Raw genomic sequence first — 141668 nt, 5'->3', positions numbered from 1 at the left:
ATGCTCTTAACGACAGTTACTTAATCTATTTCACATTTGTCAACTTGACTAAATGGCCCCTATAGATATACTGAACTCTTGTTATAAATGAGATGTAACATGTAGCAACAGAAACACGTGCATGCGTAAATTGGAATGATCGTCATTTATAATTCTTGTGATTCTTATGTAAAATCATCTATTGAAACGAATAACTGTAATAAAATACATGTTGTAATCATGTAAAAAGTTTATTGACAATACAGACATATGAAACGGTATCAGCCCTGTACATTACAATGACATTTAAACTTAAATCCGGTTGTTAAATAGATCGAAAATTATAGTGGGCGTCTATTCCGTTTAAGATTGGTATAGATCATTTTCGGAAAACATAGTAAAGCGTTCTGTTAAGGCCACGCAAAGTGACTGAAATTATTATTATTTTATTATTATACCAGATTTATATAGCGCCCTTTTCATGATAAACACGTTCAAAGGCGCTTTACATATAGCAAACGCAGTCACACAGGGCGCGAAATTCATCCTCTACTAGTACAGACACAGAGCGATTTGACCAGATGGACAGAGTGAGATAAAGCGCCCCCCCCCCCCCACCCCCTCTCCCACCCCAAACAGACAGAGAGAACTTTTTTTAGATACAGACGTGTCCGGCTAACTTAGCCTAGCTCTTTGCGAATAGACAGTCTGGTTCTTTAATGTGCCCGGTGTATAGCACCAATACACGCGAGGTCGTCTTTCCTGGGAAGAACCAGTACAGGCCTCTAGTTAGGTGGGAGACACTCAAGAGAATCTCAGAAATTTCCAGTGCCTTGACCGGGATTCGAATCCCGGACCTCTGGATTGACAGTCAAGCGTGTTACCACTTGACCACCGGCCCACTTTAAAATACAATTAAAGAGGCACATCTTAAGATTTTTTTTTTCCATATTTTTGAAATTTAGAGGGTCCCTTCATTTGTTAGTAATTGTATACAAAAATAGGATTTTTGTTTGTTACAAGAGCTGTTCGTAAATTGCGAATATTCCCCCAAGATGACCTATACCAGTTACAGTCACGAGATCAGTATAATCTATCCCCTTTGACCTACCGATCCCAAACGCAATAGGAATCGTCTACTGACCACAGGCACTCGTCCTGTCATGTCTGTGGAATGTAGACCAAAGCGTAGCATAAAGATGAAATAAAACTACCTTTGATGAAGTAAAACTAATCTTAAAAATACTCGAATAATAGATATCTATACCTTACAGTATTTTAGATATCAACAAATGATTGACATAATTTCCTATTTGATGATATCCTTAATTCATTTTATTAAACGCAAAATTATTTTAAAGTATCACAAAATACATTTAAAGATACATTGAATTAAAATTGGGAAGGTGTCTACTATTCCTAGAAAATGATCTTTATTACATGTAGATTCCGAAAATTCAGTAACATTCGTTTTTTTCTTCTGACAACACGTACCAAGAAACCGAATTCAAGAGATGAATAAACAGATAAGGGCTAGCTTTCAGGATAATATATCACTTCTTAAACCTTTACTCGTAACAACTGCTCGTGGCTTATCGACATCGGCTGATCCTATACCATCTGTCAACTTTCAGATTGAAGTCAAGACAAACACAGTTACTTTTTCAGTTCATATCTGTTTCCATTTTTAGATACTGACATAAACACGGATGGACTAACTTAAACTTAAAATACTACTTAAGTAAGTAGGCTACCTTGTTACCAGGGTAAATTCAAATTAATTTAACCGTAGCAATTTTTTTTGTATTTCATGTAATTTAATGTTTTAACTGCTACAATCTCAGTTCTGTTTATCTCTGTCCCTCCAAATACAATTTTTATCCAGGTTTGAAGTACATGACCCTCCAAACGTATTTTATATTAAAAGAAGAAGGAAAATATGGATATTTGACACTTTTCAGTGTATTTTGGTTTCATTGTTATCCGTACAAGTCTGCATAATTGATATTTTTACTACTCTGCGCGGTAGCTTTCTAATATAAGCCTAAAATGTATATGTCGCGGGGCTCATGTTTCCATGGTAACGCATTTTTTCTCATTTTTTAAAAAGCTATGTATGAAAACGGGTTTTTCGACGGCTTCTATGCTATTCTGGTAAAGAATAACATTGAATGTTTGGGTAATATAATTAGCAAAATACCAAGCACTTTACATGGAATACTATTTTTCGTAAAGTTGAAAGTAACCATGGTAACAGAGATGTTTAAAATAGCTTATATCTTGCTTTTTATCGTATTTTCTTATAAAAATATTAAATAAAATTATCTTTCTTGTTAATGGATGCTTTAAAACATCTTGTTTCTAACGTAAGTAATATTTCTGTGTTATTTGCATTAATTTTCAGAAGAATGGATATACAAACACATTTAGTTACTTACTCGTATTTATTATCTACACCGTGTAACATATATTGGGTGCCAGTTAAAAATAAACAAACGTTAAAATATACATGAATGCAAAGCAGTGTTATCAATCTGCAACTGTAATAATAATGATCATAACTTATATATTATATATTATTTTAGTATGAAAAATCCATGTACATTTCCGTAAAACACGGGTTGACATCACTATGCAGGCCCCGAAAAAGAGTGCTACTACATGTTTTTGTATATTTGATTAAGAAATAATATATCACATCGGTGATTTGCCGCTGAATAAATCATTGTTTGTCGTTCAGATGCGAAGGAATTATATCACGAGGGCGCAGCCCGAGTGATATAATAATACGCATCTGAACGACAAACAATGATTTATTCAAGAGCAAATCACTAAATGAGATATACATGTATTATTTCGATTCTAACACGTTACCAAGGACTTTAAAGTACATCCATGTCGGCATTTATTAAATATTTGCCAGTTTTCAATCGGTTTCTTTTCAGTGCATGTTGGTTCTACATTGTGCCTTTTCCAAGACAGATTTTCAAACCGGATCTGCTTTTATTTTGATTGGTTGCAGATATAAACTGCACCATGAAAAAGCCAAAATAGTGCATTTGTGACCAGCATGGATCCAGACCATGCGCAGGCTGGTCTGGCAGGTTTTCTCATGGTGCCGCTCATATATGCTTTCAAAGAATATTCTTATGAATTGGTATATATCTGGCATTCTAAAATGAACTCGTGTCAACTCATACATTTGAGTTACCAGCAGTATAACGTTATCGGCACTGCTATTTTACGAACTAGAAAAAAAAGTTTAAATGACAACTTGTACATAATCCCTTTTCTGCAAAATTACAGCAACAATTCTGTAGATCGTCGTCATCAATATCTCGATAAAACTGTTTAAAATTTTCAAATTGACCTAAAAACTCTGTAGTTTGCTAATTTGTTGGTGTTTAAAGGGACTGGTGTTGTTTTTAAAATGTTAATTTTTCTTTTTCTTCGACTTTTCAAATCTGCCCGTAGCTAGACTCAGTTCTTTGTTCTTTGGGATCATGGTGCTAGGTTGTGAGTGGAGGCGAGGATGGGGCTTGAACATTTCATTGTATCTCAGTTACAGACCAAATAAAGTCTGCTTGGTTACGATCTATGCTTCCATTTAGTATTTCATTTAAAATAAATCAAAGTACTGAAATGTAATGACATTTTGTCAAACATTATGGTTCCGATTGCAAAGTGGCATTGAAACTTGTGGAAGCGATTCCTAAAATCCATTATTTATGTGCAGCGCCTTTCCATACCTGAATTAATGTGCACATGCAGTCTTCCTCCACTATCAAAGGCTTGAAAACAATCTTCAAAAAGTCTGCTTTAGATACACTATAATATCATCACTGTATAAAATTCAGAAACATGTTCTCAGTATTATAATATTTCAAGGTTAAAAAGTCATGCGCTAGTCATTCAAGGTGCCGAATAATAAATAAATGCTTCATTACGACGGACTGACTGAATGTTCATTGTCGGCGAATTCCAATCGAAACAATGCCCCCATACACCAAATTACCCCAAAAGCAATATTGTTTATCTTGCGAATTAAAGCGTTTCAATGTTTAATATCGACGAAAATGCAGCAGTCGTTTCATTTTAGCTGACTTATGTGACGATGTGGACCATATTGAAAATTGGTTAAACACCAAATATGTTATCCACGTAAAATAAAGTCGTTATTATTATTACTTACTTACATACTTATTTACTTACTTACAAATAAATTCTACATAAGGTTTAAACCATACCTGGCTGACTGTACTTAAAGCGGGTATAAGAAGTATAAAAAGGTTATAAATTATTTATTTTCATGTTAGTGAGTTTACCTAGTGAAATAGTTCATGAACGACAGTTAATAGATGTCGTGTCCGACATCGTAGTGAGACAAATGGCAAGTGAATAGGTTCCAGCTGTTTTGCGGAGAGTAAGTCTCATCAATATAGCACGCTTTAAAAACATGATAATCACGAAGGTTTATTAATAAACTATTTTATAAAGATTTACAAGTAGAGATTATACAAAATGTAATATTAAACAATGTAAAACAATGAAAACTTAATTCAGAACAGAAAGGAAAAATTAAAGTATAAATAATTCGTTTATTATGTTTTTCGTGGTTTATCGAAACGGGTAATTATATGCTGATAAACTCATGGCACCAGTGAATTATCAAATCTGATACCGGATTAACGTCAAAAAGTTTACCGAGCGTACTGAAACCGAAAATATGACAAGAACGTAAATGACGTCATCTTGCGTGTTCTATAAATTCCGCAAATTTCGCATTTTATGAAAAAAACACAACAAAGTGAGTTTAGCATAAAATAACAAAATTGTTGGTATCGATGGATTCACGTAAATTTTATCGTGAACACCAAGTGTTATTTTCACTCGGCATACGCATTCGTGAAATATCCTTTGGTGCCAACGTGAACTTAAACTATATTAAAACCGAAACCAACAAATCTTGTATTCAGTTCCCAGATTGATCTCAAAACGAGTAACTAATCATTTCTTCCTCTTTACCAAGCAAGATGAATGACAGATTACGATATACATGCATTAGAACTACCAGGTGTTTGTTCAACGTTGACCAAACCAACGCAAAAAAAAAATATATGCACTGGTGACTTCAAAACTATCTTTTTTCAAAATCCATGAAATGTTTAGTCACTTGCATTTGTTTCTACATACTATATTTGTAAATCTAAATACTTTAAACTGTCAGCTAAGAAAGATATACATGAAAAAATGCCGCCTGTCATTTGTTTAGCGTATTGCATCTGTTGTTTCAAGTACTCAGAGGCCGACCCATTTGCTTACTTCTCTGTGTTTATATAATTGCTATTTATTCTTGTAAATGGTGTATGAGCAATAAAATATGTTTAAACTTATCAAACTAGCGCATTGCATGTAGTTTTATATATTTTGAACAGGTTAGTTAAAAACACAGAGACTAAATGCATGTAGACCAGAAAAAGAAAAGATATAGCACCTGCATGAAAAACATTTCACTATTTGTTTACAATACTCAGGCATGCAAATTAATAACAGTCGAATCGGCATTTTAAACAAAATCAAAAACTACCAACACGTAAACATAGACAATGACGATTTCAGAACTAAAGTACAATAAAACATTCTTTGTACAATGATTTACGTTCCATGGCAACAACGCATACATACATCAGGAGTATGTAGTTTTAGTGTATGGGTTTGATCATTCTAGCGAGCCTAGTGCCTTGTCAGTTTAGAATAAAAATATACGTTGGCACTAAGGACTGAGATAAATGGTATCACAGTCTGCAAACTAGGCAAAATATTCATAAAAACATGCCGCTGGTTATATGTACTGAGGTCAAATGCATGTATATAGAACTAAACGTTACATTTAAGTCTACTCCCTTGTAAATGTGTGATGTTTTATGATCCGGGTGAAAACTCTGCTTCATCTTACTGCAGCCAATAGTGACCTATTGAATTAGTTGACGCAGTGGTCGAGAGGGCCCAGACGCTTCTCTACGGAGATGAAAGCCCCTGATTCGAATCCTGGCTACTCCCATTGCGATGTGTCCTTGGGCAAGGCACTTTATCATGATTGCCTCAGTCGACCCAGCTGTAAATGGGCACCAGCAAATTGCTGGGGGTAAGGTATAACTGGTTTTTAACTGTTCTTAAAATAGGGTCGCTCAAAAGCTCTACAGAGCTTATGTTAATTGTTTCACAAAGCGACGGTAAATAAAATTTACCTTTAACTTTACCTATATCTAATACATAACATCAATTGTTATATAGTATAGATATAGCTTTCACCCCTAATGTCCCTCTGGTGCAGCATTATGTCACAGATACTATGAGGTTATTTAACAGTGTTTAGTAAAATAGGACTCGCAAACAGCAGTAAATATCCATATTTGGACGAAAGGCGAATGCAAAGTCCAAATATTGATTAATACTGTTGAATGAGAGTCCAAATGAATGCAGTATTGTTAAATTACCCCTTATGTCGTACCATAGTTAAAACGAAGTGACGGAAAAAATATTCACAGTTTTGATTGACAGATAAAAAACATTTCAAAATACCTTACAACAAATATAAATTATAATGATATCTCATAAATACGTATGTTAACATGCGTTATCTTGCATGATTTTTTACTTGCATGAACACCTAAACATTGTATCGTCACGTGACAGAAAGAAAAAGCTAAAATGTGTTTAAATTTTTATAGCCGTGAAATAGATGTATGTATCATAACATGCATGTAAAGGAATATCTAAGACTATACAATATGAACAATCTAAAGGTGCACTCAAAGGAACACAAAAGGCTATAATATATGAACAATCTATTCAATCAAACTAAGAAAATATAAAATGAAATTTAATATCATTAATTTTCTTCGACGCGATGAACACATCTAATACACAGATCTAAATATGCGTAAAATACATCACAACCTATTGTATACTATAAAGCAATGTAAAAAATATACACAATGAGAATTGAATGAGATTCTCTTTGTGATGAATGTAATAGTAACACATTTGTCTGCTTAACAAACACGGTCTCGCATTAAATATTAGGATGAGAAACCGTGAATCAATAGATGCCCCGAATTCTGAGACTAGTTAAGACTTTTTTATCCTCCATAACATGAACAGATGAACAAGACACAAAGTATGTATATACAAATTACAGACAATATACAATGATCCATGATAATATACATAAGTAACGTACAACCAATATTCACAATAAATATATATACTGAAGTGTTAGGAGCTTTAGTTTTTTATCGCGGCCGATGAGGCCGCAATCATATTGAATAGGACAAGCAGTTGCACGATGGGGAAAATATTTCATGATGGACCTGTCAATTCTTTACTTATGGGTGAAACAGGTCTCATAAGCGTAAATACGACTAGCTTCTACTGATTATAAAACATACCGTACGATTTGTTGTGAATCAACTGTTGTTGTACTTTTAGTAGTTCAACCACCACCCATGTTTAAGAGCAACATTTAAAAAACACGTTTTTTTTTCATCCTCAAGTAATAAGTAAGTAGACTCGCCCAGTTTAATCAATCTAGACGCATAATCTACATAGAGCGCTTACTTCACCCGATTTACATTCGGAACATTTTCACGCGTTTCGGGCTTTATCGTATGTTTAACATGGGATTTTTGAACCGTCCAAAGATGTTGGAAATGTTTGTCTCATTGTTTATTTTTTTTTAATAAAAATGTTACTGCTTTCATTGTCTACCACTTTTTTTCCACCCTTGCCTGAAAAAACAGTAATGAGTTTGTACACTGTTCAGACAATTGTGCTCTGTTGAAATTTAACCAAACACAAGTTTACCTGCATAAACAGAAAGCATGATATGTCACCATGCGCGGATCCAGATGGGGGGTGGGGACCGGGGGTCCGGACCCCCTCTGTAATATCTTTAAAAAATGAAAGAAGACAAGAAGGAAAGAAAATGTTTTTCGAAAAAGGCAACATTAGGACTGCATGTAAAGTATATGCGGTTGCTGCTACATACGACCCCGACATAATTCATATTATTTATCTAAAAGAAACTAAGAATTTTACCTTCAAGAAAGCTTGATTTTATCATTTTCGCAAATTTAACAGGTTAGTCCATAAAACTGTCCCAGAATGCAAAAAATGAAGTGCCAAATTGCAAAATTTCCAGGGCGGGTGGGGGGTGGGGGCAGGGGATCGGACCCCCTCTGAGAAAATTGGCTGTGTCCGTGCATGGTCACTCAATCTGACTAAAGTACTTGATCTTCTAAACGAAGATCTGAGAACGACCCATTCACATTCGTCTTCTGTATATTTTGGATTTCCAGTATTGCTATTTTTATTTTATCCAATCAGACGACATGTTCGAATGTCAAAGAGTAAGAAAAATTTGCAGTTATTCCAGGGCTCGAACCCAGGACCCCTCGCTTACAAAGCAAGTGGCCTACCGACTGAGCTAACCGGCTATCTGAATAATTATGACATAAAAATTGTAAATATCAAAAGTCAAGGCTACAGGTAGATTTGCAAGATGTTGTAAGTTAGGCTCTGTATGGCTAGCGAAAGGGTCGTCAGAACGAGGCAATGAATAGGTCGTTCTCAGATCCTATGCGTAGCGTAATAGGATATGTACTTTAGTCAGATTGCATGGTCACTATACCTGTCCAGTACTGGACATTATGGTAAACGCTTCATTCCTGCACAAATGACAATTTCGCAACTTCTGTCCGGTTTGTACAAATTTCTGGCCGCGATAAACCATTTGACTTGTATCACAATTGATAAGCTTTTAACTAACATGACTGAAGAAAGAAGTATTACGAAAATGAACACCTTATCAAGATTTCATTTGAATTAAGAAATTCCTTACCTGAGTAACTGATTATGCAAGACTGTATCAGACAGTCCACGGGCCAATCTAAAATGCGTTTGACTTCTTGTTTCTGGAGTCATTCGTAAAATTGACAGATAGTTTATACCCTTAATTAAACCTAGATATATATCAGCGTGTTGCTAAAACAATCACTTTTCATTTGCTTAAGGGGCTGTTTGAATAAAATTAGACTTCCGAATGATATAATAAAAACAAAATTTTGAATGTGGCTTGTTAACTTTGACATTGTACCTTATTAAAAGCCTATGATCATTTCAATACGGCCAACATTACAAAAACGTATGGAGCTTGGGTATACCAAGTTGCTATTTAAAACTTTTCACCGCAAATAATCATGTACTATAAAATAAATTGTATACCATACCCTAACGAAAAAAAGACATTCTCGTACAAAAGAACTTGCCAAAAAATCCTTAGAATAATCAAGCTAGTGTCCCTTTTACATCATCGTTAATATTTCCCTTTATAGGATACCTCCTGTGTCGTCTGATCACAATGAAAAGTTTTGTAATCAACAGCAGACCACTCACTCCCAGCAAGACAGCAGTGAAAATGGAGTTCCGGTTATTGGTGTCAAGGTCGAAATTCTTCGCAACGCTTCCGGTAAGGGCGACCACTAAAACAATGTACGGCGTAATAGTATAACGTACATACTTGTCAATGAAACATGTTTCAAGTGTGAACCAGACAAGTATTTCCAAAGACAAAATTCCTAAGACGATTGTCGAAGACAGCTGTACATCAACTGACCATATGTAGGTTAAAACAACTCCAAAATTCAGCAGTGTTGCTATGGAAACCCACGTTGCGAAGAATGACATACCATTGTGCACCAAAGCCCGTATGAGCCATACTTCCTTTCCGACCCCACGACTTCTTAGAGTGGCAATGTTGTCATACAAGTACTTGTAAGAGATAAACAAGCAGACGTACAGAGTGAATGGCGCGAAGACGATGTCAATTAATGCCCACTGTACCCATTCTCTGTCCCACAAAACCAACCACACAACCAAAACAACATTGTTCGCCATGAATACGACATAGAAAGCTCGCGGCAGGAAAGATAGTGTGTATAGATAGTTCCCTTCATTGTCTCGTCTGCAAATGGTGGTCAGGGCATACACATACCACACCAGCTGATATATGTAGATAACAGCCCAGATCAGTCCGAACGTCCATCCGGCCGGCGTGATAGTTAGGTAAAACTTATCCGAAATATCGCCTGTGCTGTTTTTGAAAATACCTGCAACATAAAATTAAACTATCATTACACTGCTTTACTAAGATTTCAGACAGATCTGACGGGTAAGTATTTTACGAGACTTTGTAAACGATAACGACACATTTTAAGTTTCATATGTGTCGTGAGAGAAAAACGGAAATTTGCTCGACAAAAATTAAAACACTTAAAACAGAAAATCTATTTTTGTAAAGAACCATTTCAACGATTGAACAGGTCACATAGCAGGATTTCTATCTACATGTACAAAAATGTAAATGTAGCTGCATGAATACACGCAACTGAAAATGCAAATCCCGAGGAAGGAAATCATTACATCGTTATATAATCGCTGCAGACAGAATATCTTTCCACAAAGACAATTATTTTTTCTTCTGTTGGACTAGCATCTTAATCAATTAACTAGTCATACAAATTTAGAACGAAATATGTTCTCAAAACAAAATGACGTGAATGAAAAACCTACCAATATCAATTGCGTTGTTCGACGACATGTAGGAAATTGCCAAAGTCACTGCGTACACTACAAAACCCACCAATATCACCGTCATCCTTCCTGCACTGTGAGACGACATTTTTTGAAGCCTTACTCTGGAAAGGAAATACGTGCGTGACGTTTGATAGCACCGAATTATAAAACAGCAAGTTTTCCGTCACCTCAAGCACAGGTAAAAATCAGGCTGAGTGCTGAACAAAGTTTTCTACTTTATTCGTCTCAAAATTGGTCAGCAGTGTTTATTGAGAGTGCATTTATATTACTATTACTAACGTTACTTCCTACAATGACTTTTTAAAACAAACGAAGTGTAAAATACCAGTCAGTCAAATTAAACAGGTAGAGCAGCACTAGGTGGTTCCAGGCGTGCCTTACCGCCATAATTGGAGTGGCACTGTATTGTTGTTAAAACATGCTGGCATTGTAGGAATGAAATCAACACATTATGTAAACAGTGGATATTACATGAATGTCTTTTTCAAATTGAATTTATCAAATGAGTGGAATAAAGTAATAAAATGTCAGGTTTTACCGGTTCATTCAACGTGTTAATAAAATCAACACAGAAAGACACAAGTGTAATATTCTTCTTTATCAAATGTACGCCTTTTCTGCCGAAACATCAGAATTTCTTCTACGCTATTCTTTCTTTGCCTAAATTCTACAAATTATGCATTGCAATGACCTTATTTCAACATGTGATCGATTTTGGTATATCATTTCGATGGTCGGATTGACTTTGTTTATAACAGATAAAGAAAGAAGAAATTTGATGTTTCAGCAGGAAAAGTTAACATGAGATACAACGATTATTATATGTCTTCCAAACTGACCTTATTAAACTCGTTCAGTAATAGGCCTATTCATAACATGTTCGGCAGAGCCTCGCAATTTATTACTAAATAAGTTTAATGTAATATTCTGTATTCGTTTGGTTTATGTAACAAGCATTTCGTAATAATGTAACAGTCGAAAATCAAACGCTAAAATAGATCTAGTTGAATCTACACTTTTAAAATCCTTTCTTTAAATTTGGAATGGAATTCAATTTATGCAAATCATCGGACATCGTATTTAATTAAATACATCGCTGACAAAATATTTATTTTAGGGAAACATGTCCATGATCTGAACTTTTAAACACATACTAGCATTTAGGAGTGACCTGTCGCTTTTATTAATAGATTTGAAAGGTTACTGGAATAAACCACTTCAGTAAAGGGGTACCCTACCTTTTTATAACTTATTTTTATAATAAATATTTAAATGACTGCCTTCTTCGACAATTAGACGCAGTGGTGCAGTGGTAAGCGTGACGGCTGTAGAACCTAACTTTTGTGAGTTCGAATTCCAACGGAGATCAATATATTCTTTTCATTTTTTTTTTCAAGTAATATTTTGCTAACATACACTTTAAAATGATGATAATGTTAAACATGTTTTTGAGTCGCATTACTTGTATTCTTTGCTATTTTCACATATAACATAGATTTTCAAATATCTTCTTGATTGTGAATTATTAAACATGGTTGATACAGCACTTGAAAATTTGGTCATTTCAATTAGCTGATGACACTGATTCGGAAGAAACTAACACCGCCAGCGAGTGTGAAGATGCTTCATTGGACGCGTGTGTTTGAAATGTATTGAATTTATTGAAATCGTACGAATGAAATTAAAAATGAAATGATGAAATAAAATGAAATAAAAAAAAAAACATTAAAAAAATGTAAATAAAACAAATCCAATCATAAAACAAATCGCCCTGTGTGGGATTCGAACTCACAGCCTCCTAATCGCAAAAGTTAAATCACTAACAAGATTCCTCAATTGTACCAACTGAGCTAGCGATGCAATTTTAATCTGTACATAATTTAAAATATATTTATAGTTTTTAAAACGTCAAATATCTTTCAAACCCTTATTTAATAAATGGAAAAATCTGGAAAATCCAAATCTAGAAATAAAAGCGACAGGTCACTCCTAATTGCTAATACATGTACTGCTACAACACTGTGTACTTGGGAGATAATAATGATACCATACATGTCGTTTGACCAACTAAGTCGGACAAAATCCATACAAGAATTTAACGGGCTAGCGCGGATTTTGTCTGTATTTGAAATATATCATATTCAAAGTTTACATCTTGCCCGAAAGCCGTACACAACCACTGACTCAACTGATTTACTGACAGTTTTAAACTTTAAATCTGTCACGTTTAATGACAGTTGAGTTTGCGCCTACTATATATTTCTCGCGCATTACATAACTGTGCATAATTTACCGTAACGTCTAACAAGACAGAAATTAAACAAAGAAACTTCTAAATAGATTGAATTAAGAAAATTGTCAACATCTCAAAATATCTATAAATTGCTATAAAACTAACCTGGAAAAAGATAATCAAACCAAAGTCATGTAAACAAACTCGCACTGTACTGTAAACAAATTCGCACAAGAGAAATAACGTGACGAGCAACGTGACCTAGTATCGATTAATAAACCTGTCAGGCGCCGTACTATATCCGTAAAACAAGATTTAGCTTACCAAAAGGTTCCTTCTAGCGAACATTAAATATTCTTTTTAAGGGATCTTTAATAAAATAATTATGAACTATGTTTTTTACTAGTTTACGTGCATTCTTATCTATTTATTTTAAGAATACTTAAAGTTATTTCACACAAATATTTATTTAACTTAAAATAATAAACAAACACCTTTAGATGAGCGATCCTACCTAAATATTATTAGCGGACAATAAATACCATGACTGTCAAAATTTAGGGAACCAATATCGACACCTGTCCTAGTGGCACAGATCAGAATTTGGTCGTATGTTTGCCTAATTTTAATTAACAATACCACACCCTATAAACGACTGTATTGCCCCGCTTCCTCTTGCGAGTGATGAAAACAATAAACAGACACGCGGCAGGTAAGAAATCGTGTTGAAATCAATATTTTTTTGCCTTACATTGTATGTATATTTAAGTTTAATGATAATTCTAACATAAACATTTGTATATGGTGATATAATAGATGAACATGACAGGTAATGTTTACTAAATGCTGACAGATCACACTAATTGCATGAAAATTCACTCGACCAAGTCACGAAACTGATGAATAACACGTCAAATTGATTTGTAATAAAATAATCCATGATAGCTTCTGAAATAAGTATGCATACTCCATAAATGTATGTAAATAAGATGTGTCATATCTGTTGCGTTTTTGAATAAAAATAATTTTTTATCTAGTCTGTGAAGAAAACATTCCCTGTATTCGGACTTGCCACTTTTGATATTTGATCTGAACACGTACTTGTGAGTGACTCTGTATTCAACTTTGCGAGGACAGCAGACGATTTATGTCCTTTTAAAGCGTAAATGAAATACAAATCCAGACAAAATTGTCTCTATTGATCAGAAGCCATGTATATAATGTCATTTAATATCGAATCCCTCGTGCTATGCTTGTACTAATCCATTGGGGGTGAGGGGTGGAGGGTCTTTGACTTCTAACATTTTGAGGGCATATTAGAGGGTAATTTTAACTGATACATTTGCAAATGACAGTGTGAGGTAGATTGCTGTATCATCTACACAGAAGTGGACATTGGAGTTGACATTTTGTGGGAGGTAATTTATAGAGGCTAAAAAGAGCAGGGACCCAAGGACGGACCCCTGTGGAACACAAGATGGGACTGGAATGGTATCTGAACTAGTGCTTATCAGGACAACATTTACTGATTGGATTCTGTTAACAAGAAAACTTTCAATTCACTTTAGAGTATGATCGTTGACTGCACAATTGTGCATTTTCAATAGGACTTTCTTGTGGCAGACCTTACGGAAAGCCTTACTGAAACCTAGTTATATGAGATCAACTTGTTTGTTATCATAGACTGGGGTAATCGAGTGATTTACTAACATTACTAGTTGAGTAACAAATGACCTTTTTCCCAAAAACCCATGCTGAAGGTGATAGAGGACACTGTGGCTGGGAAAATGTTTTAATATTGAAGAAGAAACTATGTGTTCTAGTACTTTGCACAGAACACATGTTAGAGAAATAGGCATATAGTTGGCGGGGTTTGACTTTTCACCTTTGTTATAAACAGGGGCAACCTTTGTTGACTTCCGCATGGGATTTCTGGAATAAGATCATAAGAATTGGGACAAGGTCTTTCGATAATGATTTATGAATGATAGGGTTTAATTGATCTGGGCCAAAAGCCTTAAGGGGGTTTAGATTATTGAGAAGTTTCTATATTCCATTTAATCTAACATTAAAATCTGGCATGTTATGGATGAAATGACCATTTTGATTAACTGACATATCTTGAAGTTTCATTTCACAAGTGAAGCAAGTTGCAGTGGAGTTTTGGGACTGAAGACCGACCTCTACTGCTTGTTCAGTACTGTGGCCTTAGCGTTTTCCTGGTGATGGAGCTTTTTGCAAGGGGTGGTATGGAAGAAGAGTTTTGTTTAGAAAGTTTAATTAATAAGTATGTCGAATATATAAGTTTCCTTGAATTTGGTCTACTTGGGTGGTTGTCATCATTAGTAAGTAGATTTAGGATGTCTTCAAGATATTGACAATAAGCCTCTTTGACCTTAAAATTACGGTACCAAGTGCTTTAGGTCTAGGGACTTCTTAGGATCAGAAAACTTTGACTTCCTGGCTTTTTGAAAGAACCTGTTACGTCTTCAGATCATTCTCTTAACACTCTGATTGACCCAGGGAAGATTATTCCTTACAGATGACTGACTGGATGGAATCCATTTTTCTGTTAGGCCATTCAGAGTTTGCGAAAAACTTTCTCATAACTATCCGGTGTTTTGTGCTGAATATTTTCATTTTGAGATCATAACCTGGTGATAGTCATTTAGTGATTTTTTTATTGCATGCCAGTTAGCTTTCTTGTACAAAAGAATCTTACTCGGCTTCTGAAAACAGATCCATGCAGATGTATGGACTTTAATTTCAACTACGTTATGATCACTGATACCCGGTAGGATATTGATCTGATTTACAAAAGAAAGATTAATGGTGAGGAATAGGTCTAAGATATTGCTTGCAAGGGTTTCTATAGAGATACCACTCAGCCAGACCAGAGTTAAGGCCATTGACGTAATCAAAATATGCATATAAAGGCATAAAAGTGTGTCATACGTATCTCAAAAAGTATTTGACCTAGGATCATGAAACCATGAAACATTCTAGGAATATTACTCAACATTTGAAATTTCTGTCAGTCAGACCAGAGATATGGCCCTTGATTGACAAAATATGCATAAATGCGATACTAGATAATATTTGACTTATAAAACATTTGGGGATTTCTATATAACATGTGAAGTTGTGCACCTTGTGTTCTGTTTTGGCTTTCACTTAACCATACTGGAGTTATGATTCTTTTCTTAGTGAAAAATACTCACAGAGTGATAGTCTGTTACACTGATCTGTCTAGCAATACAGTATGTAGTATAAACGCGTGGAAGAGTCTAACAGGGTGCTTAAAAGTTTGTGTTGACTTAGTCAAACAATAAATGTTTGTGCCCTATGTATCTCAAAATATACTTGATATAGAGTCATAAAACATAAGTGGAATGTTTTATAGCATGTAAAGTTGTGCACGTGATGTTCTCTTTGGGATTTCAGTCAGCGTTAGAAGCCAGAATCATGGTCCTTAACTTTGTGAAAAATACAAATGAAATTCTTTAAAGTTTGTGTTTTGCAAACATCTTAAAAATATTTCGAGTCATGAAACTATGTGCAATGAAAGGCGTGGGGGCACCTGCATTTGTCATATGGACACGCATCTAGTTGATTGTTAATTTTAGTATCTTATCTTCAATTACCATGTTTTGAGTATTTTCATTTTTATCGTACCTCAAACAACAAATCGGCAACCGGACCTCTACACTTCGGATCTAAAAGTTACTACACTCTGCTAGCCACTGTACAACAACAAAATATGTTGAAAGCGATAAAGTAACAGACAACACCGGACTATTTACACCGGATAGGAAGTGACTACTTAGTGTTTCGTTCTTGATGATATGTGAATTTCCAGGTTTAAGTTTTATTCATGGAGATAGTGTCTGTATACGCGTAACTGCTCAACAGCGATTTCCATGGGAACATTTTCAGAGGGTGTCGATATCAAAACAGGTGTAACATAACATCTCAATATCTTTTATCATTGGTAAGGAGACATGTTATACTAAGTTGCTATACCATTGAAATGCTCTCTTGAAGTACTGAAGAAGAAGGACAAAAGTCCAACAAAAAGGTGTCATTCATAGAACGCAGCCGCCCATACAGCACTACATATGAATATATAGGTATGTGCAACCGTATACACGCACACAGCGACCACATGTATACAGCAGGTCTGCATTAATTCTCCTGTACTGAGTGTACGCATGCATTAAATGCTCACTATTAAACATATGTTAACATTAGCCCTAACCTTTAGTCAGTATATTGTTCACTCAATATGTGCGTATATCAAATAGGGGCGATTTAATGTTGGCGGTATACAGTAACACAAACGAACGCAGTAACAACAAAGAAGTAACAAATTAAACTGACACAAATCATACATACAGAAGGAGCACTAGGGTACCGACTTCGAACGGTTATTGGCATAAATACCACTCGAGAGTTTACACTTTTAACTGGCGCCAAACCTCACTCTGTAAGCCCAGCGTACATGTGCCATATTCCTATATATATGACAAGACGGCGTAAAACAAATTAGTCCCCGTCAGGTGAATTCATAACACATGAAACAGTAACCAGAGGAACACATTGTAAAACACAAAATATTGCTCATGTAAAGATATATTAATCAGAACCCATAAAACCGTAAACCTATGTAGTCGTGGACTTTGCAGAAGCAACTAACACCAAGGGAAACGCCATTAAGGACTGAACACTAAACATGCAGCGTGTCTATGAACAATAAGAACATAGCTTTTTGCATTAAAACGCTTTGTTATTTAAAAAAAAAGCAATGGACGGATACGGTTATGCCCGAGAATTTAGCTAAGTTTGTAAATAATAGTTCCATCAAAATCAAGTTGCGAAGAGTCTTTAGATTTCTTTTGAATTTAATCACAAATTCCGAATTACAGTGATTTAGCAAACGATCTGCGAAAGTTGTGATAACGGTAGCCCTGCTGAAGAAGATTTCAGGTAATATTGCGTAGACATGACTACAGGCTCTGACTAATCTTATAAGCTGTGAAATATAGACATCATAAGATGTGACACGGGTGTATCTCCATCAAACTGAGGGAAATTAACGATACCAAATTTCTTATCATATATTTTGTACGTATAATATCTTTATGAATGGAGAGATGTAAATCTAAAAACGGAGCAGTGGTATCATTATTGTTAGCCTTATTTAACTGAAGCTCACTAGGAAACACATTAGCAACCATAGGAGCAATATATTGATTATCCATGCTTAATGTTTATATATCGTCCAGATAAGGTAAAGTATTATTAAAGGCATTCACGGCATCAACCTGCATATATGGTGATAAACTTTAAATGAAATATCATAGCAATATAAAACAAGCCTGTGACAAGTAGCGCACAATTAGTTCCCAAGAGAATACTAATAGCCTGTCGGAAAACAGTATTCCCAAACCTAACAAATATTTTGCCAATTAAAAAGGAAATGGTCTTACAAACAACGTCACAAGTCCTCGTTTCTTAACGGTTAACAATGCTTCTAGTAAATATGCTCTGTCATAATGAAAAGCCAAATAAATATGCGCTGTCACAATAAAAAGCCAAAAATAAGCATTTCTCTCGAGCAAATGTTTTTCGATAAGAGTAATCAGTCTGTATTTAATAAGATTGTGTGGTAGAGTAGTGTATAAAGTCGAGACTGAATCATATGTATTTATAGTTCTTGATATGAATTTTGTCAAGTCCGCTATTCTTAACTGACAAGAACAGGTTTATCCCAGAATTCTCATACACCTAATCACAGTACTTTCTCACAATGGTCTTTGACAGCATTGAGACACGATGTTAGTGTCTCAAGATTTATATGAAATACAGAAGGAACTGAATAAGTGTAATGTATATAATGCGGGGTTGGATCGACTACTGAGCAACCGGTACTTACTCGTGTGAGTACTGAGTACTGTTTTTGCCAAAATACTTGAGTATTACTTGAAAATAACTCCCAGTACTCATGGGTAATTTATGAGTATCGCAGTATAGATTCAAATTTACTAGTGATTTTAATACCAAACAAAAATGGTCACAAGCATATACTGTGGGCGGCGGTTACCGCCAAAATTAGTAAATATACAATCCATTTATAAACAAGTCAGTCAGTGCAGTGCATTTCAACGCCGTCTAGTCTAAAACTCCATCTCGTCCAATAAATTTGCATTCAACGCATTGTATTTTGAAACCATTTAACACAAAACTTCATTCCATCCATCTAAACATGGAAAGATGCATTGAAAAACTTGTTGCGATGCACCGTACTATGAAATCATCCAACAAAACATGATACCATCCAGCTCAATGTGAAGCCGTTTAACACAACAAGTGTATGTGCAGTGCAAAATGAAATGATTTATTACAACTTGACGCCGTCTAATGCATATTGAAACCGCTTTGTGTAATTAAGAGCGGTGTATAAGAACTTGATGCCATGCAATCCAATGTGAAGACGTTTAACGCAACATGAGTTCATGCAGTGTAAAATGAAACGATCCATTAAAGCTTGGCGCCGTCTAATGCATACTGAAACCGTGTTGTGTGATTTGGAGTGGCGTATCAAAATTTGATGCCATGCAACCAAGTATGAAGCCGTTTAACGAAACACGAGTAAGTGCATTGTAAAAGGTTAATAAGACTATCAGTTCATAAGTTTGCCCTGTTATAAATATAGATTCTGGATCAATTTTACATAAGAATATCTTAAAATTTGTCCTAAAACCGACCTTGTGGTAAAATTCTAACATTTAATTTGACACTGTTCCTGCGATTTATCTGACTTATTTTCATGAAACATCTTTCTTCTTAGTTTAAGCTTTGTCAGAAGTATGCTTCGTGAAACAGACTCAGTAATAGAAATAATAATGACAAAATTAACAAACACTAGAAATTATGCGTACGTACGCTTTGAACAATAGGTTGTTGATAGTGTATTACAATTTCAACAAAATCAAACTTTGACATCATATATATATATATATCTGGGAAACAGATAAACCCGTACCAGTATAAGGGAGACCATTCGCATAATTCGCATAAATGGTATATGTACTCGTTTTCTCAAAACACAACATTTTTATATATTTTTTGCTATTATTAAAGTTCTGTTGTTTGTTTTTATATTTCTAATTTATGTATCTATTATCCTTAATGTTTGTAAATAATTAATCAATTATCTAATTGATTAATCAATTAATTAATTAATTAATATGAAATTGTAAAATTAAAAAGGATAAAAATCTCCTTCATCCTACGTGTAAGAAAACATAACTCTTGTGCACCACGTCCATTTTGCCTAAAAACTTTCAAACTTCTGAATTCCGGAAACTTCCAAAAACCGAACTTTTAAGCTGAACCGGAGGTCGTTCGGTTTTCGGAAGTTACACTGTATTAGACTTAGTCTAGGAATACCAAAATGTGGACAGCAATTAAAATTTGATATTACAAAATATTAAAAATAATCAGTCGAAAAATTCTTACTAACATTCGGTTTAAAAGTTTTTATTTATTTCGCAGATTTTTTTATGAATTTGTAAATTAAATTGATAATTTTGGTTGACAGCCAGTATTTCTACATTAAGTTTTGAAATTTGATATGATTTCATTATTTCCTACAGGAAACGACCTCTTGCTTTGATTCCTACAGGCAGATCGACTTCGGCTTTTAAGCGTTAGCATGCATTTTGGTTTATATACGGAACCGGTTTGTAAAGGATTCACTTTCGGATTCAATAATTACTTTGAATGTGTTGAGATTTCCGTGATTATAAGAGTATCTGCATAGTTATACAGCATTGATTTGTTAATGTAATAAAGGGTGTCATTTATAAAGATACTAAAATTTTATGGCCCAAAAAGATTGAGCCTTTCGGCATTCCTTTAATAATTTGAAGTCGGTCATTTGTAAAGTTATCTATTTCAGTCCTTTTCAAGAGACCAGTTGAAAGATTAGCATGCACTTTCTATTAACCCATAAGCTCAAATCAACAATATCTGTAAGGTAAACAATCAAAGCCCTTTGACTGGCCCGTTGGTACAGTTCTAATATATTTTTTTTTCATCAAAGGCATTTTCCAGTCTTCTACTTATACACGGCGTAAGTAAGATAAGATAAGATATAAGATAAGATAGCATTGAAACTGTCAGGTGTTTGGGAGAAGCTTCCGGTGCTAGACAGAAAATTTTGTACTACAAACTGTGTAGAAGATCAGATGTACTAGATTTCTTTTAAAATATGGGGATGTTTTAGGTTCGCATATAATTATATCCGTATTTTAATATCTGTTGATATTCTGAACGATGCTAATGTTTCAATTCCGAATGAAGAGAACGAAATGAAACTTTCGTTAGATAATCATGCACCACAGGTTCCAAAAAAAAATTATGTTGGGCAGCCTGAAACGTCGTACCTCTTTGTACAGTTTAAACTTTAGGCGATTATTGTATGCGATATGAAAATTTTTTTTTTTGGATTTAACATCGCACCGACACGTGATAGGTCATATTGCAACTTTCCAGCTTTAATGGTGGAGGAAGACCCCAGGTGCCCCTCCGTGCATTATTTCATCACGAGCGGGCACCTAGGTAGAACCACCGACCTTCCGTAAGCCAGCTGGATGGCTTCCTCACATGAAGAATTCAACGCTCCGAGTGAGGCTCGAACCCACATCGATGAGGGGCAAGTGATCTCAAGTCAGCGACCGTAACCACTTGGCCACGGAGGCCCCCGAATAATTTTAAAGCTAAAATGCTTTAATTATTGTAATGTGAAATAATAAACAAGAAAGATACTGATGTGAGCTGTTTAAGTTTTATCTCAGAACTGCCTTTATGGCAGGAATCATTATTGATTGCAGTATATATTGCAGATCTGGTCAGTGATGCATTCGTATCAGCCTGTAACATCAAAGTACATATATAACTACCATAATCATATTGTATTTTATTCCAATTCGGTCTGTACTTTTGACATTTTCTGTTGCGAAGCTAATTATTCGTCAATTTATACAATTCAAAATAGTACAGGAAACTTACTGGGAATGAGGTAAGTGTATACCTGGGAATAAAGTAACGCCTGTACGTTCTGATTGGTCTGTCAGTAAACAAACCCAGGAAGTGATTATTTTTTCAAAATTGATATTTTTTTTCACTGCATTTACAGTATTTTATTATACATTTTGACAAAATTTGCTACATTTTATGTGTATTTAAAAAAAAGTTTTATGAAACGAATTTCTCCCGCCACGTCAATGATGTAAACAGGGGGTCATCTCATTCACACGAAAATTACTTAAATAAAGTATCACTATTCATATGTTTTTCGTGCGATATTTTGGTAGAACTAAGATAGTTCTTGAAAAACTTGTATAAATTAGATATACATGTTTCGCATTACCGTGTTACTGTCACTGACAACATGGAAGTTTCAAAAACATACCCATGTTTACGTCTTTGGATGTGTTGTACGCTGAACATCATATAAAGATATCACGTGCATAACAGTTCAAATGACATAATCATGTTTACATCTCAGTCTTACCCATGTCTTTGTCATTGACAACATGGAAGTTTCAAAAACATACCCATGTTTACATCTTTGAATCTGTCACGTGAAGATTTCACATGTACACCACTTCAAATGACATAACCATGTTTACATCTTAGTCTTACCCATGCTACTATCATAATTTCAAAGACTGGCTTGAATGATGTCAAACAAACACACATACAAACATGTTTTTGGAAAATGTCATTACTGAAACTTTATTCGCCTTCTTATTGTCTTTTTAGTTTAAACTGCTGGCATTACTTTTAAGTTTAGGTTTAAATCTTACAAATTAGTAAGGTGCATTTTTATGTTTTAATGTTTTTAAAACCTCTGGAATCCTCGGCTTTTTAATATTGATTTATAATTCTTGTCTAGATTTTTGTTGCTTTGAGTTGATGGCTCTTGCTTTATGTTACTATCTGTGAAATGGATGTATGCCCCAGCTAAAAGAGAGCTAAGGATGTCTGTAAGTTATTATAGGAAATTCCCTTTATGTTTCAGATTTAATGGCAGTGTGTAATGTTTTTTTTTGTCTCAACTCACATTTCTAAATGCATGCAAAAATTATGTGCATTTGTGTCTGAAGATTTTATTGAATAGTTATAAGAGATATAAAAATAGTCTTTTTAAAATATTTTTAAATGTCTCCCATTTTAGTTTGGAATGCCGTACATGCCATAATGTTACAATGTAGGAATAAGGTCAGTAATTCGGTCGAAAATGTGCTTCCTGGTGTAGTCGAAAGAAGTCCATAATAATATGAATCTAATTTTCACTTTTTGCGCAATTGTGTATTGAGGCTTTAAATCAAACCGTTCTCAGTACTAAACAATTCTGCTGAAGAAGTTTTCATGTTCATACACCACATGCAAGTTTTGCCAGATTCGAAACCGAAGTAGGGGTTTTGTTGCGCGGCGGAGTAATATCGCCACTTTAGGTAGCAGACCACAATGACGGCATTTCACTAGGAATACATACCCTATTTCTTTTCATTTTTCGTTAATTTGTGATGACTTTCATAAATGGTGTAGAAAAAGTGATTTCCTAAAGATAAGTAAAGACGATTGAAGTTGCGTTTTTTATGAACAAAAAGGATTTGATATGACTTTAACAATATTGTATCTATGGAAACAATTGGTGTCTTACCTTAGGTCAAGGTCTAAACTTGAGTGAAATTCACGTTTACGGTAATGTTTGTATTTTATTCGCAATCAATAGATGTTGAGATAACAACCATCATATACAATTTAAATTTTATGATCACAAAACACTCGATTTCCATTTAAAAATGTTTGTGTTATAACTTTCGATGCGCCTTAGGGTATTGCGCTGTTGCGTAAGCGCTGTCATTCGGATTGCAACAAGGGCATACAGATACATCATAATTAGTAAGGTAATTTTTACACCATATTTTAACAGTTAAATCCGTGTTGTCTTTCATGTTGTAAAAATATGTCTTCTCGGCTATTGAAGTCAAATTCACAGATCAAATGTTTGAAAACTGCATGCTAAAATCATATTTGCAGCTTGAACCAGGTCTAGGAAAGTGGAATTTACTGGTACTGATGATAAATCCGGACAGATGATAAAGTCAAACACCTTGGAAATATTTGATTGCAATCGGTTATTTATAAAATTGAACACACCATCTAATAGTTTCCACTTACAACACCAACTGGTGTAAACAAAAACAAAATTGGTAAATATTCTGTATAAATAAATGACATATAAATTTGTATAAAAAAAAAAAAATTATCCAAAATTACTGGGGAAGAGGGTGTTTTTTGCGCATGCTCACTGTCGAAACATGAAGGCCTGACATTTGTTAACTTTTCATTACTTGATCAGGAATGACTGTTGCAGCTTTTTGGGGAAAGTTTCAATATAATAATACCAAGAAAATTTTGTAAATGAGAAAGGGTTCAAATTTATCATCAGTCAACGTTCATAAAGTCCCCTTTTTACATACCCCTTTCAGGCCCTCACTAAGTGTAGTTTGCTTACTAAATATAAATTTGAATTATGTAAAGTTTTCAGCAAAGGTTAAGCTTTATTTTGATACTGACCATTGATTTCAATTTTCAGAAATAAAAAAGTGACAGGTAAAAAACCTCATTTTCAGTTCGGGTTAATCATCAGTACCAGTACAGATTATAAATCTAATTTACAGATAATCTATAAAATTACAGATTTTTCAATCTGTAAATTTACAGATTGTTTGTATGAAAACTGATGAAATTACATCTATCCTCAAAGACGCAGCTTGGAATTAATTGGTTTATTTACAGCATGCATAAATTAAGGTCATTTGTGGGTTTCAGCAATTTTTGTTGACTGTTTTTGGCATTTTAAGAAAAATCAGAGTCAACAGAAATGACTGAAAGTTACAATTGACCTTTATTTATACATACCATAAGTAAATCAATTAATTTCAAGCTGCGATTTTGTGTCTAAATATAATTTTAGCAGTTCTCAAACACTTGATCTGTAAATTTACTCTTGATCAGATAATTAATATTCGGTGACATGCAAATATATGTAAAAACTGAAATGTTTGTGTAAAAGTATATTGTATTATTTTCTAATGTGTTAACTTATTTGTTTTAACAGATAAATATATGAGAAAGGTATAAATTAAGGTGTTTGCCAATTGGCTTCATTTGGGTACTGGTTGGGAACCAGTTTCTGGACAGGACTGGTTTCCGGACACATGTTATATCCGCTTTATTTCGTTGTTATTCATGTAATTGTTTCATGTAGATCATTTAGATGTTTGTTCTTCATGTCCACAACAAACAATTATGTTACAAGGCTGTATAGTGTTAGGTTTTATGATGATAACTCACCTGTGTTTACAAAACAACTTTCTGTCTTAACGGGGCATGAATATAGCATTGCGCATACGCAGTAGTTCACACTTGCCGAGGTATCAAGTGGGGAAAAAATAATTAAACTACTTAACGATTGTCTGCTGATAACATATGCTACTTTTAATTTCTTTTAATTTCTTGGTAACAGTTACATAAAATGCAGGGTTGTCGAATTTTGCACTAATTTTATTCTATATCTATTGGAATTATCAAGAATTCGTGTTAGACGAAATTCGAGTTTTTTATAGTCAGCCTAGTTTTCCTTTAGTAGCTGCTACTGAACGTCTGGTTATGTTTCATGTGCATTTTTGAAGAGATGAATGATAATGAAATGTGTAAGAAATAGTTTAATTACTTATTTCAATATTAAATTAACAGCAAAAAACCATCAAAATATTTGTCCGGGCACTGGTTAACCTCATGGGGAAAAAAGCTTCTTTTAGTGACCTCATTTGAGGCCCCATGGAATCCATATTTTATGTCACAAGGCGATGCTGATTACAAGATCGGTTGCGAAAGGAGCTGAAGTTCGTGTTGTATGGGCTTCATTTATGTCAAATATTTTTTTAGGGAATAATGGAGCCGAAATATGAAAATGTGTCCGGAAAATGGTTCCGAACCAGTACTTTTAAAAACATGCTCAAACAATTTTTGGAAACTAAATCTGAATATTTCAGTAGTTTACATTTATAGGTTTATGGTCAACATACTGTATAAACATGGTAAATGTGTAAAACAGTTGATACAGAATACTTTTTAAATGAAATATTAAAACCAAAAAAAATTATGTCCATCCGAGTGTATAGTGTTAAAACAATGTTCTGCTATAAGTTATTTAGATTCTAAGTTTATGCACTTATAAATTGTTTAAAACATCTTTTAACCGTAAATATTATATGGATAAAATACCACTTAAGCTACTAATACCATAAATTTACAAAGTTAAGACTACCATCGCACCAACTACGTATTGAAACTGGTCGTTATGGTAATGATAGAATTGAACATAATCAACGATATTGTATGATATGCAACTCTGGTGATCTTGAAGACGAGTATCATTTTATTTGTATATGTTTGAATCCATTGAATCTTGTATCTAATATGAATTTTATTGTAAAATTAAGATCAAATATGACAGAACTATTTCTTCGCGCATGCATGGCGCCAATTGTTAGGTTGTCACTCTCCTTTGTTTATGGTAATATAACTTGTGGAAGAGTTCAGTTTGGGCACAAAAGATGGCGAATTATTCTGCTAAGTGAATTACCAACTTAATATATCCATGATACCTACAGGTAAATTAATCAAGACAGTTGATCAATGTGACATTTCATTTTAAACATGCTATTAAGTAAAACATCTGATCAAATTTGAAGGCGCTATTTCTAGATGTATACATGGCACTAAATATCACGTTGACGTGACGTCAACATTATATCGTTGTGATAATTAAAACATTCTTAGTCATATTGGAATATAAATTGATTAAACCTTTTATGAGTCTTAATCATGACATGAACTTGCACTCCTCCTATTTTTCGTCTGGCTCGACCCCCTATTTTCAGAGTTATGACCCCTGAAATAGTCAAAAATGCTCATTTTCACCTTGTGACGCGCCTAACTAAAAAAGTATTTCATATAAATTGATCAAACCCTGCAGGAGTCTTTAGCATGATATGAACTTGTGCACCTCCTATTTTTTTACTGCCTCCGCCCCCTATTTCCAGAGTTATTGCCCCTGAATAGTCCAAAATGCACATTTTCAATTTGTGACACACCTAGCTCAAAAAGTATATGATATAAATGGATGAAAACTTGCATGAGTCTTTATCATGATATAAACTTGTGCACATCTTTTTGGCTGGCTCCACCCCCTATTTTTAAAGTTACGGCCCCTGAAATAGTCAAAAGTGCACATTTTCAGCTAGTAATGTGTCTAGCTCAAGAAGTATTTAATGTAAATTCATGAAACTTTCCTTGAGTCTTTATCATGATTTGGCCTTATACACTTGGCATTCTCCTTGGAAATCTTAGTGCTTATTACAGAGTTATGGCCCATGAAATAGCCAAAATAGTGGATATTTTGATTTTGATGCTCATCTCTCAAAAAGTATATGGCCTAGAATAATTAATCCTTCTTATAAAATGTTTGTTGAGGCTATTCTTCCTTAAGCAGAGCTGCTTAAGACTGCAAACATTTGAATTATTGCCCCTTATTTGTGACAAATCTACCAGTGGGCGCACAGTCCTGTGTCCTAAAGACACATTCTAGTTTTGCCAGATAACTAGAGAATGCTTTTGTCTAAGATCACATTTGATACAGGGTTTACTTGATTGGTCAGTGACCCATAATTATTGATTTTAGGTCAGTACGTCAAACATCCAGTTCAAAGCGATCAAATAATTTCTGTTCCTTGTGCAGTAATAAATGCATCAAGGGGGGCATTTCGTATTCGACAAGCTCTTGTTTTGAGCTGATTTTATGTTAGTTGTGCCTCTAAATGTGTTTAATGAAGAAGATAATATATTGTGTCAGTTGCACTTTCATTAACGTTTGATCAGTGATAATCCAGATTTACATCATGCAAAATACTAACAATCATAGTTTTGATTTGAAATACATCAGTTAGTGTAATATATTTACTGGATCTCTTTTAGATGTCGAGACCAGACATAGGGGAGTACCGTCCACACCAGTATGAGACAGCAGGAGAAAGAAGTGCCAGACTTGCGAAAGAAAACCCAATGATGACAATAGGTAAATAAGAAAATCAACATTTTTTAAAAGTCATTATCTGGCTTCAAATTCGCTACGCTGAACATTTTAGTCATGATGTAGAAGCCTGATATATTTGAATGGGGAGAAGATATATGTACATGTATGTAGTGTGATGCTTTACTCTTGATAAATTGTAAGTGTTTGATATTAACAATTTTGGAAGAACAACTTTTCACTGATGAAATGATACTGGAATGTCAGTATTATGGAGTGTACCACCATATTATGCTTTGTGGGTCTTGCATTTAAGTTCAGTTTGGAGTTACAGACCATTCATATTTAACCTTTAGCCTGCTGCCGGCAAAGGATTCTGCCATTTGTGCAGTCTGATCATGATCTGCACTATTTGCTATTCAATCAGTAAATTTTCAGTGAACACCCCTTTAAGTAGTAAGTTGTACTGCCCAACTTGAATGATAGACTTGTCCATTTTAGAAATTTAGCAGGGTAAAGTTTAATGAAGTGAATCTTGTCTCGACTTTTTATCTGAACTGTCTGAACTATTAATATTTAAAAGTCCTCATATACTACTCGTCGGAGTTAAACTAAACTTAGTAGGTGAAGTAGTTGACCTGTTATCCATTTTGGCCATTAAAGGGTCGCTTTTACATAAGGTTGGTAGGGACTACTATAAAAGTGATTGGGCTTGAATTAAATAGACCTCAGATTTCAACAATAGTGTACATTTCATTGCCTCTCATGAACTGACTCATTCAGGCCAAGTTTGCTATTGTTTCTAAGCCCCTGGTGCAGAAGACTTAGAACGCTTCCTTGTGGACTCAGCTCTTCTGGTTTGCATCCGATTCAAATGAAACTGCGTCATCAACATCATGTGATTGTCATATATTTTTGGGACTTAATTCCCCGTCTACTGTCTGAATATGTTTTTAGCTCACCTGTCACATAGTGACATGGTGAGCTTTTGTGATCACCCTTGTGGGTCGTCCGTCCGTCAACAATTTCGTGTCTGCACGATAGTGGTTTCGTTTATGATTTTATTTTAACCAAACTTGCACACAACTTGTATCACCATAAGATCTCGGTTCCTTTCTTGAACTGGCCAGATCCCATTATGGGTTCCAGAGTTATGGCCCCTGAAAGGGCCAAAATTAGCTATTTTGACCTTGTCTGCACAATAGCAGCTTTATTTATGATTTGATTTTTAGCTCACCTGTCACAAAGTGACAAGGTGAGCTTTTGTGATCGCGTGGCGTCCGTCGTCCGTCGTCCGTCCGTCAGTCCGTAAACTTTTGCTTGTGACCACTCTAGAGGTCACATTTTTCATGGGATCTTTATGAAAGTTGGTCAGAATGTTCATCTTGATGATATCTAGGTCAAGTTCGAAACTGGGTCACGTGCGGTCAAAAACTAGGTCAGTAGATCTAAAAATAGAAAAACCTTGTGACCTCTCTAGAGGCCATATTTTTCATGAGATCTTCATGAAAATTGGTCAGAATGTTCACCTTGATGATATCTAGGTCAAGTTCGAAACTGGGTCACGTGGGGTCAAAAACTAGGTCAGTAGGTCTAAAAATAGAAAAACCTTGTGACCTCTCTAGAGGCCATATTTCTCAATGGATCTTCATGAAAATTGGTCAGAATGTTCATCTTGATGATATCTAGGTCAAGTTCGAAACTGGGTCACGTGGGGTCAAAAACTAGGTCAGTAGATCTAAAAATAGAAAAACCTTGTGACCTCTCTAGAGGCTATTTTTTTCAAGAGAACTTCATGAATATTGGTCAGAATGTTCACCTTGATGATATCTAGGTCAAGTTCGAAACTGGGTCACGTGGGGTCAAAAACTAGGTCAGTAGGTCTAAAAATAGAAAAACCTTGTGACCTCTCTAGAGGCCATATTTCTCAATGGATCTTCATGAAAATTAGTCAGATTGTTCATCTTGATGATATCTAGATCAAGTTCGAAACTGGGTCACGTGGGGTCAAAAACTAGGTCAGTAGATCTAAAAATAGAAAAACATTGTGACCTCTCTAGAGGCCATATTTTTCAAGAGATCTTCATGAATATTGGTCAGAATGTTAACCTAGATGATATCTAGGTCAAGTTCGAAACTGGGTCACGTGGGGTCAAAAACTAGGTCAGTAGGTCTAAAAATAGAAAAACCTTGTGACCTCTCTAGAGGCCATATTTCTCAATGGATCTTCATAGAAATTGGTCAGAATGTTCACCTTGATGATCTCTAGCTCAAGTTTGAAACTGGGTCAGGTGCCTTAAAAAACTAGGTCAGTAGGTCTGAAAATAGAAAAAAATTTGTGACCTCTCTAGAGGCCATATTTTTCGCGGGATCTTTATGAAAATTGGTCAGAATGTTCACCTTGATGATATCTAGGTCAGGTTCGAAACTGGGTCATGTGCGGTCAATAACTAGGTCAGTAGATCTAAAAATAGAAAAACCTTGTGACCTCTTTAGAGGCCATATTTTTCAAGAGATCTTCATGGAAATAGGTCAGAATGTTCACCTTGATGATATCTAGATCAAATTCGAAACTGGGTCACGTGCGGTCAAAAACTAGGTCAGTAGGTCTAAAAATAGAAAAACCTTGTGACCTTTCTAGAGGCCATATTTCTCAATGGATCTTCATGAAAATTAATGAGAATGTTCAGCTTGATGATATCTAGGTCAAGTTCGTAACTGGGTCATGTGCGGTCAAAAACTAGGTCAGTAGGTTGAAAAATAGAAAAACCTTGTGACCTCTCTAGAGGCCATATTTTTCACGAGATCTTCATGAAAATCGGTGAGATTGTTCACCTTGATGATATCTAGGTCAGGTTTAAAAGTGGGTCACGTACCTTCAAAAACTAGGTCATTAGGTCAAATAATAGAAAAACCTTGTGACCTCTCTAGAGGTCATATTTTTCAATGGAGTTCATGAAAATTGGTCAGAATTTTTTATCTTGATGATATCTAGGTCACATATGCTCAAAACCTAGGTCACTATGACAAATAATAGAAATAACGACTTCATACTCAGTTCAACACTGGGTCATGTGGGGATAGGTGAGCGATTCAGGACCATCATGGTCCTCTTGTTACCAAACTGGCACACAACTTGTATCACCATAAGATCTTGCTTCCTTTCTTGAACTGGCCAGATTCCATTATGGGTTCCAGAGTTATGGCCCCTGAAAGGGCCATAATTGGTTATTTTGACCGTGTCTGCACATTAGCAGCTTTATGATTTGATTTTTACCAAACTGGCACACAACTTGTATCACCATAAGATCTCGATTCCTTTCTTGAACTGGCCAGATTCCATTATGGGTTCCAGAGTTATGGCCCCTGAAAGGGCCAAAATTAGCTATTTTGACCTTGTCTGCACAATAGCAGCTTCATTTATGATTCGATTTTAACCAAACTTGCACACAACTTGTATCACCACAAGATCTTGGTTCCTTTCTTGAACTGGCCAGATTTCTTCATGGGTTCCAGAGTTATGGCCCCTTAAAGGTCCAAAATTGGCTATTTTGGCTTTTGCAGGGTTTCCTCTGGGTCAATTTCACTTTGCGCCAACAAATTCGCCAATCAGGAAAAGTTTGCGCCAGTGGCTCTCAAGTTGGAGCCAATAGTCTGTCATGGGCGACATACCATTTTCTTTTTCAATCTCTTTTTCATTTGATTCTTTACAGTAACCATGCAATTTGCTCTTGACCCAGTCTATCTTAATATCACATTGAATCAAAAATAGTTTTTAATCTTCTCAACCATTTTCAAGAACATTTTCTAAACAAAAGTAATTGCTCAATCTATAAAATTATCCCTTTATATAGTTTGCAATTTTAATTATCTCCCTTTAAGGGATATTTTCACTAAATAGATGTTTTCAAAACATGAATATTTATCCTAATATCACATTGAATAAAAAATAGTTTTTTTTAATCTTCTCAACCATTTTCAAGAACATTTTCTAAACAAAAGTAATTGCTCAATCTATAAAATTATCTCTTTATATAGTTTGCTATTTTCAATTATCTCCCTTTAATGGTCATTTTCACTAAATAGATGTTTTTAAAACATGAATATTTATATCTTTATTCTTTTAACTTTTTATTTCAAAATTTATTTAGGTCTTTTATCAAAAACAGTGTTGTTAGCTCATCTGATTTTTTGAAAAAAAATGATGAGTTATTGTCATCACTTGAGCGGTTGTCGGCGTCGGCGTCGGCGTCTGCGTCGGCGTTGCCTGGTTAAGTTTTATGTTTAGGTCAGCTTTTCTCCTAAACTATCAAAGCTATTGCTTTGAAACTTGGAATACTTGTTCACCATCATAAGCTGACCCTGTATAGCAAGAAACATAACTCCATCTTGCTTTTTGCAAGATTTATGGCCCCTTTTGTACTTAGAAAATATCAGATTTCTTGGTTAAGTTTTATGTTTAGGTCAACTTTTCTCCTAAACTATCAAAGCTATTGCTTTGAAACTTGGAATACTTGTTCACCATCATAAGCAGACCCTGTACATCAAGAAACATAACTCCATCTTGCTTTTTGCAAGATTTATTGCCCCTTTTGGACTTAGAAAATCAGTTTTCTTGGTTAAGTTTTTATGTTTAGGTCAGCTTTTCTCCTAAACTATCAAAGCTATTGCTTTAAAACTTGCAACACTTGTTCACCATCATAAGTTGACCCTGTTTAGCAAGAAACATAACTCCGTCCTGCTTTTTGCAAGATTTATGGCCCCTTTTGGACTTAGAAAATATCAGATTTCTTGGTTAAGTTTTATGTTTAGGTCAACTTTTCTCTTAAACTATCAAAGCTATTGCTTTGAAACTTGCAACACTTGTTCACCATCATAAGCTGACCCTGTACAGCAAGCAACATAACTCCATCCTGCTTTTTGCAATAATTATTGCCCCTTTTGGACTTAGAAAATCATTTTCTTGGTTGAGTATTATGTTTAAGTCAACTTTTCTCATAAACTATCAAAGCTATTGCTTTAAAACTTGCAACAGTTTTTCACCATCATAAGTGGACACTGTACATCAAGAAACATAACTCTATCCTGCTTTTTGCAAGAATGATGGCCCTTTTTAGACTTAGAAAATGATGGGTAGGACAATATTTCTATTACACAAAAAAAATCAGATGAGCGTCAGCACCCGCAAGGCGGTGCTCTTGTTTTATATTATTTTATAACTTTTGAAAAGCTTTTTAAAATGCTTAAGTTTCATTATATATATAACTAAATTTCTATTTCCTTTCATACATACTATTGTATAGCGAAAATACCACCTACAGGTATTATTAGCACTTTGTTTCGAAGCTTGGGGTCGAGCTTTTTAAAATGATCCCCGTGTACCAATGCTTTACGTTGGGCACGTAAAAGAACCAAAAGAACTGCTTTAGTTCATTTGTATCTCAAAAATTCTTCGATTGAAATTATACGACCGCGACTGAAATTTACGAACGCGTAGATTTATTTAACAACGCTTGTGCAAAATTTATCTATTAACGATCGGAGAATATGTGTATCTTTTCATCGCGCTTTGACGTGTCATTATTTCCGGCATTTTCTCGGCCTCAGTTTCTTCGGCGAATCGGATTGTCATTAAAATAACCTGTAAATTCATCTCGCGTTTTTTGCATCATAAAAAAGGTGGTGCATTAGACGAAGCACGCAGCTAATATTTCGTTTCATTTGCTTTCGTGTAAGTAGGCGGGGCTAAATTTGGCGAATCAGATTGACTGATAATCGTTCTTGCGTGGAGGAATGCTCTAGTGACTCTGCGAAGTTTTAAATTATGCCCCGAGGTGTAAATCGATATTGACACGTTGTGTATTGTCTTCGAGTAGTGTTAAATATCGGATAATCCGTTATTGCGTCATTGAGAAAGATCAGATCGACGATTATCTTGTAGGCGCCAATGAAATTCGCCAACTGAAGATTTTTAGCGCCAGAATTTACATTTTGTCGCATTTGGCGCCATTGGCGACCGACAGCGGGAACCCTGCTTTTGCAGCCATATAGATACTTCATTTATGGTTTTATTTGATACAAACTTCCAAAATAACTTCAACAACAATAATTCTTTGATTCCATGACAAATCAGATCCAAGTGTAGGTTCCAGAGTTATTTTATATCTGATTACCTCCCCTGATTGTAATCAAAATGGATTTATATCAGTAAGTTCTTATAAGACTTATTTGAAATTTCATTATTGTCATTAGTTGGACTGAGCCAATCAGGGTAGATAACTATGGACTGATTTTATGTCAAATTACCTCCCTTTATTTCAAATTAAAATGGGTATATCTCCGTAACTACTGAAGATACTGATCTGAAATTTCATTTATGTCAACAGATTTATTTGGCAGATCCTTCTTTTCTTCACTTACAATAATTTTTTTTTAATTACTTCCCTTTTACGTTACTATGAATAGCTTATTTTTTAGTAGCTTTTTTATTATTGGCCATAGGGAAAAACCGAGACCACTTTTCTGTGGTACTACATGGATGGTACCTCCAATTTGTAGGTGTATTTTGACATATCTGTACCTTGTAAGAATTTTTTTTTCTTTTTGGTTAAATTTCTTTCCTTTGTTGTTACTGTCCTTTGGACTTAGATATTTTTTCTGAGGACCTTCTTGTCCTCAAGTGCAATGATAACAGGTGAGCGATATAGGGCCATCATGGCCCTCTTGTTTTAGTTATGCCCCACTTTTAGCTCACCTGTCACATAGTGACAAGGTGAGCTTTTGTGATCACCCTTCGTCCGTCGTCAGTCCGTCCGTGCGTGCGTCAACAATTTCTTGTCTGCACGATAGTGGTTTCATTTATGATTTTATTTTAACCAAACTTGCACACAACTTGTATTACCATAAGATCTCGGTTCCTTTCTTGAACTGGCCAGATCCCATTATGGGTTCCAGAGTTATGGCCCCTGAAAGGGCCAAAAGTAGCTATTTTGACCTTGTCTGCACAATAGCAGCTTTATTTGTAACTTGATTTTTACCAAACTGGCACACAACTTGTATCACCATAAGATCTTGGCTCCTTTCTTGAACTGGCCAGATTCCACAGGGCACTAGACAACTTTTGAGGACAGGTACCCATACCCCCAGGAAGGGGAATTTTTCATCGTTTTAAGACAAAAAGGTGAATTTTTAGCCATGTGTATGTTGTGACTTTCACACTTATTAATACTACTCTTTTCTATCATTTAGCTATATTTTCTGACAAATACCAATAAATAATTATGCAAATTGTTCTTCTATATTTATTTCTTCTTAAACTTCCATTTATCAAAACTGTTGACATGATGTTTAACTCCTGGTGACTGTTACATCCAACCTTATAAGTCAATTTTTCTACTCTTTGAAGTAAAATGGCCAATGGGGTAAATGCTTCTAGACTTTTCTGTTTAAACAAAATGTCGATATTCTTACAACTTTCTGAGGTTTTTGGTGTGATTTTTCTTCAGTGGTGTTTTTGATTATGCAACATTCTTATTTGGCAAAGGTGATATCCAAAAATTCCGAATGTATCCATACCCGATTTGTTATGAGAGAATTCAATGGGCAGTCTATTAAGGGGAGAAGACTTGTGAATGTTTATATTGGTTTCATACTCAAAAAGGTTCGCCAACGAGTAAATATGTACATTTCTGGGAGTTTCCTTTCAATTTTTTGGGGTGTTTTCGAGGGGAATTTTTTTCTGAGAAAGGGGAAAAAAACATATTATTTTGAGAGGGGAATGGGGCCGATATTCGGCCCCAAAAATGGCCAAACGAGTGCCCTGTTCCAATATGGGTTCCAGAGTTATGGCCCCTGAAAGGGCCAGAATTAGTTATTTTAACCTTGTCTGACAATAGCAGCTTCATTTATGATTTGATTTTAACCAAACTTGCACACAACTTGTATCACTATAAGATCTTGGTTCCTTTCTTGAACTGGCGAAATTCCGTTATGGGTTCCAGAGTTATGGCCCCTGAAAGGGCCAGAATTAGCTATTTTGACCTTGTCTGCACAATAGCAGCTTCATTTATGATTTGAATTTAATCAGACTTGCACAAAACTTGTGTCACCATAAGATCTCGGTTCCTTTTTTAAACCGGCCAGATCCCTTAATGGGTTCCAAAGTTATGGCCCCTGAAAGGGCCAAAATTAGCTATTTTGACCTTGTCTGCACAATAGCAGCTTCATTTATGATTTGAATTTAATCAGACTTGCACAAAACTTGTGTCACCATAAGATCTCGGTTCCTATTTTAAACCGGCCAGATCCCTTAATGGGTTCCAGAGTTATGGCCCCTGAAAGGGCCAAAATTAGCTATTTTGACCTTGTCTGCACAATAGCAGCTTCATTTATGATTTGATTTTAACCAAACTTGCACACAACTTGTATTACCACAAGATCTTGGTTCCTTTCTTGAACTGGCCAGATTCCATCATGGGTTCCAGAGTTATGGCCCCTTAAAGGTCCAAAATTGGCTATTTTGGCTTTTGCAGCCATATAGATACATCATTTATGGTTTTATTTGATACAAACTTCCAAAATATCTTCAACAACAATAAATCTTGGATTCCATGACAAATCAGATCCAATCGTAGGTTCCAGAGTTATTTTATATCTGATTACCTCCCCTGATTGTTACCAAAATGGATTTATATCAGTAAGTTCTTATAAGACTTATTTGAAATTTCATTATTGTCATTAGTTGGACTGAGCCAATCAGGGTAGATAACTATGGACTGATTTATGTCAAATTACCTCCCTTTATTTCAAATTAAAATGGGTATATCTCCGTAACTAATGAAGATACTGATCTGAAATTTCATTTATGTCAACAGATTTATTTGGCAGATCCTTCTTTTGTTCACTTACAATAGTTGTTTTTTTTAATTACTTCCCTTTTAAGTTACTATAAATAGCTTATTTTTAGTAACTTTTTTATTATTGGCCGTAGGGAAAAACCGAGACTACTTTTCAGTGGTACAACATGGATGGTACCTCCAATTTTTAGGTGTATTTTGACATATCTGTACCTTGTAAGATTTTTTTTTCTTTTTGGTTAAATTTCTTCTCTTTGTTGTTCCTGTCCTTTGTGGACTTAGATATTTTTTCTGAGGACCTTCTTGTCCTCAAGTGCAGTGATAACAGGTGAGCGAAATAGGGCCATCATGGCCCTCTTGTTTATTTAACCATGATACGTAAAGCTGACATGCGCATATTATTTATATATATTTATTTGCACTTCCCAGTTTGATTATTTTACATATTTACCTTGTGTACTAAAGTCTGACAGTTCCCATCCACTTCGAATTTATTTTATTCTGTCAAGTACGTTGTTCTTGGTGTGTAGATGTTATTAATATAATAGTTTGCTGGGTTCATAGTCAAAATCAGTAAATTAATTGCAAAACGTTTAAAGCAATTTGTAATACAGATCTATATCTTTCTGATTTTCAGGTGTGGCTGGGGCGTTAGGAATTGTGTTATACAGAATTTTCAATATAAAAAACAGAAACAAAACCCAAAGATTTGCAAACTATGTAGTATATACAAGAATGTACGCACAAGGTTTGCTTGTGGCATGTTTCGGATATGGCATAGTGGTGAATGTTTTCAGTCACTATCGTAAAAAATGGTTTGGTTCACGGGAGGGAACAGCAACAGCAGAAGCAAAGAGCATAGAAGAAAAATGATGCGTGTTTTAAAATTGTTTTATTTTAGTGGTACAGTAACTCTAGATTTCAAGTAAGATGTTGATTATAGTAGTGCAGTAAGGATCTTAAAAGATCTGATAATGTATGTACACAGTCTTGCCAGAAATTGTTTCCTCTGGCCATCAGAACTTTATATTTGGCTATCAAAACTTCCATTTGGCCATCAAAACTTTCATTTGGCTATCAAAAGACGGCATGTTTTATTGAATAATCTAAAGACTTTTCAGATATTAAAATATTGTAGTGATGCACTTGGAAAAAAGGTGGACACTTTTTTTTAACATCCAATAATCAGGTCATATTTTCAATACTCAGTAAGAATGTTCATCATTCAGATATTTGTCAATGAAATGAATGAATACAATACAACATTTAATTTCATAGTTTTTGTCAAAATGGCTATTTCTTGGTGATGTACACAAAATAAATGAAAATTTTACTTGTTTGTTGGAACTTATTTACTGGTAAGTGGGTTGGCTCAGCCAAGAAATAAGAAAAATTAGTCCCCCTTTTAGTGTAAAATTATTTCATAGTATGTAATGCATACATGTGCAAATTTTTGAATCCAGAGTTTATTGAAGAACTGAGAATACACACTACTCTGAAGTCTGAACAGATTTTAAGTTCTATTTTAGTGTTTAATGCACAAATTAAGCACACAATGTCATGAATATGTAGAGTGTAGGTTCCCTTTCATATGATATGAGATCGTTTATTTTTGTAGGGGACTAATTTTGTATCAGTCCACTTCAAATTAAATCCTGACAAATAATGTGATACTTATTTTTTATCTTTTTATTTTATCTTTGAATTTTGAAACCCATCAGTTATTGTCCCTACAAATTAAAATTGTTGTATTTGTAAAAAATGTATACCCACAGAATTCATTGTAATGAAATGATCAATTAATATATGGAATAAATCTTTTGTTGACTCAGCATTCTTGTTTAGGTGCCTGGATAGGAACTTAAGTTTTACATAAAGTGGTGAAATAATATTTGGGACAAAGTTAAGTGAGAGAGATCAAAAATGGAAGCTGAGAGAGTGAGATATTCATTAATTTAGATATGTACAGTACCTGTTTTCTTTGTATCTTATAATAAGTTGTATTATGCTAAATTACATTAAACTGATTACTTTGTGTATAAATTTTTAACTTAACAAGGTCATCAGATACACAGCTGGACCTGTGTTTGGGAAAAGACAAAGAAATGGAAATATTTAATATATGTTTTCTGCTATATACCTGTTGTTTTCCTTCTTTATACAAACAATGTATATGCTGGTATCATGCCTATCAAATGGCTTCCAGTACAACGTATCAGAAAAGTAATGAGAGAATTGCTGCATGACAGTTTTCTTTAAAGCTTTGCCCACTAGCCAGTGTTAGCACACATATAAGGAAACAAGATATTATAATAAAGATCCTCATTTAGTAATTTGCTTCAACTTTTAAATAGGTATTCCTCATCATCACCCAGATCATATCTCACAAGAGCCATGACTGTTGTTACGCTGATATTTTATGAATTATCCCCTACTTTTATGTAGAATTTCAGGTTAAAACTTTTATGAACTTCCACTCAGTCTTGGTTTTAACTAAATCGATTTTTGTCACACACATCATGTGAGACAAGGTCCAGAACTCTTGCTGCTCTATTTCATGAATTGCCCACTTGTTGCTTAGAATTTTAGGTTAATTTTGATGCATTTTCACTATATGTTATATGATTTAATTCAAAGGTTAATTAGTTGTTCCAAATCATCAGCATCATTTGACGCAAGGGCCATAATTCTGGAACCAATATTTTATTAATTATCCCCCTTTTTACTAAAATTTCAGGTTAAAAATTTGATGCACTTTTGCTATATCTCTGTTATTACCAAACAGATTTTTAGCCCACCATCCAGATGGTGGGCTATTCAAATCACTCTGCGTCCGTGGTCCGTCATCCGTCCGTATGTTAACAATTTCTCGTTATCGGATCTCCTCAGAAACTACGGGAGGGATTTTGATCAAACTTTGTCAGAATGGTGTATTGGTACCCTAGTTGTGTCCCTCTGAAAATCAGACTGGTTCAACAATTTTTGAGTGTGTTATGGCCTTTTGTTAGCTCAGCTGTCACAAAGTGACAAGCTGAGCTTTTGTGATCGCATGGCGTCCGTCGTGCGTGCGTGCGTAAACTTTTGCTTGTGACCACTCTAGAGGTCACATTTTTCATGGGATTTTTATGAAAGTTGGTCAGAATGTTCATCTTGATGATATCTAGGTCAAGTTCGAAACTGGGTCACGTGCGGTCAAAAACTAGGTCAGTAGGTATTAAAATAGAAAAACCTTGTGACCTCTCTAGAGGCCATATTTCTCAATGGATCTTCATGAAAATTGGTCAGAATGTTCAACTTGATGATATCTAGGTCAAGTTCGAAATTTGGTCACGTGCAGTTAAAAAGTAGGTCAGTGGGTTTAAAAATAGAAAAACTTTGTGACCTCTCTAGAGGTCATATTTTTCATGGGATCTTTATGAAAATTAGTCAGAATGTTCACCTTGATGATATCTAGGTCAAGTTCGAAACTGGGTCACGTGCGGTCAATAACTAGGTCAGTAGGTCGAAAAATAGAAAAAACCTTGTGACCTGTTTAGAGACCATATTCTTCATGAGATCTTCATGAAAATTGATGAGAATGTTCACCTTGATGATATCTAGGTCAAGTTCAAAAGTGGGTCACGTGCCTTAAAAAACTAGGTCATTAGGTCAAATAATAGAAAAATCTTGTGACCTCTCTAGAGGTCATATTTTACAATGGATCTTCATGAAAATTGGTCAGAATTTTTTATCTTGATGATATCTAGGTCACATATGCTCAAAAACTAGGTCACTATGTCAATAATAGAAATAACGACATCATACTCAGTTCAACACTGGGTCATGTGGGGATAGGTGAGCGTTCAGGATCATCATGGTCCTCTTGTTTATTTTAATTTCTGATATAATTTTATACAGTGGCCCTCCAAGTAGTTAATTAGCTTTTTATGGCCTTGCCTGTAGAAGGGTCATAAAGTCTGCAGACACTAATGAGATAATGATTCAAGTTGTTCATTATTTTCCTATTACACCTCAGCAGTGAATGGACTACCCTAACAGATTGATGATTAATTTTAGTACTCAAATTTTTGGTTTAATTATTAGTTACAATATAAGTAATTATATGTGCATTCTTTCCTGTTTGGCACCATATAACCTAAACTGTGTTGGTGCGCCGTAAAACCCAAATAAAATAAATAAATAAATAAATTCTTTGTATCATAATAAGAAAAAAATAATAATTGCATATAACTCATTAATGGTGTCATCTCTCTTGTTTAGGGTATGGTTTTAATTATTAGTTATAATTATTAGTTACCGGTACCTACTTTAAGGATTTTGAACTAGTCTTGAAATTTGGAACATTCAAAAATGACTCAGTGATGGGTGCCAAGATCACTCTGATCTCTTGTATTCAGATGTAAAAGAGTTGTTTCACATTACCCACATCATTTGACACTAGTGTCATAACTCTGGCACCAATATTTCATGAATTATGCTCTATTCTTGTACAAAATTCGAGGGATATATACATTGTAGAAGTCCTATTATGGTTGTTCTGTTGGGTAGTTGTTTGTCCATTGAAAAAACATTAACTATTTCAAAAATTTAAGAGGGCTTATGAATTAAACCAATTAAATGACATACATATATTTCAAAATCATCTTGTTGTTTTCAAAACCACCATGATCATTAAAGTTTGTGTACAACTTTAAGAAGGATTCCGATAAAATTCCCTGCCCTTTCTTTTCTTCTCTTACTTGAATTCATCTTGTGATTGTAGAAACTTGACACATGAAATGTTTTGTGCCCTGTGACAAAGCGGATTTGCTGGACTGTAATCCAACAGAATAAATTTTTTATTTTAAAACCATGCATGCAGTTATTTTTAACATTAAATAACTAGATCTAACTAAAACATTGATGTACAAATCATCCCTAGAAAATTTAAGCTTAGGCCTCACCAAATTAGAAAGTTGTTCATCGGATTTGCCGCTCATATATTTTCAGAAACACAAAAAAAATATTTTTTTTTTTTTGGCTTGCGCTCGCCCCATTGAAAAAAATCAATCCAAACTTTTTTGCTGCGCTACTTTTTACGGACGTAAAAGTGTATAAATGCTTATACTTCCAGTCCCAGATTGTTCTCAAATGAATTTTAATCAAAATAAATACATACTACGCACACATCGTCTATAATAAATCATAATACTTATATCTAGTTACATTAAAGTTATTTCCCCTTTACTGTATGCAGTTACGCCATTTTCTTCAAATGTTTACCAAATTACATACTACAAAAAATCGATTTATTTCATTGAAACTGGACGAAGAAAAACATACTAATTTGTTTGATAACATCAATCTACATTATTTTGGTAAGGGTAAATACTTATTGATGCATGTCACTTATCTGTTTTCTGTTTTTTTCCTGTCCAAATGATCAGCATTTGCATACGAAAGTTGGTGGGGTAAGGAATTTACATTACGAGTTGTTTTCAGGACAGTTTTGATTTTCAAATTTTCCAATCATTTAGTAGACTAACGTTAATGCACGTTAATCTCCATTTCAGACTTTAATTGAGACTTTGTTTCAACAAATTTAATATGTTATGAAAGTTTAAAGTTAGAAAAAAGAGCTGTACATAAGACATCTTGCTCGACTTTTCTAAATCAGAGCTTTGCCAGTAAAAGGGACATAATAGTCAGAAGCTATTAAAGTACAGAGCTATTGGTCATTATATAAAACTTAATTAAAAATATTCTATGTTAAAAAGGGGCGTAACTCTGTCTAGATTCAGACTTAAGAGTATTGTTGCTCCTGGTGTAGACTTTGACAGTAAATAACTGTTCTAAGTTTAAAATCAGAAGCTTTAATAGATCTAGCAACACTCACATAGATATTTGATGTATCAAAAACTTTGTAAAGTCAGCTAAGAATGCTACATTTTCATAGCAGTAAATATTCGATTCGATATTTGATTACAGTGTACTGTATGACAATGTTATTACCTTTTTTCACGAGTTCGCGTTGTTGTGCGTCTGCGGGTTAGATTTTCTCAATCCCTGGGGACTTACTTTTTAATTTAAAAGGGCTATACATTCTATTTTAAGGTTTTTATTAGTCAGTCGAGAGCCAAATGAAGACAAATATATTTCTTCGCTCTTCGCTCGCTCCTGATTTTCTCAAAAACCAAAAAAAATATTTAAATTATTTTTTCGCTCGCTGCCTCAAATTTTTTAGAAAAAAATCCGATGAACAACTTATCAATTTGGTGTGGCCTTACTGCCCAAAGAATGGATTGATTTGACACTAGATACTGCAATACAGGTATGAGCTAATTATTTACTAAACTTTGTGTTGGCGTTACAAAAATTGCATGTGATATTTATATTTTGGTAGCTTGCATATCAAAAACCTGCTTACCAGTACTCTAGTTTGCACAAAATTTATGAGACGTGTTGTAAACTTCAGCTAAGCCTCAGCATTGTGGTATACATTGTAACTGTGAAGTAGCTAGCAAATATGTTTATCTGTATTCATATTTTTGTTCAAAACCTAATTTCACTTTGTCATTGTGTTGCTTGTTTTGACTCTCTTCCTTAATATATTAATTTTGTTTAGTATCTGTGATATTGTAATGATAATTTGATTTTAAGGAATAAAGTTTTCTGTTGTACGGTCATCACAGATTGTTATTAGTTTTCATGCCGTGGTCATATAAAACTAAGTCTCTAGAAGACCAGTGTGTCCTGACTGATCATATACATTTTGTAAGACCTAGAACTAGTTCAAGCTTGATTGTAAGGTAAATGTAGTCACTGCTGTTTGGAAATCTGGTACTTGGTCCTTTAGGAGACTCCGAGCCAATATCAGATTCTTCTCTGTGTAGCATATTGGATACATTCAGTCAGTATTTCCAGAATCCACTTTCTCTGGTATTACAATCAATATTTCCATAACTTAATTCCTCAGATATGACTGAATTTGAATTATGTATTTCACAAAACAAGGATGCAACTTAAGGTGTTGAAAGTTCTAGAAGCAGTAGAAGTTAATTACATGAATTATTGTGACAAACAGTTCAAACACTATGGTTCTTCAAAAATAGGTGGAAAAACACAGACGAAAAGTAGGCCAAGGGTATTTTGGAAGGTCTCTTTAAAACAGTTCCATTTTTACCTCTATCTGCCCCTGAAAGCAGTCAAGTGCATCCATTTGCATAAAAGTTGAAGAGGACCTTGTAATAATGCTACAGACCAAGTTTGATGAAGATGCATCCAGCGGTCCATGAGATGTTGTTTGAAGGTATTTTTAGCTCACAGGTGAGTTACTGTGATTGCTCGATGTCAGGCGTCCGTGGTCTGTCTCTGTCTGTCTGTCATCTGTCAACGTCATGCGATAGACACTGTATTTTTATGCCCCCCTTCGAAGAAGGAGGGGTATATTGTTTTGCAGATGTCGGTCGGTAGGTCGGTCGGTCGGAATGTAGACCAATCCGTTTCTGGATGATAACTCAAGAACGCTTGGGCCTAGGATCATGAAAGTTGATAGGGAGGTTGGTCATCACCAGCAGATGACCCCTATTGATTTTGAGGTCTGTATGTCAAAGGTCAAGGTCACAGTGACCCTGAATAGTAAAACGGTTTCCGGATGATAACTCAAGAACGCTTGGGCCTAGGATCATGAAAGTTGATAGGGAGGTTGGTCATCACCAGCAGATGACCCCTATTGATTTTGAGGTCTGTATGTTAAAGGTCAAGGTCACAGTGACCCTGAACAATTAAACGGTTTCCGGATGATAACTCAAGAACGCTTCAGCCTAGGGTCACGAAAGTTGATAGGCAGGTTGGTCATGACCAGCAGATGACCCCTATTGATTTTGAGGTCAGTATGTCAAAGGTCAAGGTCACAATGAACAGGAACAGTTAAATGTTTTCCGAGCAATAACTCTAGAACGCTTGGGCCTAGTTTCAGGAAAATTGATAGTTAGGTTGGCCATGACCAGCAGATGACCCCTATTGATTTTGAGGTCATTAGGTCAAAGGTCAAGGTCGCATTGGCCAGGAACAGTTAAACAGTTTCTGATCTTCTTGTCCAAAACCATAGGGCCTAGGGCTTTGATATTGGGTATGTAGCAAAATCTAGTGGTCCTCTACCAAGATTGTTCAGATTATTTCCCTGGGGTCAAATATGGCCCCGCCCTGGGGGTCACATGGTTTACATAGACTTATATAGGGAAAAACTTTGAAAATCTTCTTGGCCAAACCACAAAGACTATGGCTTTGATATTTTGTAATGTAGCATCATCTAGTGGTTCTCTACCAAGGTTGTTCAAATTATCCCTCTAGGGTCAAATAGGCCCCGCCTCAGGGGTCACATGGTTCATATAGACTTATTTAGGGAAAAACTTAGAATATTCATGTCCATAACTTACATCATTCAAATTTGGACCACATGTATAGTTTTGAGTGGCAAGATGAACCTTGACATGAGTTGACCTTGATCTTGACCTAGTGACCTACTTTCACATTTCTTTAGCTACAGCCTTCAAATTTGGACCACATGCATAGGTTTGTGTACTGAAACAAACTTTGATCTTGTTATTGACCTAGTGACCTACTTTCACATTTTTGAAGGTACAGACTTCAAATTTGGACCACATGCATAGTTTTTTGTTCCAAAATAAAATTTGACCTTGATTTTGACCTAGTGACCTACTTTCACATTTCTCAAGCTACAGCCTTCAAATTTGAACCACAAGCATAGTTTTGTGTAGTGAAATTAACTTTGATCTTGAGATTGACCTAGTGACCTACTTTCACATTTCTGAAGGTACAGGCTTCAAATTTGGATCACTTGCATAGTTTTGTGTTCCGAAATAAAATTTGACCTTGATTTTGACCAAGTGAACTACTTTCACATTTTTCAAGCTGCAGCCTTCAGATTTGAACCACATGCATAAGTGAGCATATAATTTGTTCCTTGTGCAATTACTAAATGCATCAAGGGGGGCATTTCGTGTTCGACGAGCTCTTGTTCAATTGATCTTCATGAAATTTGGTCCGAATGATTGCCTTGATGAATTCTAGGTTGAGTTCGAATATGGGTCATCTTTGGTCAAAAACTAGGTCACTAGGTCAAATCAAAAAAACATCATGTATATGCGATAGAGGCTGTATTTTTCAATTGATCTTCATGAAATTTGGTCAGAATAATTGCCTTGATAAAATCTAGGTAGAGTTTGAATATGGGTCATCTGGGTCAAATCAAAGAAAAACCTTGTATATGCGATAGAGACTGTATTTTTCAATTGATCTTCATAAAATTTGGTCAGAATGATTGCCTTGATGAAATCTAGGTCGAGTTCGAATATGGATCATCTGGGGTCAAAAAGTAGGTCACTATGTCAAATCAAAGAAAAACCTTGTGTATGCAATAGAGGCTGTATTTTTCAAGTGATCTTCATGAAATTTGGTCAGAATGATTGCCTTGATGAAATCTAGGTAGAGATTGAATATCTGGGATCAAAAACTAGGTCACTAGGTCGATTCAAAGAAAAACCTTGTGTATGTGATAGAGGATGTATTTTTCAATTGATCTTCATGAATTTTGGTCAGAATGATTGCCTTGATGAATTCTAGGTTGAGCTCGAATATGGGTTCTGGGGTCAAAAACTAGGTCATTAGGTCAAATCAAACAAAAACATTGTGTATGTGATAGAAGCTGAATTTTTAAAATTGATTTTCATAAAATTTGGTCAGAATGATTGCCTTGATGAAATTTAGGTCTAGTTCAAATATGGGACGTCTGGGGTTAAAAAGCAGGTCACTAGGTCAAATCAAAGAAAAACCTCGTGTATTCGATAGAGGCTGTATTTTTCAATTGATCTTCATGAAATTTGGTCAGAATGATTGCCTTGATGAAATCTAGGTCAAGTTTGAATATGGGTCATCTGGGGTCAAAAAGTAGGTCACAAGGTCATATCAAAGAAAATACTTGTTTAAACTCAAGAGACCACATTTTTGGTCCAATCCTAATAAAAATAGGCCAGAATATTTGTTTCCATGAAATCACTAGATCAAACATGTTTACAATGTTATAGTGTGTTTCTCAGGTGAGCGGCCTAGGGCCCCATCTTGGCCCTCGTTATTTATAGCTTTAGCAGCCCCTGAAAGGGGCCAGGTGCTTCCATCTGAATAAAGTTTGGAGCAGAACATACAATGATGCTACAGAAACAGTTATCGGCCTCTGAAGGAGGCCAAGCATCTACGTTTGAACAGATCTAGAGAGGACAATATAGTGATGCTAAAGATCAAGTTTGATGAAGATCCATCAAGCGGGTCACAAGAGGTAGTCATTTAGAGGTATTTCTGTTTTTAGCTCTAGCTGCTCCTAAAAGGGGTCAAATGACGTCATTTGATTAATTTTAGGAGAGGACCTTATAATGATGTAATAGACCATGTTAAACTTTGAAAAAATCCGTCAAGCGTTTCATGGGAAGAAGTGACTTGGTTTTACTATTTTTAGCTCTAGTGGTTGTCAAAAGGGGCACGCTGAAATATTTGAAAACCATGCTAAGATGCTACTACCAAAGTTTGGTTTAATTCTGACCAGTACCGATAGTTTAAAAGATATCATCTCAAGAAATGTGTGGACAGACTACAGTGAGCAATCATAATAGCTCACCCCAAGCACTTCATAAACAGATGAGCAAAAAATATAATTTTTAACTTTTCAACAAATGCCAAGACATATTTTAGCAAAAGAAAATAATATCTTACAATTTTGGGAGTTGTACCACAGATGCATACCTTGGGCTTAGCGCAAAACGGTTGTAACTTATATGAAATAAAGGAGTTGATGGGATGAATTTTAGTAGATTTTGTAGATTCATAAACTCCAACAGAAAAAAAAGTGACCAATTATAATCATCTGTATAGCTTGTAACTCACATTCCTATCCCACCAAATCGGCCATTTTGGTCAAGTATGACAATCTGGTACCAAAACCAGCAGCCTAAGAGTTATTTCTAAGACTTTGAAGTTAAACTTGATGGGCAAATGGAAAAGAACTCCTCCCATAATATAAGCCTGATTTGCTTCAAACTTTCACAGATGACTATTTTTACCACAGTTATGGCCCTTTGATAGTTATTGTGCCTCCACTTCCCCGCACGAGTGGTGGGGGCATATAGATTTGGTCTTAGCGTCTGTCCGAAGTTTGTGACAGGCCTGGCTCAAAAAGTATCTGATATAAATTGATGAAACCTTGAAGGAGTCTTTATCATAATATGAACTTGCGCACCTCCTATTTTTATGTCTGGCTCTGCCCCCTATTTCCAGAGTTATGGCCCCTGAAAAAGTAAAAAAAGCACATATTCACCATGTGATGTACCTACCTCAAAAAGTATTTGATATAGATTGATGAAACCTTGCATGAGTCTCAGTCATGATATGAACATGCGCACCTAATTTTCTTCTGGCTCCGCCCCCTATTTCCAGAGTTATGGCCCCTGAAATAGTCAAAAATGCACATTTTCACCTTGTGATGTGCCTAGCTCAAAAAGTATTTAATATAAATTGATGAAACCTTGCAGAAGTCTTTATTGCGATACATTCTTGCACACCTACTTTTTGTCTGGCTCCACCCCCTATTTCCAGAGTTATGGTCCCTGAAATAGTAAAAAATGCAAATTTTCACGTTGTGAAAAGCCTAGCTCAAAAAGCATTTGATATAAATTGATGAAACCTTGCAAGAGTCTTTATCATGGTATGAACTTGCGCAAGTTTTATTTTCGTCTGCCCGAGCACCCTATTTCCAGAGTAATGGCACCTGAAATAGTCAAAAATGCACATTTTCACCTTGTGATGCACCTAACTTAAAAAATATTTGATATAAATTGATAACAAGAGGACCATGATGGCCCTTTATCGCTCACCTGAGTTTAACTGCTTGCTTGAACCAATTTCTTTGCGAAAGCTTCAAAAACAAAAAAAAACTAGGTGAGAAGGTCATGCTATGGATAGTGAAAGGGTAAACCTTTGACCTTAAGCTGTGACCTTGACCTTGAACTGACATGGCTGACTCATGAATTCTGCATAATGTCTTGATGAGGTGATCATTTGAACCAAGTTTTATGAAAATCCTTCAAGGGGTTTAGGAGATACAGAGCTCAAACCTTTGACCTTGAGTTAATTGTGACCTTGACCTTGTGTTGACATGGCTGACTTATGAGTTCTTGATGAGGTGATCATTTGACCCAAGTTTGATGAAAATCCTTCAAGGGGTTTAGGAGATACAGAGTGGACACGAAATGGAAGGCTCAAACCTTTGACCCTAAGTTGTGACCTTGACTTGAGCCGGCATAGTAGACTCATAAGTTCTGCACATCGTTTTGATGAGGTGATCATTTGACCCAAGTTTTATAAAATTCCTTCACGGGGTTTAGGAGATACAGAGTGGACACAAAATGGAAGGCTAAAACCTTTGACCTTGAGTTGTGACCTTGACCTTGAGCCGGGATGGCTGACTCATGAGTTCTGTACATCGCCTTGATGAGGTGATCATTTGACCCAAGTTTCATATGAGTTCTTCAAGCGAATTAGTACATACAGAGCAGACACAAAATGGAAGGCTCAAACCTTTGACCCTCAGTTGTGACCTTGACCTTGAACCGGCATGGCTGACTCATAAGTTCTGCACATCGCCTTGATGAGGTGATTATTTGACCCAAGTTTGATGAAAATCCTTCAAGGGGTGTAGGAGATACAGAGCGGACACAAAATGGAAGGCTCAAACCTTCCACCCTAAGTTGTGACCTTGACCTTGAGCCGGCATGGCTGACTCATGGGTTATGCACATCATCTTGATGAGGTGATCATTTGATCAAAGTTTTATAAAATTCCTTCAAAGGGTTTAGGAGATATAGAACGGACACAAAATGGAAGGCTCAAACCTTTGACCTTGAGTTGTGACCTTGACTTTGAGCTGACAAGGCTGACTCATGGGTTCTGCACATCGTCTTGATGAGGTGATCATTTGACCCAAGTTTCATGAAAACCCTTCAAGGGGTTTAGGAGATATGGAGTGGACACGAAAGTGTTACGGACAGACGGAAGGACGGACGGAGACCATTCTTATAACCCCCCACCATTTGTGGCGAGGGATTAAACAATTTTTACAGGTAGTCCAAATCTCTTTGCTGTAGCTTCAAAAACAAGAAAAGCTCTACATGTGGTCCAAATTTCCATGCTGTATCTTCAAAAACAAGAAAGTAGGTCAGTAGGTCAGGATAAAGACTATTCAAGATGAGAATTGAAATCTGTATCAAACATTATACATGTGGTCCAAATCATTTTGCTGTAGCTTCAAAAACAAAAAAGTAGGTCAGTAGGTCACAATAAGAACATTAAAGATTTATCGAAAGTTATTGACGTGGTCCAATTTCTATGCTGTTAAGCTTGGCATGCAAAACTGTATATGTCATCCAAATTTCAAGGCTGTATCTTAAAAATCAAAAACGTAGGTCATTAGGTCAAGGTCATGGTCAAGTGATCCCTAGTTACTTGGGGTCATCAGGTAATTATAATTAAACAGTCTAGGAAATATGATCAGATAATTTTTTAAGTATATTTTCCTATATAAGTCATATACAAGTGACACCTGTGGCGGGGCCTCTTTTCACCCTAGGGGCATAATTTGAACAATCTAGAGAACCACTATGCAATGCTACATACCCAGGGGCATAATTTGAACAATTATGGTAGAAGACCACTAGGCAATGCAACATACCAAATATCAAAAGCCTTTACCTTGCAGTTTCAGGCAAGAAGATTTTTAAAGTTTTTTTCCTATATAAGTCTATGTTAAACTTGGGACCCCCTGGGTGGGGCCTCTTTTCACCTCAGGAGCATGATTTTAAATAATCTTGGTAAAGGACCACTTGGCAATGCTACATACTAAATATCAAAAGCCTAGACCTTGCAGTTCCAGACAAAAAGATTTTTAAAGTTTTTCCTATACAAGTCTATTTAAAACTTGGTACCCACAAGGCAGGGCCTCTTTTCACCCTAGGGGCATAATTTGAACAATCTTAGTAGAGGACCATAAGGCAATGCTACATATCAAAGGCCTAGGTCTTGTGGTTTCAGACGAGAAGATTTTTAAAGTTTTTTCCAATACAAGTCTATATAAACCATGTGACCCCCGGGGCGGGGCCATATTTGACCCTAGAGTCTCATTCAGTTCAATTCTTTGAACAATTTTGAAAGGGGACCACCAAGGATCATTCCTGTGAAGTTTGGTGTAATTCTGCCCAGTTGTTTTTAAGAAGATTTTTTTAGGAAGTGTTGACGGACACACGACGGACGACGCACTACGGACATTGAGCGGTCACAAAAGCTCACCATGAGCCTTTGGATCAGGTAAGCTAAAAACTTGCAGGAGTCTTTATCATGAAATAAACTTGCACATCTCTTATTTTTTTGGCTTACTTCACCACCTACTTTTAAAGTTATGGCCCCTGTATTAGTCAAAAATGCACATTTTCACCTTATGACGCACCTAGCTCGAAGTATTTGATGTAAATTCATGAAACCTTACAAGAGTCTTTATCATGGTGTGACCTTGCACACTTGGCATTCTTCTTGAGAATCATAGCACTTATTACAGTTTTGGCCCTTAAATTAGCCATTATTTTGTTTGTGATGCAACTCAAAAAGTATATGGCCCAAAGTAATGAATCCTTTTCATAAAATGTTTGTTGAGGCTATACCCCCTTAAGACTGTAAACATTTGAATTATTTCCCCTTACTTGTGACAAATGTACCAGTGGGGGCACAACCTGTGTCCTACAGACACATTCTAGTTCTATATAGAAGCTACTACTGCTTAAGGTGATAAATGTACCCAACCCCCAGCATGCACTGACACAGTAGACACACACAAGATTGTGTAATCATGTTTGTACAGTTGTATATAGTATAGTAACAAAAAACAAAACGAAGTCCCATAACTCTGCAAAATATTTTTCTGCAAGAACCTAACATGCACCAGCACAAGTAAGGTTGGCACAGATCACTTGTGTGAAGTTTCATTAAATTGTGTGCAGTTGTTAGGGAGATTAGGCGTGCAAACCTCCCCCCACCCTTTCCAGTCCCACAACTCTGCAAAATAATTTTCTGAAAGAACCTAACATGCACCATACACAACTAGGGTTGGTACTGATCACTTGAGTTAAGTTTCATTAAATTGTGTGCATGGGATCAGGAGATTAGGCGCACACAAAATTGCATATGCAGACTCTATGTATAGTAATAGTAACAAAAAACAAAGTCTCGTAACACTGCAATTTTTCTCCTCAAAGAATGCACAACTACTTTTGTTACTGATAACTTTTGTGAAGTTTCATTAAATTGTCAAGGGACGAGGGGAGTTGGTGCACAGAAGACTGTCTACAGACGGATAGGTCAACCTGAAACCCCTTGTGTGTCCAACTCCTCCCACACTATAAGCCTGCTTCAAACTTTCACAGATGAACAAGCTTGATGTGCAAATGACCATAAAGGAAGGAATTTTTTCTGTGATTACTTTCACTGAAGTTATAGCTCTTTGATATATTTTGCTATTATGGAGGATGACACAATATGTGTAGGCATCTCAGTCCTGTGGACACAATTCTAGTATATCAGTGTTGAGTGAAATAATGGAACTGAATAAAAATCAACCACTTCATCTGAATAATAAATGTTTAATTCAACAACAAGTGACAACAATAACAATGTATATAAGTAATGAAACAATACATGCATAATGCTTTGTGATGGTCAGTAAGACTTGGAACATGTCATGAATTTGTTGCAAAATCAATATTTGGTGTGTATTTTTAAAGTAAGTTATATAAGGTACTGACCGGAGGTATTTATATCTAAGATTTCTCCTCATTTGATCAATGAAAAAGCTTCTGATAAAGAGATCTTTTTCACATTTTGAACAACAATCTATCTGATTCCCTTTCTTTTGGTTATCTTGGTTGTGTGATTAAGAATGTACCAATTTATAGACAACAAGTAGCATAATAAACTATCTCTTGCTTCATATGCTAAGTTCAATATGACAACTGACAGTCTTGTAATAGCTTTAAAATGAAAAAAAAAACAAACAACAAAAATCTTCACTCAAATTGTAGGCAATTAACATTAAAGAAAACTAGTTTGTTTGTTCAATTAATCCCATACAGAATACACGAACCATATATAATGTCAATCATGTAGCATAATGCAATTTAGGCCACCTTGAAGAATAAATATGTCAGTTTATCATGTGTGTAACTGGTTCTGGCATAATGCAGATGTAAATTAGTCTGTTAAAGACACTGCATTTCTTCAGTAAAGTTTTTATAACATTAAATGCAAAAACATTCTGAATTTCTTTTTTTTTTTTCAAATCTTTGGTTGACACTACAGCCATTAATAATGTTGCTTCATATCATACACTGTCAGAAATTGCTTTCATTACAAATCCCCCCTACAATATGCTAAATATAAAAGTAGTAATCATTTTCCTTCCTTCAGTACCATTCCCATTCATCAGAGGTTGGTAATTTTCCAAATCTGGACCTCTCATATATCTTCTTCTTTAACATGGCACCAGGAGTGGTCTCACCCAATCAAAATTGATTTAAATTAGGCTGTCAAATTGAAAATACATGCAAAATATAAGAAAATACATGCTAACATTATAAATAAAATCATAACAGTATAAAAAGGGTTGACTCAACTAAGTGAATATTTAAAAATTGATCTCATGAAATTAAACTGTTCCCCTTAATTAGGTGCCAATACTGAAATGGATGCTGCTACACTTTTCACTTGTGTGTCAAAAGATTTTGATTGGTTTGCCCAGATATAGATTGCAAAGTGCTGCTGACTAGATGGAAACCTTTAACCTATGATGTAAACAAACTAAAAGTATAGACAGAATGTGCCAGAGGTTCAACCAGGACACCAGATAGGTCTCTTGTATGGAAGAATGACACAACACAGGAATTTGAACAAAAACCTGCCCTAGAATCCAAGATCTGTTCATATGTAAAATATCACAGTAATGCAGATTCTGAAGAATAAAACTTGAACGAGACTTTGATTAAATGAAAATATTAGAACAAGTCAATTGTTAAGTACAATGAGGATGCATTATGCTTCTAGTAAAAGTCACAGGTATCAAATATAAACTCGAGCTGCTTTTGAGAAAAGCGCATGTCTCCCACAACTGCCTTATCATTTAGATTGGCATTTCTTCTCCATTAAGTATCTGAGTCAACCATGCACCAAGACCTGTATCGCTGACATCAGTACTTTCATTACCTGAAGGGCCATAATTCCGACGTGCCTTGGCCGATTTGGCTAGTTATCGAACTTGGCCGAGGACTTATTGGCAAACACATTTTGTTCATGTTTGGTGAAGATTGGATGAGAAATGTTTGATTTAAGAGTGCGGACAAGATTTGTGACAGACGGACTGACAGGCACACACATAGACAGGAGTAAATCAATATGTCTCCCACCACATTGTTGTGGGAGATATAAATACTCTGCTTAAATTCAATAAGTTACAGAAATCTGTTTGCCATTTAATAACACTGTGATTACGATGTATAACCTGTTTCAGTGACACAATAAAAGCTAGCCAATATCAGAATTTTTTCTGCATATAGCAAATATCCAAACAGAACAATTAAAATGACCAATTACAGTATTTGTACAACCTGAAATTGAAAAATTCAAGTCCCAATAGAACAGCCATTTCAAATACAAGAACAAAATTAGGTCATTTAAATGAATTCATTGTATATGTAGAACTGACCTAGTAACTTTTGAGAAGCATGCCTCTTGTCTCTCTAACCTTGCTTGTTTAATGCTAGAGACTTACTGAAGTCTTTATCAATTTAGTAGTTTCTGAGAAACCAGCTTAAACATGCATCACACTGATGGGAAGGTCAGTACCAACAGGTGAGTAAATCAATGCTAAATGTATTGAAAAATGTGCAATTTCATATAATAAAAGGATTAAACGATTTGTGACATATGGCACCATCTGTTTCAGAAAATATGTAAAAATACAGGTTTTGAAAATATTTGTGGAGTAAAGCACACCCTTTACAATAATATCAATAATAATCATCATCATAAAATGCATGATGTTGGTTTTGAAAAAAATAAAAAAATAAAATGTTAAGAATGTTGATTCTTTATATTATATCCAGATAAAACAAAAATTAAAAGCTCTGTAAAAAGATTGAATAAAAATCTATTTTTAAAATAATACAAAATGTACAACAATATGCAAGTAAAATGAGAAAATTCTAGATTGTAAAAACTTTAGAAATGAATGGCAAGAAATATAACATAATAAATGGATGAAAAATGAATAAAATATACGTAAGTTTAACAACATTTTCTGGATACACAAAGAATAAATGTAAACATTTCAAAGATCCTTGTACTGGTGCATTGCAACAAAGGCACTCTCGAGCCGGTCATTCAAGCAAAAGGTACTATTTTTGTTCTGATAATATTTGATTATTTCTATATCTTACATTGTAAACGGTATGCCTTTTTCATAACAAGAGGGTCATGATGACCCTGGATCGCTCACCCAAGTAATATGAGCTACATGTTTCAAATGTCAAACTGATGATTTTTAGAAATTTTTTGGAAGATTTTCCGATGAACAATCAAGTAACCCCAGGGGCGGGGCCAATTTTATCCCGGGGGTCATGATTTGAACAAAGTTTGTAGAAGTCTACTAGGCAATGTTACATATCAAATATCTAAGCCTTCTGGTTTATTTTTAGCAAATTTATGAAGATTTCCCTATGTACAATCAAGTAACCCCTGGGGCTGGGTCAATTTGACCTGGGGGGGGGGGGGGGGGTCAAGATTTGAACAAATTTTGTAGAGGTCCACTAGGCAATGCTACATGTCACATATCTAAGCTCTAGGCCTTCTGGTTTATTTTTAGAAAATTTTGAAGATTTTTCTATGTACAATCAAGTAACCCCATCATGATTTGAAAATTTTTTTGTAGAAGTCTACTAGGCAATGCTACATATCAAATATCTCAGATCTAGGCCTTCTGGTTTATTTTAAGAAAATTTTTGAAGATTTTCCTATATAAAATCAAGTGACCCCTGGGGCAGGGGTCAACTTTGACCCTGGGGATCAGGATTTGAACAAATTTTGTAGAGGTCCACTAGGCAATGCTACATGTCAAATATCTAAGCTCTAGGCCTTCTGGTTATTTTTAGAAAAATTTTTAAGATTTTTCTATGTACAATCAAGTAACCCCATAGGACGGGGTCAATTTGACCCCGGGGGTAATGATTTGAACAAATTTTGTAGAAGTCTACTAGGCAATGCTACATGTCAAATATCTAAGATCTAGGCCTTCTGGTTTATTTTTAGAAAATTTTTGAAGATTTTCCTATATAAAATCAAGTGACCCCTGGGGCGGAGTCAATTTTGACCCCGGGGTCATGATTTGAATAAATTTTGTAGAGGTCCACTAGGCAATGCTACATGTCAAATATCTAAGCTCTAGGCCTTCTGGTTTATTTAAAAAAATATTTTTTTTTGAAGATTTTGCTATAGAAATCTATGTAAAATCAAGTGACCCCTGAGAAAAGGTCATGCGAAACGCAGTTACTCGAACTTGTAGAAGATCTATCCCGGAACTTAATTCAAGGCCATCAGACGGACCTGATCCTTCTGGACTTCTCTAAAGCATTTGATAAGGTTAACCATCTGAAACTTCTGTATAAACTTCATCAACATGGCGTTCAGGGCACCATGTTGCAATGGGTCAAGTCTTTTTTGATTGGCAGGCGCCAGTCTGTCCTTGTAAATGGTGAAACATCAGAAGAAGTTCCAGTAACGTCCGGAGTCCCACAGGGCTCCATCCTAGGCCCCCTTCTATTCTTACTCTACATTAATATCCTGCCTGAAAATCTAATTTCACAGGTTCGGTTATTCGCCGATGACACTGCTGTCTACTTAACTGTAAATAGTTCTGCCCAAGAAAACACTACCTTAGCAGCAAAAGGGATGCTTTAAAATTGTTAACCAGGAAAATATTGTCGGTGCAAAGTGAATGTGACCATTATGGGATTGGTTCAAGCCACTTCAAAATGCGCACTTGTACTTATGAACAATAACAAAGTCAAAAAACCCTTTTAAATCAAAGTACACACTCCATGGCCAAATCTTGGAAACAGTTCCTGATGCAAAGTACCTTGGGGTCACTATATCCTCAGATCTAAATTGGAATAAACACATCAATTTAGTCACGTCCAAAGCTACCCGAACACTAAACTTCATTAAACGAAACATCCCATGCAAGAACCCAAAAGTTCGAGAAGTAGCTTATAAATCACTAGTCAGGCCACAGCTAGAATATGCTAGCCGTGTTTGGAACCCTTACACCCAACAAAACATCCAGATCGAAATGATTCAGCGGAGAACTAACTACTCCCCTTACAGCAGTGTCACAAACATGCTCTGTCAGCTGAGATGGCGTACCCTTGAAGATAGGAGATCTGATTCATGCCTCCTTATGTTCTACAAGATAGTGAATGGTTTGGTTGCTGTGCCACTCCCCCCCTATGTCAGCCCCCCATCCTGTCTAACAAGACATGCATCCCCACTCCTATACTCAGATCCTCACTCCCTGTAATTACTATAAGTACTCTTTCTTCCCAGCCACCATAGTACTTTGGAATGCCCTTCCAGTACAACTTGTGCAAGCCCCCACCCTGAATCAGTTTAAACAGGGTGTGACCAAACTTGTACACAATGCTTAACATGATAGACCTGTTTTTAAACTGCTTTTATCTGTAAATCCTTCTTGTTTTTAACACTATCAACTGTATTTACTGCAATACACACCGTGTATTACTTTTATCCTCCTATCAAATCTACTTTTAACTTCTTGTACAGGCGCGCAGCTGCACATAATACTCGCAGAGAGAAGCGCTGCAGTATAAATAGATAGATAAAATCAAGTGACCCCTGGGGCAGGGTCAATTTTGACCCTGGGGTCATGAATTGCTACATGTCAAATAACTAAGCTCTAGGGCTTCTGGTTTCTGAGAAGAAGATTTTTTAAGATTTTCCTATGTAAAATCAAGTGACCCCTGGGGCGGGGTCAATTTTGACCCTGGGGTCATGATTTGAACAAATTTGGTAGAGGTCCACTAGGCAATGCTTCACACCAAATATCTAAGCTCTAGGGCTTCTGGTTTTTGAGAAAAAGATTTTTAAAGTTTTTCCTTTCGGTTGCCATGGCAACCAGAGTTCTGCATGGAATTCAATTCTTTGAATAATTTTTGTAGAGCTTCACACAAGGGACATTCCTGTGAAGTTTGGATGAAATTGGCCTAGCGGTTTATGAGGAGATGTCGTTTAAAGTAAAAGTTTACGGACGGACAACGGACGGTTAGCGATCAATATATCTCACCCTGAGCCTTTGGCTCTGGTGAGCTAAAAAAACAAGTCTGTTCTGTTATTTGATCATTCCTACCGATTACATCATAAACAGTATGCCTCTTTCTCATAATATTGAGCCTTCTCATTGATCCAGATTCTCGTAACAGTTGAGACACCACTGGTTCAAGCATTTACATGAGCATCTGGCCGATTCATGTGGTTTAAGCCATTTCCCTTCTATTGTCTATATGAAAATACCATGACTCGACGAGTATGGGTAATCTGATCACTTGAGCACGACACCAGGCCCCAATTTCATGAAAAAACTTAATTGTTTCGATAAGTCCATTATTTCAAATGCTTGCTTTTTGACCCTGATCTCTCGAGCACTACACCAGGCCCAAATTTTATGAAAAAACTTAAGTAATTGCTTAGCTAAGTCTATTATTTCAAATGTTGACTTTTGCATCTATATCAGAATTGTATAGGACTATTTCATAGATCAAAACACAACGATTCTTAATTTTACAGAAATGAAGTATAGAGATAAGAAATATTCTTAAGCAAAACTCAAGTTTGCTATATCACGCTTAAATAGAAATCATATTTGTGTGTCTGAAATAATTACTGCAGACAAATACTACTAACCATAGTATAATTTAGCTATAAATACATTGTTATAGAAAAAGTCAACATTAACGTAAATAACGATAACTTAAGCAATAGCACAATTTTAAAATAACAGACTTAACTAAGTAATCATATAAGTATTTTCGTGAAACCTGTTCCCTGTGTATTAATCTATTCTTTGCCAGTACTGGCAAATTCAAGCACAAGTGTCAAAATATTTCAGTGAAGACAGTGGAGACAACTGATCACAGAACTTGGTTCTACAAGAGAACAAATGGCTTATTCAGAAAGTTAGTTTATGTCAGCATTTAAAATCAGCATCTGTAAGAATTTTCATTCAGATTTTTTTTAATAAAAATATGAGAGGTGTTATATAGCGAAAAGAATTTTCTACTAACATCTATGCTGAAATACAAAATGAGGCTCAGAATTACGAGAAAATGGCATGTAGCATAGTCTATTTGAACTATTTCTCAGTCAAGTCAGTGTCATTTCCTCAAGTGTTTAAGTTGTTTCAAATATACAACTTTACATAGCATGCTCAGGTGTTCAACAACTTCTAAGGTAAAACATTTATTAGGGCAATAACAATTTGTTAGTAAATCACTTTACCCAAATCTTCTATGAAAAAAAGGGCCACAATTTGAAATGATATCAATCAAAAGTTCTCTGCACTTGATATGTAAGTACAGTTGATAAGTAGCGAGTCTTGTGTAAAGTTTCAATCCAGTACATGTACATGTTACAGAGATACAGTTTGACATTTAATTCACACACAACTATAACAACATTTTCTAAGTAAAAAAAAAAAACGGTTATAAAATCTGACTGACTTCAATCGAGATTTATCAGTCCAATAAAATTGTGTTACTGAATCAGTCTGATTTTCACCAAATTTTGTATCTGAGTCAAGAAACAGTCATAACTGACATTCAATTCTACAAATAGTTATATAACTTTGCTTAACGTTCAGTAGGTTTGATAACTTGAAAGTCTTGTTTGAAGTTACAATCAAATACATGCAATTATTTCTGAGATACAGTTTGACAGTTGCACACTATAATCTTTTTAATGAATTTTCTAAGTAATAAAAGGTCATAATAATTAAATGCAAGTGCTTGAGTCATGGATGCATGAGCAAGCATTGTTTCACGGTATACCACAGTGGGACTGTAAGAACACAATACTGGGTCTGAGAATACAATAAACGACTCAGAGAAAACAACATACAATAAATACTGTGCAACAATAACAATACTGAGTAAGAAAAAAAAGATCAACAACACCTGCAACAAAAACAGAAACAAAAATATGTTAACAGTAACACCTACTTCAGTGTTAATTCAAAATATTCTGCTTAAATGTATAACCTATAAGCTTGGTCTATAAGGCATCTGAGGTATGAAATATACACTGGATTATCATTAGATCTTTTGTTATGAAATATATCTGGGACTATCATGCTATCTTTGGTATTTAATACATTCGGGACTATCATGGTATAAAGGATTGTCAGTGTATGCATAGATCGTGAACAATATTCAGTTTTTATTCCTCTCAAAGTAGATAAAATCAATGAGGAACGTAGATCCAACCAGAAGCGTCTTCTGAAATACATCCATGTTTGCTGGGACTGAAAAATAAAAATAAATCAAAATAATGTATAATCAGTTGTAATTAGTCTTGAAAAATGTGTCTTATATCGAAAGATTTTGTGAGATTTAGTTTATACTAGTTTTAGTGTACACTGAAGAAAAAAATGAGGCTTGTTTATATCATTTGTCACCTATTTGTAGAGACTAAGTTAAAGTTCCATAGCGCTTTCAATTTTATATAAAAAACTGATAAAACTGCTGTCTAAATAAATGTTACACATATTAATTACATTGTTAGACAAGCTTTTAATATTTTCAATACTGCATCTGAGCTAATATACAGTGGCAGCTTTAAAGGGAGGTTATCAAATACAATGGATTTAATTATACCTTTAAATTAAATTATTGAGCTCCTTTGAAAAATATTACAGAAAATAATTATCAGAAATAGAATTTATCAAAAATTTAATATATTTTATGTTCATAACAAAACATTTGGCAGCCATATCACAAACAAAGCAATTATGAGCCCCTTAAAGAAACACTGGCTGGAATTCTCATGACTGCTGAATGACAGGATGAATTTGAATGTGCTTTATCAAACAATACCATGTTCTTCTCTTAGCATCCAGTTACACTGTATTAACATCATTATGTTAAAGAGTGAATTTACAGTATTATTTTTTGCTTTCAAGTCACACAGATACAATTCGTGTCATAAACTAGAGCTGCTTTTGAGAAAAGTGCATGTCTCCCACAACTGCTTAATCATCTAGATTGGCATTTCTTATCCATTATGTATCTGAGTCAACCATGGGCCAAGACCTGTATCACTGGCATCAGTATTTTTGTTTTGGTAATTCAAGGGCCATAATTCCTAAGTGCCTTGGCTGATTTTGCTAGTTATCAAACTTGGCAGAGGACTTATTGGCAAACACTTTTTGTTCAAGTTTGGTGAAGATCGGATGAGAAATGTTCGACTTAGAGCACAGACAAGATTTGTGACAGACACACACACACAAACAGACAGGAGTAAATCAATATGTCTCCCTCCACAGCAGTGGTGTGGGAGATATAATTACTTTTCATCTTCCAGCAAAGGTTTAAAAAGACACCTGCTGCCACTTAGACAATTATTTAAAGCACTGACAGTCACCTGAATGGAATCACCCAGGCAATATATATAACAATTGTAAATGCCATAAAACATCAAATAATTATTAAAAACAAAAAGAACTTCAGAGAATACTGAGCACTTGACTATTTTGATGCCTGATAGAGCTGTCACTAGAGTGATTCATATCTGGATGATGACGTGGGACAACAGTAAAGTCAAATCCATTTTGTAACAAGAGCACCGCCTTGCGGGTGCTGACGCTCATCTGATTTTTTTTGTGTAATAGAAATATTGTCCTACCCATGATTTTCTAAGTCTAAAAAGGGCCATCATTCTTGCAAAAAGCAGGATAGAGTTATGTTTCTTGATGTACAGTGTCCACTTATGATGGTGAAAAACTGTTGCAAGTTTTAAAGCAATAGCTTTGATAGTTTATGAGAAAAGTTGACTTAAACATAATACTCAACCAAGAAAATGATTTTCTAAGTCCAAAGGGGCAATAATTATTGCAAAAAGCTGGATGGAGTTATGTTGCTTGCTGTACAGGGTCAGCTTATGATGGTGAACAAGTGTTGCAAGTTTCAAAGCAATAGCTTTGATAGTTTAAGAGAAAAAGTTGACCTAAACATAAAACTTAACCAAGAAATCTGATATTTTCTAAGTCCAAAAGGGGCCATAAATCTTGCAAAAAGCAGGACGGAGTTATGTTTCTTGCTATACAGGGTCAACTTATGATGGTGAACAAGTGTTGCAAGTTTTAAAGCAATAGCTTTGATAGTTTAGGATAAAAGCTGACCTAAACATAAAACTTAACCAAGAAAACAGATTTTCTAAGTCCAAAAGGGGCAATAAATCTTGCAAAAAGCAAGATGGAGTTATGTTTCTTGATGTACAGGGTCTGCTTATGATGGTGAACAAGTATTCCAAGTTTCAAAGCAATAGCTTTGATAGTTTAGGAGAAAAGTTGACCTAAACATAAAACTTAACCAAGAAATCTGATATTTTCTAAGTACAAAAGGGGCCATAAATCTTGCAAAAAGCAAGATGGAGTTATGTTTCTTGCTATACAGGGTCAGCTTATGATGGTGAACAAGTATTCCAAGTTTCAAAGCAATAGCTTTGATAGTTTAGGAGAAAAGCTGACCTAAACATAAAACTTAACCAGGCAACGCCGACGCCGACGCCGACAACCGCTCAAGTGATGACAATAACTCATCATTTTTTTTCAAAAAATCAGATGAGCTAATAAAAAGAAACAGACTGAAAGTGCATCAAAACATTGACAATAATTTTTTAAGTATAAAAGGGTCAAAATTAATGGGATATTTCTGCTTAAGTAATGCACCTAAAAATGTGTCAAATGATGTGAGTGGTATTTTAAGTTTGAATCAAATGCATTAAGTAACAACTGAGACAGTACAAGTATAAATCAAATATTCAGTAATAATAACAGAGACAGAGTGAAATTACACAAAAAATACCCTGAAATTCAAAGTAAAACAAGAAACGTTGAAATTCCACGAAAACCAGGTTTTCAATTGCATCATGCCAAAAGGTTCTTTCAAAACATGGTCATATTCTATTAAACATATATCTTTTATTATAACTATGACCATATTTTTCTATTTTTAGTTACCCAATGGCATTAAAATGACCTTTTTGACCCCCCCCCCCACCCCACCCAAAAAAAAAATATAAAAAAATTTGGATCTGTGAGATTTGAACCAACACCCTTCCATTCCAAAGCAAAAAATTCTATTTTTTATTTCAAATTTGACCCCATTTTTCTATTTTTAGCTACACTGACCCTGATCCGAGCGACCTCAAATACATTCCCAACCTTTTGTTTGATAAAAGCTATCTACACACCAAGTATACTGACAATAAGTGTACCCAAACTAAAGATATTGAGTGGAAACCATTCTTCTATTTTTAGTAACAGTTACCCCAAATATCATTCAAAGCTAATTTTTCAGATAAGCTTACTGTACGCAAAGTTTGGTGGCAGTAAGTAAGTCCAAACTAAAATTATAAAGCGGAAACCACCTTTCTGATGATCACATGAGATAAAAATCTATTTTTAGTAACTGTGACCTTGACCTTGACCAATAAAACAAGAGGACCATGATGGTCCTGAATCGCTCACCTATCCCCACATGACCCAGTGTTGAACTGAGTATGACGTCGTTATTTCTATTATTTGACAAAGTGACCTAGTTTTTGAGCACATGTGACCTAGATATCATCAAGATAAAAAATTCTGACCAATTTTCATGAAGATCCATTGAAAAATATGGCCTCTAGAGAGGTCACAAGGTTTTTCTATTATTTGACCTAATGACCTAGTTTTTGAAGGCACGTGACCCACTTTTAAACTTGACCTAGATATCATCAAGGTGAACATTCTCACCAATTTTCATGAAGATCTCGTGAAAAATATGGCCTCTAGAGAGGTCACAAGGTTTTTCTATTTTTCGACCTACTGACCTAGTTTTTGACCGCACATGACCCAGTTACGAACCTGACCTAGATATCATCAAGCTGAACATTCTCACCAGTTTTCATGAAGATCCATTGAGAAATATGGCCTCTAGAGAGGTCACAAGGTTTTTCTATTTTCAGACCTACTGACCTAGTTTTGACCCCACGTGACCCAGTTTCGAACCTGACCTAATATCATCAAGGTGAACATTCTGACCAATATTCATGAAGATCTCATGAAAAATATGGTCTCTAGAGAGGTCACAAGATTTTCCTATTTTTAGATCTACTGACCTAGTTCTTAACCCCACGTGACCCAGTTTCTAACTTGATCTAGATATTATCAAGGTAAACATTCTGACCAATTTTCCTGAAGATCCATTGAAAGATATGGCCTCTAGAGAGGTCACAAGGTTTTTCTATTTTTAGACCTACTGACCTAGTTTTTGACCGCACGTGACCCAGTTTCGAACTTGACCTAGATATCATCAAGCTGAACATTCTGACAAATTTTCATGAAGATCCATTGAGAAATATGGCCTCTAGAGAGGTCACAAGGTTTTTCTATTTTTAGACCTACTGACCTAGTTTTTGATCCCACATGACCCAGTATCGAACTTGACCTAGATATCATCAAGCTGAACATTCTGACCAATATTCATGAAGATCTCATGAAAAATATGGCCTCTAGAGAGGTCACAAGGTTTTTCTATTTTTAGATCTACTGACCTAGTTTTTACCCCCACGTGACCCAGTTTCGAACTTGACCTAGATAACATCAAGCTGAACATTCTGACCAATTTTCATGAAGATCCATTGAGAAATATGGCCTCTAGAGAGGTCACAAGGTTTTTCTATTTTTAGACCTAATGACCTAGTTTTTGACCCCACGTGACCCAGTTTCGAACTTGACCTAGATATCATCAAGGTGAACATTCTGACCAATATTCATGAAGATCTCATGAAAAATATGGCCTCTAGAGAGGTCACAAGGTTTTTCTATTTTTAGATCTACTGACCTAGTTTTTGACCCCACGTGACCCAGTTTCGAACTTGACCTAGATATCATCAAGGTGAACATTCTGACCAATTTTCATGAAGATCTTGTGAAATATATGGCCTCTAGAGAGGTCACAAGGTTTTTCTATTTTTAGACCTACTGACCTAGTTTTAAATGGCACGTGACCCAGTTTCAAACTTGACCTATATATCATCAAGGTGAACATTCTGACCAACTTTCATAAAGATCCCATGAAAAATGTGACCTCTAGAGTGGTCACAAGCAAAAGTTTATGCACGCACGCACGGACGGACGGACTGACGGACGGACGACGGACGCCGCGCGATCACAAAAGCTCACCTTGTCACTTTGTGACAGGTGAGCTAAAAAAAAAAAAAAGGAAAAAAGAAAAAGAAAATTTGGGATCTTTAGGATTTGAACTGACGCCCTTCCGTCCCATTGACTAACAAGCAAATTCGATGAATTGGAATCCCCCGCCGAAAGGGTCAGAGTTGAGGAACGGCAAAAAAATATATCCAGCAAAAAGTTAAGAATGTTACCAAGAAGCAAATACTTTCATTAGTCAAAATCAAATTAAAAGAAAATGAATGGTTTGTTTGGGTGGGGCTTTGGGGGGGGGGGGGGGGGGGGGGTGAGGATACAACAGTGTTACATGTTGATTATAAATATTGATAGAAAATGAAAAATGAAAAAAAAAAAAAAAATGGTGGGGGGGGGGGGAGACCAAGGTAAGGTGGTGACCAGGTGTAGGTACACAACATCACATGTTTATAATAAATGTTCATGGAAAAGAATGAAAGAAGTTTAATGAAATTCTTCCAATTGGTTGGTTTGTTATGTACAGATCTGTGGATTTTTAAACAATTAAAGGGCAATAACTATATGGAAAATTGACCAATCGAAAAAAACCTTGAAGGGCATCGTCGCAGTATCTTGGTTCATGTCTGTTTCAAGTTTGATGAAATTCTACCTGCTAGTTACTGAGAAATGGCTGCAGACGGACATTTTTCATTAAATCAAGGGCAATAACTCTGACGGAAATTGACCTATCAAAAAAAAAAAACTTGACGGGCATCAGCACAGTATCTTGGTTCATGTCTATTTCAAATCTGATGAAATTCTACCTGTTAGTTACTGAGAAATAGCTGCAGACGGACATTTTTTATTAAATCAAGGGCAATAACTCTGAGGGAAATTGACCAATCAAAAAAAAAGCTTGACGGGCATCATCGCAGTATGTTGGTTCATGTTTATTTCAAGTTTCATGAAATTCTACCAAGTAGTTACTGAGAAATGGCTGCGGACGGACGGACGGACTGACGGACGGACAACGCCATTTCAATACCCCCCTCCTGATTTCATCGGCGGGGGATAAAAAGTAGCTTTTGGCCCAATGCTCTACCACTAGGCTACTGAAGCAGTTAGAATTCTAAGTAAAAGGGAGGTATAATCATGGACTATTTCTGCCTGAATATTGTATCATATGTCATATGATGTAGGTGATAAATGTAAAACAATTATTTAAAGTTTGAATCAAACATTACCATGAAGTCAAAAGTGAGACAGAGTGAAAATGCATTAAAATTTCAAGTAAATTGGGGGCATACTTCATGGAACATTTGAGTCAAGAGTTATAAACCTATGTAATGTGATGTTGGTGATGATATATGGCAACAGTTTCAATTTAAATCAATTAATCTTGAATTTGTAACTAAAATGGGGATATAATTCAATCCTAGTGTCATATGATGGGAGTGATGATGTGGAACAATTATTTAAAGTTTGAATCAAATCTATTAAGTAAAAGAAGAGATAGAGTGAAAGTGCAGCAAAACTTTAACCTGAAATTCTAAGTAAAAAGGGGCATAATTCATGAAATAGTGGTGCAAGAGGTATGGTCGATGTTTAAAACGATGTGAATGATGATCAGGAAAAAACTATTTTAAACTTGAAACAAATCCATCTTATAATTACCAAGACAGTGAAAGTGCATCAAAACTTTAACCAAGCTGCTGACCCCGATGCCAGGCTAGTAAGATTGCTCTCCATATATAACTGATATAATGAAGATAAACATTTAAGTAGACAGTCACATACATTTCTGAATTTACAAATATCATCTTAATTGAAAGTACATACACTGAACGCTGAAATCGTTAACCCCTCCACATAGTTCTCTCAAGCCTCCCCAGTGTTTGGTTATACGTCCAATCTCTGTACCTTGGGCATCACTAACCTGAACAATAAAAAGAAATATAAGATGTATGCAAATAAAGGTTTAGGATATCATCATTGTCAGTAATACAATCTCCTGGGTTAGTTTTTTCCCACTATGGTACAATATTCATGAGGCTTACAGGGGCATGCTTCTCGAATTATGTCAAACTTATTTTTGAAACTTAAGAATTAGTGACTTTATCAACTACTGAATTTCTACTTGAATATACAGTTTGACTAATATATGCCTTTTTATATATATACTGCCTGCTATTAATGCAAGAAATGAACAGTTTACTGCAATGTCACTAGTCGAAAGTATAGATCACATGACAACAGCTCTTATTAATGGGCCATAATGCACCCATTCAAAAGCAGAATTTGACTGGCGACCTTAACCACTCGGCCACGGAGGCCCCTGGTAAACATTCTAACCAAGTTTCATGAAGACTGAGTCACAATTGTGGCCTCTAGATTGTTCACAAGCTTTTCCTATGATCTGGCCTACTGACCTAGATTTTGACCCCACATGACCTAGTTTCAAACTTGATTTAGAGATGATCAAGACAAACATTCTGACCAAATTTCATACAGATTGGGTCACAACTGTGGCCTCTGGAGTATTCAGAAGGCAAATGTTGATGCACGACAGACGACTGACGCCAGACAATGACCGGTCAGAATATGTCACCTTAAGCACTTTGTGCTCAGGTGATGTGGTCTGAGGTAAGGGATCTAGATGATGGATAACTAAAATACAATATCAAGAGACTGAACTCAACTAGGAGTTAAACAAGAGGGCCAAGATGGTCCTAGGTCGCTCACCTGAGAAACACACCATAACAGCGTAAACATGTTTGACCTAGTGATTTCATGGAAACAAATATTTTGGCCAATTTTCATTACGATTAGACCAAAAATGTGGTCTCTTTGAGTTTAAATGAGTATTTTCTTTGATTTGACCTAGTGACTTAGTTTTTGAGCCCAGATGACCCATATTCGAACTTGACCTAGATTTCATCAAGGCTATCTTTCTAACCAAATTTCATGAAGATCAATTGAAAAATACAGCCTCTATCGCATACACAAGGTTCTTCTTTGATTTGACCTAGAGACCTAGTTTTTGACCCCAGACTACCCATATTCGAAGTTGACCTAGATTTCATCAAGATAATCATTCTGACCAAAATTCATGAAGATTAATTGAAAATTACAGCCTCTATCGCATACACAAGGTTTTTCTTTGATTTGACCTAGTGACCTAGTTTTTGACCCCAGATGACCCATTTTCAAACTCAGCCTAGATTTCATCAAAGTTATCATTCTGACCAAATTTCAATTGAAAAATACAGCCTGTATCGCATACACAAGCTAAATGTTGACAGACGACAGACATTGAGTGATCAGAAAAACTCACCTGAGCATTGCTCAGGTGAGCTAAAAAGGAACAACAAGTGGTTATCACTGTAACCTTGACCTGTGAGCCACTGACCCCAAAATTATTCGGAATCTTACTAAAGTCCAAGAAGGCAAGAACATTTTTATCTGTGATAAATATGCATGGAGATCTTTTTACTTTAATCTTGATACTGTAAAATGATTAAATCATTTAATTCTGTTGGTACAAAATTTCATGGTTTTAGCCAAAACAACTTTTTAGTAGGATATAAATCTGAAGATATCACCTTTGAACAATAAATGAATGGTTATTTTACTGTTTTGTTGGTATCAAATTTTGTGGATTGACTCAGCCTAGATATCCATGAAAATTAGTCTGCCACAAAAATAAATGGCTCCACAACATTTTATTGAATATTCCCAACAGTTGGAAAGACACTGTTAGGGCATTAAATTCTGTGGTCAAATAATTTCATGGTTAGGGCAAAAATTGCTATTTCTTGGGATCATGCATTTGTAGATTTCAACTTCTAAAGAAAGAATTAACAGCAAATTTACCTAATATATTATAGACATGTAAAACAAGTCCCCCAATAAGTAGTATTAACTAATTCACAGTACATTTCACACCAGTGTATCACATGTTGTGTTTTGAATAATATACTCCACTTACATTAAACATGATGTCTGTACAACAGGCACAGTAACAGCATTCACCATTTATCGTAAACAAATGGTTTCCCTGGTTGTCATGCACTTCATATTTTGGCAACCAACATGTCCAGCTTGAAAAAATCAAATCAATACATGTAATAGTTGAATATCATATTATAGAAACTTTTCTACCTTGATAAAAACAGTATTCCATTTCATGTTAGAAGCAAATCATAATTCTGTTGGTTCAGGTAAACAAAGTCATTCTCAATTGAAAAAGTAGCAGTTTTTACCAATTTCAGACCTAAAACTTCCATAAAAGCCTCTGAAAAAAAGGTAATGTCTAAATTTTTGAGTTAGGAATCGCAGAACTAACTTGATTAGTTAAATACATTAGTAACACAAAACCGATGCACATTAAATAATCAACTGTAACATGTAATAATCAAGTGCATACATAATATTTATTAAATTTTGATAACTTAATATATCACTAGAATGTGTCTGTAGACAAGGGTGTGCCCCTACTGGTACATTTGTCATAAATAAGGAGCAATAATTCAAATGTTTGCAGTCTTAAGGGGGAATGGTACTTTGTCAAAATTTAAGATTTGCTAATTGTCTTATATACCAAAATAAACTTGAAGATATTTCCAATTGATATCATCATCTTTTAGAGCAATAAACATGCGTATGGCGTTACCATGACGTCGCAAACCTGACCCGTTTTCGCGCTTTTTACGTCCGTTAATGGTAGCACTAAAATAGTATAAAACTCGATACTACAAGCGTATTGTTGGCGTCAATGCTTTAGATTATATATCAAACGACAGAATAAAGCAATTTCTTAGTGATTATTAACATGAACAGGTATTTTCTATCTGAATTTTCGAAGGAGGTTCGAAAACAATCATTTGGTTGTTTAAGAAAATTCAGAAAGAAAATCGATTCTGATCCATTTTGCAAAAAATTGGCCCGTGGAATTTTTGCCAAATTTTTGTATGTGAAAATTCATTATGTTGTTAATATCTATGCCAAAATAGAAAAAAGTTCACCGAAGCGTTTTTGTAGTAAAACCGTTTGAACTTGACTACTGCAGCGTCGTTAAAAAACATGTAATCGTTATGTAACGTTACATGTGTTTATTTTAAATGTCTTGTCATAATTCTACCTGGAAACCTATAAACAAGCAGTTATGAGACATGAATTAAATAGTTCAATCTAATCGTAAAAATATTACACATTTCATAACATGCAGTATTTCAAAAATTATTTTTTTTGAAAAGTGCGTATCTTTTAATTTACTAGAAGTTCTTGATGTTCATTTCAATAGCCACTTCATGCATCTTTTTCAAACTCAGCTGCTCTCTAAAATAAGTCGCGATAAATACGGACAGTTCAGAAGGGTAAAAAAGTTAAGTTTTTGAAGAAAGGGAGTGTCGGGAGTGATAATAAAACGGAGAAAAGCAAAATAGAAGAATCGTCGATTATGCATATTTTGGTAATGTATTTGACAATGGTTGCAAAATATGCGGAAAAAGACTTTACTGAAGCCCGCCCGCTTAGCTCAATAGGTAAGAGCGTTGGTCTACGGATCTCGGGGTCGCTAGTTCGATCCTCGGACGGGGCGTACTGCCAATTTCAGAAAAGCTCGCCGAATGGACGTTTACATCAAACGCTGGTAGTAAATGACGTAGGTCTCACGCTAGTTATCGGTGAGAGGTTAATTTGATCACGCTTGTAGTTTGCTCCGCCCTAAAGTATTTTTCTATTGATCGTTACGGGTTAGTTACAAAAGCAAAATATCACTGGTATTTATTTCAAGATAGCTCTGATTCTGCATAATAAATACATTCATGTGCAGCATATACACTTAAATCTATGTAGATTATAGATTTGAACATTGATGTGTATACATGTATTTATATAGCAACTCTCGACGAAATAACACAAAACTGCTACCGCAGATTTTGTCTCGTAGGTTTCATGTATTTATTTTATAATTGATGTACATGTATCCAGTCTTCGTAAAATGTCCACGAATGTCGGTCGTGGAAAATATCGCATACTCGATGTTGTCTTTACACATTGAACTATAAGTAATATTCATCCATTTATTTATTTAAAACTACATGCAGTATCTTGTCGAAATTAAACTGGAAGTTTTGTCCCTTGACTCGTGAACGTTTGGTAATACCTAGTACATGTATTAGTCAAAATAATTCGACGTTCAGATTGTTTTATATTTGTGACGGGCAATCTATGCGTCAAACTTTGAAGGACCAAAATAATGGAGGATAAATCGCAGAACACAGTCATGTAAAGTTATTGGTTTTATCGTTTGTGCATATTAGTGCATATTAGTCAGCACGGTAAACGTTAATCGTGTACAGTACATACATAGGTTTAAATCACCAGAAAATTCGTAATGTTGGATATTCTTTGATAATTTTTACAAAAGACAATGAGGAATTGAATTCCCTTTCGATGCATGTAAGTTTTATTTGAATTTATGGCCATTTCGTGAAATAATCGGCAATGTAAAGCGTCAGGCAGCGATGAAAATTTCATCGGAAATTGTTCAATTATTTTGGTCTTTCGAATGTTTGACGCGAGTAGGGATATTGCCCATTTGAAAAAAAAATCTCAGTATTTCCTAGGATCGCTTCACATTAGTTGGACTAATATGTGTAGTGCCCTTCTGTTTTAAAAGGCACATAGTTCTGTTGCAGCTTGTTGCAAATAATAGAACATTTGGCTCTTGTTACATAGAGAATGGAAATCTATGACCTTGCACACGATTTTGTAATAAAAAGTTTATTGCGCAGGCGCCACTCGATGCATTGCTATTTTAACTGATATTACTTTACTGAATATGCTTTCAGGTTACTATAATACAATGGCACTAAGTCTAGTTCAGTAAGTCATTTCTTCTACACATGTGTATCGGACCACAACGCACGCCGAGTGCGACCGGGTAAATCGCGTGCAGTCTTAGCATTTTTTTAGACTGCTTCAAAAATTGCTAAATGGTGCAGATAAACACGCAGCCAATTTTCATTAAACATATATGCATTTCCTTTCCTGGGTATGAATTTACGCAACAATCGTCGGTAAAAAATACAAAGTGATGCGGTCATTATAACTATACGTCCATCTGAGTCTGATTACTACTTCCAGTCTTCCATTTTTACCGATATTTTCTCTCAAACTGTAGAATACCAAACCAAAGAATTAACATCGATAAGAAAAGATTCCATATGAAAAGATATACATTATTTCATAGAAATCCGTCAAATAATTACTGCCTACTGAAGACATGTGGTATGCGATGTCATGAAAACTTTAAACAAAAAAAGTAGAGATAAAAATAAGCTGTTAGTCGAACCCATCGACATAAATCTATTTGGAAGTTCTATGTCGACTTCAGTCTGGCATTACTGCAACTATGTACCCATGTTGTTTCTAGATTCCGAATTGTAGTAACCATCCATCGTGTGATCGCCCTTGTACTCGGGTGGTTAGTCGCTGACTTGAAATCACTGTAACCTGTCGGGGATGGGTTCGAGCCTTGCTACCGGCCATATCTCTTTATGTGAGAACGGTTGGCAGATTCTTACGGAGGACGGGAGCCTTAATTGTACTGGTTCTTCCCAGGAGCGATGGTTAGGTAAACTGCCCACCCGACATACAGGAAGAACTGTTGAAAACGGGCGTTAAACCCAAGAAAAAAAAATATTTTTCCGTCGTGAGCAAGTTTCTTGACAAGGAAACTTACTTAGTCATGAATCCCGAATCAAGTTTTAATTCCCTATTATATAAAGTTAAATGATGGAGTCCAGCACTTATTTTTGTTTGGGTTTAAACGTTGCATCGTCACATTTATAGGTCATAATTATGGCGACTTTCCAGCTTTGATGGTAGGAAGACCCAAGGTGCCCCGCCATGCATTATTTCGTCACGAGCGGACACCTGGGTAGAACCACCGACTTTCCGTACGTAAGCCAGCTGAATGACTTCCTCACATGAAGAATTCAATGCCCCGAGTGAGACTCAAACCCACTTCGATAAGGGGGATGTGATTTGAAGTTGGCGACCTTAACCACTCGGCGTTTGATTTCATGTACAACGGCTACAGGACCGAAAGTTGAATCGATGATTAGGTGTAAATACATGTTCAATGTACAAAAATAAATGATTCCAGTTGATTCAATCGCATGATTACTAGATTCTCAAACACATAAAACTTTATTACCTTTATAACTTGAGTTACGTATATAAACAGCTTATTTATGTTTAAATCAAATATTGTATTTTCAACATGAAAAGTCCCTGACCTAGCGACAGAAATACACATGTTGTTTAGGACATGTGTAATTTTACATGTATAAAAACATCTTTTGATCTTAAAACTTTTATGCACCCGCTGACTAATTTGCATTTTGTAGTGAGTGATTTTTTTAAGAATTTGTCACAAGGAAATGTTTATCAATTTAAGAAAATATATTCTGTACCGTTCTGGATAGAGATTGTAAAAAATGTTTGACTTGAAACTGATTCTGAGACACGGCTAAAAACTGCAATTTCATCAGTTTTTAAAAACCGTAAATACATTGCATGACTGACTTTTCAGTTTATGTGTTGTTTAGACAATTAACGGGAAAAACCCACATAATATTAAATCATATAAATGTACATAACTTGTCTCGCGCCTTGGGCGGAGTTTATGTAAATGACTGTTACAAAATTAGCCACTCACGATAAGAAAATCGATATCAGTCAGTCACTCCATGTGTATGGTGCAAACATTGAATCGGCGCACTATTCTGAAATTGGCAGTATGTTCTCCGTGACTATTTGATGAACGACACTGTGTCTGATATCATTAGTCCTCCACCTCTGATTCATGTGGGGAAGTTGGCAGTTACTTGCGGAGAACAGGTTTGTACTGGTACAGAATCCAGGAAAACTGGTTAGGTTAACAGCCCGCCGTTATATGACTGAAAAACTGTTGAAAAAATGGCGTTAAACTCAAAACAAAGACTTTACTGGAAGAAAACCTATTTTCCGAAACTAAGTATGGTCTATATAGTGTACTACATTTTAAAATGTAAAATCTAAAACGTTATGGCATTTAACGAACCCCTATTTAATAAACGTTGCAGCTGCATTAGGTAAGCATGGGATAATTAAAATACAAACATTTCCGCACAGTTCTATCCGAATGTGAATTTCGTTTAAATTGTTTTAATGATACAATTAAAGGCAGATTTATAGAATTTATGTAAGTGCTACAGTAATAAGACTGTTAAAAAGTTGATTAATTTTCTGAATCAAGTTTTTACGCTCGTTTCAACAGTATGGTGGGTAGTTTCCTTAAACATTGTTCCTGGGAACGACCAGTACTAAACCCCTAACCTCCGACACAAACTACCAAGTGTTCTCACATAAAGAGCCATGTTCGGTAGCGGGGCTCGAACTTACAGTCCTCCATCAGTGAGATATCTCAGTGAATCAGACCACGTAGGCAGTCCTAAAAGTTGACAGTTTATATATATACGCTATTTTTCTTTTGCAAGCAGTACAACGGAATTTTAATATTCGAATGTTACGTATGAATTTTAAGACTCCGCCGTGTACTGTTTGCAAAGATTACACGTCAAAACATTTACATAAATGGTTACCGTTCTGACCAGACTGCAAAGCCACCGTATGTTGGTTTTCACAAGGCGCGGCTCATTTCATTTAAATATTTCTGTTATTTGTTATTTGTTGCACAGGACGGGGTAAAAAGCCTGAATAGAAACGACTAAATTATGAATTTTAAACATGCCATCACGGACAGGTGCCCCTTCCGTTTACATGACGACATAACGATATAGAATGATGAATGTTCGTTCAGATGCCGTCGCGGCTTGTTTCACAATATTGTCTTTCACGCCTAAAACTCAATAAAAAATATATTAAAGTTTGCAATGTTGGTCCAAATAGAAACTAGCAGTATACACTAGAGAACGATCACTCAAAAAGATGCTAAATCCGTTCCCGATCCTGGATTATGTACTGAGCTTTTATTTTACACGTATTTTAGAAAGAATAAGTTTGAATAGAATGGCTGTATAATAAGTCTTAATAAATTAAGAATGCTTATATTTTTAATAAAAAAACAGCCAATGAGCGGCAGTAAGCTTGTCTACCTGCCTGACATAACTGAAATACTGAAAGGGCCGTAAAACAGGATTCTATCAATCAAAACAAACAATAATAATTTCCATATAAGCCGACAATCTCGCATGTTATGCGCCCTTTTCCGAGGTCACCGTACCGCGCTACTGATAATTTCCTGACAAGTCAACACGATGCTGGTACAAATCTATACTTTAGGTTGTGTTTCTGTAATAAGAATGTATATAACAGCCGTACTTAATCAGTATCTGTTTGTCTCCCTTGGCTATATTTTTGCATGAAAACAAAAATGGGATAATCTCGTAAATATTAGTACTAAAGAAATATTATCAATAAATCTATCTATAAAAATAAATTTGCCATCAAAATGTTATGTTTGTTTCAAAGCAACTTATTACATAAAATAAATACACATACAAAAATAATATATATGTAAATTTAACACACCCGTGTGAGTGATAATTATCCATGACTGCTATATAAGTATAATAATTTTCTAAAAGGTCGAGTGAAAAAGAGCAACATTTTTATTGAGTTTTCTGTCAATTATTTATGTTAATTTCGTTTTGAAAATTATATTATTATTGACCCTTGAGCCATTGGATATGCTATGGTATTCACTGGAAGAGGTCAATATTGTCCTCCTCCGTTGAATATCACATCATAACCGATGGCTTAACAGGCAATAACTGTTTTACTATATGGGTTCAAGTTTATAAATAAGTAACAAATATTGTTGCAACATATGTAATGTTTGAAAGTAACAATAACTGTGTGAAAACTTATCAAAGTTTACACGAAAACAATTAAATATGGTCAACTTCACAGATGCCAAAAAATTGGAGCAATTCTGTAAAAGCTATGGAGCCCGATATTCGTGCTCAACTGCATAAAGAGGCAAGCAATTCTGGACTGGAGAAAGTTAATTCTGACATTGTAAAATTTTCAGATCCAGCACATACAAAACGGATCGTAGGAAATAAACTTGAAAAGATTAGTCCAGCCTGTCCATCATTAACCGAAAAAGTGAAATCATCATTCATTAAAAGATTCACATACGCTGTCAATCAAAACAAACAAAAAGGAGAAGCTGAATTGATACAGGCGCTAGAAAGCATAGTTCCACATATGTATGGAGAGCACCATCTTTGCAGCCACTGGTGTAAAAATAAGGCTAATAATGTAAATATTCACGTGCTTACGTCATGTCTTAAGCGACGTTGTTTATTGCGTCACAATGCTTTAATTCAAACGGTTGTACTAGAAAAACGCTTCGGTGAACTTTTTTCTATTTTGGCACAGCCATTAACAACATAATGAATTTTTACATACAAAAATTTGGCAAAAATTCCACGGGCCATTTTTTTGCAAAATGGATCAGAAGCGATATTTTTCCTGAATTTTCTTAAACAACCAAAAGTCTGTTTTCGCACCTCCTTCGAAAATTCGGATAGAAAATACCTTTTCATGTTAATGATCACTAAGAAATTGCTTTATTCTGTCGTTTGATATATAATCTAATGCATTGACGCCAACAATACGTTTGTAGTATCGAGTTTTATACCATTTTAGTGCTACCATTAACGGGCGTAAAAAGCGCGAAAACGGGTCATGTTTGCGACGTCATGGTAACGTAATACGCATGTTTATCGCTCTAAAAGATGATGATACAAATTTGAAATATCTTCAAGTTTATTTTGGTATATACGACTATTAGCAAATCTTAAATTTTGACAAAGTACCATTCCCCCTTAAGGGAGTATAGTCACAACAAACATTTTATATAAAGGATTGATTATTCTAGACCATATACATGTTGAGCTATGAGCATCACAAACAAAAAATCCACTATTTTGGCTAATTTGAGGGGGGCGGGGGAGAGAGGCATAACTCTGAAAATAGCACTAAAATCTGAAGGAGCACTAAAATCTGAAGGAGAAAGCCAAGTGTGCAAGGCAGGGTTTTTTTTACCAGGAGGGGAAGGGGTCCAAGCCTGTGATTTGGGGAAAAAAAAGCTAGATATTTGGGCAAAGGGGAATAATAATCCTGATGTAGTCGATTTTTGGGGAAAACTGCACGATTTAAAAGAATTTTTCTGAGTGGACCCTATTAACGGCTCCTATTATGAAGGCAAACAAGGAGCTGCGTTCAATAAACGCTTGATGCCCCCAGTGGCATCCTTGTCGATAGATTTTGCACCTAAGTCCAAAACTAGGTCACGGTCAAACTGAGGTCAGGTGATGTCTGAAGATGAGGAATGGTCACAGGTTACATCTGCATTAGTATCAAGTTATTCTAGAAAGGGGTATTGATGCTAGAGGAAACGGTCCCATTCGGTTAACCAAGAGATGGCCCATATAAAGCAACCTAAGTCCAAAATGAGGTCAAGGTAAAGGTCAAACTGAGGTCAGGTGATGTCTGAAGATGAGGAATGGTCACAGGTTACATTTGCATTAGTATTAAGTCATTCTAGTAAGGGGTATTGATGCTAGACGAAACGGTCCCATTTGGTTAACCTCGTATGGACGGACTAACGAACAAACAGACGGACAGGACAATCACTATATGCCTCCCGCATCAGTAGATGCTGGGGGCATAAAAAAACCCTGCAAGGTCTCATCATGATAAAGACTCATGCAAAGTTCCATAATTTATATCAAATACTTTCTGAGCAAGGCCATCATTAGGTGAAAATGTGCATTTTTTTACTATTTCAGGGGCCTTAACTCTGGAAATAGGGGGGCAAAGCCAGACAGAAAATAGGAGGTTCGTAAGTTCATATGATAAAGACTCACGCAAGGTTTCATCAATTTATATGAAATACTTTTTGAGTTAGGCGTGTCACAAGGTGAAAATGTGCATTTTTTACTATTTCAGGGGACATAACTCTAGAAAAAGGGGGTGGAGCAAGATGAAATGGTGCGCAAGTTTATATAATGATTAAGACTCATTCAAGGTTTCATCAATTTATATCAAATACTTTTTGAGCTAGGCGCATCACAAACTGTTTTTTTTTTCCAGACGGACAGATGTGTCACCGAAATGATATAGGGGACCATTTCTTTTGTAATTTTCTTTCGTTTATAGGGGGCCCTGGCCCTACAATCTATTGTTAATGGATTGAAACTATTGTTCTCTTTACAGTTAGATGGCCCTCTCTATCTTTTAAGTTGCTCGGACGGACAAGACCAAATCTCTATGCCCCTTCCACCGAGTGGTTTTAAACATTCAACTTCAACCTCGGATGTTTGAGTTCCACTTGTTTATTTTTATTACCATTCATTTCGCAAGATGTTGCACCTATATAATCTTATCAAGCACATTCTGTTTAAAGTACAGATAGCAAAAAAAGGGATATTGCTCAAAATGTTTCAGACTATGTTACTGATTTTCCCACCAAGCTCCTGATTTTCAACTTTTATTCTAGAATAAACAGGAAGAGGTTATTATGAATTTGGTTGTTGTCAGAAATTTCCAACTTAATAGGTGTTAAACACCAAGATTTTCCACAACTGATTGGACCCATACTCTTTCCCAAAATGACAAAAAAAAATCCTTGTTTTTTTTGTACTTACTTCTTACATAAATAAGTAAGCCGTATTTTATCTTTACCTTGTATACTGTCAGTATAATGACTTTCTCACAAAACAACTTGAAAATGTAGTATATTTTAAACATGAAACAAAGTTCTATTTGTAGGATAACTATCAAAGATAACAAGTAAGAGCTTTTTAAACTTTCACTTTGAAAAATAACACAGGCAAGAGAGATACACCAGTAATACTGATAAAGATTCAACTGTTCTAAATTCAACTAGAGCTATCACAAAATGTGATTAATACCCTCAAACTCTATTTCATCAGAGGAAAGAAGATAGTTTTTACCCTCCACTTAAAATCACCCATACTTAAGGTGAGAGGTGAATGAGTGACCCAAGAAAAAATATGTCCTACTCATTTTCACTTCATAGCGAAAATATGCATGAAATTTAGTTTCAAAATAAAGCAGAAATACTGTTTTGGGATGTGTGGTTGCTAAAAATGTGATCTTGGTCCATCCCAGGTAAATGTATGTCTATTAAGTTTCAGAAGGAGGAAGTAAAAGTCTTCATTGTGGGACTGAGTGTGGACAGATATGAGTGCCATCCTCCCTGAAAAAATTATGTAATGCACAACTACACATCATAGGGATCAGATGCATGAAGGACTCCCTTACCTTTGTCCATCCCAGAAGAAAAATGATCAAGTGTGTGAAGTTTCATCCGTATCCATTAGCAGTTTGTTCCGACATTTTCCAGTTTTTGTTGGAGCAAGGGGGGTCTTCATGGTGAGCAAGTGTATGAAATTTCAAAACTTGTGACAAAAACATTTTGCAAATGACCAACTAACCAACCAACCACAAGATGACTTTCATATACCCAACTAAACTTTGTTTTCTGGTATGTAAATACAATGTTGCTTACATTTGTTTGACAGATCCAATAGAGACCCCTGGTGGGGACATAATGCTCATCTCCTGCAGACAGCAGCACCACATGCAGCTCCCTACACATTTCAATGGTCGGTACAGTTGTATCAAAGGCTGCATGTTGTTGTCTGTTATGTTCATCGTAAATGGCCTCATAGTTCCAAAACATTGACGGGTCAAACAATCAGTATCTGAAATGGAACAACTTTTTCAGTAAAAACTGGATTATTTGGAAATGTTAACTGTTTGACTGTAACAGAAGTTCCACTCCCTGGAAAACAGAACATAATCATACAGGACTGTAAATAGATCGAAACCTCTAGAAATATTTTAGATTCATTTTAGCTTGTGTAAAAAGTTATTTGACTTATTTGAATCACAGTCAAATCATACTACAATAATATCAAATTCATGTCAGCTTAATTAACTGTGAAGGCAATTTAGACATATTTGAATCACTCTCAAATCTGCTTACTGAGAAAACTATAGCTATCAGCACACTGATATATACCAAATATATCTTGCAAACAGCAGGTGTGCCAATATTTGCATACAGGAAATGACTGAATAACTAAATCAAGAGAGCCGTGAAGGTCCTGCATATCTCAACAGACCTAGTTCTTACCCTTGCTGAGAGCAACAGATAAGCTTTCGGAGTCAGTTGGGTATTATCCCCTCATTTTGGCTTGATTTGGGTATTAGCTAAATTGAATTGGGTATTCTAAAACACATTATCCCATGGTTTTCAATTTAATTAGGTATCCATGCATTTCATGGGGAGCCTATTATTTTATGTGTTCAACATGGCTGAAACTGTCAGACAAAGAAAATACAAGAAACAAATGTTACTTGATCACTATGACTGATTGTGTACTCAGTTGAACTACTCACATGTTTTGTACATGTACAAAGCTTCTAAGCAGTCATGAACACTTGTCCATTCACTTGTTCAAAACAATGAACAACTTGATAAAATGTCATTCAAAATACTTTTAACATCCTGTTCCCCAACCAAGGCTGACTACTATGAAATTAGTTAGAAATACTGTAATACTTTTTTGTTTGTCCTAATGAATTTTCATTCTTTCCCATTCCGACACCATAGTGCATAGAGAAGCTTTATGTTTAGCACAATGGGCCTACTCACACAGATCAATAAATCTGGATACTGTTGGACTGCATCATGGTTGGTGAATGTCAGAGAAAAGCGACATCTGTTAAATTCTACCTTGACATATATGATAATACACATGCATCCAAATGAGAATTTATTATTTTGATTCTACAGTCGAGTCTACTTAATTAATACGAACTCGCTTGATACGAATTTTCGGATAAAACGAACAAAGTCTGGATTCCCCGGTTGAGTCCTTCTATTTCCTTTGTAAAATTATTTCGGTAATAGCGAACTTGCTTCAAACAAATAATCGGTAGATACCAACACATTTTGAAAGTCCCAATTAGCTTAAATGTTATAATTTTCCATCTTTTAATACGAATTAATTTTAGAAGTCGGCAGCCATTTCGCCCTTGTTACGCTTGACAAATTAATAGTTTGAACTGTACAGTGCTGATATTTAATTGAAGTAAAGATAATAGTATTGTCAACATTGTGCCGCGTGGTAATTCAAGACAATTGAGTATGTAGTTCACACTTATTCAAAATCAAATACTCGGTCCTTTGTGTATCATGTCAATATAAAACAATTCAATTAATTGACAGGTCAAGATTTAAAGAGGTGTAAATAATTTTAAACACATTATTGACCTTCTATAGTCGATACAGGTAGGTTGTGTCTTACAAAAGATTATGTAGTACAAGCTTCATAATAGAAATAATGTTGGAGGTGGATATAATTTGGCACTCTGGACCTCGACCACACATTGCAATTTAAATGCATACAGTTTTACGTGTTTAAGTATGACTTTTGTTGAGTAATCTCAATGTTATCTGAATAAATTAACTTAATCAGTTTAAAACTATTAAGTACTTCCATATATCGGAATCTATTCACCGATGCTACCGGTGATACTGCCCAACTTGCTCGGACAAATTTTCAGGTAAGTCATACATTCATTAATACGAATTTCGTTTGATACAAACACATTTCCCAGGTCCGGATGAGTTCATATAAAGCGAGTTTGACTGTACTTGTATTTTGATATATTTAAAGCTGCTTTCCACAGTCTAATTAAATTTCGTTATAGAAAAAAACAAGTGAATGAAGTATTGCCATGCAATATAAAGTCCCCTACTGGAAGGCACCTAATTTTTTCTACTGCAGTACAACATAATGAACTGATATCTGTCAATGATGTATAAACAATATTGTACTACATATACATTATAACAACACACTTGGATTAAAATGTGCATATATAAAAACCCACAGTTGTTTTCATATTGAATTTTTTTGGCTGATTATAAAAATGTTATCATGTAAGTTATTTATAGTAACAACAAAGGGAAATTAATCTTTAAAAAAAAAAAAAAAAAAAAAAAAAAAATAATAATAATATAAGTCCACAAGAAACTCTTTACCAGGTAGAGATAGGTCAAAATACACCTAAAAATTGGATGTAACATGCATGCTGTACCACAGAAAAGTGATCTCGATTTTTCTCTACTGCCAGTAATAAAAAAGTTACAATAAAATCTATTTATAGTAACAACAAAGGGACGTAATTCTAAAAACAAGGGTGCCTCATGGTGGTGAACATTTGGTCCAAGTTACATCAAAATCCCTCCATGCATGAAGAAGAAATGTTCCGTACAAAGTCATTCTTGAATTTGACCTTTGACCTCTAAATATGACCTTGACCTTAGACCTAGGGACCTGGTTCTTGCGCATGACATGTTGTCTCATCCAGGGGAATATTTGTGCCAACTGATATCTAAATCCTGCTTTGCATGACAAAGTTATAGACTGGACAGGAAAAAAATCCTCTTGACCTTTGATCTCAAAGTGTGACCTTGACCTTTAAGCTAGGGTACTGGGTGTTGCGCATGACACGTTGTCTCATCATGGGAAACATTTGTACCAAGTAATATTAAAATCCCTTCATGGATGGCAGAGTTATGGACGGGACAGGAAAAAAACTCTGTTGACCTTTGACCTCCAATTGTGACCTTGACCTTTGAGCTAGGGGTCCGGGATTTGCGCATGACACATCATCTCATCATGGGGAACATTTGTGCCAAGTAATACTAAAATCCCTTAATAAATGTCAGAGTTATGGACCGGACACGAAACAGACCCTGTTCATGCTATGTTAACATTTGACTGCTAAGTGTGACCTTGACCTTTGAGCTAGGGGTCGGAAAGTTGTGCATGACATATCGTCTTATTATGAGGTACATTTGTTGCCGAGTAATATTAAAATCCCTTCATAGATGGGAGAGTTATGGACCGGACAGGAAAAAAGCCTTGTTGACCTTTGGCCTCCAATTGTGACCTTGACCTTTAAGCTAGGGGTCCAGGTTTTGCGCAAGACACGTCGTCTCCTCATGGGGAACATTTGTGCCAAGTAATATTAAAATCTCTTCATGGATGGGAGAGTTATGGACCGGACAGGAAAAAAGCCCTGTTGACCTTTGACCTCCAATTGTGACCTTGACCTTTGAGCTAGGGGTCCGGGATTTGCGCATGACACATCATCTCATCATGGGGAACATTTGTGCCAAGTAATACTAAAATCCCTTCAAGGATGGGAGAGTTGTGGACCGGACAGGAAAAAAGCCCTGTTGACCTTTGACCTCCTATTGTGACCTTGACCTTTGAGCTAGGGGTCCGGGTTTTGCGCATGACACGTTGTCTCATCATGGGGAACATTTGTGCCAAGTAATATTAAAATCCCTTCATGGATGACAGAGTTATGGACCGGACACGAAATTGCGGATGGACGGAATGACAGAAAAACGGAATGACGGAAAAGAGCATTCCTATAGTCCCCAAAACTGGTTTTCAACCAGTAGGGGACTAATAATTCCCCTTGTACGTGGTCAAATAATTCTGGTTTCAATAGTGAAACACTGATGATTGTTAAATTCGGCGTACATGTACTTTCAAAGATTTCAGTGGTAAACTACTAACTGTTGTCGACAACACTTAGCAGTTATAAAAATAGCAAAGCAATTACCAGCTGTGGATTTTATTTATAGATTTGAGTGGTTACTGGAATAAACCACTTCAGTAGAGGGGTACCCTACCTTTTGATAACTTATTTTTATAGTAAATATTTAAATGACTGCCTCTTTCGATAATAAGACGCCGTGGTGCAGTGGTAAGTGTGACGGCTCTAGAATCTAACTTTTGTGAGTTCGAATTCCAACGGAGATCACTATGTTTTTTCATTTGAAATATTTTTTCATTTTATATTTTGCTAACATACACTTTAAAATGATGATGATGTTAAATATGTATTTGAATTGCATTACTAGTATCCTTTTGCTATTTTTGCATATAACATAGGTTCAAATATCTTCTTGATTGTGAATTATTCAACACGGTGTGTACTTGCACAGGAGTGCCATATGTATCTTTTGAAGGGGGCTCACATTTCACTACACATTTTTCATTTTAAACTCATTTAGGATGAAAACAAACATATTATTGTCCCAGGTCCGATACTGGTGCCTGTGAGGAGTGCATGAACTTCACGAGGACAACATTATTTGTTTTATCGTTTGCATACTACATACTCTGCCATATTGAGAAAGTAGCCATACTCAGTTTGGCAAGGAAAATGGCACTCAACTCTCTCTACAAACGAACGATAAATAGAATTAGGAGAGTATATCTTATTCCTAATGGCACACTTCAGTTCCTCGTGTGACTTTGGAGATTCCAATTTATCAGTGTTCTTCAGATATATTTCAAACCCTTATTTAATAAATAGAACAGTCTGGAAAATCCAAATCTAAAAATAAAAGCGACAGCTAGTACAATGTACTTTCAATTTCACGTTCTAAAAATAGGTTTCGGTACTCCGAGGAATATAAGCGATTACAAAGTAACAAAATGGAATTTAAATAAAATAATTGCTATATACATAGCCTGAAACCATAAAGAAAATATAGACAAATGATAAGATTGCTTGCGATTCCATGGAAAGTAGCTTTAACGAAAATTATACTGCATATTTTGCAAATTAAATTGCGTATTTACGCAAATACGCAGCTTATCTGTTGCTCTGCCTGCTAACCTAGTATCCAATCTGCACTGACTTTGATTACAACAAACATTCTGGCCATGCTTAATTTAAATGGTATCAAGTCAACTCGTCCCCTAGTCAACTCGTCCCCCAGTCAACTCGTCCCCGATTTGGTCATTTCGTCCCCCAAAATTGGTCATTTCGTCCCCCTCATGATAAAATTTGGTCAACTCGTCCCCATTTTGGTCAACTCGTCCCCCTTTTGGTCAATTCGTCCCCCTTTGGCAATTTTGTCCCCATAATATTTTAGGCATTTTTGTTTTATTTATGACATTTTTTACTTCGAAAACTTGTATTTAAAATTATCTTGAGTTTTGAAGGAGTTATATTGGAAATAGTTCACTTTAAATAATTAGGTTTGATACAATGATAAAAGAAATATACTGAAAATATAAGACAATTAACTGAAATAATATAAAATAAAAATAACTAAAATGCCCTTAATATGAAAAATACGATATAACAGAAAATCTAACTGTTTAAAAATCATAGTAAGAAAAGAGAGATCAATAAATCCTTACCCCTGATCATAATAGAAGAAAGTTTTAATTAGAAATACAATAAAGAATAAATAAACAACGAATATCTGTCACTTATGTTTTACTTAAAATAACCAACATGCTTTATATTTATTTTTGTCATTAAAATATATTAAAAAAATACTTCAAAAGTAGGGAGACAGTGGTTTCTAAAATAAAGTAGAATGAGCATATCCATGCATACGAAAGGTGTTAAAGATTATTAATCACATTAAAAGGCGTTGATTGGGCTGATTGGAAGGTGTTAATGGTATTTAATTGCATGAGAAGGTGTTGATTGACCGAATGAAATGTGTCAAAATTGTCCCCTAGTAGAATTACATGTGTTAATAGCTGACTGAAGTGAGGAAATTATTTTTATAAAAAAAGTTTAATAGAAAGTTCAATCTTATTCAAGAGTTTGAAAATAAGCCGCATCAAATACGGACATTTAAACAGTAATCATGTTGTCCAACATAGCAGACTTACGAAAAAAAAAAAACACAAAAAAACCCCAAAAAATCCTCCTTGTTAAATCGATCATTTTTAAAGCAAAAATTTCTTAAACGAACGAAAACTTATGTATATTTTAGCACAAAATATACTTATTTGGCATGTTTCAAAGAAAAAAACAAACTAATTAATCATACTATGAATTTTTTTTTCAAAAATACGTTTTAAAAAAGGGGGCCGAAAAAGGGGGGATGAAATGACCAATTTGAAATCACCTAGGGGGACGAAATGACCAAATTGGGGACGAGTTGACTGGGGGACGAGTTGACTAGGGGACGAGTTGACTGTAAATCATTTAAATCAGGTAGAACATGAACAAGCGTTTCAATTATTTGACCTATATTTAATACTGTAAATCCGGTATTATTCGCGGTGTTTTAATTTTCGCTATTTTTCGCGAATCGTGTACATCGCGAAATCATGAAAATATTCTTCCATAACATACAGACATATCCGAAAATATGTCCAAAATACGGTCAAGTGCAGCGCCTATACATCGATGTTTATTGAATGAATTTCAATTCATTTCACATTTCAACACATTATGAATAATTCATGTAGAATATACCGCTTAAGGTTACATTTTCATGCAGCTAGCAGTTTTTAACGGCGAGCATTTCCTGGATGCATTTCGTATGTGTCAAACAAGCAGAGCATGTGTTGTCCAAGGAGGAGATCTATATCACCCCTTATCTTCTCAACAAACCTGATTTTTTTATACATTTTGTTTAGACAACAATAGGGATAAGCAGACAATTTATCACACCATTGTATTATATACTTGTACGTTGATTATTTAAGAAATGTCTGTAACAAACATTTTATCAGCTATTAAGTGTAATAAGAATAATTGCCAGTAAATTGAATAAAGGATTTAAAGGCTCAATTATTTCAGTCTGTACTAATACAGTAACCGATTGCTAAAACGAAATAAACGTTACGGATCATGTGTTTGACGAGTCTTTGGCATGCATAAATTCGGTACGGTACTGAAAAATTGGCATTGATATAATCACAACTTCAGAACTGAAATTTCGCTAACATGAGATAAGAACCTTCGCGAATTTAAATTTCTGACCCTTCTGTCGCGAATTCATAAATCCGCAAAGTAATTCAGGGTGCCGGAATTTGCGAAATAAAGATCACGCTAATATAAAGTCATTTACAGTATCCATGGACAAACCTTCTAAACATGTCTCATTAAGATCAGATAGAAAACACGGTATTTTCATTGTATTCTGACAAGGTTTCATAAAAATCAGATAGACAATAAGATCTCTACAGTGTTTTAAGAAGGTTTCTTATTTGACCTAGTGACCTAGATTTTGACATCTGACTACCCAGTTTCAAACTCAACTTGAATTTCACTGAGTTAAACATTCTGAAAGTTTAAAAAATATCAGGAAGAAAATTTGTCATCTACACATTTTACTATGATTTTACCTAGTTACCAGTTTTTATCTGAGTTTCAAAGTTGACCTAGATTTCATAGAGTCAAACATCCTGACAAAGCTTTATGAAGATCAATAGAAAATGTTCCTCTTATTAGTTATCACAACCTCATCACCATATCATTATTATATCAGATTTATATAGCGCCCTTTTCATGATCAATTTCACGTTCAATGGTGCTTTACATAGTTCAAATGCAGACACACAGGGCATATAATTCATCCTCTACTAGTACAGACACAGAGCGATCTGACCAGAGGGACAGAGTGAGACAAAGCCCCCACGACAGAGAGATCAGAAATCAGATACAGGCTTGTCTGGCTAACTTAGCCCAGCTTGTTGCGAATAGGCAACCTGGTTCTTTAATGTGTATAGCACTGATACACGCAAGGATTGCCTGGGTTCCTGACCAGTACACCACTAGCTGGGTGGGAAACACTGAAAAGCGTTTCTGAAAATTCCCGAGTAGCTGCTGGGGATCGAACCCCGACCTCAGGACTGGAAGGCCAGTGTGCAAACCACAGAGCTATCCGTCCACCATAAGTTAAGCCTCAAATAACCCAGTTTCAAACTTATCCTACATTTCACTGATACAAATATTCTGACAAAGATCAAACAGAAAATTTGGCAACTGGAGAGCTAACAAGGTCTTTCTATGGTTTGACCTAGTTTTACATGTAAACCTTAACAGTCCAGTTTCAAACTTGATCTAGATTTCATTGAAACAAATTACTTGACCTAGTAGCCTAGCTTTTGATCCAAGATTTTATTACAGGAAACATTTACATTCTGACCCAGAATGTTAACAGTAAAACTGCTGACAATGGAAACAGACACAAAGCGATCACAAAAGTTCACAATGAGCACTTGGTGCCCAGTTGAACTAAAATGATACAAAAGACGAAAATGGCCCCAAGTCGCTAACTGAACTTTTAATTATTATTATTATTATTATTATACCAGATTTATCATGCTTCTGACAAAGTTTGGTGATCAAGCAGTTCACTGAATGATATTCGAAGAGCTGTTTAATGTTTTCTCTGGTGGTCCCAATCTGCAGTTTGGCAGAAGAATCTGAATAAAATTTCTGAGTGGACCATATAATGATGCTAAAGACTAAGTTTAGTGAAGATCCATCAAGTGGTTTGTGAGAAAAAAGTAATTTAAAGGTTTTGATGACTCTTTAAAGGTGCCAAACTGAAACATTTTAACACATCTGAGAGAACACTACACAAGGACACTTCAGATTAAGTTTGGTCAAGATCCATCAAGATGTTCGTGAGATGAAGTCATTTAAATGATTTTAAATCATAAGACCTGGTGGAACCTAAAAGGTGCTAAGCAGCACAATTTCAACAGACTTCTGAGAGAATTGTATGAGAATGCTATATTATTAACAAAATGTTATTTTTGGTTCATTAAACAGGATCACACAATTATGATTTCATATTCAAGTTATAGCCATTTTTAATGCAGTGTCTGACAATTTATAGGTCATACAATGTTGTAAAAATAAGGTCGTAACAATACGACCTTATTTTTGTGGGGCATCGATAAGTCCACGACCCCTCTGCTAGCTTGATTTTTAAGAGAACTTGTCAGGGGTGTAGGGACGATTTGAGCATTGGGGTGGCGGAGTGGGTGGGTTTGGGGGTAGGTATATATCCCCTTTTATGAACAGGATCCGGGGAGGCCCTGGGAAAATTTTGCATATAGCTAGAATAAATGGTGCAATCTGGCGACTTCTTGGACTGCTCATATCTGTTGGACATACTCATTTTTTTTCAAGTTTTCACTCCTATTTACAGTTTACTGTGTTTAAACACTGTAATGGCGGTACAATGTTTAATACGGACAACGTCTTGCCAGGGTAGAACCAGTAATGTTTAAGCAGGGGATCGATCACAAGACCCTGACTTAAAGGTGCTATCCAATCTTTATTGCATTTTAGTCATTATAATCTGTTCGGCAGTAAGCAGTTAAATACAATTAACTTTTATTAATTAATGTGTCACCTATAATCCGAGTCTGCGAGGCATGAAAATACGGCAACCTTGGTCGTTGCGGATTATCGACTTTGTACAATACTCTGTCCCCAAGGCGATTTAGTAAGGTGTCGGCAATATGACAAGATTCTGTGTACATATCAGTTGCCGATGCTCTTCATGATAAACTGACAACTGGCAAGGGAAGACCACTGTATTTATTCTCAATTATATTTTCTAGCTTTAAAAAAAAAAAAAGTTCGAGTTCAGCATATCGTCGCTCCTCGAAATATTGGGGCGGCAGGTGCCGCCCCACCTCCTACGCCCTTGCTTAGGATCATTGATCACCTTAGATCATTGTCACAATTTAATATGTTCTGGAAGGAGAATTGTTAATGTCCTCTAATTTATGATGAAAACATGTACATGTATATCTTAAATATCTTTCTTTTTCATAATGACCATAGCAGACTAAATCATCAAATTTAAATGCCTGTGTCAATCTTTGATACCTGTTCAAGACAGCAATTAAAGTGTTGATCAATGTAACATCATACTAACCTTCCTTGGCATACATGAACTGTTGGTTTCCTGAGTTACATATCTGGTATTTATTGTTCCTCTCAAAACCAGACAAAACTGGAAAAAATAATGCATTCCTTATTTATTATTCCTCTGAAAACTGAGTTAGTCATACATTCCATATTTAGTATTTCTCTAAACATAAGATAACACTGGACGAAAATAACTTATTTCATATTCATTATTCCTTTTGAAACCAAATACATGTAACACCTGGAAACATATCAAAGGAGTAACAAAAAGAAAGGTATTGCCAGATACTGACTCGAATCTGAGTAGGTTCAGTCCTTGTTTTTACTTTGTATTGTCAAGCCTATAATACTACTTACCTTCCAACGTATCAAAATGTTGGTGTATCTTAACTTCACTCAGTGATCCCAGGTAGGCGAGACCTGGTGGGAGACCGTGCGGCAACACTATTGTTTGTACTTCAGGCATAGCTGTCATGGGCATACCAGCCCCTTTCTGCCCTTCTGATGGCTGTGCTACAACTACCGACATCTTTGATTATTCTGAAATATATTGACTTTAGTATCAGTGTTGTTCTTCTCTCTTTATGACTTTGTATCCAAAGAAAAAAAAAACCACAAAATATTAGTAGCTTAATTCTATATTTTAGGATTGTGGTGTCTGGAGTAAAGCATTGATATGCATGGTATGGTCACAACTGCCTTCAAAATATCTGTAAGGCTTGTTTAACAAAACCAACAACAACAACAACAAAAACATTCAGCTGGAGAATAACAACAAAATGTCTTATAAGGTACAAGTGTGATCTTACATGTAATTAATACAAAGTCTGGTTGTTTGGAACATTATGACTACATTTAAAGAATATCCAATACAAAATGCAGCCCCTATTGCGTACACAAGGTTTTTCTTTGATTTGACGGGGTGACCTAGTTTTTGACCCAACATGACCCATATTTGAACTTGACTTAGACTGCATCCAGACAAACATTCTGATTAAATTTCATGAAGATCCAGTGTAAAATGCAGTCTCTATTGCATAAACAAGGTTTTTCTTTGATTTGACCTAGTGACTTAGTTTTTGACCCCAGAATGGCCAGATGACACATACTCAAATCTGACCTAGACTTCAAGGCAATCATTCTGATCAAATTTCAAGATGATCAACTGAAAAATACAGCCTCTATCGCATATGCAAGGTTTTTCTTTGATATGAATGGGTGACCTAGTTTTTGACCCCAGATGACCCATATTCGAACTTGACCTAGATTTCATCTAGACAAACATTCTGATTAAATTTCATGAAGATCCAATGTAAAATGCAGTCCCTATTGCATACACAAGGTTTTTCTTTGATATGACCTAGCAACCTTGTTTTTGACCCCAGATTACCCATATTCAAACTTGATTTAGATTTCATCAAGGCAACCATTCTTACTAAATATCCTGTGTCAAATGCAGCCCCTATTGCATACACAAGGTTTTTCTTTGGTTTGACCGTGTGACCTAGTTTTTGATCCCAGATGACCCATATTCGAACTTGACCTAGATTTCATCCAGACAAACATTCTGATCAAATTTCATGAAGATCCGGTGAAAAATGCAGTCCCTATTGCATACACAAGGTTTTTCTTGATTTGACCTAGTGACCTAGTTTTTGACACAGATCCATTTTCAGACTTGACCTAGATATCAAGGCAATCAATCTGACCAAATTTCATGAAGATCAATTGAAAAATACAGCCTCTATCGCATATACAAGCTAAAAGTTGACAGACAGACAACAAACAGAAGCCGGACATCGAGTGATCACACTAACTCACCCGAGCATTGCTCAGGTGAACTAAAAAGTGGTGGTTGTTGCTAGTATATAAATAGCAACAACCACAGGAAAGATAACTCTGACAAACACTGATTCACGATTTCCAAAAAATGCGACAAAAAAATATTTAAACACTCGAAATCACTGTTTAAACTTTGCTTATTGTGTTGCATAGACAGTATCCTTAGAATACTGTATGATTTTTAAGACAGGGGAAAATATGGAGATTGGCAATTATACAATGTTTTCCAAAGTGAAAGTAGTACCATGTATTTGAATGGTGTTAAAATTTCATTTTCATTGGCTGCATAACTCTTAAAACAAATTAGGGAAATCTTCCTTTGTAATAGATAAATAAGTCATATTAAATAAATCAAATACATAAAGGACAAAATATGCAATTAGCTGCATCCCTGCAGTCACTTTTTCTAAAAAAAAAAAAAAAAAACTGAAAAATTTGTTATTTGTCAAAATCTAGGGCATGACTTTTAACACCCAATAAAACTTTACCAGTAAATTTTATTTTATTTTTATATGACTGATATTTTATAGTTGTCATCCCTCTAAGCCTTACCCGTATCTGCATTTTACTTTTAGGAAAACGAAGACATTAAAAATTCCAAAAAAGTCATTTATATAATATACTGGTCAGACTTACTTTCTTCAATAAATTAAACATTAATATTCATGTAGAAACTTTATATAGGTTGAATTTATTACATAATTTTAAATAAGAGACTTAAATTTTTGAAAATATGATTTGACAGACCTGTGCTAGGAGATATCTACCCTGTCACCGGTTTCAATAACAACACAGAGCAACAGATAAGGGTGGTTTTCAAAATAATGAAGCTTTTTCTTTTCTCTCACCTTACTTTAATTCAGTTTAGTTTTAGAATGTATATTGGGACAAATTATATCCAACTCAATGTAGTCAATAAATGTGTGCAATTTCAGCTTAATGACTCAAACAGTTTTAAAGTTATTTTAAATTATATAGCTAATTTTGTCCCCTGTGCACCCAAAAAAGTGTGACATTTTACATGAAGTATAGTTTTCAACTGTGGCTTACTTTTTAAAACCATGCTTTATTGTTACAGCTTTGGCTTTTTTGTGTAACTTAAACTCTGCACATTTAAATAAAATACTTCTTTTCATTACCTACATCTTATTGTTACCAATATTTCACATCTTGTGATGGAACCCCCTTCACAAAAAATAGTGAAAAAAATACTAAATTTAAATGTTGAACACTACAATTTCATAACCCTATTACTTTTCTAAAGTCTTAATGTTTTTCTAAGATCTTTATCCTTTCAGCTGTGAAGACACAGTATGATTTTTTTCTTTAATAAATCAACTTTCTCAGAAACTTGATGGATGTCTATACACCTAAAAATGTCCCCTGTGCACCTTTTCAGTTGTTAAGAGTCAGATTTCTTTTATTCTTTAAACAAAATGGGATTTTACTTTATTTTCCTTGAAAGGGAGTTACAACAGATACAAAAGCAGCGTTCAACTTCACATATTACTGACTGTTAAACATTCACAGAGCCAAAAGTGATGTCCCCTGTGCACCCTTTTTTGACATATATCAATTATCATAGCATTACAGTAATTTGTGGTGGCAGTTCTATATTCTTAGCAGTGTGAATGCAAAATTTAGGCATTACTTTATAATTTAGCATTATATAAGAAACCCTGGACAATTTAAAATTCATTGTTTGCATTTTCTTCTGAAGTTGCCAATTTTCAAGTTTAAAACTGGAAACATCAATTTTATTGCTTCTTAAGCTCTTAAGTTTACCTAAATATGTAATGTTCACTAGTAAATATTGCATAGTTAAAAGAATTTTACTTACCATGAACATATTCTATGAATAAATATTTTGATACAATTTGTCCCCTGTGCACCCTTTTTAGTAACATTATAAAGTATGTATGAATTTTACTATTCCATTTTATCATGCATGGCATTTTGTCATTTTTCTACTATGAATAAGCATTGCATGTAACCTAAATGATTTCAATGTGTTAGTTATGTATAAAGTCACTTATTTTTTCATTTAAAGCACTACATTCTGTTGAATTTTCATGTGTTTGTAGTGAAATTTTTCAATTTAGTAGTTATTATGTGGAATAAACTATTTTTTAATAGTATTTGTCTAAAGCTGATTACCATTAGTCTTTTTATGAATAGAAAACTAATAATGGATGAATATTACACTGATCTTCAGTATGTGTCCCCTGTGCATCTGTAAAATAACTCAATTTTGAGCTGACAATTCTAGAAATTAGAATTACTGGACATTCTTGAAATTTGGCATGTGGTTTATAAACATGCAAAGTGAGAGAAAAAAATAGGTTTTATAATTATATGTTAGTTATTTTGCATTCAGCAACAACTTTTCTAGGTAAAGTTTTATTTTCATGTCAGATTTGTGCAGAAAGGGTGATTTTAAAAACCAATGTCCACAAACATATGATTAAATAAGTTTCAAACCATACACATACACCCATTACTTATCATTTATGTTGAAAAAATTACTGTTATACATATTTCCCTGTCATAAAACACTGCAACATTTATCACCCATCTTATGGGAAAATCACTGAACTTTCGAATTAAAGGCTGAAATATTTTCTTATTGGCATGTCTCAACACTTTCTGAGAGTTATTTCCTTCAAATTTGAAGTATTTGCTATCATAAAAAATAGGTGACCACCCTAAGAAATAAGTTTGAATTTTCAACCCCTATGTCACACTTTTGCTTCATTATTTTGAAAACCACCCATAAGCTGCGTATTTGCGTAATTACCCAATTAAAATTTTCAAAATACCCAATAGATTTATTTTTAATGCGTATCAAAACTCAGACAACAAAACAAAATACCCAATTCTCATCCCGATGTGTGCGTATGCTTGAAATACTTAAAATAATTTGTCCGCGTAAGTCAACTGTTCAAATAATGTTACATTTGTCAACTTGTTACATTTGTCAGCTGTATCAGTCTCCGGCCTTCGATAACAATGATGCAGTCCAAAGCAATCCTACTTTTTCATCTGTATGGATAATGCACTCACAATATGCGTCTGTTATCAAAATGGCATTAATACGGGGTAGAAAAAAATCCAAAGGAATTAAAGCAGTGTGGTGTAATAACCAATTTTTTCCTGTCGGTCTCAGATGGGGAGAAGGATGTTATACCAGGGCTCTCGTTTGCTTTATGGGACTGGGGCCAGGGTCCATGCAACGGGGGAATTTCGCGTGATTTTTCCAAAAAATTCTTTTGAAGGGGAATTTCAAACGTGAAAAGAATGCAAAAAAATATAAACATTCTTTTCAACTTTACTGACCCAAACCTGAATTCTGTTAATTATAAATTCTGCTGTATGAATTCTGCCAAATATAAACAACCTTATTCAGACATCACACTTTGTATTTTTTTCTCTAAGCCACTGAATTTTTGGAAACAATGAAATTTTAAGGCCAACAAGTCAACTGCAAAGCACTTAGCACTGATGTTCTTGGACTTGAGGGGGGAATTTTTTTGAAATAGGGGGGAAAAAAACATACTATTTTGAGGGGGAAATGGGGCCTATATTCGGCCCCAAATTTTGCCAAACGAGAGCCCTGTATACGTATGTTAAATGGTTAAATGATAATATTTCTAGCTGCGCAAGTTATTCACATGTAAACGAAATGGTGAGCGACCTACTAGACAAACTACTGGACGATGTGTTATGCACAGTCACACAAAAATTCTTATAAAAAATTTACACATTCTGGCGAGAGTGTCTATAAAAAACTTTGAGTGAATGGAAAATCAAGTATTCATGGCTGCTGATTAAAGGCGAGTCAAACAAAATGAGAATGCATGGAAACCCAATAAAAGTGAACATCATGGCCTGGGGTAATATGTGTTAGAATACCCTATTGATTTTAGGCAATACCCAATTAAAACCAAAATTATCGGGTAATACAATTCATTCTGAAAGCTTATCTGTTGCTCTAACAACAGATTGCCGATATGACACTAATTACAGAATAAAACACAAAATATATACATTCATAAAATGTCAGCGAGGCAAGTTTATGCTTTAAATTTTAATGTCAACAAAAATTCATTATCAGAGATGTAATCATTATAAATACTTTGTACATGTACCAGAAAACGTTCCCAACGGATTTTAATTGGGGATTTCTTAACAGAAATATGTAGAATAAGTTTGGATGTGACGGAGACTGGGACAGTCAAAAGTTATCACGCTGTCCCGAAACGGGAAATATTTAGTTTTTTTTTCAAAGTAAAAATAACGCTGAGGAAATGAAATAATATAATTATGCAGGATGGAGTAAATGTCCAAAACAGCATATATGGCCCAAAAAGTGCACCTCTGCGTAACCAGACAGTGAGTAACCAAAGGGATTAAAGGAGTTACAAATGAATGCCTTTGCGCAGATGTGCACATTCCTGGCCATATCTACAAAACAGGGACGAGTTGACCGGATATTTCAAGAGGGGAACGGAATGACCAAAAACGGGTACGAGTTGGCTGGGATCGAGTTGATTAGGGAACGAGTTGACTTGGCACTGTTCAGAATGGATCTGTCAATTTACGCAACCTTTTGTGTTGTTCCTAAAATAAAAACGTGCAAAGTTATTCATTGGTCATGCTTTGCTTTTTCAGACTACTTTTACCACCGACAATAATTATGCGAGCCACACCTCGGAAATACAATAGCCTACGGAGGATAGTTCAGTCTCTGTAACCAAAATGCTACTATGCGGCAAAATAGGTTAGGGACCACCAATTGTTTCCCATAAACTTCCATTATAACATTATGGTTATACCGTCTACATCAGTTAGTTATTCCAAATGCGTCTGTCTCTATGATTAAAGACACTTTCGCAAGTGAAATCTTAAGCGAGGATTTAGAATCAAATTTGAATCGTTCAGACAGCAGTACTTTACTTTATGGGAAACAATTGGTGGTCAGCAGATTCTAGCGCTATATATCGTATACATGACATTGTGTGAAATTGCTGACTACATAAAAAAAGAACACAGTCGTCAGCAATATAAATTGTATATACAGCCGTGGTCAGCATTTTCCAGCGTATTTTATTCTTTATTTAACTGGTCAGCAGATTCTAACTCTATATATTGCTGACCACATAGAAAAAGAACAAAGTCGTCAGCAATATAATATTGAATCGTATATACAGCCGTGGTAGGCATTTTTCAGTGTGCGAATGCTTGATTTTCTTTCTTTATTTAACTGGTCAGCAGATTTTATCGCTATATATCGTAGACATGTGTAAACTTGCTGACCACACTAGAAAAGAAGAAAGTCGTCAACAATATAAATTATACATACAGCCGCGGTCAGCATTTTCCAGTGAAATCTGTAATATCTTGTCCTTTGCGATATCGCATTTTCTGATAAACCACAACCTACATACTTCTTATTAATTTGATTAATGATAATCTCGCTCCAAATTATCAAACGTTTAATCATAAAAACATATAAAATAAATAAATGATTTTCTATTATTTATTTGATAGTTACCCATTTAAATATGCTGGATTTTAAATCTGCGCCTCTCTCTCTCTCTCTCTCTCTCTCTCTCTCTCTCTCTCTCTATATATATATATATATATATATTTATATATATATATAAGTTATTTAGAACTGAAATTGATATTTATTTTGAATAAGGAATATATAATTAATCAGCTCGTGAGAAAAAAGCATTTATATTAATCAAGAAGCGACAAATTAAATAATTAAGTATTTTCTTTGACCGGATTAAAGATACCTTTCACTGATTACTGTGTGTGTGAACAATGTCAAACCACTTGTCACCGTTCATGTGCTTATATACATTCAGATATTGGCATCTGCATTTCATGTTTTGGGCTTTCAGAGCAAAATCTTCACACAATGAAAAATAAACAAATAAAGAAATAAAGCTTTAAAAAATCGAAGAAGAGTTAAAACTTAAAGAAAAATTGTTGAAAAAAAATCAAAAGATCACATCAGAATTACGTCACACTGCAAAAAAACTTGAATCAAGAAACAAGGAACTTGAACTATCCTTGAAAACTTTAACTTCAAGAATTGAATTGCTTGAAAATAAGCCAACCAACAGCTCCAATTCAAATACAAGAATTCACCAACCAAGTACGGCTGATAATCTTTCAATTTTAAATGCGGTCCATGAGAAAGTTACAAATTTTATTCTTAAACAAACTTGTAGATAAACAACTAAAGTCAACACCTAGTTATTTCACATCATCATTCACAACATTCAATAACGGAACTGCCGATTTTAAAAACAGAGTCTTTTTCGTGTGTGTGTGTGTGTGTGTGTGTGTGTGTGTGTGTGTTTTTTTTTTTATACGGTTGGCCTGCATAGTGCATACAGTTAAAATCTGAACCAGTCAATTAAAGTATCACTTTCTATTTGTAAGGTTGTAAGGAGTTCACCATAATTTGGTGTACGAAAAGAGAGTGTTGTCGTCAACATAGTTATACAGGGTACATTACCTTATTCCTAAGTATACACTTAACTTATTTCCAGTAAGTTCCCTGTACTTTGTTAATTATGGCCGAAGGTGGGCATATTAGAATCGCAATGTCCGTCCGTGTGCGTATGCGTCCGTGTAAGTTCTTGGCCGGGCTGTAACTCTGCCATCCATAAAGGGATTTTGGAATAACTTGGCATAAATGTTCACCGTAATGAGGCCCTAGCTCCAAGGTCAATGTCACACTTAAAGGTCAAAGGTTAACAGGGTCTATTTCGCGTCCGGTCATATATGAAGGGATTTTGAAATTATTTGGTATAAATGTTAACCATATTGAGACAATCTGTCATGCGCAAGATCCAGACTCATAGCTCCAAGGTCAAGGTCACGCTTATAAGTAAAATTTTAACATGGTCTGTTTCTTGTCAGGTTCATAACTCTGCCATCGATGAAGGGGTTTTAAATTACTTGGAATAAATGTTCCCTATAATGAGATGACGTGTCATGCGTAAGATCCAGACGCCTAGCTCCAAGGTCAAGGTCACACTTAGAACTCAAAGGTTAACATAGTCTGGTCCATAACTCTGCAATTTATCAAGGGATTTTACAATTACTTGGCATGTTAACCATATTGAGAAGGTGTGGCGCGCTTATGACCCAGGTCTCTCAGGTCAAGGTGAAGGTCACAAAATAATTCATACCTACACTGTTCTGGCATATTTTGCGCAGATAATGCACGCTTCTGGGGCATTTGTCACAAATAGCTGTTGTTTAATTTGTGGTGTCTGACCAAAAAGGATAGTTAATTACATAGTCCAGATACATTGTACTCTTATTGTAGAGTCATTTATAGTTTATCACATTATGGTAGAGTCATTAAGGGGTATATATTTAGTTTAAACATATTTTATTGCTTATAATACATGTATTTATATCATTACATCAACATATGGATATTAACAATCGATTGAATTATAGCAATAGGGTCGGACCACAAGTTCTGCCAACATTAGTAAACGGCCCTTCCGGATGGTATATATAATTAAACTTAGTAAGTAATCAATTAAACTAAGGGTAGATTCATTGACGGGGTTTATTACATGAGTACCTACAAATTTGTGCTGAAAATGCTCCTGTTATCGCATTGCGTCATGCATTATCACAATATCATAATTAGCCCCGGGACCATTATCGAAAATGGCCCTGATGTTAGCGCGGGAAATCAACGAACAGAAATGACGTCATGGAGGTAAACCAGCGAATATTTCAGTTTTAGATTTAGTTTTATCATCTTGAGCGTAACGTCGTGTATTCTTCGTGAAATAACTTATTTTCAACCCTAAATATGCTATAAGCAACATAGTACAACTATCAAGGCATTTGATTTTATACAGCATATGGTCTCATACAATTAATATAAAAACTGAAAAGCTGAAAGTTATTATGCCAGTAGATGCTAGTACCCATAAAATGACATGAAAATGACACTATTTTCTTACTATCTATATTATAGGTAAACATGTAATAAAAAAGGTAAATACATGGGAGAGTGGTGCCTTTGAGTGATGATGGCCCTGGAAGAAGATAATAGCTCTCGGGGTATTATCACCTTTCCAGGGCCATTATAGCTCAAAGACACCGCTCTCCCATTTATTCACCTAAAGATACATATAGGAGTCAACTTATATATATATATATATGGTAGATCTATACATAAAGCTTCGAAATCGACTACCCTTTTGGGCTTCAGTCAAAACGACATCATGCCAATACATGCGGTCAGTTTTTTAAACGGAATAGAACCTATGACTAACCTTATGGTAAATCTATTAATGGGTTATATATCAAGGAGTCAACGTAGGATGCATTTATTATTAGGTCTGTGGCTCTATAAAGACGTCAGCTTATGATCGATTCAATTATGGGGATATATAGGAGTCATATATGGACGATTCATTGACGGGGTGTATTGGAGTTCTATGAATCACATCATCGTCCATTTATTGTTTGTTTAATCACAAACTTCTTCCACAAAGGAAATTAAATGAAGTATATAGGTATGCATATTTTTCTACGGATTGGTCCCTTGATTCTTCAGTATCACTTACTTAAACAGTTAAAAAAATGACAACAAGTACAAAAAGGCAACAATTTAGAACCTTTATCTTTCCTCCGCTTGATTCTTAAAAGATTTATCAGATGAAACTTATAAACTTGGTAAAAGGGCCATTACTTTGTGAAATAGCCGATTTGTGTATTGCATGTCATAATGTCAGGATATATAGATGTATGCAGTTTCAATAAAGCCCCACAGGTATAGGTTATAATGCAGTAATTCGGTCCAAAATGTGACTCCGTCGAAAGAAGTCCCTAATAAATAGATCCTAATTTTTCCATTTTTCGCGCATTTGCGCGTAAATCGGGGGCCGAGTGGGCATTATTTTACTCGTGGAATGAATTTTACATAAAATAGGACACGTTTCATGTTAATACTCGCATGTTTTCGAGTTGTTTACTTGAAAACGAAAGTAGGGTGTTTATTCTGCGGACCGCTTTCTGAAATGCGGCAATATGAGGGTACCTGACTTCAGTTGACTTGCATTTCACTGCATACTATTCAACACCCCTTTTTCTTTTCGTTTTCTTGAAGCAAATGTATGGATATCTTGTGGAATATAGGTCTACGACGGAGTGAAACTCTAGAAACTGTAACAAAATTGGTCTGAATTAGCTGAATTTTATATGAAACAAAGAACAAATTCTTTATTGGTATATAGCCTATAACACTTTATATGCTCCTCCCCTACCGATCTCACGGTTGTTTATGGACAGCGGTTGATTTTTGTCAAGATCACAGCATGTTTCAGATTGAAAATAACACAGTTATATGCAGAAACCCATCATGGTCTACATAAGCTAGACACAATATATAAGTATTCATTAACGCATAAAGATGTCACAGACCGAACAAGAAAATGTATTTATTTATTTTTTACCTTTAAGTGTAACCTTGAGTCCTGAGCGATAGGTCCATGTCTATATTTGTGCCAAGTTATTTGAATACTCATTCATGCATATAAAAGTTTTAGACTGGACGAACAGAATAAAATAAATCTTGATCTCAAAGTATGATTATGACAATTAACTTAAGGATTTAGCGTATTATAGTACTATTTCTGCTACTTGTTATTTGAATTTCAGTCCATGAATAAAAAGCTGTAGACCTAATAAAAAGATGACCTTAAGGTTTGACCTTGAACTTCTGGGTCTTTCATGTGATACAATGTCTTGTTCTTTTACTCCAAATAATTTTGAAATCCAACCTACCATGACAAAATTGTAGGCTGGATATGATAAGCAATTGAAGTAACTTTAAATATTTGACTTCCAAGTGTGACCTTGACCTTTGAGTTAGGGATCTGTGACTTGCACAGAACACCTCATCGTATCATACATGTCGATAATTTTGGACTCTCAACCAGCATGATAAAGTCCTAGACAAAATACAGTATGCACACACGCATAGACTTACACACGCAAACGCACTGACAATGACTTGAGAACCACTTAAGGTAGTTCTGCACGTTTGGATCAAAATTTTTCCTACAATGTAGAATTTGATTAAATTGTGATTTTTCAAAACTGCACAATATATCAAGAGAATTGAGCAAATAAAACATATAGGGTCGTGTGCTTGATTTTTTGCTAGACTGATTTGAAAAATTTGGACCTCACGCTATTTTTCATAATGGGAGTCTATGGCAAAATCATAGCTTTCATAACATTTTCGTGAATAGAATTTTTTCTACAATGTAGATTTTAATGAAACTTCTCACAGTTGTAAATAAACATGTTGCCTATAATGTGGTGAAATAAAATGTATAGGCCCGTGTGCTTATTTTTGAAATATTTGATCAGGATGAAAGTGACCCACACATTTCACGCTAATTTTAAGACATTATTTTGAACTATTTAACGTGTCAGTTGTTTTAATATCTTATTTTAACTTTAGAACGTTAGTAACAGAGCCAGTGTAAAAAATTAAGTCACAGGTTGCCATTAATTCATAAAATGATTTTCATTTCCGTTCACCGAATCCAGGCTTTATTCTACGTTTTCCGGATAAATGACGTTACGCCATCACTTCCGGTTTATCAAATGTGCAGAACTACCTTAAACTGAGTAGCATGATTACGCTTGTTAAGAAAATGACACTAGCTGATTTTGGGGCAGTAAGTAAGAGGTCAAGCTCACAGGGGCCTGAACGTTGAAAACAGTTCCGACCAACTTTGTCATTTGATCTGTGGGTATTGTTGATTTGTGGTTTAAATTGAATAGATTTGATTGCATTTAAGATCGTTGTAATATAAAGTGAAATTACCTTAAAGCTGGGAGCGGTTAAATTTATGGCCATTTAGTTAAGAGATCTATTGTGATAGAACAATGGAATATAGATTAAGGAATGATAAAACTAAGGTGACAGTAAAAGAACAACGTTATATAATAACCTCTATTGTCTAATGCTAAAATAAGAGAAGCAAGGAGTGCCTGGTGACGCGTGGGAAAAAAAACAGAGAGTGGCGTGAGTCAGTTGGGGAAATCTGTAACGTCATGGGAAAAAACAGGGAGTGGCGTGAGTCATTGGGAAAATCTGTAAGGTCATGGGGAAAAAAACAGGGAGTGGCGTGAGTCATTGGGAAAATTACGTGACTTTCTCAAGGAGTGCCTGGTGAGTCATGCGGAAAAATAGGGAGTAGCGTGAGTCATTGGGAAAATCTGTAAACGTCATGGGAATTTCCGATTGACTCACGTACTCTATCTTTCGTTATTTGGAATGTTGGGTGCGGCTCCCCCTATATTGTTCTAGGGCATTAACCTGTCCGCCATATTGTTGCGCAATTGTGATGTTGTGGTTTTTTCCGCGTAAGCCCCGCCCCCACGCGATGACTCACTGTTACGTCATAGGGTCACGTGATCTAGCAGCAGAGCAGCAGACATTCTGCCCAACTATACTACTCCCGACAAACGTCAGCCCGCCGAATCTCGCCTCGGAGAACATCGCCCCGCCGAATCTCGCCACGCAAAACGCCGCCCCGTTGAATTTCGCCTCGCCGAACGTCGTCTTTTCGCCTTCCGGAGTGACATAGTATCAATTAAATTGAAGATGAAAGTTAATAAGATTTAATAGTTATGATACGTTTGTTAGTCCCCTTACCCCAACCTTCAATGCATCAGTAAGTCTATCAGTGACACATTCAAAATGGCATATAGCTAGACAGAGGGCAATATGCGTACGTACGTGCATGCGCCTGCCCGTCCGTCTAATTCTTGTTGTCGTACATTGGGAAAATTTGATTTGCTTTCCTCCGTGAGATTGATTCTTGTGAGCATGACCCTTGCCTAACCCCCTCAGCCAAGTGTGACATTGACCCTTATGTTTGCTTGCGAGAATCCATCTCACTGAGGTAAGCATAAAGTATTTTCCAAATGTACGGCAAAGTTATAATCTGGACAAAAATTAGTCGGATGGTCAATTTCTTTATGTTAATGGGCCTAAATCCAAAGGGCCAATAGTAAAGGGCTTTTTGTCTGATAGTAAGGGACCATGAGAGCCCCAAACAACCTTCTGGGCAATCAAAAATGCCCCTTAGGGGCATTGAGAGATATTTGCAGCAAAAAACAAGGGGCCGGGCAAAACGGCCCCTTATTCACTCACCTGCGGGCGATTAAAATAATCCGAAAACCCAGTTTGGCTACACGTACGGACAGACAGACGGACGGACAGCACACGCACGCACGCATGTTGCCCTTTATCTATATGTCATGGAAAAGCTTGTTATTTAAAAGTTACACATCGTGTCACTGATGGACTCACTGATGGATTGAAAGTTGGGGAGGGGTTCAGGGAAAAAAAGCTTCGTCCGGGCATGAAACTCACGATCGACCGATCTGTAGATATATTCTCTACCTACTGAGCTAAGCATAGCTCTGTCCTCTCCCTATTGATCTAATCGGACGGACTCTCAAAAACTTACATCGTTTTCAACTCACCTGAACTTAGTTCAGTGTTAGCTATCAGTATAGGTGGATAATCCGGCGTCCATCTTCCGTCGTCCCGCGTCCCGTGTCAACATCTTTACTTAGATATCTTCTCCTCTGGAACTACGAGTCAGAATTACACCAAACTTGGTCAGTAGCATCCTTGCATGGGCCACCTGCTGTTTAAGAACCGCTAGAATGATTACCATCAAGCTTGGTCTGTCTGTCCTATCTTATAAATGAAAATACCTGTTCACGACTTCTTCTCATGAACTGCTCAGTGGATCTTCAGCAAATTTGGTCTATACCATCATTATACTGTCCTCTCCAAATTTTGCTGAAATGAGGGCGCTTGGTCCCTTTTAGGGGCCACTAGAACTAAAAATAGAAATCTTTGAAGCAACTTCTTCTTATGAACCACTGAATGGAACTTCATCAAACTTGGTTTGTGACCTTTCCAAAATTAATTTGGCTGAAAATAAAAGTACATTGTTTTTGTATACTAGACGCAACTTGACCCCGATGGTTGACCTTTGCATTACAATACACAATGAGGCACAACCTATTATCGAAAAGGAGTGTACGTAAAACACGAACTGCACGAGAAAAGGAATATATAATTTGTGTAATATAAATCGTGATATGAAATATTAAGTGATCAAATATAAGTATATATACTTTGATACTGCACTGTGTACAAACTAATTCCATATAAATATACACGGCTACCCTAAGCACCCTTGATTTCTACAATGAAATAATCGATATGAATAATCAGCCTAAGGTCAACCATCGCGGTCAAGTTGCGACTATTATATTAAAAATCTTCTCATAAACAGTTCGGTGGATGTGACCCGTTTCAAAGATATAGTTTTAATTCTATTACCATTGCATATGGTTAATGCTGAATAGCAATCTGTCACTGCACATTAAGGGCACAAAAAGTTTTAAATCTGTGACATTAATTCAAGATGTGATATAATCCGCCTGTTAGTGAAATGATTATTTGATTAGCCATACATCAATTTCAGATTGATTTTAGGCGTTCGCCTGAATGATTTCGTGTAACAACTTTAATTGCTGCTTTTATGAAGGGTACGGTGTACTAATAAACTTTGATAATGTGGCAGTTGAGTCCAATTATAATAAGTCCAGGGGTGTTCAAAGATAATCCGTCATAAAATTAACTTTAGGCTATATAGCAAAGTAATACTAATTATTAGTTACCTGTATTATAAAGTAAACAGTGTCGATTGTATTGAGGTCAGCTGCCACATTATCAAAGTTTATTAATAGTTACACCTGGTTTTAAAAGGAAGAACTTTATTTATGTTGATCACATATCATAACAAGGAAGTTTTTGAATTGTAAAAATCTAAAGCGGAAGTTTTAACAAATACACTTCACGCTTTGTGCGTCATGCAAAGAAATACACATTGAATGTTTATTAGGCAATGTACAAATGATTATGATAAAACCTTAACCTGATTTTCAGAGCTGACGAAGTGGTCCTGTGGTAATACTGTCATCCCATGAAACCAGCGGTCACGAGCTCGTACCCGTTCCTCAGACTGAAATTACTAACATTGGGATAAGAGTCCCGCGTATGGGTGATTTATACGTGGGCGGGTAAAGAACCAGGGAAGTTCCTGATAATAAATCGTCTTCTATATCTTGCATAATTTCCAACTAAAAACACAAACATCCCATTTGGGCTACCGTATAAATAAAGTTATATCAATACACATTAATCTGTGGTTGAGCGAACTAGAAGATGCTTTTGTAGAAAAACGCATGTCTCCCCCAATGCATAGTAGTAAGAAGTCAATAGGAGACACCGATGGTTGGCTGCAATAGGTATCATCTACTTGGCATGTCTAATCATCCCAGGAAGTTTCAACATTCTGGGCCTAGTGGTTCTCAAGTAATGGACTGGAAACGGTTTTCCACATTCTGGCCCCTGTGACCTTGACCCTTGATCAAGTGATCCCAAAATCAATAGCGGACATCTACGCTGCATGTCCAATCATCCTATGAAGTTTCAACATTCTGGGCCAAGTGGTTCTCAAGTTATTGATCGGAAAGAGTTTTCTACGTTCAGGCACCTGTGACATTGACCTATGCTCAAGTGACCCAAAGTCAATAGGGGTCGGTCATCCATTCTCACCTTATGAAGTTTGAAGGTTCTGGGTCAAATGGTTCTTCAGTTATTGATCAGAAATGGTTTTCAAATTTCTGGCCCCTGCCACCTTGAACTTTGATCAAGTGACCTAAAAATCAATAGGGGTCATCTACTCTACATTTCCAATGACCTATGCCCAAGTGACCCGAAATCAATAGAGGTCAGTCATCCATTCTCACCCTATGAAGTTTCAACATTCTGGGTCAAGTGGTTCTCAAGTTATTGATCATATACCGTTTTCCATGTTCAGGTCACTATGACCTTGATCTTTAATCGAGTAACCCAAAAAGTATAAGGGGTCATCTGCTTTGTAAGCCCTATCACCCAATGAAGGTTGAAGGTTCTGGGTGAAATGGCTCTCCAGTTACTGATCATAGATGAAGTGTGACAGGTAGATGGCCCCTGTGACCTGGAGTGATCCGAAAAACAGTAGGGGTCATCTACACTGTAAGTCCTATCACCATACTAATTTTGAAGGTTCTTGGTCAAATGGTTCTCAAGTTACTGATCAGAAATGGATTTCCATGTTCTGGTTCCTGTGACCTTGACCTTTAAAAGAGTGACCCCAAAATCAATAGGCGTCATCTACTCTGCTAGTTCAGTCATCCTATGAAGTTTCAACATTCTGGGTCAAGTGGTTCTCAAGTTATTGCTCAGAAGTGGTTTTCCAAGTTTAGGCTCCTGTGACCTTGACCTTTAACAGAGTGAACCTAAACCAATAGGTCTACTCTGCATGTCCAATCATCCTTTGAAGTTTCAACATCTTGGGTCATGTGGTTCTCAAGATACTGATAGGAAATTGTTTTCCATGTTCAGGCCCCTGTGACCTTGACCTTTGATGGAGTGATCCAAAAACAATAGGGGTCGTCTACTCTATAAGCCCTACCAACCTATGAAGCTTGAAGGCTCTAGGTCAAATGATGCTCCTGTTATTGATCGGAAATGAAATGTGAAGGGGCAAAATCAATATGCCTCCCCCAGCGGGGGCGGGAGACATAATTATGTAGTCATCAGCTTAATTTTGGTCTCGGTACTATTATATTTTGTATTTTTTAGGATCATGGAGTCCTTTTAATACAAGTGCAATAGAATTCCTGTTAAGCCAGTGATTTATTTAGGGCGTGAGGGATGTTTCACTTTTCTCATGAGTAGACACTATCATTTTGCTTTGTTGTATTCTCTGTTTCCAAATGACCTTCTTACATATTTTAATAATGTCTAAGAATGAAAGACACAGGTTATATCGTTTGTATAACGGGTTGCAATAGCACAACAAGAGCTGTCACAGGGGACAGTAGGCTGACTATTTTGATGCCGGATAGTTGAACTGGGCGCATCTCAGGAAGCTGGAGCTGTCAAAGAAGTGTTTAATCCCAGTAAACACCTGACGTCGTACCGACGTTGGTTAGACGTTGGATTTTGGTCGCGACGTCGGCGACCTGAATCCAACGTCTAACCAACGTCATATCCACGACGTCTAATAGACGTCAGACTTAGACGTCTAAAAGACGTTGGAATTAGGTTGGATAGAAAGTCTGATAAATGTTTTTAGTTATAAAACTAACTGGTATAATTTTGCTAGTATAGTTTAAAGATATTTACTTCTTTTCATAAAGGCCTGGACATGCGCTTATTAATAATAGTTCATTCTCACAACAAACATTATATTAATTATGTTACAATATCGTATGAGATTGTCTATTTTCGGAGACGGATTTTTTCACGAACTTTAAACTGTTCAAGATAAAAATGCATTCTATACACATGTATACATTATTCTAAATTCACATAGATCTTCTCTTCTACACATGTTGTCTATTAGTCACACATTCGCGAGATAAGCCTGCATCGGTTTACACAGTCTTCCTGTAATTTGATATTTATTGGGATAAGATAGAGCAAGTTTATAAATACTTTACACAAAGGGAAGGATCCGCAACGTGAGTAACAGATTTTTAAAAATTATACTTATTTTAAAAGTTATACTGATTTATATTCCGTATTTTTTTTTTAAAAATTGACTTATTTTTGTTTGTTAGCAATTTCATTTAATTACATTTTACGAAGTTATAGAATTTTTTTTTCATAGAATTTAAAATATTACATATTTGTTTGGCACGTATTAATTATGCTCTTAGTAATAGCACTAGTATATTTGTATATGTTAAATAATGAAACTGTCAAATTTTATACATTTCAGGTTGAAATGTTGGCGGAGTTGAAGAATCATACAAAAATGACGAAACTTGAAAGTTTCAATAACTGCATTACTTTTTGGACTTATTGTATTAGACTTACGTCGCCATAATATGAAATAAAGATGATAAAATACATGTGTTGATTACTTGTTTGATTGCAAATTACGTTGAAAATTTGGTCAGATTTTGGTTGAAAAGTGGTTAGATTTAGGTTGGAAAATGGTCGGATTGCGACGTCTAGCCAACGTCAGGATCCGACGTCTAAACGGTTTGCAAATCCAACCAAAATCCAACGTTAATCCGACGTCGGGGTCCGACGTCTATACGACGTCTAACCGACGTCAAATGCCTACTGGGATGGCTCCAATGTGGATAAGATATTTGATAATAGCTTGAGTCTATGTCAAAAGTATTAAATCATAAGAGAGATAAAGTGTATCAAAACATTTAATAAGTATAAGTCTAAGCAAAAAGTGGTGCAAGAGTGATGCTCCTTGTGTCATAGGATGTGAAACAACTACTTTAAGTTTGAATCAAACAAATCCAAATAGTAATAATTGAGATAGAGAGAAAGTCACCAAAACTTTAACCTGAAATTCTATGTAAAAAGGGGAGATAATTCATGACATAATGGTGCTATAGTTATGGTTCTTGTGTCATATGATGTGAGTTATTATGTTGGGCAACTATTTTAAGTTTGAATCAAATCCTCTATGTAATAACAGAGATATAGTGAAAACGCATCAAAATTAACCTTAAATTCTAAGTAAAAGTCAGGGGTCACACTGGGAATTTTTTTCTCTGAGCCACTGCTTTTTCCGAAGATAAAATTATGAGGCCAACAACGGCGAAAGCATAGCATTGACGTTCTTGTAGGACTACATTATATGTACCAAAGTACTCATACTACTCAAGAAATTAATGTAGTTATTACATATTTCTTAGTAACCCTTTAAAAAGCTATTTAGAAAATAAATGTGTGTTAATTTCTAAAATTATCATTTTTATAAACATCATTCTGCCATTTAATAAAAAAAATTCTGAAAATCACATTGAAAATAAAGATGTCAAAATAGAAAATTTAAAAAAAAACAGTGTTTTATTTTGCACATTGCCTATAAGTGGGTGGGGTTCGATGCCTTCGCATGTTGTATTCTCGAAAAATACTTCAAAATAAGAGCTCCTTTTGCAACAGATGTCATATTTTTCTTAAATGTAGACTTTTTATTGGCTTTTTATTAAGATTGCACTAAAAAATCTCGTCAGAAATGACAGAAATATCCGAAAATCATGGTCGCGAAAACGGGTGGCAAATTCAGAAAACGTAAGTTAGAATTAAATATTTGATAAAATACCTATGTTTTACTGCTTTTCTATCAGCATAGCTATTCAATACTTACAATTTCTGCTTGTCTAAAGCATTTTTATTTGTTTTTGCCCAAACTAACCCTCGGCAATTATAAAAAATTTGTCTAACGGCCGACTGCTCATAAAATCGTATCAAGTGCACAAAATGTTGATTATAATTATCCAGTTTGTTATTCAATAATCTAATTATCGCCAATTAACTGCCTGATCAAATAAAAAAATTGCAAATTGGCTCCCTCCCTTTCAATAACGGATGTTGTGTCTACACAGATTATCGATTTTTCACACCTTCTGGTTCGTAAAACTGGCAATATTCGTTGTTTTGCAGACAGACACAGCTTCGGGCCATTTTCGCCAATTAGAAAATTTCGGAGCCACATTTAATATTTTGTCGCAAATGGCTCAAGTGGCGATCGACAGCGTGACCCCTGAAAAGTGGGGCATAATTCATGAAAAATTGGTGCCAGAGTTATGGACCTTGTGTCAAGTGATGTGGGTGATAAGGTGGAACTATTATTTTAAGTTTGAATCAAATCCATTTAGTAAAAACTGAGATAGAGTGCAAGTGCAACAAAACTTTAGCCTGAAATTCTAAGTAAAACGCAAGATAATTCATGAAATATTGCTGCAAGAGTTATTGCCCTTGTATCATTTGATGTGAGTGATGATGTAGAACATTTTTTTTAAAGTTTGAATCAAACCCTCTCCGTAATAACAGACATTTAGTGAAAATGCATCAAAATTAACCTTTTATTCTAAGTAAAATGGGGTATAATTCATGAAACATAGCTGCTAGAGTTAAGGGCTTCGTGTCATATGATGTTGATGATGATGTGAAACAGCTACTTTATATTTGAATCATATCCATTTAGTAAAAATTCAGATAACTGAAAGTGCATCAAAACTTTAACCTGAAATTCTAAGTAAAATTCATGAAATATTGGTGTGAGAGTTATCGTCCCTGTGCCATATGATGTTGTTGATGATGAGAAATAACTATTTTAAATTTGAAACAAATCTATCAAGTAATTACAGAGATAAAGAGAAAGTGCATCAAAACTTTAACCAAGGTGCAGATGCGGAAAGATGCTGATGCCAGGTCGAGTAAGACAGCTCTCCATACTTTGTAGAGTCAAGCTAAAAACCATGGATTCTAGAGTAGTCCCTGTATCACATTACAGGGAAACACAGGTGATTACCTATAGAGGGGTCAATCACTAAATGTACTGTGCTTTGCGTTGTATCAAAACACATCAAAAAGATTGTGAAATATTGTGAAACTAGACTGTTAAACTTTTCAAAGTAAACAGAACAAAATCATTATTTCAAAAATAAGACATTTATTCATTACCTAACAAATACATACAGCTTATAGAAACTGTAACAATATAGCAAACTACACATCATATAACAGCCAACATATAATACAGGACTTTTATGAAAGCATCAATGAATGTTGAATAATTTTGTGTACTCAACTGTGCCATATATTTCCATGTAAAAGATGAATTTTAAAATCATTCTAAGAACTACATTATGAAAATGTTGAATCCTTTCTAACTGACCATGACAATGTCTTTAATAAGTTTGTTCCTGAAAAAAAAACCTTAACTTGCTACTCAAGATTTTGAAATTATATTAAAATAGAGAAGTTTGCTGGTAAGATATACCTCATGGTCTATGAAAAAAAAAATATGATCATTAGAGTGTATCACTGCTGTATGATTCTTTCTTAGACTGCAAGACAGGACAATTTAGTTGTTTTTTTCATCTGATATGCTGATAAAAGAATTACACAGATCTCTGCCAAGTTTTAGAGTGATTCAAGTTGAAAAAATCACCGGTCTTAAACAGATCATCAAGAAACCATTAACTTTTTGGTAGAAGTTGGGACCCTGCCTTATAAATGCTGCACCTAAAAGGTACGAAATTATAGTATAAATATATTTACAAAAATTCAATCATGAGTTGATTATAAGTCAAGAACAACATTTTTGAGTTCATTAATAGATGAAACAAGCATGTCTAATGATGAGCAATGTTGCAAATAAAAACTGAATGAATCAACAGATGACAGAGATCATTTTCCTTAAATAAATATAGACACAGACAACTCAATTATGAGATTTATTATATGACCATGTCCCCTTATCATCTACAAAATAAAAAAAATGTGCTTTTGACTAGTGCCACACATATACATGTACAAAATAACACATAACTAAACATAAGATTCATTATTACCAAAAAAAAAAAGCCAGCAATTTTACATATATATATGGTGCATTTTCAACACAGTAAGCAATTCCAATAGTTGTGTAACCATGAAATTTTATCTATTTAAAGGTCCAATACTAAGGAAAGTGAACATTTAAATTTCTTTTAAAAAGCACAGAAATTATTTCATTTTATTGGAAAATGAAAGTTGGTATGTAGAAATTCGAAAAAAATCGCAGTATATGTACAATTATTTTTCTATGAAGTATGAAGAAAGTTAAAAAGACCTGGGGGGTCATTCTGTCGATTCATTGAAATTTCAACATAATACACATACATTTCTTTGAGTTCCAAAGACCTTCTGTAAATTTTGACCTGCCAATCTTCATTATTTAGTGTCTTGCAGAAGTCTATGCACTGGCTATGAAAAAAATTGCCAACTCACTTTCCCTTAGTAATGGACCTTTAAAGCAAAAAATATTATGCAGTTACAAACATTTTTTGAACAACATGATTGTAATTCTTTTCTGAATTATAATTTATTGTCAGGTTTACACTCACTTGCGATGTTTTCTTTTTTGTTTCAACTGTCATGAATTACCACAATTTCTCATTGTTACATGACACATGTGGGATCTAAATGGCTGATATGCTTGAAGTTCAAAGAAAAATAATTCCTGATGAAGTAACTAAGAAAAAATGAATTTTTGTGAAACATTTATGAAAGTTTTCTATTTAATTTCAATCATGAGTTTTTATTTGACAGAATTTCTGATATTAAACAATGTTACAACAGCCGTTTTGAAATATTGCACCAAATGTTTTCAGAGTATTACAATTTGATTTTCTTCTGAAATTTCCCTGAACGTCTTGTTTAAACTGACTAACACTTAACACAAACAAAATTTACATTGTAGCACTTAAACATATAACATATAACACAATAAAGCCACTTTCCATTTTTAACACTTTTATATTATATTTATGACCTATGCTCTTTTTAAATTTCCATTACATATAATACTGCATTATTTACAACAAAATGAAAACATAAAATGTAGAATTTTAACAACAAAAAAAATTATAATTATATCTTTCTTTTTTGTATCTACAATAAAATAAATGTATCAAACAAGATCCTCAACATTAGAATTTCAGAAACTTAAATGAAAAATTAATCTATTTACATATGAGTCATGGTAAAGATGATAAAACTGTAATGAAGTGATAATTTACTGTGCCTGAAATGCAACAAGAATTATTTATCATACCATTACAGTAAATAGGCCCTATTACAATTATTCAAACATGTGCATTATTAAACTCGCAAAAATATTATTTGACAGATCTGTAATGACCAGAGCATACCAAATTTTTTTCATATACTTTCACGATTAAACAGCCTGTTATTTCTCATAATTTGCAACTTTTATGACATTGCTATACATCAGTATGAATGATAAAACCTCGGACAAATATAACACACCTTTGAACTATTACTGTGGTGTAATTATGCAGAAAAACTATGTTAATTAACATTAATGTTTTACTTTGTACAGTGTCATGTTTAAAGAAAAAAATATTATTTATACAGTTTCATTTACATGTATTTCACAGTTCATTAAAAACTAAATATACAGTTGAACTTCGTTCACTTAAACTTAATTCAAACACCACTATTTGCTCAAACTCACAATCATGTCCCAGCAAAATTCATAAATAATGTACTGGTTGAGAACTGGTATCCGGACAGGCCCAGTTTCCGGACACATGTAATAAACGCTTTATTTGTTGTTATTTACGTAACTGTTTCATCTAGATAATTTAGATATTTGTTCTTCATGTCTACAACAAACCACTAATTACAAGGCTGTATAATGTTCGGTTTTTTACTGATACCTCACGGACACCTGTGTTTACACACACAACTTTCTGTCTTAACGGGGCATGAAGATAGCATTGCACATGCGCAGTAGTTTACACTTGTTCAGGTATCAAGTTGGGAAGAAATAATTAAACTACATATTGATTGGCTGCTGATAATATGTGTTACTTTTAATTTCAAGGTAACAGTTACATAAAATGTGAGTTGGAGAGAACAAAGTTTGACTGTATTTTAAAATCGTTACATATAATACTGCATTTTTACGACTTTTTAGATTGAAGATAATGCCTAGCTCATTTAAACATTTCCAGGTTATATTATGATGTAGTGATATGAATTTGTAATGAAAGAAAGTTTGATATATGAATTCAAAATTGTAAGTTAAAATCCTTCTAACCCTTGACTTTAAACAGTCTTAAATCTGAACATTATATGTATATAATAGTCGTAGATATTAAAAAAGAAGATAACTATGATATAGATAGCTATATATAACTGCAAAAGGAAACTTTGCGTACTAAACATTTTCAATTAAAACATGTCAATACTTCAGTAAAAGTAAAAATCTTCCATATTATCAATGACTGATATAATCCTACTGTTGGTAGACAAAAAATCTGCTAAATTTCTGTATTTACAAAAGCAGAACACAATGGAACTCTCCTCCAAAATGTGCTCCTATATCTTTCACATCAAACTGAAACATTTATTCCTCTTCAAAACAAAATTCTTAACCATATTTTGGCACTACTGACAACTTCTGTTCTAGTATCAAATACATCCTTTTTTGTCAAAAACTGTTCTTCCATCTTCTTAACAAGTGACTCAATAATTCTTAAAACAATCCATCTTTCTTCCCCAAACCAATAAACAGTTTTCAGTGAACTAGATGTTCACTAACTTGTTAAATTTTTTCAGTAGACTGGTTGTCTTGTTTTGTGTAACATTTTTCAGTATACTGGTGGAACGGAATATTGATATCGTGCCATTGAGCCATTAGCCGCACTTTGTAATCCATTCCATAGTTTGTTCCAGATCTCTACTTCAATGCTTCCCTTTAAGCCTTCAGCTATTTTGAGACAAGAGCTTCCATCAAAAGCTTGAGTTTTCACAACATTTTTCACTTTGTCCGGATCTACTGTTCTGAGAATGGTATCGACCAATGCCAGATTTTTTTGTTCTATTGCGTACATTAATGGGGTCTTGCCACTCTTCTTATCCTGTAATCATAGAAAAAAAACACATATTAATTCAAAACAAGACAAAAAAGCGAACATTCAATGGAAAGAACACAAAAAGAACAACTGCAGTGAAACTACTGCTATCTCTGAGTCTGTCAGTCTCCAAGACATATTTTCCTGGAGGCAATTATGTTTGAGCAAGTTGAATTTTAACATTTAGCCTGCTGGTGGCAGGTGATTCTGCCTTTGAGACCAGTGCAGATCAAGATCAGCCTGCATGGATGTGCAGGCTGATCATGGTCTACACTGTTTGCTATTCAGTCAGTGAACACTCCTCCAAATAATAAATGGTATTGCCCAAATTGAATGAAGGACCAGTCAATTTTATAAATTTGGCAGGCTAAGAGATAATCCAAACCTATACAGCTTTTAGCACTACAGAAAGACCTGTAATGTACTTGTGACTTTAACTCAGGCCAGATCAATTGCTTCCTAAAAAACAATGGCCATCCTAACATGGCTCAAACCTGCTGCCGTGACATGAATATCTGAAGCCTTGTCCACAGACAGATAATGACCACTTGTAGATCTGTCTAACACAATAAGCAACAGCTTGAGTATTTACCTGTGCTGAGGGGTCAGCTCCATGTTTGATGAGTGTCTGAATGATCTCAACACTTTTAATTCTGTCCTGTCCATTCCGTTTTGGTTTACCATGAGCAAGTATGGCACAGTGCAAAGCAGTCTGACCTGAGAAAAGAAAAAAAAAAGCAAATGTTAAAGTCACTTAACTTCTTGAGCAAAAAATGTTGTGGTGTTGAACAATGTGGTTATTTTGTGGTGAATTTGTGGATTTCAACTTTTGAAGGTATAATGAATGGTTTTTATTTTATTCTTCATCGGGAAATAATTTTGTAGATAATGTGGCCGAATGTTTTTCAAAAATTAGTTCGAAAGAAATATCTGGGTATTAATGATTTTGGAGTATCACACTGTACTACAATATTATTTGAAATATAATCTGACTGAAGTACATTATCTTTTTCAAGTTAAGTATTTTTCATGGTATGACTATAATTCAGACAGGTTTAATATTTAGAGTTCAAGCATTATAACATGGTTATGGTATTCTTTAAATCATCTGACTCTTGGTCAAAGTAAGACCATATCAATTTCAATATAAATTTAGACAAAAGATGTATGAATACCATGTACTGTAATAAAAGCATCTGTTATAATAATTGTTAACAGACACAAGGCCGAGCATGCAGTGTATATGTTTAAATTACCGTAGTTGTTGACAATATTAATCTGCATATCCTTCGCCTTGAGAAGTTCGATTAACGTTCTGTGATACTCGACACCTTGGGAAGCCGCGACATGTATTGCCGATTTCACTTCAGTTGTTGCACCATCACTAGATAAATTCTGCAAAAAAGTCAATTATAATAATTCAAATTAAGATATCAGTAAAAGCAGAATTTAGCTGAATTTTCATTAAAGGTAAGGAATGCCTACACAGATGCTTATTTTATATAAAAGCCATTGTTTAGACATCAACAACACTGAAAGAACTTAAAATGGAACCTTTAATAAAAAAAAATTATGGAAATTAGTTATTCAGGAAAATTGCTGACCTCAGAGGCTACCATTTTAGTGTTTATGACCTCATTCATACCTTAATATATAATTTATTTAACAAAGTTTCTTTTAATTATATAAATTTCAACAGTTTCCTGAGTTTAAACATTTGTTAAAATGTAAATCATGACATTGTGTCAACTTCTTTCTCTCTACTTAAAGGGGAAAGCAGGCAGTCATTTTCAGAATTAAGGAAATACAGTTCAAATAAATACTAACCCTAACAAATTTAATCTTCCGTTTAAAGTTTATATCTTTTATGCTTTTAAGCTGATTTTGAAATGTCTTTCAATGCATTAAACTGATCTACAAAGATCTATCAGACAAAATGTAAATTAGAACAGCCTCGTCTTTTCCTCTAAACTTTACAGTTATTTATAAGCCTGAATCAATGCAGTGAAATAATTGTGGGAAAATCCCAATTCTGATAGCTGGATTACATCTCCACCCCCCTCAAAAGAAAAAAAAATAAAATAAAAGGGAAATATTCTTCCTTTACCATGTCTACCATAAATAACCCTGCTGTGTTTACATTGGCTACATGTACTGTCCTATATAAACTGATAAAAATCTTTAAAGCTCTATACAAAAGCAAATGTGTAAACTGAAACCACCAGGAAGTTTTAGTGCAAACTATTAACAAGTCACATGCAAATTAGAGAAAAACTGAACAACAAACAAATAATAAATACTTTAAGTAATAATCAATAATCCCACTTAACTAGATAAATACTTTCTAGTTTAAACCACATCTCTCTGCTTTTTATATAAAATCAATCAGAAATTCAAACATTTTCCTTACTTTGGCTTCCTTCAGGCTTTGATACTGATTGTGACTGATGCAAAAAAAGAAAAGATATAAACATTCCAAATGAATACTTCCAGTGTTTTGAAATTAATAAAAATATATGATTCTTTTTTATCTGATGCAACACTTTTGAATAAGATGCAATGCTTTTGAAAAACCGTCTGTAATGATGTTAAGGGAATCACATCCCTGGAGCACCCCACTCTGCCTTGAGGGTGCCCCCATATTTCTTAAAGTCTAGATACATACCAGTGTCCAGTATGAAGCTTCAAGGAGACATGTGATTTTAGTAATTAATGCTTACCTGAGCAAGAACATTAACATTGGCTTGAAACTTGATGAACATGGCCACCATGACAGGTTGGTTGATGAAGACTGCTAAATATAGCGGGGTCTGACGCTTATGGTTCTCTTGATCAACAAGGTGTTCTAGTTTCTCTCTGTGCAATCGTTCCAGTAAAGCTTGCACCATGTGCTTGTCTGTCTTACAAACAGCAATATGTAGGTACCTGAAATATATAAACAACCCATCATAAGAATGAAGGAAAAGTGGAACAGTCACTTGCTCTTTATTTAAATTATAGTACCAAGTTTATGGCATTTTAAGTTTTTAACTGCTCAAAATTCAAACCATAAACATGGAGATAAATAACATTAATACAAAGTTATTTCATGCCGTCTCAGACATGTATAGAGTTTTCTTTATATGTAAAAAACATATCACATTTATATATTATGGTCTTAAGAATTAGGTCTAGATAGAAGATATTTATTAAATACATACGTGTCACCCTCTTCGTCCGATTTTCTCAGATCTTCACGTGGAATATCTGCTACAGTGCGTCGAGCTATCATCAACAGTTTATTCTGTTGCTGAGAAGCAGCAGCTGCTAAAAACAACAAACAAAAAACACACGTTGTTAATGTAACAAAGCATTACTTATATCATAACTATATTTTTGTTGTATCAAATCATTACAAGTTTATCAATGAGAATAGAACACTTAATGGAAGTTGAGTAGAAAACATAACAGGAGGTTTACAACAGTACCTATAACGTTTCTTCTCAATTCAACATTCATGAAAATGCATCTTAAATGCTGATGATGTATACAATACAAGTTAAATTGTTAATAATGTGTGTGGTTTTTATAAGATTATAAAATCTCTGTCTGTGTACATGCAGCTGCCAAAGTGACTAGCTGTTAAATAAGTAGATGATATTTGCTTGTTTTAGTGTAAGATAGAATATTTCACTGAGTGAACACTATAATGCAATATTTTCACGAATGGTGCAGCCATGAGTGAAAATGTAAATTATGCTTAGGGCTGTCATTGATTGGGTCTTAGGCGTATCAACGATACCGATATATCAGAAGACAAATATCGACGATACATCGATATATTGATTATCAAGTTAGATTAACGACCTATTTGTTCATATAATACTATATACCTTCCTGTAAATGCTATTTTAAGTTTTATTGCCTACTTTCCATATTTCTGTTTGATTGTGTTGTATTTGTATTTATGAAATAAAAGAAATACATAAAAATTAATAACATCTTTCATTTTTATTTTGCCTTCACTCCTTTTTTGCATTCATCCAAATTTACAACTTTGTGACCTTAAGTTGTTTTTTAGGGTCTGAGTGTTTATTTGGGTAGTTTTTTCTCCCTGTAAAATATCGATTTTTGAAAATGTGAATCGATAATCGATCGACAAAAAAAGTCGTTGATACATCGATATCGTTTCTATCGATGACAGCCCTAATTATGCTGTTCATGAGTGAAATATATTTCCATCTTACACTGAAACAAACAAATTTTCTATTTGTATTATATATATTTTTAATAGTTTTAACAAAATTACATCCAGTTTGTCCGAGCAATATATGTATATATTCCTGATCCTGTTTGTATATTTATACACCTTTATCTTTACTGAAATAGAATTTGCAAGGAATTTTCTACTATTTATAATTCATACTCTTTCACATTCAAGTGTAGTTCCGTACTAGTGAAAAATCAAAATGATATTTTCACTGATTAATTTCAGTATTTCATTGAAGTGCATAAAATAAACTAAATTACTGTTGTATACCTTGCTGACTTGTCTGATTTCTGTTTGAAGCACTGCCAGCTTTGTGTGACATAGAAACAGAAGTTTGCCCACTGCAATTTGTTGATGTCATGCCTGAGCCCCCTGCTGCTGAGGAATTGGACGTTGAAATCTTTGGTAGGATTTTCTTATACTGTGTCTGTCCTGGTTTCTTCGTCGGCGCCGGGCTGGTTTGCACTGGTACGAGAATAACTTGCTGGTTTGCATTTTGTTGTTGTGGAGCAGGAAGTATAATAATCTGCTGTGGAGCACCCGATGTTGTAACCGGTATAAACCCTGAATTTGGGGGCATTGCCTGGTTGGGCATTTGCTGTATCATCATGGGTGGTCTAATTATGCCTTGGGACTGGGGCTGGTTGGTCATATTCGGTGGTGCCATTATGTTGTTGGCTGGGACCATTGGTGGCACCTGTTGCTGTGACGAAGATGACAACTGTCTCTTCTTTTTCGATTCCTCTGTGGAGATCAGGTCTGCATTTATCACAGCCATAGCGTCTTCTAGTAACGCTTCATTTATGAAATCATTATCTTCCAACTGTGGCTGACCTGGACTTCCATAACCAGAGGTGTTGGCAGGTGATGGAGTTGCCCTGTAACTGGCAGGGGATGTAACGCCTGGGTACTTTGGAGGTGACATACCATGCTGATACTGACTTTCATGCATTGGGCTTCGTCCAACACCACTTTCAACTGATGGTGGAGATGTATACACCGAGCTGCTTGGGCTTGGGGCTTGCTCTGACCATGGACTCCCACCCTCTGACTCTATGCCACTGTCAGGATCTGATCGCCTTCGCATTTCCTTAAAGCTGTCACGATCAAAATTATTCAAGTTATCCCATGTGTTATTGCTACCAAGCTGCTCAGTTGTAAAGTTTGGCATATTTCCTTGACTGACTGTTGACATTTTCTGCTGTTCTGCGATTTCTTCCAGCAAGTCATCTGCGAAGTTTACTTGTGGGAACGGAGCTGGATTACCAGTAACTGGTGACTGTACAGTGACCTTGCCACCTGACATATTGGTTGTATTTCTTACGTCTGTAGTAGTTACCTCGCCGAAGGGAAATCCTTGTTCTGTGCTGAAATTAAACATAGGAGGGTTCATCATTGGTTGATTCAGATCATTTCTCGGAAAGTTCTGTTGAAATGTTGGTGCATTTCCATACTGTTGTGGAAAAGCTGTTTGTTGTTGCATTTGGATATTACCATATGGAAAAACTGCTGGTACAGGGGGTCTAAAAAATTTCTGAGGTTGGTCGTCTGCTTCATCAAGCGTTCTTCTATTTCCCTTCATCTGAGGCTGTTGATGTATCATCTGTGGTGGCATGTAATTGCCAGTTGGTCCAATTGGGAGATTTTTCTCTCTCATCATTCCATGAGGTTGGGCAGGAATACCACCAGTGGGCCCCCTTGTTATATATTCACCATCCACACTGTGTTTTTCATCTTTCGCCTCATCTGTTACAATGTTCAGCTTCTGAAGATCCTCAGTCAAACAATTCAATTCTTTTTGTTCACTGTTATCTTCACCTTCACGTGGCTGTCGTCCTTCTTGTTTCACCTCCTCCTTTGTTACTGCAAAATATGAACAGACTACATACATGTATACTATTCATATGCTTAAAACATGTAAATAATTTGTGCAGCAATGCATTATATTTCTGTGCATCAATGCAATAAATTGGCACAATTTAATTATTAACTACCAGAATATGAAAATAACAGCACTGACCAGTTAAGTTATGGTAGCCATGACAGAACTGTTCATCAACACACCAAATATTTGACATTTCTATATAACAAAACATTGCATATCATAGATGCCAGGCAACGTCTAAGCTTTCTGTATAACAGAGCCTACAAAGTTACAAAATTATAGATGTTGGATGCCGTCACTACTAGTTCATAAGATGTGCAGAACTACCTTAATTAAACAGCATCTTTCAAAAATATACAGAAGATCTTGATACTCAAAAGGATTCATTTAGACTGCTGACAGTATCATAATGTTACAGCTCCTAAATAATGCAATGGCAAGTGCATAAAGTTCTAGGCATTTTCAGATATCAGAGAAATTTAAGGCATCCAGCTCAGCAGCTTGATTATTGATGGTAAGGCTAAAATCAGGAGCTGCCCAGTCTAAATAATATGACGTCTCAGGACAGCATGATAACTTTTGACTGGACATCACTGTCCTGTCACAGAGGGATGATCGACAACTATAAAATATCAGATCATAAAATAAGTCATCCCGGTAAGCGAATTGAGTAAGGCTACCCATAGCTTTATCCTGATGATGTCTGATTTGCAAATAATATTTATGAGTATTTATGGAAATGCATAGTTTATAACAGGTGTGTGTAATATTTGGAGAATTACTCAAAATAATGATAGTAATCATTTAGTAGTAATACTAAACAATTTTAGTGTGGTTTGACATTTCGACATCAATTTCAACACCGGAGAAAAAAAGTCAAATATACATGTCATACCAGGTCAAAACAAGCTGTCATTTTAGTCTAAACTAGCTGTCAAGAAACTTGTACAACACACATGCTGATGTTTGTTTATCATTACTTACTGTTATTTACTATCATTTTTGAAGCTGAATCTTCGGCAGCTATGTTAACCTTCGCTTTTTCCTCCACTGTATCGTCTTTTACACTAATATCCTTCATAATTTTGGAATAATAATTAAAAAACTCAGCTTAAGTTTACGTACACCTTCCTCTATGTAAAAACTGTGGAAATTTAGCTCGAGGGGGAAACGAAAGTTGATTGGACGTTTGCGGAAAATCGTCATGAGGGAAAGTCCCTTATGAATATGAATGAATGACGTTCAAACAAATCAGCCAATCAAATAGAGTGACTGAACGAAAGTTGGAAGTTCCGGGATAAGGTCATGTTGCTAAATTTAACTCGCCTCTCCGCAAATAACCGAAACAAGTAATCGGTTATTTCCGTATATTTCATTACTAATTTACTACTACTTTTCTCCCTTAGATAGGTGTTGTTTATGGTATTGTAGCCAATTTTACGTTTTTAACGATGTTTTATAAATTTTCTGACACACGATATGCATTTTAATAATAGAAAACGACACACATTCATTTTTGACCATTTTGCTGAGCATGCGCGGATCCGGAGGGAGAGGGGGGCGGACCCCCCGAAAATCCTAAAAAAGAAAGAAGAGAAGAAGGGAAAAAAGGTTTTTCGAAAAGGCAACTTTAATACTGCATTCAAAGTGTACGTGGCAGCTGCTACATACGACCCCGACGTAATCTATTTTGTTAACTTCGATCAAGAACCAGGGACATAAGAAATCCTGAAGAACTAAATTTTACCTCAAGAAACTATTATCATTTTCCCACACTAAGGTTAGTCTTAACTGTGAAATAAGGAAATATGCATACTATGTATACTGACATTAAATAAATACAATGCAATAAGATTTGCAGAACATTATTGAAAATTTCAGCAAGCCTAATCGTAAAACCACGTTTGGCTCCGGCGATGTAAGGTCGCGACTTCAAATACTGCCTATCGATTGGTTCGACCTTCAAGGGAAGCGTTGAATTCTTTCATTTGAGAGCCATCCACTGCATACGGAAGGTCGGGTTTAACCAGGGCCCTCGTGATAGAATAATGCACGGAGGGGCACTGGGGTCTTCCTCCACCATTAAAGCTGGAAATGCCATATACTTCATGTGTCGGTGCGACGTTAAATCCAACAAAATAAAAATAAAAATAAATAAAACCACGTTTAACTGTTGAATTTGATCTACTTTAACTGCACCTGATTAATTACTACACGTTGTTTTATATACTATTGTAATTCAAAAGTGACTTATAGGCCCATAGGGCTGGGTGTTCCTTATATTACTGATGTAGATCTATTTGTATACACAATGTATTGAATATGTATAACACGAGCCACTATAATAAATAATTCACTTACTTACTTACTGTATATAAAATTGCAGCGGAAAAGGTGTCTCCTAAAATGCCCCACAATGCAGAAAATGAAGCGCTGAATTTCAAAATTTTCCAGGGGGCATGCACCCGGACCCCCCCCCCCCCCGCCCCCCAACCCCCCAAGCTGGGCCACGATTTTTCTATTTCATCCTGTTCAACAAAGACTTATTGACAACCCTGTTCTTTTATACGGCATCCACAACGGCACACAACAAAAACACCACCAAAATATTTAGTGTATAAAGACACATGTTTGTCATAGCTGGAACGATTGATACGTAATAGCTAGACCTTCCTGGTCTTAGTGAGGGGCCGGTCGGACCCCCCTGAGAAAATTGGCTGGATCCGTGCATGAAATGTATTAGGAAAACAACAGTTTTCAACAGTTTTCAACAGAATTTGATGAAAAATACATTGTATTGTAAGAACATCGATTATGCAGCATATAGGTGCATAACAGCAAAAGTTTGATCTTTTAAAATCTGACAGCACGATGTGTGGGTTAGTCGCTTTAAAATGTAGCAATTCACTGTAATTCGGTTGAAAATGTGCCTTCGTGGTTTAGTTGAAAGAACTACCCATAAAGAACCTTTATTTTTTATTTTTGGAACTTTTGCTTGTAAAATGGGGGTTTATATCATTCGCAGAATATATTTTCAGTAAAATGATACAGGTTAAAAAAATTCATGTTAAATTTTGCGTGTATATGGCAAATGATGTAAGAAAACGAAAGTAGAGTCGTTTGATTGAGTAAGGTCACCAGACATAAAAACACACAATTGATGGTTATATAGGTATATACACTTAAAGCGGTATGCCTCCAGATCGTCCGACAATTTTATTTTTTTTATGTTACGGAAACACATGAGAATTTGCTGTTATTCCTGTTTTTTTTTACGATGAAAATCGAAAACCGTTTGTCACGCTTTTACTCCAGGTACACCGTCTCCATTATAAGTATCTATATTTTGAAGTTATTATTCACTACGACAGCTATCATGGCTATAGCGCTATTGCTTACGACGCCGGGAAATTATCTTTATTGCCGCGGCGGTCCGGGGTTTGATTCCCGACGCGGTCATCTTTTTTTCTTGATTTGGAATTTTTCAAATATTTTAGAAACAAAAATTCATATTGTAATGTTCATAAAATGACCAAACTTCAATTTGAAAGAAAGATTATTTTTTAACCAAATCTGGAGTTCAGTGCATTTACAAAAGTTATAGGCTAAGTATACGCTCTAGTTTTCAGTATTTTTGATTCCCGTTTTCAGGTCAAACACTTACACAATAATGACTACAGACTTTCAATCTAAATTTGATCGAATACATATGAAACGCAAAAAAAAAAAAATATGTTCTGAAAAGAACCCATCACTTCCAAATGAAATAAATAATTATAATTGAACTATAACTGGCATAGGAGTGATATTTAAAAAAAAGTTTGTTTTTTTTTTTGTTGGATTTAACGTCGCACCGACACATGATAGGTCATATGGCGACTTTCCAGCTTTAATGGTGGAGGAAGACCCCAGGTGCCCCTCCATGCATTATTTCATCACGAGCTGGCACCTGGGTAGAACCACCGACCTTCCGTAAGCCAGCTGGATGGCTTCCTCACATGAAGAATTCAACGCCACGAGTGAGGCTCGAACCCACATCAATGAGGGCAAGTGATTTGAAGTCAGTGACCTTAACCACTCGGCCACGGAGCCCCCCCCCCCCCCCCCCCACACACACACTTTTTAACAAAAAAAACAACATATATCAGAGTTGAAAAAATGTACTTACATTTAAATTTTATTGTCGTAAAGTTCCCTTAAGTTCTTCTCTTTTTGTAAATATTTTTGTAAACAACTGTCACTTACTTGGGTTTGAGATTTATTGAATATGAAATCTAATAATAAGTTGGCGATTTTCGTAGGTTACTGTTACTTACTTTAGCAGTAAAACGAATTCAACATTCTATGGGCACAATTCAAGTCTAAAATACTAAAGAAAAGCATTACTTTGATCCTTCAATCCAGAGAAAAACACAAAATTGATAAATACGCACATTGGCTAATTACTATTAATAAATTATTAAACTCGTGATCGTGTTTTAGATTATTAACAAATCCATTTGTTCAGTCAGCTACAATGTATTTGAAACAACGAAAAAAAAAAAAAAAAAAAACCGACCACGGGTTGTTTAAGGGTCCGGTACGTACCTCTAAACCCTGGGTCTAAACATCTGGTTATCAGACCCTAGCCACTACCATCCGTAAAATATTTCCTTAAATATTTTATTTACCTTTAAGCATTATATGACAACTTTTTACCGAGATAATTAATGGATTCAATGATCCTTTTGCAAGAACAAAGTTTCATTTCGAAATTATATTTATATTCCGAGTCATGTCGTCCATAGACGAAAAGTTCCGATCACTCTACGGAAAATAACGACTTCGCCCGACTACTACCGATTCCATTAGCTAATGGATAATGAGAGTGAAGCGTCCTATGATTTTTAGCTGAATTCCAGGCAGTGGTAAAAGGCAAATGCAGAGGAACATTGTATTAAAAATAGAAAGATAAAAGTTCTACTTCTTTTTAAGTTAAAAACATACGATATACGAAAGTCGAGATCAAGGAGCCCAACCTCCGCGCAGGAATATTGTTACTGTACCGATAAGGGGAAGTAACACTGTAATGGAGTTTGCAAGGAGCCCATTCAATGTCCGTTTGTATAACGGCATATTTGAAATATGACAGACTGGTAATAGTTGATGAGATCAAAGAGGTGCCCGAGGGATTAGTCGGTAGTGCGTAGGAGAGACACGAGAGTGTTTTGAAAGTACTTTCTTGGAATGTAGAAGGTTTGATTGCTAATAAAAAATCGTCAGAGAACTTTTCGAGCTTTATTTCAAGTTATGATATAATATAATTATCTGAAACATGGACAACGGCAAAATCAAGCATTGAACTTGAAGGTTATGTTACATTTCATTCATATAGAAAAATTCAAAATAGACGAGCGAAGCGAGCAAGTGGTGGTCTGATTGTTTTTGTGAAAGAGTCGATACAAAAAGGAGTGACTTTAATAAAAAATGAAATTGACTGTCTTCTATGGATTAAACTTGATAAAGACTTTTTCCATACGGACGAGGATTGGTATGTTGCATCAATTTATATTGCACCTGAAAATTCCCCCGTTCACGATATGTATAATTTCGATATATTCCAGCAGCTGGAGCAAGATATTACGCACTTCTCACAGGTTGGACGCGTACTTATAACTGGTGATACAAATTGCAGAATCGGACAGAAATGTGACTATATTGTACACGAATCTCTCACAGACCTTGATCTAAATCAAAATTTGAATGATGTGCCCTGTCAGCGATGTTCAATGGATTATGGGAACAATCGGTTTGGAGATTTAATCCTTGACCTATGTATAGCTACAAATATCTGTCTGGTCAACGGTAGATCAAGGTCAAGTGACGATAACGGTCGGTTCACGTGCATGACTCATAACGGTGAAAGTTTGATTGATCTCGTAATTACCCGTTATTCGAACTTTGAACATATTGTGGATTTTAAAGTGCATAATTATACAGAGTATTCCAATCACGCCCCTGTTACATTTGGATTAAAGGTGTTTAACTGTGACAACGATACGAATCAATGCCCGAAGTTGTATTACAAATGGAACGACACGTTCAAGGAGCAGTTCAGGCATGAATTAATGTCTGACAGAAATGTCTTATATGAATTCATGAATAATGAGAATTATTCAACGGAGGAAAAAACCCAGTTCTATACAGAGTTTGTTGTATCTCGTGCGAATAAGTACTTTGAAAAATCCTCATATCGCAAGAAACCAGTTTTTCTCAACGGAAAGCCGTATGTTATGAATAAGTGGTTCGACAATGAGTGTAAGGAGAAACTTCAGAAATATAAGGAATCAACTGAGCATTATACGTGTAGAAGAAATGAAGAAATTTTATTTATATGAAGCAGTGTAGAAAAGATTACAAATACTGTGTTAAAAAAATGTAAGAGGCAATTTAATCTGAAACGTGCACGGGAAATGAATGAAATGAGACGTAAAAAGCCGCGTGAATTCTGGAACATGTTTCGTTTGTTTGTTTTGGGTTTAACGCCGTTTTTCAACAGTATTTCAGTCATGTAACGGCGGGCAGTTAACCTAACCAGTGTTCCTGGATTCTGTACAAGTACAAACCTGTTCTCCGCAAGTAACTGCCAACTTCCCCACATGAATCAGAGGTGGAGGACTAATGATAGCAGACACAATGTCGTTTATCAAATAGTCACGGAGAACATAGAACATGTTTCGTGCAAAGGGCAAACAATCCAGTGAAAATATATCGATGGAAGAATTTTACACACATTTCAAGAATCTAGCGGCAGGAACGGATGACGTTAACCCGGATGTGGAAGATTTCATGGAGCATTTTGAGCACAGGGATGTGACCCAGGATGAACCATTAGAAACTATTGATTTACCAATTACGCAAGACGAAATTCGTAAAGCTTGTTCAAAGTTAAAACGAAATAAAAGTAGTGGCATAGATTGTATTATAAATGAATATTTTATTGAAACAATAGACATATTAAGTGATTCTCTAGAAATATTGTTCAATAGTATTCTTGATAGTGGAAAATTTCCAAAGCAATGGACACAAGGTGTAATTGTACCATTATTAAAAAGCCACCTGCAACTAATACAAATAATTATCGGGGTATTACATTAACGAGTTGCTTTGGTAAACTCTTCACAAGTGTACTAAATGAAAGGCTTAAGAATTGGGCTATAGAGAACGAGCGTTTAACTGATGCACAGTTTGGGTTTAGGTCTGGGCACAGTACGACTGATGCTATGTTCATTTTACAGTCTCTTATTAATCTGTACAATAGTAAAAACAAGCGTTTATATGCAGCTTTTGTTGACTACCAAAAGGCATATGATACTATTTATAGAAATGGTCTATGGTATAAGCTCATTAGAGAAGGTGTTGATGGCAAAATATTAAAATTATTGAGATCAATGTATGAAGATGTACGGTCATGTGTAAAGCATATGAATTCATTGTCTGACTTTTTCTCATGTGATATGGGTCTTTTCCAAGGGGAAATAACTTCGCCGATCTTATTCTCTTTTTTCATAAATGATCTTGAAATGCATTTGCAAAGTAATATACTTTCTGGACTTAATCTAGACCAAATATGTATATACCTTATTTTATTTGCCGATGATTGTATATTGGTAAGTAATACGCCTGAAGGTTTACAATCTCATCTGGATTTATTGTATGATTATTGTAGACTTTGGAAGCTAACGGTGAATATCAATAAAACCAAAATTGTTGTTTTTAAAAAGAGAGGACGATTAACTGTAAATGAAAATTGGAAGTATGCAGGAGAAGATATTGAAATTGTTGATCAGTTCAATTATCTAGGCTTTGTTGTTTCAAGTAATGGCTCATTCAAGCACGGTATCGAAACTTTGGCTGGCAAGGCTTTAGGGCTATATTCATAGACAATACTCCAACACCACTCATTGAGTACACTCAAATAAATTGCCTAACAGTCACGTCTTTACTCAGGAAAGATTCGATTTGTATTTATAAAGATGAGTGACAGTCGAGTCGACTCCTAAGAGTGAGTGAATGTTGAGGGAGGTCTTGGGGACCCTTGAGTGTTTCTCGAGGTCTCATAATATAGGTTAAGTTGATAAATTTACAGTATTTAATCAATTAGAAGGTAAAATAATAATGCCATGTATGGATTTTAAGCCGAGGTTCATATGTGTGCAAGGTTTTTTGGAAAAAATATTATGTTCTTTTTAATACATGTTGCTGAGGACGAGAAAAACGCAAAAAAGACCCAACAAATTAAAAGACAGTAAACTGATTCAAACGGTTAAAATAGATAAAGGAAATCAAGTATACGTTTACGAAGCCTAATCTAATGGGGCTCGTCAGTCACTCTCAGAAAAACACATTGTAGTAACAAATATTGTCATAAACAAAACCTATATTCATTACATCTAATTGTTTAAATGACAATGGAAACATTTACTTTATAAAAAATGTTGTTGTTTTTTTTCCTTTTTTATTTTTCATTTTTTTTTTAAATTAAACTCTTGTATCTTTAAGTATAAATTTCATTCTACTTATGCTGATTAGACTGACTGACTGACGGACGAACGAACGGACGGAAGGACGTTTTGTCAAACATATAGACGGGCGGATGGAAAAACATACAGACAACTTCCGACTACAAAAATGATGATAGCACTTTTGCATACCTTTGATGCTATTGTCATATAAACCGTTATAATCCGCTAAATCTATTGTGTACAATGAAACCATTACTTGAGCTGTCCTTCCGAAAGTTAAGATTGAGTGGAATTTATGAATATGACATTCGGACTCCGTTCACACTCCCGCAAGGTCTACTCGAGGTCCACTTGAGTGATACTTACCCAAGTTTGAGTCAAGTGTGAGTTTGAGTGACGACTATGAATATGGCCCTTTGAAAGCTATGAACTCTCTACAGATGTTAACTAGAGGTATGGAAATACCTGTTAATATTAGACTGAATCTATTTGATTCCTATGTTTCATCCATATTATGTTACTCATGTGAGATATGGGGTTTTACTAAATTAAATGGAGATAAACTTGAAAGACTACATAGAAAGTTTCTTAGGAGAAAGTTAAATGAGAAAATGTCAACATGTAATGCTGCTGTATATGTTGAAACAGGCAGGTTTCAATTATGTGTAAACTGGAAGATTCGTACGGTGAAATATTGGTTGAAGATAGTAATGAGTGAGAATTGTATTATAAAAAATGTATAAGTCATTGTTAACTGACTGTGAAAATGGTAAAAAGAACTGGTTGTATAATGTTAAAATGTTGTTACATGAGTTAGGTTTTGCATATGTATGGTTATTTCCTGCATCTGTTAACGTCGGTGTATTTCTGCATGTATTTAAAACAAGATGTGTTGATAATTTCATCACTGAATGTAGAATAAAGATGGACAGCAGTCCTAGTCTGACACTGTTTAGAGTGCTTGAAAATGGATTTGAGCTTGCGCTGTATCTCATGAAAATTAATAATTTTAAACATAGACAAATACTGTCAAAGATAAGAATGTCTTCGCACTGTTTGAACATTGAATATGGAAGGCATAGAAACATTGAGAGGCATAATAGACTGTGTGAACTGTGTGATAAACTAACCATTGAAGACGAGTTTCATTTTGTGTTGGAGTGTGATGCCTTTAAAGACTTGCGTATTAGCTACATACCTCGCTATTATAGACAGAGGCCAAGTATGTTCAAATTCATGGATTTAATGAAAACGGACAATAAACGTTTACTCCATAACATTGCTCTATACTTATTAAAAGCTTTTCAAAAGAGAAATGACTTACTGAATCGTGAATGAAATAGACACTCTCGTTGAATATTGCTATTATTGTGTCTATTTGTAAAGGGTATTTCATACTTGTACTATTTGTTACCATGCATTGCTAGTATTTACCATTGTTTATGTCTATATGCTGTATTATGCATTCGACTAATATATTCTCTGTTCTGTTCTGTTCTGTTCTGTATAAGAAGAGGGGAGCACTTTTTAAAACCTGTCAAGAACCGAGATTCATTAAAACCGAGTCTAGTCCTACTTTTAGGCATGAGTTCTATGCTTCCAAAGGAGATGCTCGAACCATCTAAAGTGAGGGCAGCATTAAGCACTCGACCAAGCGTGCTGGTTTTGTAGAGAGAGTTATGAGAAATTTGTGCGACAGGGGAGGCGAAATACGATATACAATAAGAATCACGATACAGATTCGAGGTATTTCTTGTGAGCATGGATACCTGTCCCAGAATGCAACATTGCTATCGGTACATTCTAACAACCAAGCAGAATGTGAGATTATAACCTGTCTAAGATCTGAAACATCCGATTAGTTGTGTTCGAGCACAGTTTTAAAACTCGGAAGCATTTTGAAACTGTCATTTTCTATATAAATTGCTATATTTCTCTCCCCCCCCCCCCCCCCACACACAAAAAAAAATAAACAATTAAAAAAAATAAATAAAAAAACTTATATCAGATACCATATGTAGGTTTGTAATAGATACAGTACGAGTTTTTCTTCAAAAGTGTCCTCTTACAGACGTAAGAAGCCGTTTCGCTAGGACGAACACCAATATTGTCCGAGGCGAAAACCGTAGTTTTCACATGGCGCAGTCCACTTGATTTTTAATTTGTCAGGTATTGCAGATGTTTTATGATGACTGTGGTATAAAGCTATCATTTCGGTTCTGTTTATAAGTGGAAATTCATATTTCTTGTGTTATTTAAAAAGCTTTATTTATATTGTAATTCTGAAATACTGATACCTTCAACAGAAGATAGCCAAAAACTAATTCACCTTGAAAACGGACATATTTTACATCAGGCACAGTTTATGACTTCGTTCACGAACTTCACGTGCAGGTAGTTAAAAGTATAGGATAGACAATGAGTGCCGTTGTCTACGGGATATATACAACGAGCAAAGCGAGTTGTATATATCCCGTAGACAACGGCACGAGTTGTCTATCCGACTTAGACCACGTGACATAAAAACTGCAATTATTGAAAAGTGTCCCACGCGTTCTATAGAAATAAGGATTAAGCATAGGATAGACAACGAGTGCCGTTGTCTATCCGACTTAGACCACGTGACTTAAAAACTGCAACTATTGAAAAGTGTCCCACGCGTTCTATAGAAATTAGGATTAAATATCGGGGGAAACTTGGGCAAAAAACGCGTGAATTTCGTGTCAATTTACCATCTAACAATACAGGCTAAAGCCGGAGTTAAATGACCTTGCAATATTCTCACCAGTTATAAATGGAATAAAAAAAAAATATGACTGACTATATTAATATCGCAAAAATGACCCCATGTTATTGGATATCAATAAAATTGAATTACAATAAACTACATATTTGTAGTGTAGAACCAACTGGGTAAAAACGTAATTTACACATTCACTGAAACGTTTCCAACAGTTGTAAATTTTTATGTTCACTTGTTATAAAATAGACATGTCAGCACGATCCTTACATTTGCAAACAACTGGTTCCAGTTGTTCGAAACTTTTAACAGTCGATTAACTTTATCAGTAGATTTCGACAATTTAGAAAACTTAGAAAATCAAATGTACTTGTTAAGGATTATAATAAACACTAAATCATCTTTACAGTAAAATTAAAACATCATACTAGTGTTTCCCACCTACCAAGACTAGTATCTTTAATAGAAATTTAACAGGCGGTTAGTTTAACAGCGGTTAATGCAGTGGTCATGGGTTCGAGCATCATTGGTGTCACGACCATGACATCTCATATGACCCCAGTACTGGTTTTCATAGGACACGGACTCGAGAGTGGTTACAATAAGCTTTAAGCTTTCATCATAATCGAGCTAAAACAAATTAGATAAACTAAACTAAACTAAACTAAATTACAGCCCGTTAAAGTTTCGAACAACTTGGCCCAGTTAGAAAGTAGAACAACTACATCTTTTTTACACGAAGGGCACGATATAGTAAAAGGCATTCGTAGTCCTACGAGCATCTACGCACTAACTATATCCTGATAAACAAAATAAATAAATAAAAAAATAACTAAATAACTATCTAACTAACTAACTAACTAATTAAATAAATAAATAGATAGATAGATAGATAAATAAACACCGTCACTGGTTCCTGTTTAAATAAGAACACAAAAGAATATAACCATAATTATTTGTCACTTGACACCGATTGTTGAAAAGTGATTTCTAATAGAATCTGATAATTTGTATGTGATTATGTATATTACCAGTAAGCACTAGTCCATACTTAAAATGCCAGATTACTTCAAATAACAATATTTTTTTATCCATCATGTTACCTCCGATTTGCTGTCAGCCTTTTTTTGTAGTTTCGGAACCTGGCTATCTTCTTGAATCTACGTATCTGTCATCGTGTTTCGCCAAAATGCAAACCCCTCACAAAAACTAGTTGTTCAGCATGCAGTTCAATTTTGAGTATTTTTGAGAAATCCATATTTAAAGAGAATTCCTATAGTTTTTTTCCTTTCATAGAATTTTTTTAAATTCACATATATGATAGGAAAATTTGTGCTGAAAACAATGAACAAATAAAAACAATAGGTCACCAGGCTTGTTTTTGTGAAAAATTGTTTTGAACACACCCACTGTTGCTGAAACTGCCAGCGATTTTTCAACATTTTCATAATTTTCTGCTTTTTTATAAATACCAATCAAAATATACATCTAGGCAGCACAATACGGTTTTTTCTTTTTACAGATTTTATTATATACTTATTTGATATCATAGTCATATTTGTAATACTCTATCCTTACAATAATGGGTACAAATGAAAAAAAATATTGTTTCATATTTACTTTTGTGAACTTTTTTCAATGAAAAATACCCATAGTGAAGAATATTTTTTTTAAATTTTGAAAAAACCCTTTCATAGATTTTTTTCTTTTTCTTCTTGTGTATAGATAATTGTATTGTGAGCATAAAAATGGCTAAAAATGTATGGGTCACCAGGCTAAATTTTATGTTAAGACCGCTAGAATACAACACCTGTTTGGACGAAATGGCGCGAACCTGGCCAAATTGATTACATGTATGTCTGCTAAAAGTTTAAAAAAAAAGTTTAAAAAATCTTAATTCTTTCTATAATTGAATACTAAATAATCTGAAAAGTGATATTGTCTTATCAGTACTAAGTCATTTATCTTACATTATATGAACCACACTGTCTTTGTACTAAAATGCGATGTGAAAACACAACCACAAAAATGGCAAGATACCTGTCAGGCATGATACTTGTCAATACAACATAAACCAGTATCAACATTTGATTACTGATATAACTTATCAAAAATGTTATTTCATTCAAAATTCCTCATATTTAAGATTGTCTGTAACATGTTTCAACAAATGTTGACTTCAGTTCAGTTTTCCATAGAAAGTGTCGGCTGCGCAGAAAAATGCGCATAAAAAACTATAGGAATTCCCTTTAACTGTTTAGCATTTGTGATTGCAAATGACTCAAAGTGTATATGAACGTTAAATCTTAGTAAATCCGGTATTTGAGTAAAACTGAATTTATACAAATAACCTGCATTCTTTCATATGCCCTACTGACAAATAAGCGCTAACGGTACAAAGATAATATCACTCTTATAAAAACACGTTAATCCTAATTTCTATAGAACGCGTGGGACAGTTTTCAATAATTGCAGTTTTTATGTCACGTGGTCTAAGTCGGATAGACAACTCGTGCCGTTGTCTACGGGATATATACAACTCGCTTTGCTCGTTGTATATATCCCGTAGACAACGGCACGAGTTGTCTATCCTATACATATGTCAGTGTAAATGAGCTGAGCGTTAGTTTTCTAAGAAAACGTCGTAAAACTGTGTTACACGAATCACACGTGCACTGCTCTTTTACAAAAAATATGTCCGCCATGTTTTCTTCAGTGAACGAAATAAAAGGAGAATTTTACCTTAGATTTCCTTATTGTAGAGTACGATTGACTTTCTAATCTAAATAAAGCATCATTTTTTTATAACATCCCACTGTCCGATCTTTCTGATCACTTAACGATCACTCACAATTACAAAATAAAACCAACGTGTCATCAAAATTATCACTTTACACGGCTTCATGGACATCACGGCCTACTAACGTTAAATTTGTAATCATGCGCCAACCAAACAAATGATAAAAGATCGGGACTTTTTCAAAGATATGTTTTATTTCCTGTAATTTTCTGATATTCTTACCTTTAAACAACCGAATTGGATGCACAGAAATAACGAAATATTTATGCAATATACCTTTTAGTTTGAATTCTGGGCCTATCTTTTTCCAGCCCAACAACAGACATGTATATGTCACAAACCTTGCCTGTCCTCGAAATCAGTGTCAAAGGTTACTAGAACATAAATACAATAAATAAACAACCGCTTACTATGTTCTTGTAAGTCCTGTAAGATGAAGCGGCTCGTGTTTATACATTTATATATATTCATTATCGGGAACATTGACAATCACAAGTCGATCCTTACCGCGAACATGAAAACAGTTACTTTTATGCCTTTGTTTACATTTCAAACATGACGATTCACAGATCTACGTTCAAGAACCTAAATTTCGTGCTTTCCGACTCACATGGTGTGTAAACTTTTGTAATTAAAAATATGGTGTATTCGGCAAACCATTTGTAATTTCCGACGTGGTAAATGTCATTGAGAGTAGTTATGTTCACGAAATTTAATTGAATATTTATGTTTTATACTTGCAAAAAAAAAAAAAAAAAATCTTGATGGTCATGGTCGCTGGCTTCGAATTCCTCGCCCATCACCGATGTGGGATCAAAAACTCACTTGAGGTGTAAAATTTTTCACGTAAGGAAGTCATCTAACTGAGGTTAGTGTCTCGGCCTAGGTACTAGTCTGAGCCCCAAAAAATGTCTGGAGGGACACCTGGAGCCTTTCCCCACCAAAACCTGGGAAAAGTTCATTGTGTCGTTTCGGTGTTACTCTCAATCAAACAAAATAAACATTGTTCCCGTTTTTGTTTGTTTGTTTGTTTGTTTATATTTTTATATAAATGAATATGCAAAAAGGGTTTGTTTGTTTCAGTGTAACGTCAAAATATAATGTTACAATTATATATCAACAGTGAACGCCACATGCATTATAATTTTCACGAGGGGTTAATGCTTTAATCTTACATGTAAAACAAACATATTCCTAATGTATAAAAGGTAAAGGTAAATATATATATGTATATGTGTGTGTACTCGTGCAATTAAATGTTAAGTGTAAAAAGTATATATTCACAGTGTAAATCATCCATGCTAAATAATACGTACGATATGTTTGCTTTCTCACTGTCTAACATGTCCGAAATGATCTATTCGATTTTTATCATATTTTTCACCTTAAATTAAAGCAAACGTGTTCAATATAATTTTAAACTTAAACTTTGAAGTTTAGTAGGTTGTAGCATTCTCTAGGTCAAGGGTATTTTTATTACCTTCTGTAGTCGGTCATTATCTATTGTAAAAATGCTTTTTTAACCAAAGTGGAAAATGCAGCTTTCTAAAAGGCCGATTAGAATTCTCGATGTCATTTGTCAGACATACCTTGTAAAAAATGATTACAAAATTAATACTGCTATTTCTTTTGTTGCACTTTGGGGACTTATGGTAAAGTTATATATTATATATTTAACTAAGCAGTACAATCCCTGTAAATGAGCATAACGTAAGCGCTCAGGCCCTTCTCGCACACCATACCTACAGTTCGGACTTCTTTCATGTGTAAAGACATGTGCACAAAAATGACAAATTTTTGCCAACACCTGGTAAATTGTAATGTGTTTTTTAGAAGAGTAATAAACGGAAATAGCAAAATAGCTCTCAGCTCATTTACACGGATAGTTTACCTTTATTATGTATGTTATAGTTTTTCGCAGTTATGGTAACTTGACATGAACAACCAAGATGGCGTCACGAAATTAGGGTTGGTCACATTATTTACCTCTATAGACAATATGCTGCTACAGAGGTCTAAAGATGCATTTTAATCATTTAACACACACATAAACAATTGTAAAAATGCATTTAATTTTTAAAATTATAAAATAAAATTTTCTGAAACTCACCATGAAAAGTAGTCAATTTTTGTGCGCATTTTGCGGAAAAGTTATGTATCCAAACTGAAAATAATTTATATCATCATATGTTTGAATATGTCCTTCAGATGCTCCACCTATGAACAAAAGAATTTATCCTCTGAGTTTTATGCTATTTGCTCTGGAATTTCATCAGTAAATTATAAATTTCAATATTTTGTTGCAAATAAATTCAGTAACAAGGGGCTATGCAATTTCAAAAATATGTTTATTGTAAAACTCACCCAGTCCTATGAATGGAAAATAAACCAAAACATAGCTGATTTTGGGTATATTACATTATTTTTTTATGACTCTTCATGTTCAAATGAAGAAATCCTTATCTAAACTGTCCCTATATTTTTTGGGAAGCAACAGAAAATCAAGAATATGTACTTTATCAATTACATTAAACATATATTAATTTAGTATGGCCTAAGATCCATGCTTTCCATGAGATTTCCATGCAAGTCAGTAAAGTTTTGACATTGAGGGTTATTCAAACAGTAGCAAACACATTTGAACTAGGACACAGATTGAAAAGATTGTAAATGTTTTATAAAATTTAAATACAAACAATGTAGAATCACTAAGAAATGAACACATCACTCAAAACTCTTAATATGTGAGGATGTAAAGTCTCAGAAATAAGGACAAAGTAAACTTACATGTACTTTGAATTTTTTTAACGACCCTCATACTGCCAGCAGGTTTCAACATTTTAGGGTGTAAAATATAGAAATTTATAATTTACTGATGAAATTCCAGAGCAGATAGCATAAAACTCAGTGGATAAGTTATTTTGTTCATAGGTGGAGCACCTGAAGGACACATCCAAACATATGAGGATATAAATTATGTTCAGTTTGGATACATAACTTTTCCGCAAAATACGCACAAAAATTGACTAGATTTCATGGTGAGTTTCAGAACATTTGATTTTATATTTTTATAAATTAAATGCATTTTTACAAGTGTTTATGTGTGTGTTAAATGATTAAAATGCATCTTCAGACCTCTGTAGCAGCATATAGTCTATAAGAGTAAATAATGTGACCAACCCTAATTTCGTGATGCCATCTTGGTTTTCCCTGTCAAGTTACCTTATGCACGATGACATGGAATTGTAACCCCAAAAATTGTGACACGAACATACTGGTAACATTTCTCACTTTACTTTTTTAATTAAAGTAAGAGTTCAGCACTTCATGCTTTTGATGTAATGTCACATTGGAATAACGTTTATTTTACAGTAACTTCGAAATTCCTCAGGAATAATATCATGTACCCCACCCACCTTATTCATAATTTCAAAATAGCATAGGCCTTAAAAACCCCGAGATCCCGATTTATAACCATTTAAGGTAGTAGAGGTGTAATAGCAATGTTTACAAAATGGCATTTGCATGGTATATTCTTAAAGATGACCGTGTTTTGCACTGTATTGCAAATTTTAAACAACTTTTACCATGCCGTTTTTTCTAAATTTTGTATAACTTGTGGTATATCCTCTAGCTCAAGTAGAGAAAAATTTCAAAGTGATGACCGCTATATAAAATGTTTGCAGAGAACTCATTTTACCATTAATTTTAATAAAAGAATCATCAAACTATTGTTAAACAATTATTAAACACAAAATAAAAATGTGGATATCATTTTATATAGCGTTCCTCAAGTAAACGGATTTAATGATACAGAATTCTTATTTCAACGTTGAAAAAATAAGGTCGAATCCTTGTTTCTGTTTTGAATTTTGCTTACTTCATTCAAAAATTACCTTGGGACAGATGTAAAACCTACCTAAATTTCTTCCACAATATGTAATCTAAAGAATGGAAGCAAAATAGAGAACTTTTACCACATGTAACTCAATATTTTTACAGATGTGTAACTCTACCCCTTCTGTTTAAGTAGTAAATTCACTTTGAACAGCAAGAAATCGCTTAGCAAATGTTTTTTTTTTCATTTTTGTACAATAAATCTATCATAAGTCTTGAAAGAAGTAAAAACTTACTAGAAAAAATCGAAAATAAGGGGAAAAAAATTTGGTCCCAGTAGGGCTTGAACCTACGCCCCCCTGAGAATTGCAGTAAATGTGGGTTTATGGTAGGAATTGAATACTCTTCAAAAAGGAGGTACTCTATTACACATCTACTACCTTAATGTTGCTTTTGTGTTGTGTAGACGTGAATGCACACTTATGACCTTTGTTACAAAATAACCAAAGAAGCCCGTAGGCTAAAATAATCCGTTGAATTGTCCCCACATTGACCACTAAACCTGCACGAGCTTTATGTGAGATATCGCTCGCATGTCAAAAGGTTGGACATTAGTTTGGCGAGTGGAAAAGTAGTTGACTCACTGAAAATAATGCTAAAGGTTAGAAAATGATGCAGAAGAAATGCCGGCGACGGCTTGATAGCAGCATGTTTCATATGAGCAGGTAAGTTATTACTTGATAAATTTAAAACTTGTTAAAAACTAGGTGTGATTCTAAAATGTAGTCCTGTCCAGCTAAAGGACTGTGCAGGCTTTGCTTGTAATGCTTCTCATACTCGGCCTTCGGACAACGAAAATAGTGTTCAGTCGATAACCGTCTGTGCATGCAATATTACATATCATATTGCGAACACCTTTACAAAGGTATCTTAAATAACATTTTAGATACAGGTTGCTGGGTTACAGCAAAAACCTTCAAACCTAGAGGAAAAATGTGTTCGGAGCTATTTTTAGCTCCACTATTCGGGGAATAGGGGGGCTATTCTACTCGCCCCGGCGCCGGCGTCGGCGTCGGCGTGACCTTTCTTGGTTTAAGGTTTTCGGCAAGATTTGTTTTTCTGTCATATCTTCGTTACTATTGCATATATCGTATTGTAACTTCACGTAAACATTGTCCAGCATACAAACAAAGTATGTGCAGGGGCTGGTCCCATTATACCCAAGGTCAAGGTCACCAAGGTGTTATACTTGGATTATTTTTAAGGTTAAAGTTTTTCCGCAACCTTTGTTTTTCTGTCATATCTTTGTTACTATGGTTTATATCTTACTGTAACTTCACATAAACATTTTCAAGCATACAAACAAAATATGTGCAGGGGCTGGGCCCATTATATCCAAGGTCAAGGTCACCAAGGTGTTATACTTGGATTATTTTTAAGGTTAAAGTTTTTCCGCAACCTTTGCTTCTCTGTCATAACTTTGTTAATATTGCTTTTATCTTACTGTAAGTTCACATAAACATTGTCCAACATACAAACAATGTATGCGCAGGAGCTGGGCCCATTATACCAAAGGTCAAGGTCGCAAAGTTGTTATACTTGGAATTATTTTCATGTTATTTTTTTGAAAGCTTTGTTTATAGACATATTTTTGGTACTTTAACAGATAATGACTAGAAATTAAAACTATTTCTTTATAATCATCATCTGCATGTGCGGTTACAATCCCCCTAATTCTTATTGTGTTTATGACAGAAGTATGCCTCTTTCATACTTAATGGTTTTTTTTTTGGCAATCTTCGCTTTCTGGATATAACATTAGTACAACAT

The 141668-nt window shown here is 35.1% G+C and overlaps 3 protein-coding genes and 2 long non-coding RNA genes across 9 annotated transcripts; 2 read left to right on the top strand and 3 right to left on the bottom strand.

Moving 5' to 3' along the window:
• Positions 1-6516: 6516 nt before the first annotated feature.
• LOC128559965 (uncharacterized) lies at positions 6517-13158 on the bottom strand. Its single transcript, XM_053553274.1, has 3 exons — positions 13034-13158; positions 10612-10736; positions 6517-10148 (listed from the first exon to the last, which is right to left on the bottom strand). Exons 2-3 carry the CDS (start codon positions 10718-10720, stop codon positions 9328-9330), a joined length of 930 nt encoding a protein of 309 aa, XP_053409249.1. The 5' UTR covers positions 10721-10736; positions 13034-13158; the 3' UTR covers positions 6517-9327.
• Positions 13159-23747: 10589 nt separating this feature from the next.
• LOC123561355 (uncharacterized) lies at positions 23748-43563 on the top strand. 2 transcript variants are annotated; one of them, XR_006688393.2, is made up of 3 exons: positions 23748-23845; positions 27989-28088; positions 37536-43563. It is a non-coding gene; the product is annotated as an uncharacterized LOC123561355 (long non-coding RNA). The 2 variants fall into 2 exon arrangements; XR_006688392.2 differs by having other exon boundaries at positions 23748-23850.
• A 15785-nt stretch (positions 43564-59348) lies between these two features.
• On the bottom strand, positions 59349-96985 carry LOC123561356 (phospholipid scramblase 2-like). 3 transcript variants are annotated; one of them, XM_053553270.1, is made up of 7 exons: positions 96917-96985; positions 90723-90905; positions 90373-90450; positions 80125-80320; positions 69496-69607; positions 67347-67443; positions 59349-60626 (listed from the first exon to the last, which is right to left on the bottom strand). In XM_053553270.1, the coding sequence occupies exons 2-7, from the start codon at positions 90892-90894 to the stop codon at positions 60535-60537; spliced, it is 747 nt and encodes a 248-aa protein (XP_053409245.1). In that variant the 5' UTR covers positions 90895-90905; positions 96917-96985; the 3' UTR covers positions 59349-60534. The 3 variants fall into 3 exon arrangements, with proteins under 3 accessions (XP_053409245.1, XP_053409244.1, XP_053409248.1); XM_053553269.1 differs by having other exon boundaries at positions 96814-96951; XM_053553273.1 differs by lacking the exon at positions 96917-96985 and adding an exon at positions 96890-96914.
• A 14427-nt stretch (positions 96986-111412) lies between these two features.
• LOC123561358 (uncharacterized) lies at positions 111413-113276 on the top strand. The gene is made up of 2 exons (XR_006688394.2): positions 111413-112853; positions 113196-113276. It is a non-coding gene; the product is annotated as an uncharacterized LOC123561358 (long non-coding RNA).
• LOC123561357 (uncharacterized) lies at positions 111828-123122 on the bottom strand. 2 transcript variants are annotated; one of them, XM_045353659.2, is made up of 7 exons: positions 122942-123122; positions 120343-121935; positions 119024-119129; positions 118544-118748; positions 117080-117218; positions 116416-116540; positions 111828-115829 (listed from the first exon to the last, which is right to left on the bottom strand). In XM_045353659.2, the coding sequence occupies exons 1-7, from the start codon at positions 123036-123038 to the stop codon at positions 115560-115562; spliced, it is 2535 nt and encodes an 844-aa protein (XP_045209594.2). In that variant the 5' UTR covers positions 123039-123122; the 3' UTR covers positions 111828-115559. The 2 variants fall into 2 exon arrangements, with proteins under 2 accessions (XP_045209594.2, XP_045209596.2); XM_045353661.2 differs by having other exon boundaries at positions 119024-119126.
• Positions 123123-141668: the final 18546 nt, after the last annotated feature.

The sequence above is a fragment of the Mercenaria mercenaria genome, chromosome 10 (assembly GCF_021730395.1).
Source record: "Mercenaria mercenaria strain notata chromosome 10, MADL_Memer_1, whole genome shotgun sequence".
In the NCBI taxonomy this organism is placed as follows: Eukaryota; Metazoa; Mollusca; class Bivalvia; order Venerida; family Veneridae; genus Mercenaria; species Mercenaria mercenaria.
The sequence above is the reverse complement of the archived record's forward strand: the minus strand, read 5'-3'. Positions and strand labels throughout refer to the sequence as shown.

Coding starts and splice junctions, on each gene's coding strand:
- LOC128559965 (XM_053553274.1), bottom strand. CDS start 10,720: ATGTCGTCTCACAGTGCAGGAAGGATGACGGTGATATTGGTGGGTTTT. Junction 10,149..10,611: donor GAACAACGCAATTGATATTG/GTAGGTTTTTCA, acceptor TTTATGTTGCAG/GTATTTTCAAAAACAGCACA.
- LOC123561356 (XM_053553270.1), bottom strand. CDS start 90,894: ATGTCGGTAGTTGTAGCACAGCCATCAGAAGGGCAGAAAGGGGCTGGT. Junction 69,608..80,124: donor ATTGGATCTGTCAAACAAAT/GTAAGCAACATT, acceptor GATTTTTTCAAG/CTGGACATGTTGGTTGCCAA. Junction 60,627..67,346: donor TAACGATTTCAGCGTTCAGT/GTATGTACTTTC, acceptor TTTATTTTTCAG/TCCCAGCAAACATGGATGTA.
- LOC123561357 (XM_045353659.2), bottom strand. CDS start 123,038: ATGAAGGATATTAGTGTAAAAGACGATACAGTGGAGGAAAAAGCGAAG. Junction 117,219..118,543: donor ATGTTAATGTTCTTGCTCAG/GTAAGCATTAAT, acceptor ACTTTTTTGCAG/AATTTATCTAGTGATGGTGC. Junction 116,541..117,079: donor TAATATTGTCAACAACTACG/GTAATTTAAACA, acceptor TTCTTTTCTCAG/GTCAGACTGCTTTGCACTGT.